The sequence below is a fragment of the Malania oleifera genome, chromosome 2 (assembly GCF_029873635.1).
Source record: "Malania oleifera isolate guangnan ecotype guangnan chromosome 2, ASM2987363v1, whole genome shotgun sequence".
NCBI lineage: Eukaryota > Viridiplantae > Streptophyta > Magnoliopsida > Santalales > Ximeniaceae > Malania > Malania oleifera.
Window position 1 is genome coordinate 94123421 of NC_080418.1, and position 144179 is coordinate 94267599.

The following is a 144179-nucleotide window of genomic DNA, read 5'->3' on the forward strand; positions in this document are numbered from 1 at the left end:
TTCAGTAGCAAGTTTAGACGTCTGAACTTGCGACTTCAGACATCTAAACTTGTGACCTCAGATGTCTGAACCCTGATGTCATATGTCTGACCCTATATCTAGTTCTATTTTAAAGGGGTTTAAGGAACTTCAGATGACTCAACTCGAACCTTCAGTCATCTGAACACTATTCAACGGGAAAATTTTTTAAATTCTAATGTTTTAAAATATAGCCGTTTGAGCTTCGAATTTTCTAAAATTTTGGGAAACTCTCTAAGGAAACTTTAGCAACATGGAAACAAGTTTGAAAGCCTATAAATACATGGTTTTTCAAATCAAAATAGATCCAAGAATTGAAAAATCTGCTTGTAAAGCTGAAAGCACTCTTGTTCTTCAAAACCTCTCTTGCTTACTCATTGAAAAATTCGTTTGCTGAGAATTTTGAAGTGCTAATCCTTCCTCCTTTGAATTCCTACTGCTAATCCTCTTCTAAAAAGGATATTGGTGAATTCTACACTTGAACTTTATTTTATATTGATATTTTACATTCAAAGTATATAGTGTTGAAATTGTACTAACTTGCTCTTTGAGAAAGTATACTTGTACACAGATTATATCTTGTTTCTTGTAGTTCTTTGACGATTCCAAGGTTGTTTGGATCATTGGCTAAGCAAATAAATATTGCTTAGAGAGGCGGGCTCCATCCCATGTGATGAGTGACCGAATGAGGGAATATCGTTTAGAGAAGGGGGGCTCTAGCCTTAACCAAGAAGTGTTGTAATCGGTATTGTTCCACCCGTCAATGGAACTGAGCTAGTGAATCCTTTGGTGATTTGCCAAAGGCGAGGACGTAGGTTGGGTATTAGCTGAACCTCGTAAAAATATCCGTCTCATTTTCTCTTTCCCTTACTCTTTATTTTCAGCATATTTAAATTGCGTGGATGGTTTAAAATTTGAAAATAATAACTACATATATTTGGAAATCAAACAAACTTAAGGTTTAATTTTGATTTGGGTTACGGAAACCGAAAGGGAGTACGTTGGTAACACCATATCTTGCGGAAACCTTACGGGAGTACGTTACTTGGTTAACATCCCAAAGATAAATTTACCAAAAGTTTATTTGAGTTCTAATTATTTGGAAAGAGTGATTTGATTCATCTATATAGGGTTTTACATCAGCAAGCATAAATTTTCATTCACTACAGGGCTTGGTTCAAATTAGGCAAATATAAACAAACAGCCATCTTGAGTTGTTATATTACCAAAGTGTTGAATACTTTATGTCTTGGTTTGGTTGTTTGTTGTTTAACTTGTACTTGGCAAATAAATTGATTGTTTGGCTTGAAAATATTGTTTAATTAATTGGTTGCTTAATTGTGTTATTGATTGGATAAAAGAACTAAGTTCTTGATTGATTAAAGAATTAAACAAACAAGTCAAGAATTGGTTAAAAAGAAATAAAGGAAGTTGAAGGTATTTTAAAAGGAATCAAAAGAAATTTTTTAGAATCCAATTCACCCCCCCTATTGGGAAGCTATTCCTAATTTCATTTAAAGCTGTTCGGACTACCGGACTTATGCTCAGACTCTCAAACCGCACTGATGTATATGCTTCTCCACGAAATTCGGCTCATTTTTCCCATTTCTTTGAGTGCCTCCTCTGTTTTCCTCTCATTCTAGTCCAGTTTTGTTTGAAATTTCTCTATGGCAAGGGAACAGAGACATGTTGCCGCTGGTGTCCCATTGGACCAATGGTTTCCCACACCCGATTGGTGAATCAAATACGAGAAAATATTTTGCCTCAAAGACCTCATTTTAGGAAAAATCCTTGATATCGAATTCATGCAAACCCACTTCAACAATGTCCTTGACATGTTTCAATATCAAAGATGGTACGAGTTCATCACCTTTCAGCCCAGGGGCATGTACTTGCTGTTCATCCGGCTCTTTTATGCCAATCTTGCTCAAGATGGGCAGGGCTACTACTCCAGGGTGCTCGAGACGGATCTTCACTTTGACAATGCCTACTTGGCAGAGACTTTTGAGATCTGGTGTGGCAACTTCATCTGCCCTAATTCTTCCTTCACCTGGATAGCCGAGCAAGATTTCACTGTAAGTACATTCATTAATTTAGTTATGACGAATCTAGTAGCTGATCTGACCCATACTCCCAGCTACAGATCCTTGACTTTAGAGGCAAAGGTGGTACACCACCTAATTTTCTATAACATCTTGCCTAAGTCAGGATCGAGGGACCATGTATCCTATTTGGATTAGTGGTGCCTCTTCATCAAAAAGAAGCTAGACCTTCCTAGATTGATCCTACGGTGGATGTTCGTAAAACCGTTGGAAATAGGATCATTGTGCCCTACGGTGGGATTCTGTCTAGGATATTTGTTAAGGAAAGGCTGAATAGGTTACCACTTGCCACCATCAAGAAGGTCCGACCCTCCAACATGTTCAACTCCACCACTTTAAAGTTGATGGGTTACGAGCTCACCGACAACATGTGGTTGCCTGCTGTATATAAGAGAGACCTAGGAGCTCAGCAGCTCCCTCTAGTGCCGAGATCGTGGTAGCTATCACCAATCTCTCTACCTCATTTCAAGAGTTCCGAGTCTCCATGACTGAGCAGGCATCTTCATTATAGGCTAGAGTTAACCCCCTTTACAGCGAGTTCACCGAGTTCCAGTTTGAGGTACGGGCTAACTTCCGTATCCTTAGTGAGCGACTGCGAGAGATGAATGATGAGGACATTGGGGAGGATGACCAAATGGAGTTGAGCCGGGAGGAGGATGATGATCATGACGACGGGGAGACCTAGGAGTGCTTCATGTGGATCCATTTCATCATACTCCAGTTCCTTATTTGATCATCTATTATATTCTATTCAGATACACTTTTATTTGGTCTGTATTTATTTTTTAAAAAATTTTTATATTTGTTTCTTTTGACGATCACATTCACCACACACACGTAGATACTATGATATAGTGATTGTGCTTTTGATTATGATATATATCTGCAGTACTTTGATTTGCATGTGTTTGTACTTAAATGGCTATTTTGTTGAAATACATGCTTAGTATAGAAAGTCTCCTGCATAGCAGATGCAGTTGATGAGAATTGTCTGCTGGTAGATTATAGATTCTCATATGCCTTACTTTTGAGATACTGGTTGTTTGAGAATCATTTTTGTGCAGGTAAAATTTGGAAAATGTCCTGTTTGCATGCTGCTGAATTTTCTGTAGACATTTGACCAAATGATTAAAATGTTTTTTTTTTTTTTTTTACCTTATGTGCAAATACAATTTAATCTTAAAGTCTAAATATTTACGCTTGGTTCATTTGTGATGAAATTTTAAATTCATTGAGGTTGGTTGTGCGTATATGTTTAAAGTGCTTAAATATTGGCAGGTTTTATGGAATGATTACATTTTCAGAAAAAATGCTGCCAAAATTTTTTTGAAACCTTTGCACATCACTTTAAATCATTTATAAATGCTAAATTACTTAAAACTTGAGTAATGTTTCTAAAATAACATTTGAATTTTACTCACGTTGAATTATAAAAAAAAAAATGCATATTCTTAGGGGGAGTCACTTAGCATTGAAATCATTAAGACCTAAGAAATAGAAATATTTTGTTCTTTTATTCTATACATCATTTGGCAAATACATTAACTAGATGATATCAATGTGCATGTTTTTGACAGAATCTTTATTAGATATCATGCTCACTTCAAAATATCATGCCTTTACACATATTAGTGTTTTTATCAATTAGCATGCTTATAGTTAGCAGGCTCACTATCACATAAGTATAACAATTGGTATCAGGCTGACATGTTTTCATTATACAATATCTTGTGGAAATTCGATCTTGTTTTGGCAAACAACAGAAGATTATGATAAAATTTACGTGAAAATACTTTTGAAAGGATAAGTGAATACCAAATGAAAATTTTAATCTTCATCCTTGTGTAATCATCCATTAGGGGAGTATAAAACATTAACACTACTCTTACTTCCTTGACACACATTCTGTTTGGATTGCTTAGTTGCAATTTGCCACATATTGTGTATGGAAACTCCAAACAGTTCATTTAGATACAGGGTTATGATTAGGAATACTCTATTTTCAAACGACATGCTGCAAAATTTTTTTCTCCCAAAATACCTTATGTGTTTAAATGAAGTACTTTGCATTCGTGTCTTATTGCTTAACCCTTTTTGTTGTTTCCAAAAAGGGGAGAAGAGGCAAATGTGGGGTAAAATTGTGCTTAAGTTTACTTAATCTTTTATTACCCATTACTTTCATTATCTTTATGCATAAAATCAGGGGGAGCCTTTCTTGGCTGAACCCACTTTTGCATAAAGTATTTGTCATCATAAAAAAGGGGGAGATTGTTGACCTTATACGTCACACCCAGTTTTGATTATGACAAATACTCTTGGTACTAATGGTTGTACTGAGAATTGCATGCAGGTTCACCTTGTGCATGCTTCAGGACTAAAAGACATATCATGATGGCGTGCGGTGTTTGTGCCAAAGAATGAAGATCTATGTGTTGTAATTTGTATTCATTTGTTTATTTCTTCATTCTTGGATGTAATTTATTATGAACTATGCACGTGTATGGCTTGTAATAATTTGTATCATGCATGGTAGGTAGGTATGCTCAAAACGACCATAGTTGGACCTTGGGTACCTACACTAAAGACACAAGTTCCCTACATCACTTATCTTAAACAGGGGAATCAAAATAAGGCTAAAATGAACTTAATAGAAAACATTGAGAGGGTTCGAGCGACCAAACCTGTGTCTTGTAAAATGGCTCGGGTGACCGAACCAATCAACATGTTGACTTGGTCTTCGGGCTCCTGAACCTATTTTGAACGTACCTTCCTCGGGCACTTGAAAGCCTGTCAGGGCACTTTTCAACTACTCGAGTGACTGAAAATCTACATTCAGAAGGAGGCTCAGGTGACCGAACTACCTAGTTTGGTTAAGTGAACTGTGAGTCGAGCACCCGAATTATCGAAAATTTACTACTGACTTTGTTTCAGCCGATCGGCTCATCCTTCAGGCACTCAAACCTCTAAAAGTTGAATTTTTGACTGTGTCTGTTCGGGCACCCGAACCTTTGGCCAGGCACTCGAACCTCATGGGTTAAAATATTTTTTATTGAATTTTTACATGCGGTAAAAGGGGTTAATATTCTTAGCTATCTTTTAAAAAAATATAATTATACCCACTTTGTCTCCAATGGTAAAAAATTCCTCCTTGCCTATATATACTCATTCATTTGTCATAATTAGAAAGGATTAGCAAACTTGTTCAGGGAAAAATTCTCTCAACTTTCGAAACCCTATATTAGCCAAATACAACTTCCAAACACTCACAAATGCTTTTCTTGATTTCTCAAAGGTTTTGTGAGTATCTTGTAAGGCTAGTGTGCTTAATCACATTTGCTAGAACTCTCATTTACATTCTTGCTTGATCGATTTTTTGAGAGATTTTAGCATTAAAATTTTTCCACCATTTTCATTTGATAAACCTAGAGTGGAAAGACTTTGAGGGTTGTGGTTCTTGCATTATTGTTGCAAGATACCTAAACCTAGATTTTGTGTGTGCAAAAATCCTTCTCAAAAGCTAGTGCCTCAAACAACTCTTGTGTGCTTTTAATATTAGAATATATTATTGAGTTTGTTTGTTTGAACTTGCTTAGCATATTCTGAAATCGTAATATGATATTGTATTATTCACATAGTGTGTTTCAAATATTGCTTGGATATACACTCTAGATCTGAAAAGAAAACTTGTACGCGATTGAGTGTTTAGCACACGTTAGAGCACTGAGCATATTTACATATCATTTGTTCTTGCATTATTGATTGAACTATACTAGTGCACACATCTTCTTATCTAGAAGCGTATTTTTGTGTACAAACATTTTATACACATTGGTTGTATTCCAAGCTCAGGCCTAAAGAGGGAGACTAGCCATGTGGAATAGTCTCGGATTGGCTTAGACCCAGTTAGGAAAGCTAGGTGCGTCATCTTGCTAAGGTGTGTCAGTTGAGGTCAGCCCCTTGAATTGACCTAGTTGTATTAGGTGTCGCTCCACCTATTTAAGTGAGCATTATAATGGTAATCCTTGTGCTGGTGTGGCCAAGGCGGGGACGTAGGCACAGTTGGTCGAACCCCAATAACATATTGTGCATGTTTTCTACATTTCCGCACTTTATCTTTACTACACGTGTATGTTTATTTGTTGATTGTGTAGACTGACTCTAGGTTGGTTTGTACTATTGATAATATTTGTTAACCTAGGCAATAAATTTTAAATACCCAATTCACCCCCCCTCTCGTGTTTGCACAAAATCTAACATACTTAATTATGCCTAGGTAAAAAGCGAATATGATGATCAAGTAAGTGTTTATTAGAAACGCTTCCATAATTATGCTCAAAGTATAAAATACCAAATTTTGCATTTTAAATTGTTTGATTACTTTCCTTGGAATTTTAGAAGATCGAGCCAATATTGATAAATGAAAATGTTAAAACCAATATGATTTATTAAATTGTATATATCTGGTTGATTGCTTTATCTCTCTTGGAAGTATTGACTTTTGCTTATGGGATGAAATAGCATGCTCTCAAAGCTTGTTCTTTAGGAATAAAATTTTGAGTGACAAATGGAAAAACCTTGTTTTTCTCATGTGAATTTCTTAGGTATTAAATAAAGGTTCAAAAGCATGTTATGATAGTACAAAAGATATGTTCCTTCGTTACATAATGTGCTTTTGATGATATATGCTTAAATTTGGAGACATAGTAAGAATATCTAAATCATAGCATAACATATCCTTTACATAAGAATTGTGTTTTAGGGGAGTTAATTATGACATCAAGTGGTAATCAATAGTACCTCTGTTTTTTACGATGATCAAAGGGAGAGAAGTTTTTTGGTATTAGGCATGTGGGGGAGAAATTTATCAAAGAATGGTGTATTATGTATTGCATTCTATAGCTCCAATAGATATGAAATATCTAGTGGAATATTTTTTATGCCTTATATGCATATAGTGAGGGGAGCAAAATTTATACCTTATTTAATAATATGCATAAATCAAGGGGGAGCTTGAAATTATACCTGATAAGAACACCAATGGTTTGCCATTATAAAAAAGGGAGAGATTGTTAGCATTGGAGGTTACATGAGCTTAATTGTCATATTTTGATGATAACAACCCATTAGCGGTTTTAGGTAAACTAATCTTTGCATATCAAGCTATGATAGGTACATACTCAAATGCAAATATTAAGTAAAATCTTAATAGGTTAGACATGATCAAAAGGGGGGAGATTGTTAGCCTTGGTGGCTACATTATCATATTTAATGTGTTTTGATGATACTAACCTATTTGTTATTCCTAGTTTACTCCTATCTTTGCAGATCATGTTAAGTATTGGTACAAATAATAAATATATGAAGTATTGGATCAAAGGCAAAGGTCGGATTGAGTAGACATTCAAATAAGGAAATATCAAAAGGACACTCACTCGGAAGAACTCAGCACATCCAAGGAAGATTTTGTAGAATTATATGTAAAGGGGATTATGTGAGTTAGGAACATTTTGTAACTTTTCTTGTTTCTTTTCAAGCATGATTTCTGAGCAAGAGTTGAGCAAAATGCATGTGCATACTAGGACATATATAAGAGTATATAGGATATCACTTAAATGAAAAATAAGTTTTTCATTGTTTCAAACTTCAGATTTTTCAAAGGCAAAATTATGACTTATATGAAAATATCTTATACTCAACTTTGATTAAAATGGGACAACTATTAAGTGATTTTATTATTGTGAACTTTAATATACATGGTCCTAATTCACTACAAAAAAGCTAGTTTTTAGTGACGAAAGTATTAGTGACGGTTCTAATTTCGTCGCTAAAAGTGCGGATTAGTGACGGTTTCTACTAGTGTAAGTATCAGTGACGGTTTTGAAAATCGTCACTAATAAGGTAATTTTATTGACGAAATTAAAACCGTCACTAATACTTTCATCACTAAAACCACCCACCCAAAATTTTCTACTCAAACCATCGCGGGAAACCATTTTCTGTATGGAAACTATCCCAAGAAAATATTAGAGACGTTTACTGGGGTATTAGTGACGAATTCAAACTAACACTAAAAGGAACTTATTAGTGACTGTTAATTAACTATCACTAATATTATTATATTAGTAACAGTTCTATGGGCCGCTACTAATCATGGATGTTGACTGTGAAAAAGTCAACAATATTAGTGATGGTTCCTAAAAATCGTCACTAATAATGCATTATTAGTAACAATTCTTCTAAACCATCACTAATATCCTTGTATTAGTAACGGTTTATAAAATTGTCACTAATAATACTTTTGTTGATTGGAAAAAAGTCAGCAATATTAGTAACGATATATTAGAACCGTTACTAATAATCTATTACTAGCGACAAATTTGCTAAATTGTCACTAATAGTGTTTTTTATTTAAAAAAATATAAAAATAATTTATTTAACTATATTAGTGACGGTTTAGAAAAACCGTCACTAATAGTCTGTTATTAGTGATGATTTATGGAAATCGTCACTAATAGGTTGGTATTAGTAATGGTTTCTAGAACCGTCACTAATAATGCATTTATTGACCAAGAAAAGTCAACTATATTAGTGACGGTTTATGATAACTGTTACTAATAGCCTATTATTAGCAAAGAATTTATTCAACCATCACTAATAGTGTTTTTTATTTAGAAAATATAAAAAAAATTTATTTAACTATATTAGTAACGATTTACAAAAACCGTTACTAATAGTATAAATTTAGTGATGGTTTATGAAAACCGTCACTAATAGTCTTATATTAGTAACGATTTATGGAACCGTCACTAATAATTAAAACAAGTAGTTTAGCTTATAGATAATCTAAATCTAAAGGTTAGGCCTTCCCACAGAGACAAAGATGGCCAAGGAATCACCTCATCGTGCTAGAAAAACATGCAAGCCCCATTAGTGTTCTAGGTCACCTAAGGGGCCAAGATGCAGAACAAAACCAATGCTACCCAAAATCATGTACATTTTGAATTAGCAATTTAAGTGATAGGTGATACATGATTCAAACCATGATTTGGTCAAGTATCCAAAATAGATTCCAAAATCTGGGTGTCATCCCCCAAAATCATTCTACTTTCCAAAGCAGTGCCCTGAGATCAAAGCTGCTGGCTAGCGAGGCAAGAAAATACACACTTGGTCAGTACTAGGGGAGGTAAAGCTCTGACATCCTAAAATTTTCAATTTAAGCCAAAGAAAACAAGTGGCAATGATGGTGGATCAAGCTCCTAGAAGCCTCTCAAGCTGTCACCTTTCACTTTGGTTAGCTAAAATGCAAAAATTTGATGTGAAAAATCTAAGCAGCTCAGCCCTGGGTATCTCCATTACCACTGGTAATTCATCTCTTACTTAAGACTTGAAAATAGAGTTAAAACCACATACATGCTCTAGTATAGAGACTTTCCTCCAAAGATCTTTTTCTTCAACTACTTCCACTATGTCATATTCACATTTTTTTTCAAGTCAGATTGTGTCATTTCAGCCTTCCAGTGCTTGTATAATGCCCAAACTTCATAAGTTGCATAAGATTTTTCCAGTTTCTTTGAAACAAACTTTGTAGTATTGTGCAAAGGGTTCACGAAAGCATTACTTATTTTTAGCTTCTTGAATGAATCAGGTCCTGAAGATTTTTTCCCACTTTTCCTAATAGAAGTAACCTCTTCCAAATCTGAAGGAAGGATCTATATGTTTGGCCATGGACTGAGATTGTTCTTAACATAGTGGACGAAAAAAATAGAAGAGCTATCATTAATAGTGAACCAGGTATATATGTATATGGAGTATTAGGAACCATCTGAGTGGAAGAATTCGAGGTTAGCATCGGCCGCAGCTGAGCCGAAATGAGATTTTGAAGCAGCCATGTTGTAACAACCTGCCTATTTTACCATAATATTTTTTAGAACATATGTAATGATCCCCATAATCTACTAAACTGACATAATTATGATCAACCTGGACCTATAGGTACTAGGGATATACCCAAAATACAACTCAGATACCTAAGCAGCGGAAAACAAAAATCATAGGCATAACAAGTCATCCAACCAATACAATATGGGAGTTCTACAAAACCTATCATATTCATATACACATCCCAAAAAGACCAAAAAGTGTCCTAGGGTCATAACCCAAAAATCCACCAGACCTTAGCATAATGACTCACCATTCTGAGAGGGAATAGTCGACCTCTAACGCTGCGATGCTCTATATGCTCTTCAATCTGAGGCTCATGAAATGTTTATATAGCTAGGGTGAGACACCTCTAAATAAGGGAAATAAATTAACATCAGTGTGTAGTAGCATAAGTATTTTTTTGTTATACATATAATAGTACATAAATAATATTTGGTAAAACTGTCTGTATCATATATGGATAAAACATAATTTATCATAACATGGTATAACATACTGAGTTTCTATACATAAAAATCATCTTATATAATTGTACATGAAATAACACCCTAGATGGATAGCTGGCTAGTGTCATGTCTTACCCCTACATGACTAGGATGTGTGGCTCGAAGGCAGGACCTAGCAATGGCTGGCCGACCACGCTAGATCAACGTAAGTCAAGTATGATGGGTATGCCCCTCCTAGTCCAAACTACTAGAGGGATGCATGCACTACCATGAAACCACATTGACTGCTGTTCTCCCACAGTTCCTTACAACATGTGGTAGCACTAACATATATATAATCGTGAACATATAGCTACGGTACCGTACTTAGTGAAAGGCTAAACCAAGCCATCCAGTTTCTGATAACATATAGTAAATCATAAATAATGATACATAGTTATTTCATAATAATATCTGTCATGATAATATTTTCATGAATTTTTGCAAACCATATCATGTAAACCACGACTCTTGCGTCGACATATTATATTTTGTAAATCACGACCCTCACGCTGGCATAATATAACATGTAAAACCACGGCCCTTATGCCGGCATAACATATCATATAAAACCACGGCCCTGACGCCGGCATAATATATTATATAAAACCACGGCCCTTATGCTTGCATATTATATCATGTAAAATCACGACTCTTACGTCGGCATATATTTTAACATACATAGTTTTGAAATCCTTGTACTGTTTCAATACCATACTTTAAATATAGTTCCTGTACCATTTTTTAATATCTTCCTGAAAACAGTAATAGCATGCTTATTTTGAAAACATAATATTCTGATATTACATAAAATCATAAAATTTCATACTCATGCCACACAAAAGTAAATATTGTTTTATTCGTAAAATCTGCACAAAATCATGTTCCCTGCTAAAATGTATTAAAATCATTTTCCTATTCACATCAGTATTTCCAAACTTAGTTCTATAACATACATAAATTCCTTGAAAATAAAAGTTGAATATTTGTAAATAATTTTATGGAAATACTGACTTAGTTTATCCTCTTACCTGACTTATTGAAAAGCCCGCAAATTAACCTATCCTGTACCCGTGGTGTTCCTAACTTAATACCCTGAAATTACATTTCCTTTAACCAAAACATCAGTATAAACCCATCTAATACCTTTCCTCGGCCTAGAAATACCAAATGCCTTAATAAATATTAAAATAACTAACTCAAATTTTGGGATGGTGCCCAAGTTGGCCTAACCAACAATCTACTTATGCAGATATGAAGAGAAACTTTTTTGAAGTAGCATGACGACTTCGAATTATCGAACTGGTGGAGAATCGGCCCGAAAACCTAAAGAGAAGGCAGAGGGGGTTAGAGCTAGAGAGAAAGAGAGAGAGAGAGAGAGAGAGAGAGAGAGAGAGAGAGAGAGAGAGAGAGAGAGAGAGAGAGAGAGATTTCTTACATGTTTCTCACGAGAAAAATGGTTTCTTGACCTTTTATAAGATGCTGGTCCATATGGCCTCGTCAATGAGTCACATCACCTCATTGACGAGTCCAAACGATAGTCTCGTTGATGAACACCTTCTTCTCATCGACGAGTTTCAGGCTTTAGAAGAAGTTCTCTTCGTAATTTCTCATCAATGAGGCACGAGTTCCCATCGACGAGCCGAAGAGCCCTGCTTGTCAACGAGCACTTCTTCACTCATCGACGAGACCTTGCTGAAATCCCTTTTGAAAAATCCTTTTCTCTCTTTTCTTTTATTATTTAATTACTATAATTCTTTGGGTCTCTACACATGTTGGTAGAGAAGGGTTATCATCTTAATCTGCAATCAATGCTGCTGCTACGCTACTTAAGGGCGAATACCCGTTCAGGATGCAGGGGTATGTGGTGGTAGAGAGAAACGAGCCTTTTGGAATAACAAACTTTTTAGGAAACTGACCTAAATGATGAGTTTGACCTCTCAAACTCCAAAGCGATCTATGCCTGGTCAATTTGGAACTAGGATTGTTCTTAACATAGTGGATGAAAAAGATGGAAGAGTTGTCAACGATATAATAGTGACTATTGGCTGAAAAGATTCTCTAAATTTAAACCTTTTGAAGTTCATTCCTTTTGAAATGACCGTGTATAGACCAGAGAAGATGTGGTGAAGTTCTGCAATGATTGGACTGGTTTTTGAAATGCACTAAAGTTTGAGAGATCTTTTGAAGTTGCTCATTATCATAGTACTATAATGGAATGGGATGCACGAAATTAAGAAATAGCTTCGTTCAAATATCTATGCATGGGTGGGTTTCTTGTGAAGATGATTACAATTCAGATGGGTCAGTATGAGACTATCTTTGTAGTAGTGGAAAGATAGGAACTGTTGCTGATATTGTACAGGAAGTAAAACAGGATATATAGAAATAATGTTATGGCTAACGGTGTCAGTGTGCTTGACACCACAAATGAGAATATGGATGAGTTGTTGAAGATAAAATATAACGAGAAAAACATGTCCTTAAGTAGAATGTTAGAAGAGAAAGAACGTCACTATTAATAGTCTTTATATTAATTAGTGATAGTTTTTAGAACCATCACTAATCATGCAACTTAATTAATTAAGCAGCTCATCAATTAATTTTATTAATAAAATTAATAAAATATAAATTAGTGACTAAATGGTTCATTTCCAGGCTATGTTTTTTGGGATGACATAAGTTCTAGGATTTAAAATAGGATCTTTGTTTGGATTTATCTTCGAATTAAAGGGTAACTTCCTCTTTCCTTGGTCCCTCCTAAACCACTGCTGCTTTTTGTTTGTTATTGCTTCTTTAAAGAATTAGCAAGCAACCACAGAGTGAATTTTATGAGCTTGAAGATGTCGGCAAGCCATTGATGGCAACAGTATGTGGAGAAAGCATAAAGGATTATTGTTATTTTTGTTCTTCTGTCATTAGAAATTGTAATTCTTGAATTCGCTCTCCATCTCAAAACACTCCAGAATAGCTTTAATTTATATTTAAAATTTTAATTAATTATTAATTCAGTTAACGAACTAATAATCCATTAACCGAAAATTGGTAAAATAGTAACTGAAATGAATTGACCCTATTTCTTGACCAAATTGAGCCGACCAAAATTGGTCACTTAATTCAGTGAATTTGGGTTATCCTGAACTTTTATGCTCACCTCACCCCTAATTGGTACAATATTTTTAAGTTCGATTTTAAATGGCAAAGTATTAGTGACAGTTTATGAAAACCGTCACTAATACTTTTTTAATTTAAAAATGTGAAAAGAGTTTATTTAACTATTAATGACGGTTTTTAAGAGTTTTAGTGACAACTTTAAAACCGTCACTAATAATCAAACTAATTAAAACCCTAGTTTCCATTTTTCCCTAATTCCCTCCTTTCTTTCCTACACGCATCCTCTCCCTAAGCCTCCCTCCTTTCCCTCCTCCCTCATTTTCCTCCTCCCTTCTTTCCCAATCTCCCCTCCTCGATCCCTCCTCCTTTCCTCCTCCCCCCTTTCTGCTTTCCTGTTTGTGTGCATCCTCTATGGCTATTTCTACCGCTACCGTTGCTTCCTGCCGCCATGGTTGCCACCGCTCACCTGAGCTGCTCCTCATCGTGCCACCACTCTTCTTCTTCTTCTTCTTCTTCTTCTTCTTCTGCAAAATGCGGGTTGTTTGTGTGTGCGTGTGTACGTGCGTGGTGCATGCATGCGTGTGTCCACGTGTGTTCATGTGTGTTTGTGAGTGTGTGTGTGTGTGTGTCTTTGCATGGGTATGTGACTGTGTGTGGGTCTGAGTGTGTGTGTCCATGTTTAACATGCTTTGAACAATTCTAGATTTAATTATACTGCCTACTACAATTTGATTCCCAATCCCCCATAATTTGTTACATATAATTTGTATGTTGTTTGAATGTGTTGTGTAATTCTGTTAGAAATTCAAGAATGAAGGATAGAATTAAATTAGTTATTTTGCACACAAAAAAGGAACCTGCTATAATGCATGTAATGTATTTGATAAAATGCTCATGAGAATTTTATATGAACTTGTTTTTTTTTCACTTCTTTCCCCTCATTAAATCAGATGCAATAAAGGATTGCCAACAAATTTGGTTATTCGAACCATAGATTCCATAATGCTTTATATTACCCTAAATGGAGATCACATCTTCAACCAAACTAGCCTTTGCTTTGATATTTGAAAGAATGAGGGAAATGAAAAGATAAAAACCTGATTTTGAAATTTAGGTGTTGTTTGGTTAGGATCTAGATTTACCTTATTCCTTTTAAAATCTAAAATCAATGCATTTTAACTTAAAAATAATAAAATGACTTTTGTAAACCTTGCCAAATGATTCTGAAGGGATCCATTAAAAACCAACTTTTAACATCTTCATTTTTGTCTTTTCTTCTTCCTTAGATACATATAAGGTTTAAATGTTCAACTTCCCACTTCTATTATCATAATATTCATCATTATTTTTTCTTGTTGTCATTGTGGTTGTGATTGTTGTTCTTACTGATGAGAGGAGATAATTATTAAAGAGAGGAGATGTATTAGGAGTTTGGATTGGAAAATTTGAAGAAATGTTCTTTTACTAATTTTTATTGTGATTTTTTTGGACTTCTGCGGCCTGTTGATGGGGTTTTAAAGCTACATTGTTAAGAATTTTTTAATTAAAAATTTCATGGTATAGAAATTCAAAGAAAATGATGTGATTGTTTTTAAAAATATGTCTACGATACAAATGCTTTTTTAATATGAGGTAGCTATTCTTCTTTTTTGAATTCCCTTTGTTACATTCCTGCTAATGTAGTAGCGAGATTTTTTAGGGAAATGATTACTTTTTTTTACTTTGTTTTTTTTTTTCTTTCGTTATTGGAAAAACTGTTGTTCTATTAATTGTGATGATCATAGGGGACAATTTAGCTGACTCATATTAGTTGAGTTTCGTAGAAGTATGCCTTTTAATAATATTTTGGTGATTCACTGATGCCTAGTATGCCTTTTAATAATATTTTGGTGATTCACTGATGTCTCTGTTTTATGAAGTATGAAAAAGGACTCCTGTATTTCAAAATTTCAATTTCAATGGTAATTTTGTTAAATTTTTATGGTGATTCAATATTATTAGTGTGGTTTTAATACCCATTTAGTGGCTAGCCTGGTGGAGCAATTGGATTGGTTCAGTCGAATAGTGGATCAATCCAATAGTCAAATTGCTGACAAGTACACACCCGCACGATAAGTTTTGGACAATATTTTTTTTTCTTGAGGACATATAAACCTTTGGAGTTATATAATGATAGTATAAGTCTTCTGTTGACTAATTATTTATGATCCTACTTTATTTTTATCATTTCTTTCCCTCTCTTATTTTTGAAAATTTCATGTTTGAGATTTTTTTCAAAAAAAAAAAAAAAAACAAAAGGAAATTCACTTGTTTTAACTAGCTTTTAAGTGTGTACGCAATTGTGTTTGGCGTAAGTGTTTGTTTAAGTGTGACAAAATTATTATTTGGACTTCACGCTAAGTGGTAAGACAATTGTTAGATTACATTCATAAATGTTTTATTTATGTTTCTAGCAATAAACGATTTGCAGTTGAATTAATTGGTTGCAATTTATGTTTAAGCCTCCTTTCATTATTTGAATCCTTACCATCGTAATTCAACATAATAGTTTTGATCAATGTTTTGAATGGACATGGAAGCTAAGTCATAAACCGTAAGGCATTGAGGCATATGCCTTTGGTAATTTTATTATATGGACAAATATATGTAAAAGAACTCTATAAATACATGGAAAACCAAAGGATTTTTATAACAACAACTACAAGTAATCAAGCAATCAAAGTCTCTAACTCTCAAAGCCTTCTTGCTCACTCACTCTTACTAAAGTTATACTGAATTCCTGCCGATACAACCACTCGGGTCGTGTGTTCTTATCAAGCTTCTTTCAATCTAAAATAAGAACTCGGTGATTAAGTTCTTGAGCTTCAAATACATTCTTTATTGATGTTTAAATTTGATGTATATTAGTGCTCTAACTTGTACTAATCATCTCTATTGTGAGAGTGTCTTTGTACACCAAATTTGTTTATTGTTTTTGTAGACGGTTCAAGATTTTTGAATCGTTGTGCCGAGTGTGGGGTATCGCTTGGAAAAGAGGCTCCACCCTAGTTAAAGGAGAGATTGTAAAAGGCTGCTCCCGCCCGTCAAAGGAGTGTGTAAGGTTGCTCCTACTCATAAAGTAGTGGTATAGTAGAATCCTTGTGTGTGTTTGCCCAAGGCGAGGATGTAGGCGGGTATAGTCGAACCTCATAAAACTCACGTCTCACTCTCTTCCCTACTCTTCATTTTTTTGCATATATAAATTTATTTAAGTGTTGAAAATTAATTTTTTATTATGATTGCGGAAACTTTAACTAAAGGGAGTACGTTGATTGATCTTTTGTGAAACCCTTGATTAAAGGAAGTGCATTGATTGATCAATACCAATGCTCATTAACAAATTAATTGGTTGCATATTTCATGTTACATATTTAGCATCAATATTTGAGTTTTGGAAGCTTGGTTGAATTTTCTATTGTGTTTCATATTGAAAAAATCAAGCCTTCCTTGTTTGTAAAGGTTATTCATCAGTAATATATTTAAGCTCAAATCTAAATCTGAATATTGGAAGCATTGTTGAAATGGTTGTATGGTTTCATATTGTGAAAGTTTATATTGATTAATTAGATTGAGTTGTTGGATGTGCTAAGGAACTTGCAAAGTATTCAAATTAGTATTTTTCATTCATAATGATTCAATCTTGAATTAATTATACGATGTATTTGTGATCCCAATTCACCCCCCTCTTGGGAGTACACCTTACTTTTCAATTGGTACCAGAGCGAGATTGTAGAAAGTCTTAATCTAGAAGCTACATAAAGATTTAAATGGCACACCTAGGTTTATCTCCCTTTGCAGAGGGTTAATCCTTTTATAGACCAACCCTTCTTTGTGGTGTCAACTATACTTTTTGGAAACAACGAATGAGGATATACCTGCAAAACATGGATTGGAAGGCATGGAAAGTTGTCACAAATGGTGACCACATCCCCACTAAATTAGTTGATGGCAAAGAAGTACCCAAAGAGGAAAAAGACATGACCAATAATGATTTTAAGATGTTGCAAGTTAATTCAAGTGCCATGAATGCACTATATTGTGCCTTGGATGTAAATGAGTTTAATAGGGTCATGACATATAAGTCGCCCAAAGAAATTTGGGATAAGTTAGAGATAACCTATGAAGCAAAGGTCGATGTTAGAGATAGTAGAATCGACATGCTCACAAGTGAGAATGAGGCCTTTAGGATGAACTCAGATGAAACTATCACTAGCATGTATACTAGGTTTACTCGCATAATAAACTCCTTAAATGCTTAGGGAAAAATTACTCAACACATGCAATGATTCGAAAAATTCTTAGAGGACTTTCACTGATTTGGGAACCTAAGGCCACAACAATAACTGAAGGAAGAAATTTGTAAAACAGCTCCTGAAATGAATTAATAGGTCTCTACTCACTTATGAAATGGCAATAAACGAAATAAGTGGAAAATCTAAAAACAAGGAATCCATTGCATTTAAAGCCTCAAGTGAAAGCTCTAGTGATGATAATGAAGAAGTGATGGATGTAAATGATGTAGTCTTCATAACCATAAGTCTTGCAAAGATCCTTAGAAAGAAGAACAGATTTACAAGAAAAATCCAGAACTCAAAATTAGATGAAGATGAAGAAGAAGAAATCAGTAAGAAGAAAAAAAAAGGCTAAACTTTCAACGTGTTATATTTGTAAGAAAGTTGGACACATAAAATCGTATTGTCCATAACTTAAGAAGGATTCCAATAAGAAAAAGATAAAGGCAATGAAGGTCACTACATGGGACAATATAAGTACAAGTACTTCAAAAAGTGAATCAAGTGACCAAGAAGTTGCTTATACTTTCTTTATGGCATGGGACGATGATGAAGAACAAAGTTCCACATCCAAATCATTAAATTACTCATACAATGAATCTTGCTCATATAATGAATCCAATGATGAGAGCATGTCATCTTATGAAGAATTACAAAGTGAACTATTCAAGGTTCATAGAATTCTAGTTAAAGTAACTAAATGGTACACTTCATTGAAAAATAAGAATGAAACTTTTATGAAAGAATTAGAATCTAAAAATCTTACTGAAAGAGAAAAGGATTTAAAAATCAAGAGATTATAAAGCAAGAATGAAAAGGTAATGAGAGAATTAAAATGTAAAGACCTTGAAAATAATAGAAATTAAATAATAGAGAGAAAGGGAGATAATAGGAGGAAAAGGAAAATTCAAAAAAGGGACAAAGTAGGGTTCGTCAACAAATGCCCTGATTTCGTCGATGAACTCCCATATATGGTTTGTAGATGAGTTTCAGTGTCTCATCGGCAAAGAGATACCAAAAGGGGGAACTTCAGACATTGTGGTTCATTGATGAGCTCATCACCTTCGTCGACAAACTCCCTTCTTCAGTTTGTCAATGAGTACACGTGGCTCATCGACGAAGCCACATGGGCAACTGCCTATATATAGTCAAAAATTGCATTTCAAAGAGAGAATTATTCTTTTCTCTAAAATCTAGTTCTCCCACCTTCTCTTTAAGTTTTCGGCCTCTTTTTTTCCTGGTTTGATGATCAGAAGCTACCACAATGATCCCGAGGAGATTCTCTATAGCTTAGCTGGAGCAGAATTTTGATTTGAGAAGTTTAGGCACCATCCCAAAATCAAGGTAAGTAGGTTATTTTAAGGTTTATATGGTTAGTAGGGTTTTCTGAACCCAGATTTTGTCTTCAATGGAAATATACTTGTTAGCTTTACTGTAATCCCAAAACCGGGGGGGGGGGTGAATTGGTATATTCAAATTTTATCCCCTAGGTTAATCCACTAACAGCAGTATTACACAAGCCTAAGGTCAATCTAGTGCAAATAAATTAAACTAATATAAATATACAATGAAAATTAAACTGCACAATTAATTTAACTAAGCATGCACAATAAAGCAGTAAATAGAGATGACACCCAAAAATGTTATCGAGGTTCGGCAAACTGCCTACATCCCCGCCTTGGCTAACAAGCACAAGGATTACCACTATAAGCTCACTTAACTGGTGGGGCGGCACCTAAAAAACCAAGTCAATTAGCACAGGGCTGACCTCAACCTTTACATACAATCCTTACCAGGCTGGACTACTGACCCCTTAGGCCACGCTTGGAATACAATAGATTTCACAATAAAATTTGTGTACAATCAATATGCTTCTCAACTAGCAGATTATGTACCAATGTAATCAATACACAACCGAATGATATGATAACATAAGCTTAATGTGGTCTTAGTGTATACTCTCAAAGACTTATGCAAATATTACAATCAGTATGTGAGAGTGTAAGTGATAGGATCTTTGTGTCAAAATAATAGTCTCAATCACAATGCAGCAACAAAGATCACAAGCACACTTCAAATATCTCAACAAATAATTTTTCTCAAAATAAACCACAAGAGATATTCAAAAATGGTTTGTTAAAAGTTATTTGATCTTTGTGTCAAGATGATAATGTCAATTAAAATATATAGCAATAAAGGTCTTCAGCACTCAAGAAAATATCTCAAAATGTATTTTTCAAAGATAAGCACGAGATATTTTGAGAATGATTTGTAAAATAGTTTTAGCAACCAAAACACAATGTGAACACCTTAAGTATTGTAATGACAATGCAAAACCCAAAAGCTCAATGAAGTATTCCTAAGGAAGACTTATTAACAAAGTCTCCTAGAAACACTTAGGGCTTACTCTCAAGATAAAGAAATTTCAATCAACATCAAACAAGTGAGAGTGTAAGCTTAATGAGAAGAACACTCAAGCACACTTACAAAGTTATTTTAGCAATATGAATGAGTAAGAATGGGTGTAGGATGCTTGAAAATGACAATAGGGAATTTTTAAGTTTTAGAGGATTTTTGCTAATTAAGATTGCTAATCAGTTGGTAATTTTTACAAATGAGGGGGTATATATAGAATTCCCCAAGATTATAACCGTTCATGACATACTGGTTATTTTAGAAAAGGTTTAAGCGAGGTTAATAAAACTTAACCTTATTTTAATCTTAGTAAATTTTGCCAATGCAAAAGCACCGGTCGACCGAACTTAAGGTTTGGTTGACCAAGTGTTTGAGTTCGGTCGACTGTGAAAAAATAGAACTGAGAATATGGTTGACCATTCAAAGGTGATTTTCCAAATCCACGCAGTTTAGTCGACCGAATTGAGTTTGGTTGACCAAACTGGTCGAGCTTTGGTTGGCTGAGATGTTTTGAACTTCAGGTTTCGATCAACCAGGCGGATGGAATTTCCCACATGGGGGTTCAGTCGACCAGGGCATTGCCTATATGTTTTTGGTCGATCGACCAAAGATCTTAGTGTAACTGCATTCGATTGACTGAACATGCCAATTTGGACATTTTCGGTCCTTTTCTCTTTATAATGTTGTCCTTATTCATATGATGATCAACTTAATTTTAATAGGGCACTCTTTTTTATGCATGCATGGGTGACCTAAGGTCAGTCTAGGTCTTTTGAGCTTATTTATCTAATCATGCATGTAATGTGTTGATTATTACATACCATATCCTATTTACTATTACATACCCAATTAAGAAATGAATTGAAATACAACATAATATAGTCTTCAGGGTCTTCAAGCTCTACTTCATGTGTCATCAATTTGGTTTGCTAATTATATACTTGGCACATAAACTACATAGCCATCAAATACTTGAGTATTTGTCATTATCAAAAATGGGTATGACCTATGAGGTCAACAATACTGGAATCTGAGTTGATTAAATTATGTTGTTGTGATTTTAGGGGTTGGGTTTTCGAACACCGAAGGCATGAGTTGAGGAGCCCAACGGGTGTTTACTCAAGAACTCAAGTAATGTTGACAAATAATTAGTAGTTTAGAATTTTATGGATAAAGGAATAAGTGAGCTTGGGGAAGGCGAGTATAGTTATCATTCTAAGTTGGATTGATTAATTTGGGGAAAAATATAATTTTAGGGATTTGAACTTCGAACGCCGCAAGGGTGTATATTTAAAGCATAATAGGCTACATAGGAATCAGGTAAGGGAAATATGCTATGCTTATAATTTAGGAAACTTTTACCTGTAAAATATATGTATTTTGGGATATGAATTCTAGATGTTTAAAGGTATGAAATTATATGTTTTCAAGATAATTCCTCCGAACATAAATTATCTTTATTATTGGAAAAATATGGGTTTTATTCATTTAGTTGTGCAGGATGAGTAAATATTAGTTCAATACAGAATTTGCACAGCTTTTATAGTATCATGATTTTCAGTATATATGTACAAAAATATGTTTTGGAGAATTTACTAAATACCATGATATTCATATTATAGAACCATAATGTTCAGATATTATATGTTGGCATTACAAGGTTTAAAATCTTGTTATCTTGTTTTGATGCTAACAAACAAGTGGAATTTAACATATTTGTGTGAGTAATGTTATTTTAGGGCTCATATATGAGAAGGTAAGGTCAAAGTGCTCATAAGGATCAAATGAATCTTAAAGGGGGAAAAGCATGCATTTAAAGATGATATATTAAACCTTGAAGAATATGAGGCCATGCATGATTTGTTGAAAGCCAAGGAATATTTAAAGTCAAAAGTTCCAAAGAGAAGCAAAGTGAGAGAGCTCAAAGAATATTAAAGCTTGAAGACGAAGAAAGGGCCAAAGCAAGCATGAAGACTTGAGCGTTTAGAATGTTAATGTCTTAGAAGTCTCATGTAAGTGCTTTAATGTTTCAAATATCGTTTGAAATATTTTAAAACTCTTAGGTTAACTTCTTGGACCTAGATACCTTTTAACATACTTGGAAATTATTTTTATAGGGTTAAAAATTATTTTAAAAAGGTTAGAATCATTTTTGGAATGAAAAGCACCAAAAAGAGTTTTTGCAAATGCTGTCAATTTTTATATATCCGAATTTATGTGAATTTTCTCAATCAAAAACTCTTTATTTTAAAAAGTGTTCAACATAAATTTATAGTATTTTCTCTTAGCTTTCTTTTGACACCAATAACACCTAATTTGGAGTTATACATAAAAGGTTAAGGCCAAAACACTGAAGCGGGGTCACAGCTGTCAGTCATCTAAACACTGTTCACAGAATGAACTTCAGCTATCTGAACAACACATAGAACAACCTCAAACGTCTAAAGAATAAGCTCATACGTGTGAAGATTTTCTGGGACAGAACTGAAACAGGCAGTAGCTATTCAGACGTTTGAACTTGGCACTTCAGACATCTAAACTCGACACTTCAGATATCTGAACCCTCTCTTCGGACATCTGAACACTGGTCAACGGGAAAATTTTTAAAAATCTAATATTTTTAAAAATAGCCGTTTGGGCTCCAAATTTTCTAACAATTTGGGAAACTCTCTAAGGAAACTTTTACAACAAGGAAACAAGTTAGAAAGCCTATAAATACATGGTTTTGCAAATCAAAACATAACCAAGAATTGAAAATTTTGTTTTAAGAAGCTGAAAGCACTCTTGTTCTTCCAAAGTTCTCTTGCTCACTCATTGCAAATCTCTTTTACTGAGATATTCTGAAGTGCTAATCCTTTCTCCTCTGAATTCCTACTTCTAATCCTCATCTAAGAAGGATATTGGTTAATTCTACACTTAAGCTTCATTCTATTTCATATTGATATTTTACATTGAAGTATATAGTGTTGAAATTGTACTAACTTGCTCTTTAAGAGAGTATACTTGTATGCAGATTTTATCTTGTATTTCTTGTAGTTCTTTGACGTTCCAAGGATTGTTTAGATCGTTGGCTAAGCAATGGGGCATTGCTTAGAAAGCCGGGCTCTAGCCTAATTAAGGAGTGACCGAACGAGGGGACATCGTTTGGAGAGGCGGGTTCTAGCCTAGTGAAGGAGTGTTTGAGCATGGGGTATCACTTGTAAAGGTTTTGTTCCACTTGTCAATGGAACAGGTTTAGTGAATCCTTTGGGGGTTTGCCAAAGGCGAGGACATAGGCTGGGTATAAGCCGAACCTCGTAAAAATCTCCGTCTCATTCTCTCTTTCTCTTACTATTTATTTTTAGCATATTTAAATTGTCTGGATGGTTTATTTGATAATCATATATACTATGTAATATAGAAATCAAGTAAACTTAAAGTTTAATTTTGATTTGGGTTGCGAAAACCAAAAGGAAGTACATCGGTTATACCATATCTTGCGGAAACCATATGGGAGTATGTTACTTAGTTAATAGCCCAATGATAAATTAATTGAGAGTTTAGTTGAGTTTTGAATATTGAGAAAAGTGTGAATGTGTTGTTGAAAAACATATTGAAGAAGCAAATCTATATCAGCAAAGTATAAATTATAATTCAACTACAGGGCTTACAAATTCATAATCACAGGGCATATATAAAATCAAACAAACAATCTCAAGATCTTATATTACCAAAGTGCTGAATACTTTATATCTTGGTTTGGTTGTTTGTTGATTAACTTGTACTTGGAAAATAAATTGATTGTTTGGTTTGAAGATTGTGTTTAATTGATTGGTTGTTTAATTGTGTTATTGATTGGATAAAAGAACTAAGTTCTTGATTGATTAAAGAATTAAAAAAACAAGTCAAGAATTGGTTAAAAGAAATAAAAGAAGTTTAAGGTATTTTAAAAGGAATTAAAAGAAATTTTTAGAATCCAATTCACCCCCCTCTTGGGAAGCTATTCCTAATTTCATTATAGTTTATTCAGATCAGATAATATAGTTTATTCAGATAAGCTTTTACAGTGGTATGGTTATTACAGTTGAAATAGAATCATGGTAAAACGGTAAGATATATATAAATTAATATTATAAATTATTAGACTGTGATGGATCAAATCAAATTTCAGAGCATGGTACCGTAGCTATTTCAATTCAAAGTGCAACCACATATCTCAGATAGTGTGTGGATTTTATAAGTAATCAACCATGCCTTGGCAGAGATTACAGGCTCCCTAGTAGTCTGGGTTGAGGCGGCCAACCTAACGATAGAGGGTTTAGTTGACTTATTCTAGTAGGCCAACCAGTATTAAGTCCTGCCCACTGGTCGCACAACGCTGTCATGAGGGATTATATGTATAGATTTTCAGATTAGCAGCAGATATAATTATAGTTACTAAAAGTATGATTGAATAGAAAGCTCTGAAGCAGTTGTATTTTAAGCCACATAGGTGTGAGTTATACAGTAATTTAATTTACAAATTATCTCAGTTTCAATTGATTAAAAATATATTGTTTATATAAACTCAGTTGGCATACATAAGTAATAGCTTATTTCATCTTACTGAGAGTTGTCTTATCTCAGTAATTTAACATATTTCAAGTGATCCAGTTAGATGGGCAAATCAGGCTTGGTGATAAAGAGGAAATTTGTACTACCCTGTCTGAAGGGTAAGTGTTTTGGGGGATGTACTTATTAGTAGCTTCTAGGAAATCTAGTGGAGGATTTTTGGGAAGATGTGAATGTATAAATTTTTTGGAAAAATATTGAATTCTGGTATTGTAATTATGGTTGTATGATTTTATGTTTTTCACTACATAGGTATGTTATCATATGAATAGGGACTCCTTGGTGCCACTTTTAGACAGAGATGTTATAGCAGATTTTATCAGGGGTATCAGAGTAACATAGTTTCACATCTTTTAAATTAATTTAAAAAAATGGCATGAATATTTGGGTCATCACAGTTTGGTATCAGAGCCTAGGTTGCTAGATTTTGCAGACTCTAATGTACAGAAGAAAACAATACTAGAATATAGGAATGAAATTTTGAGAAGGATAGAAATTGGGATAGAATAGAATTTCAGCACGTTAATGTTGGGAAATTAAGATGAGAATTTTGGGTTCTTTTTTGCAGTCTCGAAGCAGGAACTTTGAGGTGGTTTCTGTGATTTTCCTGGGGTGACGATTTCAGGAAAATCATAGTAATTTCTATTTTCTATATGGTAGGACTAGACCTTAAATTAGTGATAGGTGGTGTGAGGATATTTTAGTTAGATTAATGTAAGAATAGAAATATGAGGTTTGGATTCTTAGAATAATTTGTGAAAGTTAAGGTGTAGTCCCAAGAGAGGGGGTGAATTGGGTTATTAAAAATTTTAGTTATTTTTATGAATTCTTGATCACTTGTTACTTTATCAAACACACAACAAAACTTTTTAATCAATCCACTAACCAATCACAACACAAGTAAACAAAACTTAAGCACTCCAACAACCAACCAAAAACTAAAGTAATCAATCAACAAAATACCAAACCAAGATATAGTATGCAGCTCTTTGGCAATTTCAATTTTTGCAAGAATTCAAGATATTTGCTTGTTTGTGGCCCTCTGAAGATATGCAAGCCATGTATTAAATGAAATTGTTTGCACTCTCTTAACTAAGATTTCCACAAACGATTAAACAACGCACTCCCTTATGGGTTTCAGCAAAAGTTTAATCAAAATGTACTTTCTTAAGTTTAAGAGCCTTCTCATTAATCTTGGATTTTGTTTTCCCGACAACCTGCATTCATACACACCACAAAATATATATACTGAATGTAAAAGAGTAGAGTAAGAGCGAGACCAAGATTTTTATGAGGTTCAACTTATCCCCAGCCTTAAGCAAATGCCACCTAAGGATTCTACTATTGCACTTCTTTTCAAGCGGAGCAAACCATTACAAGCAATACCCCACGCTTAGTCACTTTTTCAGTAGGCTAGAGCAACCCCTCTCCAAGCGATACCCCACGCTTGGTACAATGATCCAACAACCTGGAATTGTCAAAGAAATACAAGGAAACAATAAATAATCCCTGTGTACAATAACACTCTCACAAGGGCAGATTAGTACAAGTTAAAACACTATATACTTCAATATTCAAATATCAAAGTGAAGTAAATTGAAACTCAAGAATGAATTCACCAATTTTCTTCTCTAGATGAGAATCAACAATAAAACTCATTGATTTATAATTCATAGAAGATCAACACTTTAGAGATCTTAGCAAATCAATTGTGCAAAAAGTGAGAGCAAGAGAGCTTTTGAGAGGGCAGCAAAACTTTCAGCTTATGAATTGATTTTCAATTTCTTGGCAAGTTTAATTTGCTAAAACCGTGTATTTTTAGGCTTCTAAAAGTAATTTTGTGTTGCCCAAGATTACTTGGAGTATTTCCCAAGTTTTCATAAAATTTGGAGCACAAGAAACCTTTATTTGAATTTTAAAACACTTTAAAAAAAAATTAGCCGTTAATAGTGTTCAGTAGACTAAAGTGTTGGGTTCAGTATTCTAAAGTACTTTAAATACTAAAAAATTTGAACTGGATACAGGGTCAGACAACTAGACTGAAGGGTCTTTTGAGGGTGTACTGCCTCTTCTGTGTTTCAATAGGAAAATCTTTAGCAAACTAAACTTACTCTTCAGTCTTCTAGACATACACCTCTATCGTCTGAGTAGACCATATTCTAGTTTTTCAGTTTTGTTTTCAAAAGTTCTTTTTGATTTCTTGCTTTGATTACTTATAAAACATTTTCTGGGGTTTGAAATAAGTTCTCAAAGTCCATAATTAACCCTAAAGAGTTTCAAAATATTTCATGAGATATTTAAACATGAAGTACTTACTATATTGGTCTTAAAGCCTAAAGCTCTATTCTTTAAGCCTTCCATGGCATTTTGCTTCATGTCCCTTTTGACTTGAACTTCAGCTAGCTTTAAGTTCTCACATACACTTTACTCATGTTGGTGTTGCTTTGAGCTTCCTTTAGATCATTCTACATATGAATGTGACTTTTGAGTCCTTGAGATTTCGATTCCTTTTCTTTTGAGCTTTGTCTATAAGCAATCCTGAAACATCATCACTCAACCAACACATATTAAATCATCTTTTATTTGTCATCATGAAAACAAGATTGAAAAGCTATTTTAGGCCAACAATCTGCCCCTTTTTGATGATTACAAATAAGGAGTAAAGATAAGGATTTCTTAGAAAAAGGTTCCCCTTTACAATAAGCATTCCTTTTAATAAGTTTGAAAATTGATGATATAAAAAAGTTCAAACAATAATCACAATTAAAGCATATGAACACCAATCAAGTATTTCAAGCATATGAACACACACAGCTTAGTACATTTCATTATAGCATATATGGTGTGCCTTTATTGCTTTAGCATTCATTTTTTTCATTTATATATGTTTCAACATGTTTGCTCACATCGTGCTTTAAAAGTTATATTTGCTTCAATTCATCTTTGCTTGCAATATTCTCTCCCCTTTTGACATCATTCAAAAAGAAATGAGGGGTAAAACAAAAAGTCATAATACAAGAGAAGAGTCATAATTTTCGATGATTTTCAGTAATGAACATAAATCATGATATCATTATTTACCAAGTCTAACTCCCCTTGAATGAAATGTATTTTATATTCAATAAATTTAGACTTTCATTTGTGAATTGTAAACTATATATTCATGAAGATACCAATTGTGCTTTTAAATTTATTATGTCATGCTTCAAATATTAATTTATTTCATGTAAGTGCTCATGGACACCAATATCAAGAATAATACCAATATTATGTCATGCGCTGCTCATGGATATCAAGTTTTTAACTCAAATCTCTCTCCCTCTTTATGTCAACAATAAGATAAACCAAAATAAATATTATGCAAATGTACTAAGGACCAAAACAAATTTCACATTTAGATTGCAATACAAAGGTCCATAAGCCAGCATATATTTCAATCATAAAATGTTTATCCAATAGTCAATCATGTAAGAGATATACAATGTGATCCATCATTAGCATGTAAAATGATATGGTCAATAATTAATTTCATACTCCTATATCAATATCATATCAAGATTCATGCTTCGTAATCATACTCAATAACTTCATGCTCAAATTTGCAATGTATAGTGAGTCATAAATCATTGATATAAGTCAAGTTATTACTATGTCTTTGGAAATATCAAGATATCATACATGTCAGCATTTTAGCATAGTCATAGCTCAGTATTTAGTTCATATTATCATATCTTTAGTATCTCACCACATATGCATATCAGAATATCAGCATTTAGCATGTAAGTATGTAGCATATTTTTCATTTGTGCATTGTGCTACCATTTTGCTTAAATTGTTCTCATGTTGCTTAAGTATCTCTCATTCTCAAATATCTCTCATTCTGCTTAAATACCTCTCATTTTGCTCAAATATCTTTCCCTAATCAAAATATTCATGCAATAAGCTCAATTTGCTTCAGATTTTTTTTTTTCTTTTGATTTCATATGAATTCCCAAAATTCATATTACTTTCCAAATCTTAATACTTTCAAAGTTAAGCCTTGTACGAATCATCCTATGATTTTTGCCAACAATGTCATTTTTGTTTTTATTTGTTTCAATGTTATAGTCATAAATAAGCTCTTAAACTCTTCTTTGAATTTTCCATTTCAACTAGTTCAATATCCTTGTATTGAATTGGATTAAGTAGATTTCTTAATTTCTAAAATGGAATGACTAATTCTAATATCTTTGGAGTCCTTAGTTTGTGAACTAAGGTTTTTATCTCCATACTTTCTTTGGTTCCCATACTTTCTTGGGTGTGGATGGTTTAGAAGAAGTTTGTTCTTTTTTCTCCAAACTTGTCTAATTTTCACATCTTTCCTCTTTAATTGACATTCGAACTTAATGTGTCCTTTCTTCTTACATTGAAAACATGTAGTGTGAGTATAAGTATTAAAGGAGGTGCTAGCATAGTCTTTGGAGGCTTTCATAAAGTATCCTATATAGAAGTTCCTTTTCCTTGTATTTTCAATTCCATTGAACACTATGCCTTCTTTATTTAAGGACATTCTTTGTGCGCCAATCATTCTATCAAAGTTTTCTTTTTCTCTAGTGAAATTGTAAAATATTTCAGCTTGATCCTCAATTTTCCGTTTAAGATCCCTGATTTCTAAGTCTTGTTTATTTTTACTTTTTTCTTGCACCTTTAATTCATCTTGTGACATCTTACTGATTTTACTTTCAAATTTAGAAATATATAAGTGTTTTTCTTTATCCTTGGAAGTTTTGGGTGTTAAAACTGTTAGTTCTTTTATTACCTTTTCATTCTTACTTTCTAAGAAACTAGAGGTTATGGAATTAGGAAAAGCGAAAGCTAAGGATTGCTTTATTTGTGAGACCTCAAACCACATAATTCAGGATTGTCAATTATTACTAGTATGGCAAGAGAGTAGATCTGATTGGTTGCCATCGGTGAATTGGGTCAATAAAACTAATAATTTTTTGTTCTCGAACACTTATAATCTAGGATAGAGGAATCATTCGAACCTCTTATGGAGGAATGGCAGCCTGGTCCATCATCCTCACGTTATCAGCAAGTTCCTCAACCTTATGCACCACCTCAGCAACTGACATATCACCAGTTGTAGCTCCTCAACCACAGTATCAACCGCAATAGATTTCTCAGAGCTACGCACCACCAGGATTCCAACCAACTCTAGCTCTTATTCCAAAAAAGAAATCCCTTGATGATAGCATGGCGCAGATGGTGAACGTGCTCTAGTAATTCATGCAGCTTCATGCTACGACCACTAGAGAATTAAGAGATGCTGTTAATATGATAAGTACATAGCTGAATACCCTAGAAAAAGGGAAATTCCATGCACAACCTCAACCTAATCCCCAGGTATATAGACAGAAACAACAGCCGGTGCACAATGTTTCAAGGGATGCTTTTGAGTCAGCTAAGGAAGTTATTACCTTGTGAAGAAGAAAAGAATTCGCCCGTCCTGAAATACCCACTAATCAACAAATAGTTGCCCCAACACCTGAAGTGACAGCTGAGACAGATGAGGAAAAAGAAAAATCAGATGTAGCCAGCTCAATTTTAATAAAGTAAGATAAAGAGGATGATCCAATTTAGGAGTATCAACCTGTGGTACCGTATCCTCAGCGGTTGACACCTAGTCAAAAGAAAAAGTATCACACTGAGATCCAAGAAATATTCAAACAGGTGAAGATCAACATTCCACTTCTAGAGGCCATATAGCAAATCCCTGCATATGCAAAATTTCTGAAAGACCTATGCACAGTAAAAAGGAAATTTAACTTGAAAAAAAAGGCTTTCTTGATCGAGCAAGTTAGCGCGTTGATATTAAGTCAGACTCCATGGAAACTTAGAGACCCTAGTTCTCCCACTATTTCAATCATAACTGGTGAATCTCGTATCGAGAGAGCTCTACTTGATTTTGGGAGTAGTGTGAACTTGCTCCTGTTTTCAATATATGAATAGCTGGGTTTAGGTGAGCTGAAGAGAACTACTATGATACTACAGTTGGTAGACAGATCTGTCAAAGCTCCACAAGGCGTCGTTGAGGATGTATTGGTTCAGGTTGACAAATTTTACTACCCAATGGATTTCATTATTCTGGATATGCAACAGCCTGTTTCCACCATATGTCAGGCCCTTGTCATTCTTAGGCAACCATTCCTTGCTACTTATAATGCCTTGATAAATTGTCCTAGTGGAGTACTTAAGCTCATGTTTGGGAACATGACATTGGAAATGAATGTATTCAATGCTCACAAGATGTCAAGTGGGTGCGATGACGCAAAAACATATGCAGTTGATGTAATAGATAATTTGTATATTTCAGAGCCACTATCAGTACCTGATGTTGGTGGCGCATTTGAAAATGACTCTTTTGAACAGCTTTAGGAATTTGATGAAAAATTTCTAGGATCAGAGGGGCAGATTCCAGAGATAGATGGCACCACTCATGTGTTGGATGCAAGTTACACAAGTAGTTTGCGTAAGCTAACATTTGAGGCCATTGATCTGCCAAAAATTATGAAGTCATTAGAAAAAGAAACTCCAACTCTCGAATTGAAATCATTGCTTGAAGAGCTGAAATATGTTTTCCTGAGTCGAGCGGATGGCACATTCCCTGTGGTAATTTCTTCTCACCTTACTCTTAAACAGGAAATTGAGCTATTTCAGGCACTAAGGAAGCATCACAAAGCGTTAGGATGGACCATTGCAGACATTAAGGGTATCAACCCCTCGATTTGCACTCACAAAATCTTCCTTGAAGGCAATGCTAAACTAGTTCGACATGCACAACGTAGGCTAAATCTAACCATGAAAGAGGTGATAAAGAACAAAGTGCTGAAATTATTAACTGCTGATATCATCTACCCGATCTCTGACAACAAATGGATAAGCCCGACACAAGTAGTTCGAAAAAAAATATGGTTTAAATGTCATTGAAAATCCTAATGGAGAATTGGTCTCATCTAGGAAAGTATTGGGTTGGAGAATGTGCTTTGATTATCGAAAATTGAATTCGGTTAGCCGAAAAGATCACTTCCCGTTACCTTTCTTAGATTAAATACTCGAAAAAGTAGCTAGTAATTCCTTTTAATGTTTATTGGATGAATTTTATAGTTATTATCAAATTGTTGTAGCACCTAAGAACCAACAGAAGACTACCTTCACTTGTCCCTTCGATACCTTCTCCTTTCACAAAATGCCATTCGGTCTATGCAATGCACCTGCAACTTTCCAGCGCTGTATGATGAGTATTTTCTCTAATATGTTAGATGATATGTATGACATTTTCGTGGATGATTTTTTTTTTTTTTTTTTTTTTTTGTGTTTGTTAAGTTTTTTGATATTTTTTTGAAAAATTTGACTGCTTTTTTGAAAAGATGTGAGGAAAAGAATTTTCTTTTGAATTTGGAAAAATGTCAATTTATGGTAAGTAGTGGTTTAGTACTTGGTCATTTGGTTTTTTAGCGTAGTATAGAGGTTGACAGGGCCAAGGTAGAGTTGATTTCCCAGTTATCCCATCCCTAAGATAGTTAGGGATATCAATTCTTTCCTTGGTCATGCTGGCTTTTATAGGTGTTTTATTCAGGGTTTTAGTCTTATTGCTAAACCATTATGTACTATGTTGCAGAATGAGACTAAATTTTTTTGGACTGATGAATGTCAACAAGCTTTTGAAATGATAAAGAAACATTTGACTATTGCACCTATCATGCAACCTCCTCGATGGGACTTTCCATTTGAAATCATGATTGATGCTAGTGACTACGCCCTTGGTTTCGTTCTATGTCAAAGAATTGATAACAAGCCATTTGTCATTTATTATGCAAGTCAAACTTTGAATGATGCTCAGAAAAATTATACCACCACTGAGAAGGAATTTTTAGATGTTGTATTTGCCTTAGAAAAATTTTGTTCTTATGTCATTTGATCTCCTGCTATTATTTTTACTAATGACTCTGCTATGAAATATTTGTTAGCAAAGAAGGATGTTAAACCTAGGTTGATCAGATGGATTCTACTTCTTTAGGAATTTGACATCACTATTTGAGATAAAAAAGGGCGTAGAAAATGTTGTAGTTGACTATCTCTCTCATTTGGAGCTACTTGAGGTGCTTGCATCTTCCTCTACCTTAAATGATGATTTTCCTGATGAGCGTCTTTTTGCAGTGTCACGCGCTCCATGGTTTACTGATATTGTGAACTACCTTGTCACCAATCAAATGCTAGAACATTGGTTAACTCAGGATAAGCGTAAGTTCCTTGTCAAGGTAAGACATTATTATTTTGATAATCCATACCTGTTTAAATTCTGCTCTGATCAGTTGGTACGTAGATGTGTTTTTGATGATGAACTCACTTCTGTGATGCATTTTTATCATAGTGGGGCATGTGGAGGTCACTTTGCTACAAAGAAAATCATTTCAAAAATTTTGAAAAGTGGACTCTACTGGCCTACTATGTTCAAAGATGTCTAGAATTTTGTAAAACATGTGAGGCCTATTAGAGGTTAGGAAAAATCACTGCAAAGAATGAAATACCTATGTCCCCCATTTTGACTCTTGAAATTTTTTACTGTTAGGGAATTAACTTTATGGAATCATTCCCAAACTCTTTTGGGCATTCCTACATTTTGGTTGTTGTGGACTACATTTCAAAATGGGTGGAAGCTATACCTTGTAGAACTAATGACCACAAGGTTGTCATCCGTTTTCTCAAGGAATTTTTTGCACGTTTTGGCATGCCCAAGGCGATCATTAGTGATAGAGGGCCGCATTTTTGTAACAACCTTTTGAAAAACTCATGCAAAAGTATGATGTGACCTATAAAGTCTCAGCCCCCTATCACTCTCAAATGAATGGTCAAGCTGAGTTGGCCAACAGAGAGATAAAAATTATACTTGAGAAAACCGTGCACCCTAATCGTAAGGACTGGTCAGAAAAACTTGTTGATGCACTCTAGGCCTGCCGAACAGCTTTCAAGACAAACAGAGGGATGTCTCCCTACAAGTTGGTTTATGGTAAGGCATGTCATTTATCTATTGAAATTCAGCATTGTGCTTTGTGGGCCATCAAACAGATTAACTTTTCACTTAATGATGCCAAGGGTTTAGGGAAATTGCATGTATGTGAGCTTGAAGATTCTAGGAGGGAAGCTTACAACAATGCTCGCTTAGCCAAGGAGCAGATGAAGTTTTTACATGACAAGAAAATCAAAGAGAAACAACTTTTCACTTTTTAGCAAGTGTTTCTCTATGATTCCAGATTGCATATGTTTCCTGGGAAATTGAAGTCCCGATGGGGCGGCCTGTACATCGTTGAAAAAGTTCATTCTCATGGCACGGTAGATATTATCGATCCAAAGAGTGGCAACCACTTCATAGTGAATGGACAACATCTAAAGGCCTTCATGACTCCATTTGATCCCAATAAAGAGGTCTTGCTTCTGCAAGACCCTAGGGAAGTCCTCTAACCTTTCTATTTTACTATTTTGTTTTTCATTTTTTTTTCTTTTCATCTTATTTGTTTCATTAGCATCTTTTTTTCTTTTTCTTTTTAGTTGCATTAGTTGGTAGTGATTTTCTATTAGTTGTACACCCATGCATAGTTTTTCTATTTCCCCTACGCTTTCACATTGAGAACAATGTTCCATTTTAGTTTAGGGGGGGGGTGAGTATTTGCATGTGACGTTGTGCATATATACTTGTTGGGTTTTAAAAAAAAAAAAACAAGAAAAGAAAGGAAGAGTAGTGAGGAATTATACTGAATTATGTCATGATTAACACTAACTTATACCCTTCACATACTTGCATATAACCTAAGAATTACACACTTGAGTCATTTATGTATAATTTCTCTTTATATGACTGTTTAACTTCATGAAGAACTGATTGGTAGTACACTTATGTTAATCTGGTTATATAAACTCTTATATTTACATGACATCTCATGAGGCTGAATAGACACATTCACGTGATTTATTGCCCTTAAGGTTCCCTGTGAGCACTGAGAGAACACCTGTGGTGACTATGATACTTTGTGAGGTATCCTTGAGCTATTTATCGTCCTTTTGAGTGTTAACATCAAATCAAAGTTCATGAAACTCAATTCTATTTTCTTCTATATGATTCTTTGTACACTAGTCTCTATTTTTGATTTGCTGGCCTAGAGATGACATCTAGTGGGGAGATAGAAACCTAGGTCTTGTAGCATACTTAATATGTGAAGGCTGAGCCACCCCTAGAAGTAGACTTAGTTTATGGACCATTGTTCGAGCTTGATTCCCATTGATTGTATGAAGACAACAAAAGAAAGGATAGAAACTGAAGAATAAGCAAAAGAAATAATAAGAAATAAAAATGCACATGAAATGAAATGCTAATGCCTGCTCTACATAAATACTACAAAAAAAAAAAAAAAAATCAAGGACACGACACATGTTCTCCACATATGAAGATTTTTCAACCAATTAATGCCTTAAATGTATTCATGTCAAGTTTGTGAATAAGTTTATCTATGGTGGTCTCAGTTGAACATGGCAAGTAGGTGAGAAGATGCTAGGGTGAGGGACCCAACACCTCGCAAATAGGCTAGATCCTTTTCATACTAGTCCACTCCATATACTTAGCATTTGTTCATTGCAATATGTGGGATGTTTGATCAAGACACTCCTCCTTGTCTCCTCACATATGACGAGTGAACCCATTCCTTTTGAGTGTTCTTGAGGGTATACCAGTTAGGCCAAGTCAAAACGACCATTCTGTAGGTGTCCACTAGTATCATAGGTGTAATGAGTCACACACATCACACACCTTGAGATTTTACCTGCTTATACTCAAACTTATATGACTGCATTAACTTTGAATTGTATCATTGGTTAACTTCATGTGAATATATTGTTCTTAAATGCTATATAATGATGAAACTTGCATGAGTGATGTGCTTCGAAGTTGTGTGCATTGAATATGAACAAGCTTGTGTGAAATTCAATTATATTCCTGTATGAGAAACAGTATGATTGTGTTGCATGGGCACTAATTTCATGTTTTCTGGAGTTAGTAATTATGGATACCGTCTTAATATTAATTCACATTATATGCTAGAGACAAGCAAAATGTTAGTTGGGGGGGTGTAATTACTCACTTAATTTGCATAATTAGACATTTTAATTTGTGCAATAGGGGTTATATTTTTAATTAAATGCCTAATTAATCTCAATATTTTAACATGGTGTCCTATTTATAATCTATGGGTCTTATCGAGCAATTTATAAATTTTTTGTATTTTTTTTATCGCAGAAAAATTATCAGGAGCTAAAATCAATAACAGTTTGTAATTCACGAATAACTTGTCATCTGAGCTCCGATCGAGACAATTTGAAATTCTAGAAAAATATGAGAAGATTATCTACAGCTTCCATGTTTTGAGTTTCGAGAGAAACGGGTTCTAGAAGGGTCAAAATTACCCTTGTTTTCCAAGAAACAAAAAAGAAAGAATATATATATATATATATATATATATATATATAATATACTGATGTGACCTAGCCATGCAGCCGAGTCGGATCCACTTGTTTAGGTCCTCTTTTGGGTGTACACGGGTAGGCCTCTCCCCCTCCCCTATTTATTTTTCTCTTCTCCCTCTTTTCTCACACAGCCCCCGAACCCTTCTCTATTTTCTCCCTATTCTCTACCAATCCCGCAACCCTCTTCTTTTTCTTCCCTTTGCTTCTTCCTCTCCCTTACTCTCTCTTTTCCTTTCTCCTTTCTCTCTTCTTCCTTTTTTCTTCCCCCAGCTACTCCCTGTGCTCCTGCAACCTAGCAGCTTCCAGCAAACCCAAACAGAAGCTGCTATCCATAGCTAGCCATTGCTCACGCCATCTGGTCCGAGTGCCTTCCTCCATTACTACTTGCTGGCAGCCCCGCTGACTCGAGAAGCCACTGCCACAGCTACTATCGTGGAACACACAGTCACCATCTCCGGCCTGCCAAGAACTCCCGGCTCCCCATTGCTGCAACCAAACCACTCCAAAAGACATTCTAGGAGCTGCGCCATCTCCTCCAGCTGCTGGCAGAACAACTAGCAACACCCCGAGCCCCTCTGCCGCCGAGAAGACTAGCCACCTAAGAGCCTCCTCCATCGTGGCTGCTACATGTCCTCTGCCCGAGCCATTCTTGGGATAATTCTCTCCTTCTACTTCTTTCATATTTTTTCTTTAGTTTATTATTGTTGTTAAATACTTAGATAATTTTTATACCTTGTTTGGCAAAATTTAAATTGAAGTTTTAATTTTTAATTCTCATTTGGTTATTAATATTTAAATTAAGATATTTTCTTTTCTTTGTCTTATTTTACATTATCATAAGGATTAATGTTGCTCAGGTTAATTTTTTACTAATTAAGACCCGATTTAGTTCTTAAATATATATATATATATATAAGAAAATAAAATTGTTTTTTTTTAGAAATTAAACTAGTTGTTCTTTTTAAAATTTAATTTTTGTTGAAGCTCGATTTAGTTTAGGGTTAGTCTTATTAAAGTTCGTAATTTTATCGTGTTCAGTTGTCATTTAAGTTGTTAAAGCGTTAAATTTTGTTGAGTTCTTGTTTACGTTTAAGTTTGATTTTGATTCAAGTTCTTGATTTTGTTGAAGGTTCAGTTTTTATGATTCGCGTTTGTGTTTGAGTGAGTCTTATTATTGCGTGTTTTAATTACGTGTTAAAGTTACCATATTTAGTTTCTATTCCAAATTTTAATGCATGTTTCGATGTCTGCCTAATTAGACGTAGGATTTCCGTTCTTGTTATTTAATTCAGTGCTTGCTAGGACTAGGGTTTAATTTACTAGTTCGTTTAATTTCTCAAAAGAAATTTCAAACAATCTTGAAAATCCCGAATCTGAACTGAGTTCGGTAAATTTTTATTTTCGATTGGAAAAATGTAAAATTTGAGATTAAACCACATTCCATGAGGAAACGATCTGGTTTTTGGGTTGAATATTACACGAAATAACTCCTATACTTGGGATAGTTTCTGAACTGCTTATTTTTCAAGTGAGTCAATTCTCGTTGGTAAAATACCTTGCATGTGCTTGAGTAGGAACAAAAAATGGTTTTATAATTATGGTTTCATTTGAACATAATGGATATATATATATATATATATATATATACGTGTGTGTGTGTGTGTGTGTGTGTATTGTACACAAATCTCATGTTGGCCACACACTACTTTAATGTATTCCATCCTTACTAAGATGTGTCTCAGCTGATAGTTGAATTTCATCTTTTCAGGACCTTCGCGGGATCGAGCTTAGGGAGCTTGGGGTCTGTTGTAGTATTTTTGTATAAAGAGAGAGGGTATAAACTTTGATTATGTTTTTTTTATGTTGTAATAAATTTATGTTTTCAGAGAGGTATATGGTTGTTTGCGAATACTAGATGTTGGGTTATGTTTTGAGATGTATATAGGTATGGAAACTCTAGTATATTTTTATTGAGGATACGTTGTTATTTCTGCTGCGTAATTGATATAGAGCCACATATTATGATATCAGATACAGGTGAGCAATATCGGAGATATATTTCATATAACACTTTGGACCCTGGTTTCGAGTTTGTGGCATTACAGAATGCATGCTTGTAGTTGATTTAGGTTGTTATATGCTAATTAATTGAACGTCATCTGCATGGCTAATGCGGACTTTGTGAATTGCATTCTGTAAAAACAACTAGGCATTGGTACATGCTCTTGTGAACTACATATTGAATCCTAAACACTATATGCTAAATTGAAATCATGTACAATCATTGCAAGGTTAAAATTCTTTGAATTTTCCTAGACACTCTAAGTTATATGCACATTCTATGTTCTTAGGAAAATCTAGTTCATGCACACCATTTGGTCTAAGCCATATATTATGAACTTCATTTAGGACCTAAATGGTTAATCATCCTCTTTTAATTTAAATATTGTAATTTTTGGTGTAATCCCAAGAGGGGGGTGAATTTGATATTTTAAAGTTCCTTGATTAAAATATCACAGCAATCAGTATTTCTCAATCTAAGTTCTTTCTAATCGAATATATATCTAGTAGATAAATGAATGCTTAAAAAATTACACAATTATCACAATTCCAATATATTCCCAATTAGACACTGATTAATATTCAAAACACACTAGAGATAATATTAGCAAATAAATGTAAGCATGCAAATACTGGAATGTAAAGAGTATAAGGTAAGAGTGACACGTGGTTTGTTATCGAGGTTCGACTACATTGCCTACATCCCCACCTCAAGCTAACCAACAAGAGGATTCACTAAATGCTCACTTAATCAGGCAGAGTGATGCCATTTACACTACTTTTTATGAGGCGGAGTCTCCTTGGTTTACTTATCGAGTGGAACCAAACCTACACCTTACAAGACGGTGTTTCCTAGCTCACCAAACCGAGCTAGAGCCAAACCAGTGCACCTTACATGCTAGTGCTTTCCTTTTCCAACCACACGTCAGATATATATATATATATATATATATATCTGTGTGTGTGTGTGTGTGTGTGTGTGAGAGAGAGAGAGAGAGAGAGAGAGAGAGAGAGAGAGAGAGTATGATCTTTGATTCAAGATATATTGTTCACTAAAAGTATTATCAAAATATCTTTTAGAACCCAAGTAATATCTCCAAAAAAAAAAAAAAAATCTTTCAAATATGAGGTGAAAGAGACATTAGGGTTTAGCTTGCCAAAATACTTTCCCAACAAAAGCACAATGCAAGCCTTTGAATCTTGCAATGAGCATGCAAAGATTCACAAGCTAAGGAGAGTCTTCCCAAGAAATATTTATAAATGAAACATTATGGAAGAAATCAAGTTTACTCACTAAAAATTGATTTTCAATAATGCAAGAATAAGTTAGAGTTTAAGCTTTGAAATGAATGTATAATGCTCACAAAAATGTGTACTCAATCTAGCTTCAAGTTGTAATCAATACGCAAATGAAGAAGATAAGTATATTGCTCTGCTCTAAAAGAAAATGCAAACAAATATGTGAAATAGAGTGAGATGAAATCTTGTATATGAGTGAATGGTAAGAATAGCACACAAAATTTTGAGAGAATTTTTTTTACATAAATATAGACTTCCCAAAAATTACAACCATTAGGGACATGGCGGGAATTTTAGAAATGTTTAATGACAAAAATGATTGTGTTTAATGCTAGCAAAATTCGGCAACCCGAGAGGGTCAGTCAACTAACGAAGGCGTCGGTTGACTTACCACATGAAAATTTAAGCCATTCAAAGAAGGTCGGTTGGCTGACCAAAGCGCCAGTTGGCTGGCCCGTGTAAATGTCAAATTTTTAGTGAGGCTTGGTCGGCTGGGCAAGATTTCGGCCGATTGGGCAAGGTGTAAGTCCACTGAGCCAAAGGCCAAGCCTTCGTGAGTTCAGTCAACTGAGGCTCTATTCAGTTCATTTTGGTCGATTGATTGAGCATTAAAAAATATCTAATAGCATATGGCTGGTTGATTGGGTATTTCAAGAATAAGGTCGACTAAGACAAGATAAAATTATAATTTTGCCTTTAAGGCAAGGTCGGTCGACTGAGCTGATTTGAACTTGAAACTTTCGATTAACTGAGCTGAGTGAAAACCTAATATATGTCCTTAAAACATTTACCCCTATATGTATGAGTATTTTATTTTAGTTAGGGAATTTTTCATGAAAAGTTTTGGGACCTAAGGTCAATCTATAGCCTTTGTTGAGATGTCATTCTCATCATGCATGAATGCATTATTATAGAACAATACTTAAATGCAATTACAATAAAAAATGAAATGTCTTCATTATTTGCTTTTCATGTTGTTATGTCATATGCTAGGTGAAGTGGTCTTTTAGCTCCTCATGGTTTTGATTGTACCTTGACCTTACGTGCCATCAAAGTGAGATATATGTTCAAGCACTAAATGCACAAGTTAGATACCTTGGACTTGTTATAATCAAAACGAGATAGGACTCACAAAGTCAACAAATATTACATACTTGATTATGGTCCATAAAACTATGAGTAAGTTCATAACATAGGGAAAGTTCACTTCATATGCACTCATTAAGTCAATTGAGTGGTGTCATTTTCATGTTGAATCCTAATAGCATAGCTATTGCATGATAATTGAATATAGCCTTAGTTGAATGTCGACTCTATGAGTCTGATCCCGTTTTGATTATGACATAACCAATGTTTCTCATTTGTGTACTGAGCTTTTTGAATAGGTTCATCCTTAGCATGCATTGTTGGTAGGAACTTAAGCAAGCCATACAGACTATGAAGATCAAGCTTCATTTATGGCATCTAAAGAATTGAAAGAATGAAGACCTATTTTCTATTGTATTTATATTCATTTTTATATTTGTTTATAATAATTTATATTGATCTGTAATAATCTCTGCATATCATGCATGTAGGTAATTGTAAGCTCAACATGATCGTAGATTGACCATAGGGACCAAAAGACCTTATGTCCCCACACAAATGCACAAAATAGTCCCCATAATCACTTATAATATCAGGGGAATTAGTTGAAGTGAAAATGGACTGAATAGGAAAAATTTGTGAGAGGTTGGGCGACTGAGCCCGTTGTGTTCAAAACACTTCGGGCACTCGAACAGTTGAGAAGTCAGTGGGTTGACTTGGTTTTGGGTGACCGAACTAAATATAAACATACCGTCTACAAACGAGCGAAACCCTAAACTGACTTTTTCCACCAACTTAGCCAACCGAACATTTACGTTCAAATTGGGCCTCGAGCGACCAAACATATGAGTTTGATTAACTGAATCATAGGTCGGGCGACTGAAATGCGAATAGAATGGAATCGTCTTAATTCAGCAAACTGAACCCAGACTCAGGCACCCGAACGTTCGAAACTTGCTTTTTTTAACTAAGTCTATTCGGGCGATCAAACCAAAGTTCAGCCACCCGAAAACTCTCGGGGTGTTTATTTTTTATCGAGGTTTAAATTGTTTAAATGTGGTTAATTTTTCTAAAAGGCTTTTAAACAATTCTAATAATGTCATATGAGTCCTTAATGGTCATAATTTGGGCAAATTATATATATATGGCCTCATTTGTGTTGATTAGCAGGAGATTAGTGAAGATCATTAGCATAAATCCTCTCAATCTCAAAAAGCTTATTTTGCCCAATCTTCTTTGAATCCTCTCATACACTCTTTCCTTTGATAAATTTTAGTATTGTGAGAGTGCTTATTGTGCTTATTGCTTTGATACAAATTGCTTAACACTCTCAACATTGTGCTTGATTGTTTGTTTATTTTTGAAAGTTAAGCAAAAAGTTATCCCACAGATTTTATTTGATAAATTTAGGGTTGGGAAAAACTCATTAGCTTGAGGATCTTTGCATTGTCATTACAAGATTCCTATAGCTATATTTTTGGTATGCAAATACTTTACAAGCTATATTATTTTTCAAACAACTTTTGTGCCTATTTCATTAAGGAAAATATTTTTGAGTTGATTTGAATATTTGATTACTGCATCTTTGAAAAGCCTAATCTAGCATTAAGATTTGATATATTTAGTTTCAAAGAAATAGCTTGTTAGAACACTCATGAGCATATTTGTGATTATATCTTGTTGAGTGTTGCTTGCACATAAATCACATCAGAGAGCTTACAATTCCTATATTGTTGATGTGTGGTTGATTGATTACATTTGGTATATATCTGCTTGATTGAGAAGCATAATCACAGTACCCAGTTTGTATTGTAATTCGGTTGTATTCCAGGCGTGGCCTGAGGGGGTGGTAATCTAACCCGTAAGGATCGGTAGGGCCTTCTCCACCCCACAAGGAGAGTTTGTAAAGGTTGAGGTTAGCCCAATGCTAATTGACCTAATTGTTTAGGTGCCACTTCACCCGTTAAGTGAGTTTATAGTTTAATCGTTATGCGAGTGTGCCAAAGCGGGGACGTAGGTAGGATTGGCCGAATCCAATATCATATTCGATGTCACTTTTAAATTTCTTACATTATATTCTACGTTGTGCTTGATTTAATTTCCCTACTGAATATACTGCATATCTGATTGTCACGACTTTGTATCTGGTTGAGAAATACTGAAATTGTGGTGCATGTACTGAAAATTGTTTGATATATGTATGCTGGATGGTATGCAATATGCAGATCTCCATGTGCTAAATGAATATATTCGATGTATGCTGAATCTTTGTGTGCATGAGAACAAACAAGAGAGCATGAGCTCTATTTTAAAAGAACATACCTTAATTTAACTATCTTATGGATTCAAATGAATCATATTTTTATTGTTTTTTTTTTTTTGTTTTTGAGCCTAAGACTCCTCTGAATACCATGAAAATCATATCCTACTTTTATGAATCTATGAATAGATATGGATTGTTCTTAGGTTTTATGAACACCTTTCATAACTTAATATTAGTCTTTTGTTGCATGTGTGTTCTATAAGAATGATTTTACTGGTTGCATGAAAATGACTTAATCAATATCCAATAGAATTGCTTAAAAGACTTAAATTGACTGCTTATATTGTGTTGACCTTATAGGTCACGCCCTAGTTTTGATAATGACAAATACTCTTGTATTTAATAAAGATCTAGTTCATGTGCAGGTCTATATTAGCAGATCATTAATGGCACGTAACAGATCAAAAGCTTGAAGACAATTTCATATTCCAAATTGTAATATCTCTAAGTGAAATTTGTCTGTAATAGTAATTAGGGTGTTTGGTTTGTAATAAGCACACACATCACATGCATGATTTATTTTGTAAGCTCACACTGAACCATGAATGAGACAGGACCGTAGAAAGACCTTAGGGTGCACCTTCAGTCGATCGACACCGGACTTTTTCGGTGTTTCCAAATTGGACCCTAAGTGACCTTAGGACACACACATATTCATATACATTTGTTAGGCACTTGATTAGGACTTGTTTGGTTCAATACGGGACCGAAATGCACACTTGGTGCACTTTTGGTCGACCGAAACCTGTAGTTCAAAAGGCCCTAGTCGACCGAACCAGCCCCGGGTCAACAGTTTGACCAAGGCCCGGTCAACCGAGACCTTATAGTTCATTTGACCCCGGTCGACCGAACCACCAAGGAGTCAACATTTTGACCTCCCGGTCGACCGACCAATTCTGTACTCCAACAACCTTGTCGACCAAAGGGTCTCGGGAAAATTCCCAGCGGTATAGTTGACCAAACCACACAGTTCAAAAAGGCTTGGTCGACCGAACCTCGGAAAAATTGGAAAATCACCCTGCTTCGGTCGACCGATCACTCAATTCAAAATACCCCTGGTCGACCGAGCTACTTGAGTCTTCGTCGACCGAACCATTTTTGGTCGACCGGACCTCTCGGGTTGCACCTATTTTTACCGCGGTTAATAATTTTTTAAACAGGGTTAAATCATTTTAAATGTCATTAAACTTTTCCAATAATCCCTAATAAGTCCCCAACGGTCAAAATTTTTAGTATGTCTATATATACTCTTTCATTTGGTGGATTAAGCACTGATTAGCAAAAAGATTAAGAAAATCTCTCTCAAGCCAAAATACTTATTTTTGCTTCTTATTACTCATACTCCTTTTGAAACCTACTCAAGCTTACCTTCTTCATTTATCTAAATCATTTGTAAGTGTATTGAGTATTATTGCTTAGAGGTTTGCTCTCTCATTTGTTGCATATTTGAATAGATCCTTTTTGAGAGCATAACCTAAGTTTTCTTAGGAGGCTTTTCCAATAAGCCTACCCTAAGAAAGACTTGTGGTGACTTCCCAAGTATTGCATTCTCATTGCAATAACTTAGGAAGTTCGTATTTGTTTGGGGCTTGCAAAAATACTTTAAAACTTATTCAAATATCTTGTGGTGTTCATATTGATATATTTGTGAAAAGGTATTTGTGTGTGTTATATTAATCTTTGTAGCAATATCCATTCAAATCTATATCATTTTCTAAAATACAAAGATTACTTATATCTTACAGACCAAGCATATATATATATATATATATATTCACGGGATTGACACATTCTATTGAGTGATATTATTGAGGCTTGTTTAATACTCTGTGTGAACACGTTTGTTTGAACACTCTAGAATACACAGATTATTATTGACACTCTCACGTGCCTACTACACTGATAGAAAACATTGTTGAGAGTTGACATATTTAGACCACACAGAGCTTACATTATTAAATCATCTGTGGTGCTTTGTGTTTGTGCGCATTTGTGGTACAAATCTGCTTTACGTGAAAGCACTCTTGTATTGTACCTTTGATTGTATATCTGAGAGATTCCAGGCATGGCCTGAGGGGGCGGTAATCCAGCCCGGTAAGGATTGGTGTAAAGGTTGAGGTCAGCCCTGTGGTAATTTGACCTGGTTTGTATAGGTGCTGCTCCACCCGTTTAAGTGAGTAAGGTATTGTGATAATCCTTGTGTTGGTTAGCCAAGGTGGGGACGTAGGCAGTTGGCCGAACCTCGATAACATATCTGCGTGTCATCTTCTCTTTACTGCTTTCTGGTGCATGTATGATTGTTTAAACTGCTTTATTTAATTTCTGGTATATTTACATTATTTGCACTAGATTGACCCTAGGCTTGTGAACATACTACTGTTAGGAGGAATACCTAGAAGATAAAATTTAAAAATACCAATTCACCCCCCCTCTTGGGATCACGCTAAAGCTAACATATTGTTCGACACTTATTGATATCAATCCTTGATAAGTATAAATGATTAACAGCATCTAAGCTAGTTACTCAGATAAAAAGGGAAAGCTTTTGAACTTAAAATTCTATCTTTTCACGTTCACCCATTCTTTGGCTTAGATTTCTTTTAAAAGCTTACTGTGGCATATATGTTTAAGTAAAAGGATTTTTATTACAATAAATCTTAAGTGAAAATATGTTGCTTAGACACAATTATTTTAGGCTTAGCCATATGATCTTGCATTATATTTTTTGATATTTAGGATCTATATGGTTGCTTTTTTAGGATTGAAGTACGAAATGTTTTTTCAATACTTACCAAAAAAATTTAAGCTTGCTTGACCTTAGTGTTAAAATTATTATACATAGGAAGCATAGTCCCTAGCACTCATTGATGATATTAAAAGGGAAATTTTTTACAAAATGCAATTTTTATGGCAAGAAATGAATTTGTCAAAGATAAATCTTATCTCTTGCTTTAAGTTTGTAAGTTTAAATGCATTCATGACATGTTCTATTTGTAATTTTCTAAAATTCAATTTATGTCATGAAGTTAAAAAATTTAAGGGCTTTGGTGTTCAAATGATCTTCTTAACAAAGGGGAGATATTTTAGCCCTTTTGCTAATGACTAAAGGGGGAGAAATTTTTGGAGAAAAATTTATCATATAATTTGCATCCTCCTACCCTTTTGTTGTTCACAATTGGAAATGATTTTTAAGCAAGAAGTTACTGTGACTGTGGTTCTTAACTATATTTTTAACACTCATAGTAAATGCTAAAATACATACATGATTCTTATTGTAAAGTTGTAAATTACTTATGTATATCGTGTGACTTTGTCATATCTGGACATATTTTCCAAAGTCAGCTTCAATACAAAATGCACATTGAACCAAAACGAACTCAAATTTTTCAACTTAAGAATTCAAAAGTCTTCAATTTGAATATGCTTGAACTATATTGACTATTCTGTTAAAATTATGCATATTGTAAGGGGGAGCCTTATCAGGCTCACCTTATTTTGCTCCTGTGTTTATCATCATCAAAAAGGGGGAGATTGTTAAACTTTTGAGTCCTAACCTGATTTGATAATGAAAAATCATAGCATTTTATTTGTGCGTTAAGTATTTGAACATGTTTATGTTTCAGTAAGCACAAATGACTGATGTAAGATGGAAGTAATGAAGCACTTACACGATCACATTTCTTGGCACATTCATAGGAATCTGAAAAGCAAAAGCTTGAAGACTTGTAATTTTCAATCATAATGTTTAAAGGTTTCAATTGTGCATTCATATCATTTGATTTAATATGAAGCTTGCCATTGACCATAGATTGACTTTAGGAACTTAAACCGTTCACTTAAAAATGATAAACAACTACAAAAGGTTTGAAATGATTTTGAAGTCAAAATTGGCCAAAAACTCATTTTTGTTAAATGGCCAGTTGACCAAATAATCAGCCTGGTCAACGGAATATAAGATGATCTAATTGGTGTGATCCTAAAGGGGGTGAATTAGGTATTTAAAAATTTATCCTATGTTCAATTCAAATCACAATCAATATTTCACAACCTAGGGTCTTTCTAAGTAGTCTCAAATCCCCTAATAAATCAAGTATGCAAATATTTAAGAATAAATATGGCATTCTCAATAAGCTAAATATTCGCAATCAAACACCATATCATATCCCATTTAAGAATTAAAAACGTGTATGTAAAATGGTTGGACGATGAATGTGAACATACACATGTGCAGTATATCTCATTTAATTTAATGTGTGCATGCAAATAATAATACCAATGAATAAATAGGCATACACATATAAAAATTAAAGTGCAGAAAATAAATGATATAGAGAGAGACACACACGATTTGTTATCGAGATTCAGCCAAACCAACCTACGTCCCCTCCTTGGGCATACCCCCCAGGGATTCCACTATCCCTGCTCACATAAATGGGTGGAGCATAAGCCATTTACAACCTCTCCTTACGAGACAAGGAATACCCCGACTACACTATCAATCAGAGCCATAACCTAGCAACACTTATGGGCGTTTCCAAGACCTAGCTCAATTACTAGACTGAGCCCAATTGGTCTCCCTTACGGGATGGAGACTTCCTAGTTTAATTTACTGGGCTGAACCCAATCGGTACATAAAAAAAAATGTACTTAATATATGCTTCTAAATACAAGAAGAGATGTACACAAATTAAAACAAAAACATGCACTCTAGTACAATATGAAATATGCTCAAGAGAGTAAGGGTTTTTTTATTAAAACAATATTTTCAATCTTTGAAATATGATGTGTATAATAAGCACTTCAAAGATTTAAACCCAAATAGAATGTTCCCCTAAAGATGTTTTTTTCAAATAAAATGTTGGAGAACCTAGGGTTTTGCATTCAAAGCATTTTGCACAAATATGATCTTGATTAAAAATGAAGTATGTAATGAGCACCTCAAAGATATTCAAATCCTCAAATGAAATATTTTCAAAACAAAGTATAAATGATTTTAAAGTTTTAGCTCAAAAATGAATTTGTCCAATAAAGCAAGATGAGCTTATGAATCTTGCAATGGAAGTGCAAAATATTCACAAGCAAGAACTTGGTTTTTCCCAAATGTTTATCATGAAAAATGTATAGGAAAAAACACTTAAGCATACTCTCCAGAATGATTTTCAAAAATAAAGAACAAGTGATAGTAAAACCTATGAATGTAAAAATAAATGCCCAAAAATAAAATGAATGCTCTCTTTCAAAGGTATTTTTCAAATGTATATATTGAAAGAGAGTGGGAGAGTGTAAAAAGAATTTACCCCAAAATGATTTTTGAAATAAAGGTGTATGTGGGGGAACTTTGATTAAGAAAAAATTTGAGAGAAAAGTTCAACTAATCAAAGTTATTAATCAAGCTAATGGAAGGGTATTTATAAAGTTCTAGAAAATATGACTGTTTGGGGACATGCTCAATATTTTCCAAATTGTTTAATTAAAAAATTAAATGTGATTAGCAATGGAAAATAACTTGAGCCCGGGAGGTTTACTCATCTGACCCTAGCATTGGTCGGCTGACCACACACAGCATATTTGAATATTTGAAGGGATTTGGTTGGTCAAGTAGAGGGTCGGTTCGCTGATCTAGGGCGATTTCCCTTTCTTCGTAGGTTCGGTTGGCTAGTCAAATGGCCGACTGGCTGAGATTTGAAGGCTAGTCAGCTGAGGCTATTTTGAAATCAAAAGGTCGGTCGGCCGGGGAAGGTAAAAACGGTCAAGTTCATAGGTCGGTCGACTGTGGAAGATAAGTTCAAAAAATGGTTGCTCGACCATGCTAAGTAAAACTTGGACTTCTGTCCTAATTGCATGGTAGGTCAACTGAGGCACTTCAAACGTGCATGGGATGGTCGATCAAGGGCAGTATAGAACTTAAGGTTGGATCAATTTTTGACCCTGAATGATTTAAAAACCTTGTAAAGTTTTAGCCTTTTATGAAAAATATTTTTTGTGAAAGTGTTGGGTGCCCTATGGTCAGTCTATGGATTGTCCTGAGCATTAACTCATATCATGCATGCAATGCATTATTACAGACCCAATATAAAAAATAAATGCAATACAAATTAAAACAAATGTCTTCTTCTTCTTCTTTTGCTCTTTAGTCTTCATGGAATACACCAGATTGTATTAGCTTTAAATACATTAGGCTTGCATTTCCATTCCTTTATGTGTGTGTTAAACTAATGGACTTGATCACACGCTAATTACACACATAAGTAACTTGTACTTTGTTAGCATCGAGACAATGATCAGACTCAAAAAGTCAACAATTTCCTCTTTTTTGATGATGACAAACGCACCAGAACAAAATGTATACAACCTGAAAAGCTCCCCCTAACAATATGCATAGCTTAAAAATATAGATAATATAACACAAGCATATCAATAAAAAAGGCATTAAAAATTAATTATGCATTTAGTTTTTGTCTTAAAGCACATAAAGCTCAGATATTTGCCCTTACATTATTTGTCCTAAAAAAATTTCCCCCTTTTGGTTTGGTCATTATCATTTTGCTCATAAGTTTCTCCCCTTTTTGGCATCAACAGAAAGGGCTAAGCTAAGAAGAAAATAATTTTAGCATTTAAAACATTTTTAGCTTAAAAGAGAAACTCCCCATTTTTGAAATATTTTTCAAATTACTTAGAAAAATTCTCTCCTTTTTTGGCATTTATTTTCACAAGGCAATATAATTGGTAAAAAAAAAATATGACATCATAACCATGGTCAGACAAAAAATATCCTTAAACCATTGCAATTTAAAACACCAAATGTAGGTTTGAGTATAGAAGTTGTCTAGCTAGTTCGCATGAATTTTCATATAAAATCAATGAACCAGTTATGCAGCACCCTTAAAAAAAATTTAATATATAAAAATTTCATGACACAAAATTTGTATAATAGTTTTAATACCACATTTCATGAGTTCATTGAAGCACATAGGCAAGAAATAAAATATATCCTACATAAAATCAACTCTTGCAATATATATATATATACCCTTTTGATGTTTTCAAAAAGAGCTGGGGACGATGCTTGTTGAAAAACAAACTTTAATTCAAAGATCAAGCAAGCAATATTTTTCTGGTTTAACATTCAAGCACAGAGCATAAATACCCAAAAAAAACCAATCATATAGATCCTAAAAATACAAAAACAATTTAAAACAAGGATCACATGGTAGAACCTAAGATACTGTGGTTAAGAAAAATATTTTCAATTAAAAGTTTCAATAAAAATTATCTTACTTTAAGTACACACCACATTACAACTTGATGCACATCTAAGCTTAATAATGGGTGAGCACAAGAAGATGGAAATGTAAGTTCAAAAACTTCCCCTATTGATTTGAATATGTGCTTAGAAGATATGGGTTTATGATTTACTGTGGGTAGAAGGGAATTCATTATACTAATCATACGGGCCACAGTAGCCTTCTGATATAAGCCTAGAGTGAGGAGAACAAAAGTAATGGAATTTTACAACATCTCCCCTTTTAAATTTAAGAACTAGCTTAGATAAAATTTATTGCTTATACTAATATCAATTGTGAAAAATCATTAAAATAGTATAAGCAACTATTTTTCATTCTTAACAGATTTTACTAGATATATGTTAAATAAATTGTACTTCACTAGTAAAATCATTTCTATAACACATATGCACTAGAAAGCTAACACTAAGTCATGTGCAAGGTGTTCATGTGTACTAGGAACAATCCATATCAAAGATGATTCAATGATGATAGGATATGATGTTCAGGGTACTTAAAAGAATTTATAACTCACAAAGTAAAATTAATGAAAATTTGAGTCCATGGGCAGTTGTTTTTAATCCTATTCTCAAGGATGGGGCTTAAACTCCTTGGTATATTCTTAAACACGCATAAGTACATTTATGATCAAGGATGAATTTCATTTAAGCACATTCAACATATTTTCATCCTTTATAACAAAACTTAGCATGCAAGAGAATATAGGCATTAAGCTCTTATTTATTTTTCTGAAGAAAAGGGCTTAAGCTCCCCTGTATATTTGCATGCATATGTACTTGCATTTAGATCAAGAATGGTTGTTCATTTAAGAGCATTCATCACATATTTATCCTTTCAAAGGATTTTAGTATGCAGCAAATATTAATCATTCAACACATGACATGACATATTGCGTTTCATTTAAAAACACGATAGCCAATCAATGCTATACTTTAAAGATTATGTAATAGGGGTTCAATATAAGAATAACACAACTCAAAACACACATTGAGTGTGTCCAATAAGAAAACTCCCCTTGAGTCATGTGACTCTCCTAGTTTATAGACCATCATCAAAACATGTGATGTGTGATTACAAGGATTATGCTTTACCATTTAGATCTTGAGTAAGAGTACATATCCCAAAGATTTGGACCAAATGGTGTCCATGAACTAGATTTTCCTAGAGTTAGAGGATATGTATACAATGAAAGGCATCCTAGGAAAATTCAAAGAGTTTTTGATTGTACATGTTTTTCAATTTAGCACATAGCATATATAAGATTCAACATGTACCAGCTTATTGAATTAAAATTTGCATGCATTTTCTAAAAAGATATTCCTAAGGTTTACCAGCATACATTTTATCATAATCGTTCTAGTACATGTTTTACGAATTTTGGAAAAATTCAAACAAAATTTCGGTAGCATGCCGTCTGTAAACAGAACATTTTCCCATTTTACCATATATCAAAAACCTGATAGATTCAAGCAAGCAATTCACGATAATCTGCATCATGCAGATATCATTTAGTATAAGCATGCAAGAACCTATATCCACTACTAACATGCAATTCACAATATTGTATCAGCCATGCAGTTGGCGTTCCAGATAAAGCATGCAATTCAGTAGTGTAGTAAATAAAAAAACGTTATTTGTCTATTAAATGAAACTACCATTTAGGCGAAGAATAGACAGTAAGCTTTTAGTTCAAAATATCGTACAATTAATTTTAATTGAATTATTAAGTCATCCATCAAATAATTTATCATTTATTAATCAATGGATAGAGGCATTTAGCATACTTTCAAATTATTTCAAAAAATATAGTCCATCCATTGAATATGATTCAAACTTTAAACAAAGAATGGATGGTGGCATTTAGTGCAAATAGCATAGAGGCACAAAATATAATCATAATAAAATGGTGTTTTGAAAATAAGCACATTCCCATAAATGGTTTATCATATGAACTTTAATTTTGCTGCTCCCCTTTAATTTTGCAACCTATTCGTCATTATCTTCTTCATCTTTTTATGCCATACAATTTAGCCAAATACTCTAGTTTTTCAATTTATTCAATCTTGGCTTTGAAATAACCCTAATAAGCCTATTTTGCATGTGAATGGCATGACTCAATTCTTTAAGCCACTAGAATTTTAGTTTTCATTAAGACACACTTGGCTTTCTTAGATTGGGTCTAAAAATTTATTCTGGAGGTAAAAAAAATGATTTAAACCTTTAAGCTTTGTTATGAGTTTAGGGTTATATGAGTTATAGTACTAAGATAAATTCCCTAAAGCTTAAACTGGTATGATGGAAAAAATATGCTATGCTTAAAAGTTTTAAACTTTAAGCATATATATATATATAACATTAAAAAATCTTTTGGCAAATAAATGTTCATTTGTCCATCTGAAGGGGATTTAATTTAAGCAATCCATAGCCAATATATTCAGATAACAACTAATCAAAAAATGTATATACCTTAAGTCTTCACTGAAGCTCTTATACTAGTTTGATTTTCCTAAGGTTTTTAGTATAATAAAAATATACTAAAAATTGAACTTTCAAGCATAAAACACTATTTAAGCATTTAAAACATCATAACCCCTTGTAGAATATGTTGGCCCGGTTGAGCATCTAGGGGGGGGGGTGAATAGATGTTTCTCGCGAATATGAAAATTTTCTACAAACACAAAAATCTTGCCAAGAACAAGTGCATAATATCACAATATAAAAGTGTAGCAAATGGTAATGAATGAGCAGTATAAAAGAAAGAGGAGAGAAGAGAAACATAACATTGCGATATTAACGTGGTTTGGCACCCCGCCTATGTCCACGCTTTGAGACCAACTCAAGGATTCCCAAAATCCACTACATGATCCTCCTTCAGGCGAAGAAACCAATACACACAACTGCTCACAAAGAGCTTTAACAAGGTACTCACTTAGAGATACCCTACAATGGCTCACAAAGGGCCTTTCTTTACAAGTAGTTAATAAGAGGTGAATACAATATTAAATGCTCCTTTAAGCTGAGTATCACCACAATATCCTCACACTATGTCCTTTTTTCAATGGAGTAAAAACAAGAGCAAGAGCAGCAAGAAGAGGGCAAGTGAGTATATAGGAAACCCTAGAATGAAAGCACAATAAATGATTTTAATAAGCAAATGAGATTTCTTGGTAAGAAGTAAATGCAATAACCCTTATTTAAATACCAAATGGGTGAGTTGGGTGCTGGAGAGCCGTTGGGCATTTATTGATGCAAGACAAGGGTAAAACTTGTTGTTCTGCTGCATTTAATGAACCCTGGAGCCCGACATTCGTTAACGAGATCTGTACTTCTTCGAAGAGCTCTTCAGTGTATTCATTGACAAAGCCTTGTGTTCGTCGACGAGTTGCCGATTTTGAATTCAAACAAGTCTTAGTTTCTTTTTGTCAACGAGAATCCTGTGTTCGTCGATGAGCTCTTCAATATATTCATTTACAAGCTCTTCAATATTTTCATCGATGAAGCCCTATTCTCATCGACGAGTTGCTGGTTCTAAATTCAGACAAGTCTTGGTTTCTTTTCGTCGATGAGAACCCGGTGTTCGTCGATGAGGGTATGTGTTATACTCATTGACGACGCCCTATGTTCATCGACGAGTCCCTTCTTACTTCTTTAGAAAAAAAATCCTTTTAAGTTCTAAGAAAGGTCCTTGTCTGTTTAAGGGTTTTTAGACACCTTAAGCAGCTTTACTTGTTTTCGTTGTGTGTGTGTGATATGCCCATTTCTCGCTCTTTATTTGAGTCACTCCATATACAAGGGATTTACAAAATAATCTCTTTCACTTTCACACTCAATCTTTAGAACACTTGCATATTATGTAGAGTCCATGAATGCTTTGAGTGGCTGAACTTTTGGTCATGTCACGAGTTGCTTCTAGCTTATTTGAAACTTATTTGCTTTGGTGCCATTCTATGCAGCTGAACATGACTAGAGTAAAAGGTTAGTAGCCTTAAAGAACTGCTAATGGGTTGTTGTCATCAAAACATAGTTGGAATGAAAGACCCTTAACCACTTGGTCTAACATTCTCCCCCTTTTGATGAAGGCAATCCATTAGTGTTCTTTTTGAAAGATATATGTTCTCCCTTACTAAATGTATAGGTTTAGAGTTGAAATAAATTCTCCCCCTTAATGTTTGTATTATATGAATGAAGATTTTATTTAAATTTTCGGCAGCATGTCGTCTATAAGTAAGACATTTCCTAAGTAATCTTGCATAAAATCGATATGTAATAGTCCAGTATCTCAATCATTGTAGTATTCAAGCATGTTGGTATAAAGATAGTGCGTTTATGTTCAATGATTTCAAAACTTGCTAAGTACAATAATCTCAGTGAAATACTAAATTACTACATTACTTGCAGTGACTACTAAGCTACTACACCAATTGGAAATACATCAGAATAAAAGCCTATATAAGCCTATATCTCTCCCCCTTTGCCATAATCAAAATTGAGGGATAACAAAAATGGAGGGCTACTCGCGCGGGTGACCAAGGCAGTCGAAAAGGGCAGCAAAGGAAGCGTCAATGGTGTCAAAACGAGTGCGGTTGGTGTTTTCTTGACTGGCAAGGGATGCATCTAGGGAATCAAAATGATTGCAGTGACGTATTTCAGACTGCATCATGGCGTGCTGAAGGCTGTCTAGGTGCTCCAGGATATGACCATAGGAAGTATCCTCATCCTCACCTTCTTCTTCGTCTTCTTCCACTATTGCAGCCTCAACTTCATTGATCGGAACTTGACCCTGCTCTAGGGCTTTGACCCACATTTTGGTTGCATCGTCTTTTTCAAAGTGCATGTGATGAAGGGTCACCTCGATGTATATATCCTTGGGTGTAATACGAAAGCAAGGCAAGCCAGCGCGGATGAGCTCAAAATGATCGAACTCGTGAGGAGACGACCATAGGGAAGGCAACCCCGCTGCCATTTGAGGCTCTCTTCCATATTCTGAACAAAGATGGAGGGCAAGTAAATACCATGCCCAACCCAGAGGCAGTAAATACTGAAAATATGGTCTAATGTGACCTAATCTCATCCACCGGTGCGAGGGCAAAGATTGTATGTGATCATGTGGTCGAGGAACCTAAATTCAACTATGAGGTCTTTGGATTTGGGGCAAGCAATGGAGGGAGTAATGAGCTTAAGTGCAGCGTGTGAGTCAAACCAGTCAAATCGTGTGGGCCAAGAAGCCTTGGGGAGGCCTAGGAGGGGATAATTGGCGCAACCAAGCACGGCGGAGAATGTGTCCTCGGAGTGTCGAATGATGGTCCCGCAAATTGTGGAGTAGGTGGCAATGTCGCGATGGGAGGGAACAAAATTGGCATAGAATTCACGAACCAAGTCCTCATAGACAAGCTCGTCTAGGTCGAAGAGAGCATCCCGCCCGAGGGCTTTAATTTTGGAGAGGAGAGTGGGAAAATGGGGCTAAAGAAATTTGGAGGGCACAATCTTCCCATAAATGATGTGCCACTTGAGAATGTTATTCTGATAGCGATAAGCGGCCTCTGGAGATACGAAATGGGGGTTGGAGTTTGTGGGGGCAGTCAGAGAAGGACTAGTGGTAGGACGATGAGAGGAGCCTTCACCGGCCTCGGTTTGAAGGTTATGACACTTCGGTCTGGGAGCCATTGAAGGATGAAGAAGAAAGAGAGAGCTGGAGATATGGAAGAGATGGTAGGCGTAGTGATGAGTGGAGAGCTAAGGAGAATGGAGGCTATGGAGAGTGTAGTGGTGAGAAAGAGAGAGAGGTAGAGTGAGGTAGAGGGTTGAGAGGGTGCTTGGGAAAAGATGGGTTGAGAGAAGGAGGGGAGAGAGAGACAGAGCGTCGAGAGGAAGGAGAGGGATCGAAAGAGGATGGCTAGGGTTTGCAAAAAGAAGAGGTTGTGCGAGTTGGAATATGAAGTGTCCCGATAGATTTCGTCGACGAGGCCTTGTGTTCATCGACGAAATTACGACAAATTTGATGATGAGACCCCTGTGTTCATCGACGAATATGATAGGCTTCTCGACGACGAATACCCTGTGTTCTTCGATGAGAGCAGAAAGAGAGAGAAAAAATTGAGTTAAGCGTAGGATGAGCTAAAGTATGGAGTAAGAACCAATATAAAGATCCTATGATATATCGCAAGGAGTACACATGCCTAGGGCATGCCGTATTTTGTGGAATCTTTCTTCATTGAGTGGCTTAGTTAGAATGTCGGCGAGTTGATTTTCAATAGGAACATAAACCAACTCAATGTCTCCCTTTCGAACATGGTCTCGAATAAAGTGGTGCATAATTTCAATATGCTTAGTTCTAGAATGGAGGCACGTATTTTTTGAAATGTTGATGGTACTAGTATTGTCACAATGGATTGGAGCACCCTTAACTAAGATTCAGAAGTCCTCAAGCTGTTGTTTCATGTATAATGCTTGAGCACAGCAGCTACCGGCTGCAATATACTCAGCCTTGGTGGTTGAGAGAGCTACGGTTGTTTTTTTTTTTTGCAAAACTAGGACACAAGAGAGTGTCCTAGGAAATTACATGTTCCACTAGTGCTTTTTCTATCGATTTTGCAACCACCATAGTTAGCATTAGAGTAGCATGTGAGGTCAAAGGGAGCATTCTTAGGATAGAAGAGTCCTAAGTCATGGGTGCCTGCTAAGTATCTAAAGATTCTTTTGACGGTATGAATATGAGATTCTTTGGGACAAGATTGGAATCTAGCGCATAGACAAACGCTGAACATTATATTGGGCCTGCTAGGAGTGAGGTACAACAAACTACCGATCATTCCACGATAAAGCTTTTGGTCAACATTTTTCCCTTTTTCATCAGCGTCAAACTTTGTTGTGATGCTCATAGGGGTTACCTTAGACTTACCCATTTCAAGACTGAATTTCTTTAACATGTCCTTAACGTATTTGGCTTGATTTATAAAGATTCCATGTTTCATTTGTTTAATTTCTAATCTTAGGAAGAATGTTAGTTTACCCATCATACTCATCTCAAATGTTTCCTACATGGTTTGAGCAAAATCTTGACACAACGTTTCATTGGTGGCACCGAAAATGATATCATCTACATAAATTTGTATGACTAGCATATCATTCTCCTTATGTTTTAAGAAAAGAGTAGTGTTGAATTTTCCTCTTGTGAACCCATTGTCTAGGAGAAATTTACTCAAACGCTCATATCATGCTCTTGGTGCTTACTTGAGTCTGTAAAGGGCTTTTGAGAGTTTGTATACATAATCGGGATGAGTGTGGCTCTCAAAGCCTAAAGGTTGCTTGACATATACTTCTTCATTTATGTATCCATTTAAAAATGTTCTTTTTACATCCATTTTAAATAACTTAAAGTTTTTGTAGCAAGCAAAGGCAAGTAACATTCTAATGGCTTCTAGTCTTGCCACAGGGGCATAGGTTTCATCATAGTCAATACCCTCTTGTTGGTTATACCCTTGGGCTACCAATCTAGCTTTGTTTCTAAAAATGTTCCCATCTTCATCTTTTTTATTCCTAAACACCCATTTGGTGCCAATTATTGTAGTATTTTTGGGTTTAAGAACTAAGTGCCATACTTTGTTTCTTTCAAATAGATCTAGTTCTTCTTGCATGACATTTATCTAATTTTCATCACTTTCAGCTTCCTCAAAGTTTTTTGTTTCTAGATGAGATACGAAAGTGATATGATTACATCCATTTCTTAGGTGAGATCTGGTGCTAACTCCTTGGGATGGGTTACCTATGATAAGATTAGTTGGGTGATTTTTTACAAACTTCCAAGCTCTAGGTAGTTCATGATTCTCTTCTTTTGGTTGATTAGGCTTTTGAGGAGATGATTCTAGATGATCAATGTTTGTATCCTGACAGTTTGTATCTTGATCATTATTTAACTTAAGTTGTTCTAATTCTTTTTCAATTCTAAAGGTGGTGACTTGATTATCTTCATCTATCTCAACCGGTGTTTTGGATGCGTGAGGGTTTGTTTCATCAAACACAACATGGGTTGACTCTTGAATAGTTTGAATTCTTTTGTTGAATACCCTATATGCTCTGCTATTCATGGCATATCCTATAAAAATTTCCTCATCGGATTTTGAATCAAATTTCACCAAATGATCCCTATCATTTAATATGAAACATTTACATCCAAAAACTTTAAAGCGTGAAATGTTAGGTTTCCTACCCTTCCATATCTCGTATGGGGTTTTCCCTAACTTGGATCTAATGATGACGTGGTTACTAACATAACAAGTTGTGCTAACGGCTTCTGCCCAGAAGTATTTTGGCAAGTTATGTTCGTTGAGTATTGTCCTAGCTATTTCTTGGAGTGTTCAATTTTTTCTTTCAACTACTCTGTTTTGTTATGGAGTTTTTGGTGTGGAGAAGTTGTGTGAATAGCCATTCTCGTTGCAAAAGTCTTCTAGTTCTTTATTTCTAAATCCTTTCCCTCTATCACTCCTAATGTGGACAATTGACATTCCCTTTTCATTTTGGACTTTTCCACAAAAACGAATGAATGCATTACAAGTGTCACTTTTGTTTGCAAGAAAAATTACCCATGAAAATCTTAAGAAGTCATCAACTATAACAAATGCATACAGCTTTCCACTAATACTAGCTATGTCATTAGGGCCAAATAAATCAAGATGGATTAACTCTAAGGGTCTTGACGTAGATATCATTTTCTTGGTTTTGAAAGAGATTTTAACTTGTTTTCCATATTAACATGCATCACAAATTTTGTCTTTCATATAATTTTCTTTTGGTAGGTCATTTACTAGTTCTTTGGATGAAAGTTTATGAAGTAGATCCATCCTTGCATGACCTAGTCTTCTATGCCATAACCAACAATTTTCATTAGTAATTGCTAAACATTTAACGTTACAAGTTTTGATGTCATCAAACTCAATTGTGTATATGTTGGATTCACGTTTTCCTACAAGGATGGTTTTTCCATTTAAATCATTTACTAAACATTTGGTGGATTGAAAAGTAATGTTTAACCCTTTATCACACAATTGACTAACACTTAACAAGTTGTGTTTGAGAGTATCTACAAGAGCAACATTTTCTATAGCCAAGGATGAATTACCTATTTTACCTTTACCGATGATTCTTCCTTTGGCATTGTCTCCAAATGTGACTAGTCCTTCCCTTTTGTAGGTGAGAGAGAGAAATTTGCTTGCATCTCCCGTCATGTGTCTTGGACATCCACTATTGATAAACCATCTATTTCTGATGGAGTCGGTCTTCAAGCATACCTGTACACAGCATTAAGTGACTTGTTTTGGTACCCACATTTTCTTGGGTCCTATGGGGTTAGTGTTTGTAATCACCCCTTTGTATTCATGTTTTTTCCTCTATTTTCCCTAAAGGGAAAAGTAAATCGTACATGACCTATTCTTTCACAACATAGGCCAACTTTTTTAGCATGTGAGGGGTTTGGTTTAGGTGCAGGGTTTTGCTTTGATGCAGAGCTCCTTTTAGCATAAAGATCTGCAAATCCTATTGATTCTGAAGATGATAGGTTGTATCCTAATTCTTCTTTGAAAATTCCAAAGCTTTGAGCTCCAAGTAACTTATCAAAATAGTACTGTTTTGATCTTCCACCTTCCTTTTCAATGTAGAGTTTTCTTGAAGAATTTCGATTATTTGTCTTTTCAAGCTTCCAACTTCCTTTTGAGAAGAATCTTTGCAATTTATGTATTCCTTAGTGAGCTTTTCATTTTCAAGACTAAGAGTTAGTGAGCTTTTCATTTTCAAGACTAAGAGATGCATTTTCTTCTTTCAAAGTGTCACATGAGCAGATTTTTTTTTGTTTGCATCTTGAATGATTTTCTTCTAAAAGTTTGAGTTTCTTTTTAGATGATTTTAATTCAATATAGAGTTTTCTACAATTTTCTTCTAGTTCTTCATAAAAAGGGAGATATTCATCATCAGAGTTTACCTCACTTTGTTCATCCGCCATGAGGTAAAAATGAGCAACTTCTTCCTCGATTTCTTCGTCGGTTGAGGTCCCATCCAGTTCATCCCATGCAGTTGCGTTCATTGCTTTGACCTTCTTTTTGTCTCCCTGTTTATTGTTGCCTTTGTTTTTGAAGAGAGGACAATTGGCCATGCGGTGCCTGATCTTTTTGCAATTGTAGCATCTTATGCTCGATTCTCCTTTTTCCTTTTGTTTTCCATTTCGTTTGTTCATCAGAAAATTCCTAAATTTTCTTGTAAGGAGGGCGACTTCATCATCATCATCATTTTCTTCCTCTTCTGTGAGCTATTTTTGCTTTCCGGCTTTTAGGGCAATTCTAGTAGCCTTCTTGAGTACTTCAGCTTCTGCGACAAAATTTGTCTTCTTGATCTCATAGGTCATAAGAGACCCGATCAGTTCATCAAGGGTGACCTTTGAGTGGTCCTTTGCTTCTTCAATTGCTGTGGACTTGGTGTGCCAAGATGCCATTAATGAGCGAAGGACTTTCTGCACATTGTCTTCCATAGAGTACTCTCTACCAAGAGCTTTTGGTCCATTTGTGATGTGTGTGAATAGAGTAAACATGGCAGTAATTGTCTCACCTTCTCCATTTTAAACATCTCATATTCTTTTACCAACATATAAGTTTTTGACCTTTTTACCTGGGTTGTACCTTCGTATGTCACCTGAAGCTTTTCCCACATTTCCTTATCCGTGTTGCATCCGCATATCCGGTTGTACTCTTCATCATTTACAGTGCAATAAAGGAAGTTCTTGTTCTTGAAGTTCAGTTGTGCTAGCTTTGCATCTGCCTTGGGAAGTTTTCCAATAGGTATGTCATCGCCTTCTTCGTTCCTGAAGGTGTAGTCTCCTTCAATGATAATGTTCCACATTTGGTAGTCATAGGCCTAGATGAAGATTGACATTCGATCTTTCCATGCCAGGTAGTTAGCTCCACAAAATTTGGGGGGACGGTCCACAAATTGACCTTGGGCAAACATATTCGCCATATTGATCTTTTCGCCTGGGAGTTACTTTGAAATTCAGCAACTGGCACTTTGATACCACTTATTGGCCCGGTTAAGAGTCTAAAGGGGGGGGGTGAATAGACGTTTCTTGCGGATATTCAAATTTTCTACAAACACAAAAATTTTTCCAAGAACGAATGCATAATCTCACAATATAAAAGTGTAGCAAATGGTAATGAATAAGCAGTATAAAAGAGAGAGGAGAGAAGAGAAATTTAACACGGTGATATTAACGTCGTTCGGCACCCCGCCTACATCCACGCCTTGAGACCAACTCAAGGATTCCCAAAATCCACTATACGATCCTCCTTCAGGTAGAGAAGCCAATACACACAACTGCTCACAAAGAGCTTTAACAAGGTACTCACTTAGAGATACCCTACAATGGCTCACAAAGGGCCTTTCTTTACAAGTAGTTGATAAGAGGTGAATACAATATTAAATGCTCCCTTTGAGCTGAGTATCACCACAATATCCTCACACTATATCCTCTTTTCAATGGAGTAAAAACAAGAGCAAGGGCAGCAAGAAGAGGGCAAGTAAGTATATGGGAAACACTAGAATGAAAGCACAATAAATGATCTTAATAAGTAAATGAGCTTTCTTGGTAAGAAGTAAATGCAATAACCCTTATTTAAACACCAAATGGGCGAGTTGGGAGCTGGAGAGCCGTTGGGAATTTATTGATGCAAGATAAGGGTAAAACTAGCAGTTCTACTGCACTTAATGAACCTTGGAGCCTAACATTTGTCGACAAGATCTGTACTTGGTCGACAAACTATTCAGTGTATTCGTCGATGAACCCTTGTGTTCATCGATGAGTTGTTGGTTCTAAATTCAGACAAGTCTCGGTTTCTTTTCATCAACGAGAACCCTGTGTTCGTCGACAAGCTTTTCAATATATTCGTCGACGAAGCCCTGTGTTCGTCGATGAGTTGCTGGTTTTGAATCAGACAAGTCTCGATTTCTTTTCGTTGACGAGAACCCTTGTGTTCGTCAACGAGAGTATGTGTTATACTCATCGACGAAGCCCTGTGTTCGTCGACGAGTCTCTTCTTACTTCTTTAGAAAAGAAATCCTTTTAAGTTTTAAGAAAGGTCCTTGTATGTTTAAGGGTTTTTAGACACCTTAAGTAGCTTTACTTGTTTTTTTTTGTGTGTGTATGATATGCCCATTTCATGCTCTTTATTTGAGTCACTCCATATACAAGGGATTTACAAAATAATCTCTCTCACTTTCACACTCAATCTTTAGAACACTTGCATATTATGTAGAGTCCATGAATGCTTTGAGTGGCTGAACTTTTGGTCATGTCACGAGTTGCTTCTAGCTTATTTGAAACTTATTTTCTTTGGTGTCATTCTATGCAGCTGAACACAACTAGAGAAAAAGGTTAGTAGCCTTAAAGAACTATTAATGGGTTGTTGTCATCAAAACATAGTTGGAATGATAGACCCTTAACCACTTGGTCTAACAGAATATATCCTAATAAACATCTTTTGAGAATAAATAATTTTTTTTTAAATGCGCCCCATAAGATATCATGCTTCTATAAAAAATTTTTTTTATCATGATTCATATAAAAATTTAACACAAGATATATCATACAAATCATGACATGAAATAGACAATAAAATAGAAGGAGGAAAATATATACCTTTTCATTTTACTCATTTTTAATCGTCTAAGCTCAGAGTGGTATTCCTCTCTCTCTCTCTCTCTGTTTTTCTATGCTTCTTATGGTTCCAAATTTTCCTTAGTACTACTATATGACATAAACTTTGCACAAGTATTAGTAGCTAAGACACGATATAAAATATGCATGACACTCAAATAATATGCATAAAGTTCACATCATGCTCATTCAAAAACATTTTCATGGTTGGGAAACTTTGCATTTCAAAATCATTTTCAATGGGATATAAATGTTTTTTAACAATCACTTTCCAAATCCTCCAAACAATTGATTTTACAAAAAATATTTTCATTTTCCAAATAGTATAATCTACACAGTAAAAGCAAGTAGAGGATTCGCAAAGGATTGACCTTCAAAATAGGGATACACCGAAATTAGTCATTGCAATCTTTATGCAAATAGTGGTTAAACTTATTGCAACTAGGCTCTGATACCAATTGATGTAATTGGTGTGATCCAAGAGGGGAGTGAATTAGGTATTTAAAAATTTCTCCTATATTGAATTCAAATCATAATCAATATTGCACAACCTACAGTCTTTCTAAGCAGTCTCAAATCCCCCAATAAATCAAGTATGCAAATATTTAAGAATAAATATGGCATTCTCAACAAACTAAATATTTGCATACAGACACCATATCATATCCTATTTAAGAATTAAAAATGTGTATGTAAAATGGTTGGGCGATGAATGCAAACATACATTTGTGCAGCATATCTCATTTAATTTAATGTGTGCATGCAAATAATTAGAGTAATAAATAAACAGGCATACACATATGAAAATTAAAGTGCACAAAATGAATGAAATAGAGAGAGAGAGAGAGAGAGAGAGAGAGAGAGAGAGAGAGAGAGAGAGAGATGATTTGTTATCAAGGTTCGGCCAAACTAGCCTACGTCTCTGCCTTGGGCGTGCCCCCCAAGGATTCCACTATCCCTGCTAACTTAAATGGGCGGAGCAGAAGCCGTTTACAACCTCTCTTTATAGGGTGAGGAATACCCCAACTACACTCACCGGACGGGGCCATAACCTAGCAACACTTTATGGGCAGTGCCAAGACCCAGCTTAATTACCATATTGAGACCAACTTGTCTCCCTTACGGGGCAGAGACTCCTCAGTTCAATTTACTGGGCTAAACCAAACCGACCTCCTATACGGGGCTCTCTCCCCAATTAAATTTATGGGCTGAACCCAACCGGTACATAAATTTTTTTATTTTTTTTATATATATAATACATGCTTCTAAATACAAGTAGAGATGTACACAAATTAAAGCTCAGACATGCACTCTAGCATGATATTAAATATGCTCAAGAGAGTAAGGTTGTTTTTCTTAAAATGATATTTTCAATCTTTGAAAAATGATGTGTATAATAAGCACTTCAAAGATTTAAACTCAAATAAAACATTCTCCTAAAGATGTTTTTTCAAATAAAATGTAGGAAAACTTAGGGTTTTGCTTTCAAAGCATTTTGCACAAATATAATCTTTGATTAAAAATGAAGTATGCAATGAGCACCTCAAAGATCTTCAAGTCCTCAAATGAAATCTCCAAAAAATATTTTCAAAACAAAGTATAAGAGATTTTATAGTTTTAGCTCAACAAGGAATTTGTGCAATAAAGCAAGATGAGCTTATGAATCTTGCAATGGAAGTGCAAGAGATTTACAAATAAGAACTTGGTTTTTTCCCAAATTTTTATCAAGAAAAATGTATGGGAAAAAACAATTAAACATACCCTCAAGAATGATTTTAAAAAATAAAGAACAAGTGAGTGTAAATGCCATGGATGTAAAAATAAATACCCAAAAATAAAATGAATGCTCTCTTTCAAAGGTATTTTTCAAATGTATATGTTGAAAGAGAGTGAGAGAGTGTAAAAAGAATTTATGGCAAAATGATTTTTCAAATAAAGATGTATGTGGGGGAACTTTGATTAAGAAAAAATTTGAGAGAAAAGTTTGGCTAATCAAAGTTACTAATCAAGCTAATGGAAGGGGTATTTATAGAATTCTAGAACATATGACCGTTTAGGGCCACGCTCAGTATTTTTCAAATTGTTTAATTAAAAATTAAATGTGATTAACGCTAGAAAATAATCAGAACTCGAGATGTTCAGTCAGCTAGCCAAATGATCGATCGGATAAGCCTTGAAGGCCGGTCAGCTGAGGCTATTTTGAACTGAGAAGGTCAATCGGCCGAGGAAGGTAAAAAGGGTCAAGCTCATAGGTCAATCGACTATGAAAAATAAGTTCAAAAAATGGTTGGTCGACTGAGCTAAGTCAAACTTTGACTACTGTCCTAATTGCATGGTTGGTCGACTAAGGCACTTTGAACGTGCATGGGACAGTCGACCGAGGGTAGTGAAAAACTTAAGGTTGGCCTAATTGTTGACCCTAAATGATTTGAATGCCATGTAAAGTTTTAGCTTTTTATGAAAAATGTTTTTTGTGAAAGTGTTGGGTGCCCTAAGGTCACTCTATGGGTCATCCTGAGCATTAAGTCATGTCATGCATGCAATGCATTATTACAAACCCAATATAAAAAATAAATGCAGTACAAATGAAAACAAATGTCTTCTTCTACTTTTTTTGTTCTTCAATCTTCATGGAATATGCTAGATCATATAGGCTTTAAATCCTTTAGGCTTCCATTTCCATTCACTTATGTGTGTGTTAAGTTAGCAAACCTTATCACATGCTAAATACAACATAAGTAACTTGTGCATTTTCAGCATCAAAATAGGGATTGGACTCAGGTTGTCAATAGAAGAAATGGTCGAAACTCATTTTTGTTGAAGGCTCGATAGATTGGATCATAAGCCCAGTTGATTGATCTTCATACAAGGATAATCCAGCAGACCAGATCATATGCCTAGTTGACCAAACTGCGCTAAAAGGGAAATTGCCCTTTTGGCCAGTCGACCAAACCTTGGGTCAATCGACCGGAACTCTCGGGTTCTTGCTTTTATAGGCATAAAACGGTCATAAAATTCAAAATATATTATTATTATTATTATTATTATGCCCAACAGTCATATAATGGCCATATTTTGATTTAGGTTATAAATACCTTGCCCAATCGCTTGGAGAAGAAGAGAGAATTATATTGAAAGCATACTTGAATATTCTTTGATTCTTGTTTATATTTCAAACTCATTTTGAAGATCAAATTCATATTTCTCCTACTTTCTTTTTGAAAACTCTTTTGGAGAAAATATTTTGAGTCATTCAAGAAAGCATTGAGCATATATTAACTTATATATACTGGCATCAAAGGCTTCTTATTCTTGATATTTAAAAGGTCAATCTTGAGAAAATCATTTTCCATATTCTCATTTTCTTGCAAAAATACTTTTGAGAGAAATATCGTAACTGTACTGAGCTTCATATTTAAAATCATTTGAGAGTGCATTTAGAAGTTCTTCATTGTACAAATCAACTCTTGAAGGAGTATTCGTTGTACGTAAAATTATTTTCAAATCATTCCTTTGCGGTTCGGGTGCTGAACCGTGCCAAGTGAGAGTATATCACTTTGAGAGGTGTCTCTGCCTATAAAGAGGGATTATAGTGTGAATTGTACCGAGTGGGGAAAATATCGCTCGGAGAGGTGTCTGCACCTATAAGGAGGGATTACGGTGTGTGTCGTACCAAGCGAGGGTAGCTTCTCCGCCTGTAAGGAGGGATTGTAGTGGTGGCTTCACCCAATTTAAAGGAGTGTTATAGTAGAAATCTTCGGGTGCTTTGCTTGAGGTAAGGACATAGGCGAGAATAGCCAAACCTTGTAAATCTTGGTATCATTCTCTCTAACCCTACTTTTTATATTTCTGCACGTGCATGATTGTATATATATTGTTGTGATTGTTTTACATAAATACTTTATTTTGATTGGAATATTATTGGTGAATCAGTAAAATAATTAGCCAAAGTTAAAAAAAAAAAAAACCAATTCACCCCCCTCTTGGAATTACACCAATCCTCACAATTGTCTTTTATTATTAGTTTCTGCTTTGCTTTAGTTTTGTTATATATTCAATAGCAATAGTTGTTGTATTGGTATTTGACATAAGTGCGGTGTGTGCAGAACACAAATGATTTTCCCTCCACCCTCAGTACACTTTAAACTATTTATTTTCCCAATCCTCCAGTTATCAAATGAATCTTTTCAAAAATACTCTCCATGTGACATTTTTAAAAATGATACTTTGACAGTAGGGAAACAACATTCAATAGATCATGGCCTTAAATTTGCAATAAATATATTAAAATAGTAGAAATTTCCACTTTCCATTATCTTCAACCACAAAACAGCAAATCGATTTCCATATGAGAAAAGAGGAGGTGGAACCCTAGCCGTTCTCTCACACAGCCGTTGGCGCACTACTCGTTCTCTCCCATAGACACCGGTGCACTACCTTTCCCTATGTAACCCTAGCCACTCAGTCACATAGTCACCAACGCACCCAAAGCCGCTTGTGCACTACCCGTTCACTCCCATGGACATTGGGGCACTACCCGTTCCTAATGTAACCCTTACTATTCACTTACATAGACATCGATGGTGTCCACTGTCCCTGGCAACCCTTCATAACCAAGAACCTTTCGTAACACAATCACTGATAACCCTTCTAAAACCGTCTACCACTCATGAGACCCTCTCACTATTGCTCACCGATTCAAATCAACTAACGTTGTCATTGTTGCCCATTGCAAACATTGTCGTTGTCGCTCATCATCAGCGCTGCTGTTGATGCCGCCGCCCATCGTTGCCATTGCAGCACATCTTTGCCACTGCCGTTGACATCGTTGCCACTGCCACTTCCGAAGGAGAAAGCCTTGCCGCTACCGCCCATCGTTGTCATTGTAGCACTTCTTCACCATTGTCATTGACATCATCATCACTGCTGTTACCAACGTTGTCGCCACCTTCTTTCAGAATTGCAGCCTCTCTATCGAAAGGAACTAACCATTGCCTTCTCCACCCCTCACTGAACTACTTGTTGCTGCTATTGAAAGGCGGCACTTGAAGAAGGTTTGGATTTTTATTTTTTGTTTCTTGTTAGATGTATGGTTGAATTTGCTAGCCAAAGGGTTCAGACATGGAGGCTAACCCTCCCCCTTTTTTGGCACCATCTTTGGTGGCAGTTGCGATTGTTAAAAAATCCTTTACACATCTTCAAGTTTTAAACTCCCCTTAAGACATCCAATTGAGATTCATGGTGAAAAAGGGCTTTGTTTTTTATGAATCCGAGATGGTTAAGATTGCTTGTTGGCCTAACTAGTCTTTTCAATCTTGTTTTGATGATAACAATGTGAAGGATGCTTTAACATGTGGTGTTGAGTGATTTGATTTCAGATCTAGGTAAAAAGACACTCACAGTTGATAAGCTAAAGATCAATGTCAATCTAGTGGAAGCTCCTCAGAATATTGAAGCAATAAACAATAAATGAAGAGGTTAAAGGCCATGCAAATCTTAAAGTCAAAAGTGAACCTCGAGAGGAGGCTGAAGGACTTAGTGATTAAGGAGACCATGATTAGCATGATTGCTGTAAGTACTTCAAAGTCAATGATATTTAAATATGTGAAGCTCCTTAAGAATCAAAGACCCAGAGATCATTATTTGAAAAACTCTTAAAAATGTTTTTAAAATGTTCCAGTTAAGTTTTTCAAGTAAACTAGAGTTTTTTAGATAGTCAAAATCGAGAATTTTTGACTTGTGGGAAGATTGTCAAAATTAAGAATATTTGAATTTCAAACTTGTGAGGAGATTGTCAAAATTGAGAATTTTTTACTTGCGGGAAGATTGTCAAAATTAAAAATCTTTGAATTTCAAACTTGTGGGAAAATGTTCAAAATTAATTTTATAATTTAATTTTTTTTTTTGAAAAGTTACCTAAATGGAAGATTTTCAAAAAATAATTCTATAATTTAATATTTTTTGAAAAATTTGCCTAAATGGAAGATTTTCAAAATTAATTCTATAATTTAACACTTTTTGAAAAGTTACCTAAATGCTTCATGTTAAATGAGAAAACTTTTCTTTGAAAAAGTCTATAAATACCTCCTTTGAGCAATGAAAAAATACAGAAGCAAACGTAGAAAAAAGATCAAACGAGCAATACGCTGGAGTTATATACGATCCCTGCACTCAAATTCTCCCAAAAGTTTTGTGTGCTCATATCATTTTTCAGGAGAAAAACTATACGATATTGGTGGATTGAAAAACAAGAGATTGATTCTGAATTGCATTCAAATCTTTTTTAAGAACCATTGGTGACTTCTAAAACTTTAAAGCCTCACATTTTCTATTAAGCTTTGGTTTTTGAAGTACGATTAGAATTTAATTTGTACAACATGCTCTGAATTGTGAGAGTGTTTTTGTACGTAGATCTATTTCTTTCATCTTGATCTTTGACGGTTCAAAGGTTTGTTTGAACGTTGGACCAAGTGCTAGTTGTTGCTTGGAGAGGTTTCTCTTCGTAAAAAACAAAAGAGGGTAATTGTTGTAAGGTTTTTGTTCCACTCGGAAGGAACAAGGTATAGTGAATTCCTTAGGTGGTTGACCTAAGGCGAGGACGTAGGCTGGGGTAAGCTGAACCTCGTAAAAGTGGCGGTGTCACTCTCTTTCCCATACTCTCTTTTACATTTCAGCAACAATATAACCTGTATGGATGTTTTAATATTTTTAATCATAAAGTAATGCATATTGGAAATTAAGTAAATCCAAAGTCTAATTTGTTTTTGGGCTTGTGGAAACCAAAAGGGAGTACATTGGTTAATCGATCTTTTGCAGAAACCGAAAGGAAGTACGTTGATTGGTTAACATCTCAAAACCTATTAGCTAAAGGTTTTTTTAAATTCTGATATTAAAAAGGTGCTTGGATGTCATTTTATTATTCAAATTTGAAAGCCAACTACAGGAACTTCACATTCATATAAAGGTTCGCTAAATATTCCAAATTGATTTCTTGGTGTATGGTTGTTTTTCTTGAATAGTTGATTAATTGATTGTGGTTGTTGTGATTATGGATTAATTAGAGGAAATAGGAGTTTGTGTGGATTACTCAGTTAACAAGAATACAAGAAAGCCTTAAAAGATTATAAAAAGGAACAAAAAGGATCTAAGGAATTTTTAAAAGACCCAATTCACCCCCCTCTTGGGACTACACCTTAGGTTTCAATTGGTATTAGAGCTCGATTATAGCAAAACCTAACAAGTAGCTATATAAAGATCAAATTAGCACAAATAGGAGTAGCTTCCTTTGGTGAGGCTCAATCCTCAACTAGGCTACCCATTTTTTGTGGATTAAATTACACCTTTTGGAAGCAACGAATGAGAATCTACTTTCAAACAATGGACTGGAAGGCATGGAATGTTGTCAGAAATGGAAATTTAATCCCCACTAAACTAGTTGATGGAAAAGAAGTACCTAAAGAAGATAGAGAACTAAATGACTAAGATTACAAAATGTTGCAAATTAACTTAAGTGCAATAAACGCCTTATACTGTGCATTTGATGATGAATTCAATAGAGTAATGGCATGTAAAACAGCCAAAGAAATTTGGGATAAATTGGAAGTAACCTATGAAGGCACAGTAGATGTTAGGGAAAGTAGAATCGATATGTTAACCAGTGAATATGAAGCTTTTAGGATGAACACCGATGAAAGTATAACAAGCATGTACACTAGGTTCACACATATCACAAGCTCACTAAGTGCCTTAGGAAAAAAATATTCTACCCATGAGATGATCCGAAAAATTCTAAGAGCACTTCCACCTATTTGGGAACCAAAAGCCACAACCATTATGGAAGGGAGAAATCTTAAAACAACTTCCTTAGATGAACTCATAGGATCTCTTCTAACCTATGAAATGATGTTGAAAGAAAGAAGCACTGAAAACAAAAATAAGAAGTCTATAGCTTTAAAAGCTTTGAAAGAATAATCAAGTGAGGAAGATAATAAATCTAGTGAATTAGAAGATGAGGACTTAGCTCTCAAAACTAAAAGACTTGGAAAATTCTTAAAAAGAAACAAAAAATTCGCTAGAAAATTTAATGGATCGAAAGCTGAAAAAGGAGAAAGTAATAAAAAAGAATACAAAAACAAAAATGATCCTCCCACTTGCTATCATTGTAAAAAGGTCGGGTACATCAAACTAGAATGCCCACAACTAAAGAAGGAAAAGAACAAAAAGAAGCCTGCAATGAAGGCAACTTGGGATGACACTAGTTTGAGTGAATCGGAAAGTGAGTCAAGTGATCGAGAAGTAGCAAACATGTGCTTCATAGTGCATAAAGAAGAGGTAAACTCTTATTATTATCTCTCTAAAGATTCGTGTAATGAATCTCATAGTAATTCGTGTGAAAGTATGCCCTCTTACAAAGAACTTCAAGCTGAATTGCTCTTTCTACATAACAAGTTTATTAAAGTCTCAGAGAGGAACACAAGCTTGAAACAACAAAACAAAGCACTTAGAAATCAACTTGGATCCGCAAAACTTGTTGAAGAAGAAAAAGACTTAAAGATTGAAGAACTTGAGAAGAAAGTAGATAACTTGTCTCAAAAATTAGCTAAGTCTCAAGTAAATGAAGATAGTAAAAAAGTGCAAGAAATAAATGATCACAAAAACCAAATTCAAGAGAAAGAAAAAGTCATCTACAACTTTACGAAAGGTAAAGATAACTTCGAAAAGATGGTAGGACAACAAAGGGTGGAAAACAACAAAGAATGAATTGGTTATAATGGAGTACCAAACAAAAGAAAGAAAAACTTGTTTATGGGATATTTTGTAAATTAATCTAAATATTATGCAAGCACTTCATCAACGAATATTCATGAGCACACCACTTGCTACATGTGCAAAAATAAATGACACATAATGTTTAGTTGTCCACTTAGGAAAAAGTATATTAAAGTAAAGAATCAGTGTAAGATAAATGCTAAAACTAGGCAAAAGTAACAACTTAAATCCTTTCTTGTAGGTTTGCTTTAGGACCACTCCATCTAAGGATAAATGGTACTTGGATGGCAGATGTTCAAGGCATATAACAGGAGATAAATCTAAGTTCACCTCTCTCACTCAAAAGGATGGAGGATTAGTAACCTTCAGTGACAATGTAAAAGGCAAGATCATTGGAATTGGTAAAATAGGTAAAGACTCTTCACTTACTATAGATGATGTCTTGTTAGTAGATGGTCTAAAGCATAATTTACTAAGCATTAGTCAAATTAGCGACAAAGGATTTGAAATAATGTTTAAGAGAGAAAAATGCATAATTCAAGATTCTAAGGATCAAAAGACATTATTCACTACACTTAGAATGAACAATGTACATTGCATAAACCTTGATAGCTTCATCTCTCAAGACATAACTTGCTTAGCAGCTATGAGCAAGAATAGTTGGCTTTGGCATAGGAGGTTAGGACATGCAAGCATGGATCTTATATCCAAGCTCTCTAAAAAGACTTTAGTTAAAGGCTTGCCTAACACCAAATTTGTCAAAGATAAAGTGTGTGATGCTTGTAAATTAGGAAAACAAATCAAGAAAAGCTTCAAAAAGAAGAAACATATATCAACTAGTAGACCTCTAGAACTCATACACTTAGACTTGTTTAGTCTTACTAGAACCCAAAGTTTAGGAGGAAAACAATACGCCTTCGTTACCGTTGATGATTACTCAAGATACACATGGGTGTTGTTCTTAGCTAACAAACAAGAAGGTTGCAACTCATTAATCATTTTATGTCAGAAGCTTCAAAATAAGAAAGGGTATAATGTCTCAAATATTAGAAGTGACCAAGGAAGAGAATTTAAGAATCAAGATGTTGAAAATTTTTGTATTGAACATGACATAAATCACAACTTTTCAGCACCTAGAACCCCACAACAAAATGGAGTTGTGGAAAGGAAAAATAGAACCCTCCAAGAAATGGCAAGGACTATGCTTAATGAAAATAACCTACCCAAATATTTTTGGGCCGAAGTAGTAACTACAGCTAGTTATATAATTAATAGGGTTTCCATTAGATCAAACATAAATAAGACACCCTATGAATTGTGGAAAGGAAGAAGGACTAACATAAATTACCTTCATGTCTTTGGATGTAAGTGTTTCATCCTAAAAAACAAAGACAACTTAGAAAAATTTGATGCTAAATCGGATGAAGGCATTTTCCTAGGATACTCCACAAATAGTAAAGCCTATAGAGTCTACAACAAAAGAACATTAACCATAGTTGAATCAAGTCACGTAGACTTTTGACTTTGATGAATCTAACCCTTTTTTAAGAGAAGTCAAAAATGAAGAAAAAGATGATATGTCCAAAAAGGAGGATGAGATAGAAATCAAGGAAGAAAAGGAAATAAACAAAGAAAATTCAAAAGTTGAACTCATAGAAAATATGGAATTACCAAGAGAATGGAAGTATAAGAAAGATCACCCTTAAGAACAAATTATAGGTGAACCATCTAGAGGTGTGACTACTAGATCTTCACTAAAGAGCCTTTACAATCATTATGCATTCATATCCCAAAATGAACCTAAAGATGTTGAAGAATCCCTTAAGGATGAATCTTGGGTAGTTGCAATGCAAGAAGAATTAAACCAATTGGAAAGAAGCCAAGTATGGAAATTAGTACCCAAACCAGAAAATCATTCGATTATAGGAACAACATAGGTATTTAGAAATAAAAAGGATGAAAATTGTATAATCACTAGAAAAAAAGTTAAACTTGTAGCAAAGGGGTACAATCAAGAAGAAGAAATATACTATGATGAAACCTTTGCCCCCATAGCTAGAATAGAAGCTATTAGAATGTTGTTAGCCTATGCTTCCTACAAAGAATTTAAGTTATACCAAATGGATTACAAAAGTGCATTCTTGAATGGGTATATTAATGAAGAGGTATATGTTGAAGAACCCTCTGGTTTTGAGGATATTGAAAATCTGTACCATGTAATTAGACTAACTAAGGCTTTGTATGGACTAAAATAAGCCCCTAGGGCTTGGTATGAAAGACTTAGTAGATTTCTAATTAAGAAGGGATTTTCAAGAGGAAAAATTGATAGTACCTTGTTCATTAAAAATAAGGAAGATGACATACTTTTAGTTCAAATCTACGTAGATGATATAATATTTGGTGCTACAAATGAACATCTATGTAAAGAATTTGCAAAATGTATGCAAGAAGAATTTGAAATGAGCATGATGGGGGAATTAAACTCTTTTCTTGGACTGCAAATTAAAGCAAAGAATGAGACTTTTATAAGTCAATCCAAATACATAAAAGAAAAGATACAAAAATTTGGTATGAAAAAGAGTAAACCCATTGGTACACCAATGAGTGCCACCATCATCCTAGACAAAGATGAAAAGGGAAAATCCATAGACACAAAGCACTATAGAGGTATGATTGAAAGTCTATTCTATCTAACAGCCAGTAGACCAGATATAATGTTTTTTGTGTGTATGTGCGCACATTTTAAATAAGCACCTGATGAATTACACCAAATAGTTGTTAAAAGAATCCTAAGATACTTAATAGGCACTATGGACTTAGGACTATGGTACCTTAAAGACACCGATTTTGAAATGATCAGTTATTTAGAAGTGGACTATGTCGGTTGTAAGATAAATAGAAAAAGAAAATGTGGCACATGCCACTTCTTGGGAAGATCTTTAGTTTCTTGGTTTTCTAAGAACAAAAATTGCGTGGCTTTGTCAACTGTTGAGGCTGAATATGTAGTAGCTGGTAGTTGTTGTGCACAAACTTTTTACATGAAACAACAATTAAGAGATTTCAAATTGAAATACACAATTGTACCAATTAAGTGTGATAATACAAGTACGATTAACATATCTAAAAATCCTATTTCACACTCAAGAACAAAGCACATTGACATAAGACACCACTTCCTGAGAGATCATGATAAAAAAGAAGACATCATTCTAGAATTCATCAATACAGATGATCAATGGGTGGATAACTTTACTAAACCACTCTCAGAAGATAGATTTATAACCAAAAGAAGAGAGCTTAGTCTACTACATAGTAGAGAAACAAACTAAAAGGACAAGGCTTTAAGAAAAATCTACAGTCAACCTACTGACTCTAAGGTCAGCTGACTAACTGAAGTGTTTTTCTTTTGGAACAGAGGCCAATCAGCCAACTAACCCTAGGTCAGCCAACTAACTGAGGTAAATTGCCTTGAACTCGAGAGTAGTCAACCAACTGACACTAAGGTCAGCTTACTGACTGATAGAGCAACCGTAGACTTGTTTGTAAAACTTAAAATTGTCAGTTAACTGACCTGGGGTTTGTCTCTTTGTGTGATCTAAGTTTGTTTTGGCGTGTACTTTGATGTGTTGTATAATGCAACACTTAGCTTGGATTACTTTCCTTGTTGCTTGAAAAATAGGCTCATGATATGTGATATGCAACATGCTACATGTAGATGTTTGAAAAATTGGTATCTTGAAATTGGTATTTTGAAAATCTAAGCATAAAGTTATTAAGTATGAAACATGATTTTTGAAATGTCTTGACCATGTATGCTTATGATCACATGAATAAATGAAAAATTAGCATCTATGAGAAGTGCATGATAAAACTTCAACATGAATATCTAAGATGTATGTTGGTATCCATGAATATATCACTTGATTTTTGAGCAATACAACATAATTATGAGCATTGGTAATATTGTGATCTTGGTATTTGAATGATACATTATGCATGACAAATGTAATTTTTTTAAGTATTTTTTTTTCACAAATATGAATGTTGGGCACCATATGTATAATTGAAAATTCAAAGATGTCACAACACATATGAAATAAGAATGCCCAATATGAAATATGATATTGAATTTTCACATGATTGAGAAGTGTGTGATCATATGTTCATTTAAATGTTTACCCTTTTTAATTAATGTCAAAAGAGGGAGTAGTATTTGAGCAAAAATTTTGGTATAATTGAGAGCATGATATTGAATTTTGACCATGTTGAGCATGACAGTGAAAATTCATATTTGAGCATGTTCAGCATGATAGCATTATAGTGAAAAATCATATTTGAGCATGTTCAGCATCATAAGAATGAAAAATTGAGCAATGAGCATGATTGGTCTTGAATCAACAAATTGTTAAAATAATGCTTATTGTAAGGGGGAGTAGAATAATGCTAGTTGTAAGGGAGAGATTTTTTTCAACACTTATTTATATTTTTTGCTCTCATTTGTCATCATAACAAAGGGGGACTGTTGCCCTAATTGGGCTTTTCAATCTTGTGTTGATGATAACAAAATGAAGGATACTTTAACATGTGGTGTTAAGTGATTTGATTTCAGATCAAGGTAAAATGACACTCACGGTTGATAAGCTGAAGATCAATGTCAATCAAGTAGAAGCTTCTTAGAATATTGAAGCAATGAACGACAAATGAAAAGGTTAAAGGTCAAACAAATCTTAAAGTCAAAAGTGAACCTCGAGAGGAGGCAGAAGGACTTAGTGATTAAGGAGACCATTATTAGAAGGATTCTTGTAAGTACTTCAGAGTCAATGCTATTTAGATATGTGAAGCTCCTTAAGAATCAAAGACCCAGAGATCATTATTTGAAAAACTCTTAAAAATGTTTTAAAATGTTCCAATTAAATTTTTCAAGTAAACTAGAGTTTTTAAGATTGTCAAAATTGAGAATTTTTTACTTATGGTAAGATTGTCAAAATTAAGAATCTTTGAATTTCAAACTTGCAGGGAGATTGTCAAAATTAAAAATCTTTGGATTTCAAACTTGTAGGAAAATGTTCAAAATTAATTTTATAAGTTAATATTTTTTTGAAAAGTTACTAAATGGAAGATTTTCAACAATAATTCTATAATTTAATATTTTTTGAAAAATTTACCTAAATGGAAGATTTTCAAAATTAATTCTATAATTTAATACTTTTTGAAAAGTTACCTAAATGTTTCATGTTAAATGAGGAAACTTTTCTTTGAAAAAGTCTATAAATACCTCCTTTGAGCAATGAAAAAATACACAAGCAAAAGTAGCACAAAGATCAAACGAGCAATACGCTGGAGTTATATACGATCTTTGCTCTAGAACTCTCCCAAAAAGTTTTGTGTGCTCACATCATTTTTTCAGGAGAAAAACTATACTATATTGGTGGATTGAAAAACAAGAGATTGATTCTGAGTTGCATTCAAATCTTTTTTAAGAACCATTGGTGACTTCTAAACCTTTAAAGCCTCACATTTTCTATTTAGCTTTGGTTTTTCAAGTACAATTTAGAATTTAATTTGTACAACCTAATCTGACTTGTAAGAGTGTTTTTGTACGCAAATCTATTTCTTTCATCTTGATCTTTGATGGTTCAAAGGTTTGTTCGATTGTTGGACCAAGCACAAGTTGTTGCTTGGAGAGGTTTCGCTTCCTAAAAAAAAAAAGGGTAATTATTGTAAGGTTTTTGTTCCACCTAAAAGAAACAAGGTACAGTGAATTCCTTAGGTGGTTGACCTAAGGCGAGGATGTAGGCTAAAAGTGGTGGTGTCACTCTCTTTCCCTTACTCTCTTATACATTTCAGCAATGATATAACCTGCGTGGATGTTTTAATATTTTTAATCATAAAGTAACGCATATTGGAAATTAAGTAAACCCAAAGTCTAATTTATTTTTGGGCTTGTGAAAACCGAAAGGGAGTACGTTGGTTAATCGATCTTTTGCGGAAACCAAAAAGAAGTATGTTGATTGGTTAACATCCCCAAACCTATTAGCTAAAGGTTTATTTAAATTCAAATATTAAAAAGGTGCTTGGATGTCATTTTAATATTCAAATTGAAAATCCAACTACAGGAACTTCATATTGATATACAGGGTCACTAAATATTTCAAATTGATTTCTTGGTGTATGGTTGTTTTGCTTGAATAGTTGATTGATTGATTGTGGTTGTTGTGATTATGGATTAATTAGAGGAAGTAGGATTTTTTGTGGATTCCCCGGTTAATAAGAATACAAGAAAGTCTTAAAATATTGTAAAAAGGAACAAAAAGGATCTAAATTTTTTTTAAAATACCCAATTCCCCCCCCCCCCCCTCTTAGGAATACACCTTAGGTTTCATTACTGATGATTTTAAGAATGCTTTGGTTATTAAATTTACAAGGTCAAGACCATCCGTTGATGTTGTACGTCCAAACGTGGTGAAAACTTGAGGTTTGTTGGAGGTGCCAACTTTGAGTGTGATGGATGACTTACATATGCTGTTGTAGTTAAGAAGTGAATGTGATTTTTTGCATGCATGGTCTCAAGAAGAAAGAATTTTGGCAGGGGCATCGCTTCATTTATTTCGCTGTACAAAGGCTTTTGATTTGCATAAGGAACCTCCTTTTGCAACCCAACGGATTTTTCTTCCAAGTTTGCCCCTTCATCTTTACCATTTCGATTGCTTGCAAATCTTTACGACTAGGTTTGGAAGGTATTTGGGTACAGATCATGCAACGTTAAACAAGATCAGGGCGTCGGGAGCCCAAATTTGTGTGGAGGTGGATTTATCGGCAGAACAGGTGCAACGATTTCCCATTGTTGTTTCAACTAATAAAGCTATTTGGAAAAAAGTTAAGTACGAAAAACCCGGGTTCTATTGTTCCAAATGCCATAGGCAGGGGCATACCTTGCCCGTTTGTAGGATGGGATTGCGTTATACTGATGGGAAGAAGGAGGAGAATATGGACAAATCCACTTGAGCTCCAAAAAAAAAATATGGGAGGAGAAATAGAGCGTCGAAGGGGAAGAAGTGAGTCTATTGGAGTTGATTCTGCCTACACAACCTCTTATGGGGAATACAAAGTTCCTACAAGGAGGGGCCTCAATTTGTGGGGGAGTTAAACATAGGCTAGTGGATCATGTTGTTGAGAAGATGCGAGAGGCTGTGAATTAGGAGTGAGGCTCTGATAAATTGGAAGATGAGGAAAAATGTGAGGAGATTGAATGTGAAGTTGATCTGCAGGGTTTTGTTGCTACTTTTCAAACTAGCTCATCTGAGATAGTCATTTGTGATACCACTGATGATCATCGTATCAAAAATACGGTTGCAGACATGGTGAGTAAATGCCCAACTAATGAAGTAGAAGATGGTCAATGTGATATTGCGTCAGAAGTTTTGGTTTGTGAAGGTGAGGGAGTTATGGGTGATAAGGAAAAATTAAAGTTGAATGAATGTGATTATTCATCGGATAGAGAGGAAACAAGTGAAGAAAATTTGATGAAAACCAAAAATTATAAGACGGATCCAGAAGTATTAATGTCCTTAAAGAAAAAGAATTATGGAAATATGGAGAGTTGTGCCTATCGGGACACACGAGTGGTAACCCATTCCTCCCAAAATTCTTTATGATTGGCGCCATTTTGGTGTGGAACATCTGAGGGCTGGGTCATTCTCGGAGTCGTCTAAAAGCTATTATTCAGAAATTTCATCTTTCAGTAGTAGTTATTCTTGAACCTTTTCATAATTTGGTTGCTATGTCGAGGTTAGCTTCTTTTTTGGGTTTTCCAAATTTCTGTTGCAATGAGGATTCGGGAGGGAAAGTCTAGAGTTTGTAAAAGGGAAATTATCATGTGGAGATTCTTCTCTCTTCGGACCAAGCCTTGTCAGGTTGAGTCCATTTTAATGCCATAAAGATTTTGGTTTCTTTTTTCTATGCTAAGTATTCTCATTTGGAGTTACGTTTTCTTTGGAAGGATCTTTAGAATTAATGTGATGGAGAGTCTCCATGGTTAGTGACTGGAGATTTTAATGACATCCATAGTGATACTGAATGTGTTGGGGGTAATCAACGTTCGTTGGTGGTAATGTCGGAATTTAATAATTGTTTGCATTATTGTGGACTTCTTGAGATGAGATTTCAAGGTCGCAATATGCCTTGGTGCAATGGGCATATAGGGAGGTCTCGTACTTAGGCGAGACTTGATCGTGCTTTGGTTAATGTTACTTTTGAGAGTTTAATTCATTCGGAATATATTGAATATTTGCCTAGGAAGTCTTCTGATCATTGTCCAGTGGTAGTTCATTTGTGGGCTCCTCGGGTTCCATATGGTCCGTCTCCTTTTAAATTCCAAAATATGTGGTGTTCTCAGAATTCTTTTTTGGGCTATGTGGAGGTGTGGAAGGTGCCATAAATCGAGTGATTTATTTAAACTAGTGGAAAAGATTAAAAAATTGAAGAATGTGTTAAGAAATTGGAATAAATAGACCTTCGGCCAGGTGAATCTTAATATTCAGGCTCTTGAAGAAAAGTTGGAGCTCCTTGAGTTTCAACTTCAGGCACAGCTTGATCTGCACGTTGAGGTTGAATTTTTAGTACCAAAATGGAGTTAGCAAAGTGGGAGGCTAGAGAAGAAGCTTATTTGGCTCAGATAGCTAACAAGAAGATGCTTCTTGAAGGAGATCAAAACTTGAGATTTTTTCATGCTTCTATTAAGCAGATATGGAAGAAATCTATGGTGACTAGTATGCACTTTGAAGATGGCTCTATTTTGTCTTCTTCGTAGGAAATTTACCAAGGGGCTATTAATTATTTCCATAATTTTCTGACTGAGGAGCAAGAGGTTATTCATGCAGAGTTGGATCCTTTTATTCAGCCAACTTTAACTAGAGAAGAAAATTCCATGCTCAATTGCGGATCATACATTTAAGGAAGTTTGTGTTGTAGTTTTCTCTATTTCAAAATATAGCTCCCCTGGTCCTTATGGATTTGGGTCCAGTTTCTATATGGCTTGTTAGGATATTATAAAAGATGATGTTGTTGAAGCAGCGACGGATTTTTTTAGGGGGGTGGCGCTTCCTAGGTTCTATTCATCTTCTCTTATTGTGTTGATTCCTAAACTGTTGGATCCAAAGAGTTTTGATAAGTTTAGACCTATAAGTTTTTGTTTTGTACCGTACAAAACTTTTTCAAAGATTTTAGTGGTTCGGTTGACGAGGATTTTTCATAAAATGATGTCTCAAGAACAAAGAGCATTTATTCAGGGTGTAGTATTTTCGAAAATGTTACTTTGGCATAGGAGATGGTGCATTCAATCTACAGGAAAAATCAGGGTGGTAATGTAATGCTCAAGATTGATATGGCAAAGGCTTATGACCAAGTTAATTAGCGTTTTCTTTTAGACGTCCTAGTGGCTTTTGGTTTTGAAGATAAATTTTGCAGGATTATAGAAAATTGTATTCGGTCTCTTTGGTTCTCTATTATGCTTAATGGCACCTTCAAAGGTTATTTTAAACCAATGAAAGGATTGCAACAAGGAGATCCTCTCTCCCCTTACCCCCTTTATTTTGATGGAAGAAGTCCTGTCTAGATTGCTGCAATATAATTTTATGTCTGGCAAGATTGGTAGACCTTTTCATCCGTTGGTGCTCCTAGTGTCTCTCATCTTCTTTATGCAGATGATTTATTGATTTTTTCTAATGGATGCAAGGACCTTTTGGAATTTTTTGAAGACTCTTGAGGTGTATGAAAAATGGTCGGGTCAACATATTAGCAAGGAGAAATCTACTGTGTCTTTTTCTAAGCTCATCAATATTTCAAGACGTCGTGAGATTATGAGGACCTTAGATTTTTTTGATGGATCCTTTCCTACAACTTACTTAGGCATTCCAGTTGTGTCTGGTTGGCTTAAAGCAAGAGTTTTAGATCCGTTGGTTAATAAAATCCAATCAAAGGCGGCGGGTTGGAAGCTTAAGCTTTTGGTGCAAGGTGGTAGGTTAATTTTATTGAAACATGTTCTATCATCTATACTCTCTCACTGCTAGTTGTTCTTGACGTACCTTGCTCTACACTGAATAAGGTAAACTCCATTTTATCCTCCTTCTTTTAGGGAAAGGAAAATGGAAAGTTTAAGAGTAAATGGAGGGCTTGGAAGAAATTATGCGTTCCTTAGTTGGAAGGAGGTTTGGGATTTAGAGATTCTTTGGAGGTGCAGAGATCTCTTCATATGAAGTTTGTTTGGCGTTTATTGAAAATGGACAATTTATGGATGCGATTATTTAAGGCTAAATATGTTTAAGGCTGAATATGGAAAGGTACGATGGAGTCTAAGGAGGTGGTTTGGCGATCCATTTGGTTTTGGATTAGGCGTATTTTGATAGAGCACTATGCTCTAGAATTCAGGTTCGGGGGTTTTAAGTTATTTGATATTCCTTGAATAGTGCCCCATAACATTAGAAGACAGTGTACGATTTTTTGGGAGAAACCATCAACAAGTTTTGTGAAGTTGAATGTTGATGGAAGCCATAGAAGTAATTTGGGTCCGTGTGGGGGAGGAGGTACTATTTGGGACTCCTCCGCCAATCTCAAAGGTGCTTTTTCTTCTTATTTTGGCCAAGGTACAAATAATGAAGCTAAGCTTCATGCTTTGCTTATGGGGGTGTTGTTATGTAAGGATATGGGTTTTTATAATATTGTTATTGAATGTGATTCTAAACTAATTGTTGATTGGATCAATAATGATTAATGAACAATGTTGTATTTATGGAATTTTTGGGAGGAGATTGTTTCAGAGCTTCAAGTTCTTCAGTTCTCTTTTTGACACAGTTATAGAGAGGGCAATCAAGTAGCAGATTACCATGCATGTCAAGGTGAAGAATGTATGATATATCAATTTGAGGAGGGGGATGTGCTTCCAAGAAAGCTTAGAGGAATATTGAGACTTGATAGTCTCGGCTTCCCTAGCTTTAGATGTTAATGTTCTGTCTTTCGTCATTTCTTTCGGTTAGTCTTGTGTAGTTTGCTTGGCTGTTTTGACCTAGGCTTGTTTAGTTTAGACCGTTTGGTTACATTTGTTTAATTTTGGTTTTTGTTTTGTTTTTGGTTTATGTTTGTGCTTTTTTTTTTGGGAGGGTTTTATCGCTTATTTGTAATCTCCCAAAGACTTTGCTTGTAACCATGATTTTCCTCCGCCACAAGTGAGGGTTTATTAATAAATTTGGGACAAGACAATGTTGGCCTTACAGGGTTTAAAATCTTGTTTTAATGATAACAAATAAGAGAAACTTAACATATTTGGTTAAGTGATGATATGTCGGGATTCAAGCATGTGATTACAAAATCAGGTGCTTACAAGGATCATTCAAAGCTTATATTTCAAAGAAAAGCTGATTTAATAAAGCTTGAAGATCATGGGAGAATGGATGATAAAGAAGACTTGCTAAAAAGCTTAAAGTATATTAAAACTTGAAAACAAGATGGAGCCAAAAAAAGATAGAGAAAATAGCTTAAAGAAAAGCATGAAGACTTAAGAGCTTAGAATGTCAAAAGTCATAAAAAGTTTTTATGCAAGTACTTCGCATTTAAATATCTCTTGAAATATTTTTGAAGCTCTTCTAGGGTTAATTATGGACTTAGAGACCTTATTTCAAAACCCGTAAAATGTTTTATGAAGAAGCAAAGTAAGAGAGCAAAAATGTTTCTTGAAAACAAAAATGAAAATTCTATAGTTGGTCTGCCTAGATGAATGAGGTGTACCCTCAAAAGTCTAAAGATACACCCTTTGATGACTGAACTTTACTTCAAACGTCTGAATAATTTTCTTAGAAGACTAAAGAATTAGTTTAGTCATCTAAAGATTTATTTGTTGAAACACAGAACAAGAAAAACATCCTCAGAAGACTGAACCCTAAGTTCAGTTGTCTGAGCTGGGATTTCAGAAGACTGAACCTGAAGTTCAGTTGTCTAACCCTATGTCTAGACTATATTTTTCAGTGCTTCAAGGAACATTAGAAGATTGAACCTGATTGTTTAGTCATCTAAACATGGTTAATGGCTAGAAATTTTAAATGTTTTAAATTCCGATTAAAGGTTTCTTGTGCCCCAAAATTAATGAAAACTTGGGAAATACTCCAAGTAAACTTAGACATCACGAAATTACTTTTCTATGCCTATAAATACATGGTTTTGCAAATCAAATACAACCAAGAAGAAAGAAAGAATTGAAAATTTGCTGAAAGCTTTCTTGCAAACAAAGCTCTCTGTTTCTCTCTATCTTGCAACGCTGTTTTGCTGAGAAACTGAAGTTCTGATTATCTCAAATCTAATTTCTACTGATGATCTTCATCTAAGAAGGATATTGGTGAAATCTATACTTGAGATTCAATTGTATTTCATATTGATATTTGAATATTGAAGTGCATAGTGTTTGAAATTGTACTAATCTGCCCTTTGAGAGAGTGTTCTTGTACACGGGGATTATCATGTATTCTTGCAGTGTTTTTGACGATTCCAATTTGTATGATTATTGACCAAGCATGGGGTATCACTTGGAGAGGTGATTACTCTAGCCTATTGAAGGAGTGTCCAAGTGTGGGGTATCGCTTGGAGAGGTGTTGCTCTAGTATAGTGAAGGAGTGTTTGAACATGAGGTATCACTTGAAATGGTTTTGTTATGCCCGAAAAGGAACGAGTATAGTGGAATCCTTAGGTGGTTTTCCTAAGGTGATGACATAGGCTGGGGATAAACCAAACCTTGTAAAAACCATCATCTCACTCTCTCTTTCCCTTGCTCTTTTTTAATTTTCAACATATATTAACTGCGTTAATGATTTATGTTTCTTAATCATAAAAAACTACGTGGATTGAATTTTAAATAAAATAAAGATTAATTTGGTTTTGGGATTGCAAAAATCAAAATGGAGTACGTTGGTTGATCAATATCTTTGCTGAAACCTCAAAGGGAGCACGTTGATTGGTTAACACCCAAAGACAAATTAACTAGAAGTTTATTTAAATTCTGAGTTAATTGAGAATTTGAGTTGTGGTTTGTTTTGAATCAAATTTCATTATTTATGGGGCTTACAAACATACAAAGGGTTATAAAAGCTGAAACTTGTATAAGAGTTGAATCTCATATCTTGGTTGAATATAGTGGTTGATTGATTGGTTCATAAAGTTTTTTTTTAATTGTGTGGTTATGGATTGAATAAAAAGAACTAAGTTTATGTATGATTGCTAAATCAACAAAAAGTTAAGAATTCATTGAAAGAATTAAAAGAGTTTAAGAATTCATAAAAAGATTTAAAAGAAAAATTTTAAACCCAATTCACCCCCTCCCCTCTTTGGACTACACCTTAGTTTTTTACTTGGTATAAGAGCGGGATTGTAGTAATCCTAACTAGTAGCTACATAAAAATCTATACGGCACACTTAGGCATAGTTCCCTTTGGAGAGGGTCAATCCTCAACTACATCTCTGATCTTTTGTGGTTTAAATTATACATTTTGGAAACAAAGAATGAGAATTTATATTCAAACCATGGATTAGAAAGCATGGAAGGTTATCACACATGGTGACTACATTCCTACTAAAACCTTCGATGGCAAAGAAATCCCTAAAGAAAAAAAGTTTTGACCAACATGGATTACAAAATGATGCAAGTAAATTCAAGTGCCATGAATGCACTATATTGTGCTCTTGATATAAATGAGTTTAATAGGGTTATGGCATCTAAATCAGCCAAAGAAATATAGGATAAACTAGAAGTAACCTATAAAGGAACCATGGATGTTAGAGATAGTAGAATAAGCATGCTCACGAGCAAGTATGAGGCTTTCAACATGAACCCAAATGAAACTATAACAAATATGTATACAACGTTCACTCACATAATAAACTCGTTCGATGCTTTAGAAAAAACATATTCCACCTATGAAATGATCCGGAAAATCCTTACAGGACTTCCTCCAATATGGGAATCTAAAGCTACATCAATTACGGAAGGAAGAAATCTTAAAAACACATTCTTAGATGAACTCGTAGGATCTCTTCTCACCTATAAGATGGCCATAAATGAAAGGCGTGGAAAAAATAAAGCCCAAAAATCTATTGCATTTACAGCCTCGAATAAAAGCTTTAGTGATGAAGATGAAGAAGAGATAGATGCAAATGAAATAGCCTACATATGTAAGAAACTTACAAAAATCCTTAAAAAGAAAGAATAAATTTAAATTAAAATTCCAGAATTCAAAAACAGAATCAGATGAAGAAGAAACCAATGAAAAGAAATCAAAGAATAAAATCCCCACATGTTATAATTGCAAGAAAGATGGACACATAAAACCGGATTGTCCACTGCTCATGAAGGATTCTAAAAAGAAAAAGAAAAAGGCAATGAAGGCCACCACATGGGACAATCTAAGTACTAGTAGTTCAGAGAATAAATCAAGTGACCAAGAGGTTGCTTATACTTGCTATATGGCATGGGATGGTGATGATGAAGAACAAAGCTCTTCATCCAAATCGGTTAATGAATATAGTAGTGATTCATCTAATGAATCCAATGATGAGAGCACACCATCTTATGAAGAGTTGTGAAATGAATAATTAAAAGTTCATAAGATCCTAATCAAAGTAACTAAACAATATACTTCATTGAAAAATAAGAATGAATGTACAATAAAGGAGTTGGAATCCCTTAAACTTGCTGAAAGAGATAAAGATTGAAAATCAAGAGATTAGAAAGCAAGAATGAAAATATGATGAAAGAAATAGAAGATCTAAGATTCCAAACTTCCATGGAAATTGAGAAAGACATATATATTTATGAATTAGAAAGTAAAATCAATAACTTGTCTCAAGAAATAGTGAAATCACAAGTGAATATTGATGGCAAGAAAGATATAGAGATAAATGTCTCAAAAGTCAAATTAAAGATAAAGAAAAGACCATTTACAATTTTACTAGAGGAAAAGAAAATTTTGACAAAATGATTGGATCATAAAGAATGTCTTTAAATAAAGAAGGCATAAGATTCAATGGAATTGAAAATAAAAGGAAAAAGAATCTTTACATGGGATACTTTACAAAAGCCTCCAAAGATTATGCTAGCACCTCTTCTAATGTCTATACTCACACTATATGCTACCTATATAAAAGGAAGTGACATATAAAGTTTGAATGTCTATTAAAAAGGAAAGATGTGAAACTTAAACATGTTTGGAAAGTAAAGGAAACAACTTCTTCTAAACCATCCAGACCCAAGAAAGTATGGGTATCAAAATGAAGACTAATTCATAAACCAATGACATCAAAGATATTTGGATTAGTTATTCCCCTTAGAAAATAAAAAAGTTACTTAATCCAAATCAAGGATATTAAACTAGTTGAAATGAAAAATATCAAAGAAGAGTTTAAAGAGCTAAATTGAATTGAAACAAATCAAAATGGCAATGTTTTCCAAAATCATAGGATGATTTGTACAAGGCTTAACTTAGAAAAATAGATTTAGAAAGCAATATGATTTGGGTATTCATATGAAATCGAAGGAAGGAAAATCATAAGCAAATTGTGCATATTGCATGAGTATTTTGATAAGAAAGAACATGAAGACAATTTAAGCAAATAGTAGCACAATGCATAAATACAATAATATGCTCCATGCTTATATATGCTGATAGGCTACATGTTGATATTCTAATATGCATATGTGGTGAGATACTAATGACATGATAATATGAACTATATGATGATATCTATGTCTATGCCAAAGAAATGATATTGACTTAACTATATGCAGAGCTAAGCTATGCTAAAATGCTGACATATATGAAATCATGATAATGACTTAACTTACATTGATGATTTATGGCTCACTATAGATTGCAAATTTGAGCCTGAAATTATTTGGCATGGTTATAAAGCATGAATCCTGGTATGATGTAATATTAGTATTGGTATCTATAAAATACATTGGTATCTATGAGTATGTTAAGTGATACTTGAGAATGATAGTGTATTTATATTCATAAGCATGTTATGATATTGATTATATTGTTATGATTTTGGTATTATTCTTGATATTGGTATACATAAGCACCTGCATAGAATAAATTAAAACATGGCATAATAAATTTAAAACCTCAAAATTGGTATCACAATTGGTATCTTTATGAATACATAGTTTTCAATTGGCATCATAATTGGTATCTTTATGAATACATAGTTTTCAATTGGGATCATTTGGTATCTTTATGAATACATAGTTTTTAATTGGTATAAAAAACAAGGTCAAAAGTTCAATTGGTATATGAATTTATTGAATATAAGATACATTTCATTCAGGGGGAGTTAGACATGATGTCATGATTTATTGAAATCATTGACAATTATGAAACAATCCTTTGTATTTTCACATGCCACTTTGAATCTTGTTGTCTATCTTACCATGCATGATAAATGCAAACTTTTGCTTATGGTTGCTCTTTGCCTTAGTATTTAAATTTTTCTTATCTTACTATTTTTTATTGATGTCAAAAGGGGGAGAAATTTTGGGCAAAAATTGAGCATGATAACTTGATTGATCTTGAATGATATATAAGCATGATATTGAAATTAATATTGAACTTGATCCTGATATTGCACATATTGTTAAGATGATGCTTATTGTAAGGAGAAGTCTTTTTAAAACTTACTCAAATTTTTTGCTCCTTGTTTGTCATCATCAAAAAGAGGGGACTTACTCAATTTTTTTACTCCTTGTTTGTCATCATCAAAAAGGGGGAGATTGTTGGCCTTACAAGACTTAAAATCATGTTTTAATGATAACAAACAAGAGGAACTTAACATATTTGGTTAAGTGATTATATTTCAGGATTCAAGTATGTGATTACAAGATCAGGTGCTTACAAGGATCATTCAAAGCTTATACTTCAAAGAAAATATGATTTAATAAAGCTTGAAGATCATGAGAGCATGGATGATAAAGAAGACTTGCTAAAAAGCTTAAAGTATATTAAAACTTGAAGACAAGATCGAGCCAAAGAAAGATAAAGAAAAGAGCCTAAAGAAAAGCATGAAGACTTAAGAGCTTAGAATGTCAAAAGTCATAAGAAGTCTTCATGTAAGTATTTCACATTTAAATATCTCTTGAAATATTTTTGAAGCTCTTCTAGGGTTAATTACAGACTTAGAGACCTTATTTCAAAATCTAAAAAATGTTTTATGAAGAAGCAAAGCAAGAAAGCAAAAATGTTTTTTGAAAACAAAAATGAAAATTCTGAACATGGTTTGCCCAAACGATTGAGGTGTACCCTTAGAAGTCTAAAGATACACCCTCATACAACTGAAGTTTTACTTCAAACATATGAATAATTTCCTCAGAAGACTGAAGAATTAGTTCAGTCATCTGAAGATTTATTTGTTGAAACAAAGAATAGGCAGAACATCCTCAGAAGACCGAATCCTAAGTTCAGTCCTCTGAGCTGGGGCTTTAGAAGACTGAACTTGAAGTTCATTCATTTGACCCTGTCTCCAGACTATATTGTTCAGTGCTTTAAGGAACATCTGAAGACTGAACCCAATAGTTCAGTCATCAGAACACTGTTAACGGCTAGAAATTTTAAATGTTTTAAATTTTGATTAAAGGTTTCTTGTGCCCCAAAATTTATGAAAACTTGGGAATACTCTAAGTAAACTTGGGCATCATGAAATTACTTTTATAAGCCTATGAATACATGGTTTTTCAAATCAAATACAACCAAGAAGAAAGAAAGAATTGAAAATCTGCTGAAAGCTTTCTTACAAACAAAGCTCTCTTTTGCTCTCTATCTTGCAACACTATTTTGCTGAGAAGCTGAAGTGTTGATCATCTCAAATCTGATTGCTACTGCTAATCTTTATCTAAGAAGGATATTGGTGAAATCTATATTTGAGCTTCAATTGTATTTCATATTGATATTTGAATATTGAAGTGCATAGTGTTTGAAATTGTACTAATCTGCACCTTGAGAGAGTATTCTTGTACGCAGCGATTATCTTGTATTCTTGTAGTGTTTTTGATGACTTCAGGTTGTTGGATCATTGACCAAGCATGGGATATCACTTGGAGAGGTGATTACTCTAGCCTATTGAAGAAGTGCCCAAGTTTGGGGTATTGCTTGGAGAGGTGTTGCTCTAGCCTAGTGAATGAGTGTTTAAGCATTGGGTATCACTTGTAACAGTTTTGTTCTGCCCAAAAAGGAACAAGTATAGTGGAATCCTTAGGTGGTTTTCCTAAGGTGAGGACGTAGGCTAGGGATAAGCCGAACCTCGTAAAAAACATGGTCTCACTCTCTCTTTCGCTTACTCTTTTTTATTTTCAGCATATATTAACCGCATGAATTATTTAAGTTTCTTAATCATAAAAATTATGTGGGTTGGATTTTAAATAAACTAAAGATTAATTTGCTTTTGGGATTGCGAAAACCAAAAGGGAGTACGTTGGTTGATCAATATCTTTGTGGAAACCTCAAAGGGAGTACGTTGATTGGTTAACACCTAAAAACAAATTAACTAGACGTTTACTTAAAGTATGAGTTAATTGGGAATTTGAGTTGTGGTTTGCTCTGAATCAACTTTAATTATTTACAGGGCTTACAATCATACATAGGGCTATAAAAGTTGAAATTTGTATAAAAGCTTAATCTCATATCTTGGTTGAATATATTGTGGTTGATTGGTTTGGTTCATTGATTGGTTAATTATGTTTTTGCTTAATTGTGTGGTTGTGCATTGAATAAAAAAAACAAAGTTTGTGTGTGATTGTTAAATCAACAAAAAGTTAAGAATTCATTTAAAGAATTAAAAGAGTTTAAGAATTCATAAAAAGATTTAAAAGAAAATTTTTAAACCCAATTCACCCCCCTTCTTGAGACAACACCTCAACTTTCAGACCATTATGTGGGTGGCTACTGGCTCTTTCTTTAAAAAAAATTTCATCTCACAAATTTTCCATGAATCATCCAAAAGTAATCAAAATCTTGCACTTTTAAAAAATAATAATGACTAAATTATATAAAAGAAACATAATTACAATGAAAAAAATAAGGATAAGAAGCCCCTAACAAAAAGCACAAAAGAAAAAAAAAAGGAAAAAGCTAATAAAATACATCAAAACTGCTTTCCAAACATTTTTTCTTTATCAGCAAAAAGAAAATACATTAGCAATGCATCAAGGGGATTCCAACACATGGTAAAAAAATAAACCACTCTGAAGAGTGTCACAAACATCAAGGATTACCAAAATTATTATTAGAAATTTTCCCACTAAGCCAGCTGGAGACAACAACAATCCATTGGTCTTTGCAGGCTTGAAGCAAGTAGATGAATCTTTGAAGGCTCCCTTATTCTTTCTTTCCAAGCACACCAAAATGGCAAGAGTGATGAGGTTCAGAGGCTTTTTTTTCTCCTTTGTGGCTTTGATGCCTTTCCAAGCCCAAATCTCCCCTCTAACTAAATTGGTCGTAACCCACTACTACTAAGTCAAGGAAAAAGCCAAATTCCTCAAGTTCCTTGTCTAAGAGCAGTGGAGGAGAATGTGGTTGACTGATTCTATGTCACCCGTGCAGATAAAACATTGATTCATGACTGTAAGCCCCGTTTTCTGTAGATTGTCGATGGTTAAAAAATTTCTATGATCCCATATAGGAAGGTAATGGGTTGGAGAATGTGTGTCGATTACCGTAAGCTGAATTCGGTTAGCTGAAAATATCATTTCTCGTTACCTTTCCTGGATCAGATACTCGAGAAAGTAGATGGTAATGCTTTTTTATTGTTTTATAGATGGTTTTTCTAGATACTATCAAATTGTCGTAGCACCAGAGGATCAAGAGATGACCACCTTCACTTGTCCATTAGGTACTTATGCTTTTCGTAGAATGTCATTCAATTTATGTATTGTGCCTACTACTTTTTAGGGCTATATGATGAGCATCTTTTTGGACATGTTAGATGATATGTGTGAAGTTTTTATGGATGATTTTTATGTGTATGGTAAATCTTTTGATATCTATTTAGAAAAATTTAATTGTTGTCTTAAAAATCTATGAAGAGAAGAATTTGTTGTTGAATTGGAAGAAATGTCAAATTATGGTTAGTAGTGGTTTGTACTTGGTCATCTAGTTTTTGAGCATGGTATAGAGGTTGACAGAGCCAAGGTAGAGTTGATTTCCCAATTACCTCTCCCTAAGACAGTGTGGGATATCCAGTATTTTCTTGTCCATGCCAACTTTTATATGCATTTCATTCAAGGTTTTTGTAGTATTTCTAAACCATTGTGTGCTTTATTGCAAAATAATACTAATTTCTTATGGATTGATGAGTGCCAACATGTCTTTGAGACCCTGAAGAAACACTTGAAAGTTTCACCAATTATGCAACCTCATCGATGGGACTTGCCTTTTGAAATTATGACTAATGCTATTGATTTCACTCTTGGTGTCATTCTTGGTTAAAGTGTCAATAACAAGCCTTCTGTTATTTATTATGAAAGTTGTACTTTAAATGATGCTCAGAAAAACTATACCACCACTGAGAAGGATTTGTTGGCTATAATGTTTGCTTTAGATAAATTTCATTCTTATGTTTTTGGGTCACCTGTTATTATTTTTACTAACCACTCTACTTTGAAGTATTTATTGGAAAAGAATGATGCTAAGCGCAGATTGATCCAATGGATTCTCCTTCTTCAAGAGTTTGACATTATGATTTGTTACAAAAAGGGAGTTGAAAATGTTGTAGTTAATCACCTTTCTTGTTTGCAGCTACCTGATGTATCTTTATCTTATCCTCTTCTAAATGATGATTTTCCTGATGAACATCTTTTTGCAGTGTCACACACTCCTTGGTTTGTGGATACTATAAATTACCTTGTCACTGACTGAATGCTAGAGTATTGGGTAGCTCAAGACAAGCACAAGTTTCTTGCAGAGGTATGACACTATTATTTCAACAATCCTTATTTGTTTAAATGCTGTTCTAATCAGTTGGTGCGTCGATGTGTGCTTGATGATGAGTTTACCTCTGTGATGCATTTTTGCCATAGTGGAGTGTGTGGAGGCCACTTTGCCACAAAGAAAACTGTTTCAAAAATTTTGCAAAGTGGACTTTACTGGCCTACTATGTTTAGAGATGTTGAATATTTTTGCAAAATCTGTAAGCCTTATCAAAAACTTGGAAAAATTATAGCAAAAAATGAAATTCCTCTTTTCCCTATTTTAACTCTTGAAATTTTTTTATTGCCCTTCCCGAACTCCTTTGGGAATTCCTACATTTTTGTTGTTGTAGACTAAGGCGATCATTAGTGATGGAGGGTTACATTTTTGCAATAAACCTTTTGAAAAACTCATGCAAAAATATGGAGTGACTCACAAGGTCTCTACTCCACATCACCCTCAAGCTAATGGTCAAGCTGAGTTGGCCAATAGAGAGATCAATATCATACTTAAGAAGACAAACCATCCAAATCGAAAGGATTGGTCAAAAAAATTGGTTGATGCACTCTGGGCCTATAAAACTTCCTTCAAGACAAATTTAGGGATGTCTCCTTATAGGTAAGTTTATGGTAAGGCTTGTCATTTTCCTTTTGAAAATCAACATCGTACTTTATAGGCAATAGATTAACTTTTCACTTGATGATGCCAAAGGTTTAAGAAAATTGCAGATTTGTGAGCTAAAGAATCTAGGAGGGAAGCCTACGACAATGCCCGCTTAGCAAGGATGAAGTTACTACACGACAAGAAAATTAAAGACAAACAACTTTTCCCTAATCAGCAAGTGCTTCCCTATAATTCCAGACTATAGCTTTTTCTTGGGAAACTGAAGTCTCAATGGGGTGGCCTGTACATCATTAAAGAGGTTCATTCTCATGGAGTGGTAGACATTGTAGATCCAAAGAATGGCAATAGCTTCACAATTAATGGACAACGTCTCAAGCCATTTCTGACTCCTTTCGATCCAAATGAAGAGGTCTTGCTTCAACAAGACCCTAAGGGAGTCCTTTGACCTTTCTCTTTTATTTTCTTTATTTTTCTTTTTGTTTTATTTATTATTATTTGCATCTTTATTTTCTTTTTCTATTGCATTTGTTGGTTGTGATTTTTTGTTGTTTTTCTGTTGGTTTGTTTCCCCCACGCACATCTTTTCCATTTCCCTTATACTTTCACATTAAGGAAAATGCTATATTTTAGTTGGGGGAGAGAATATGTATGGCAAATTGTGTGCTGCCATCTGATGAGTTTTAATGTGATATTTGCATGTCAGTTTGGTCCTCCTTGGGAAAGTGCTAGTATTGAGCTTAAAGCATGCTAAATTCCTTAATTGTGAACATTACATGCTAAATTTTTTTCCCTTTTGAGGCTATGGAACATGTAGGATGTAGGGAAAATCAGAGTTTAAATAAAAAAGGAAAGTTATCCATTTCACTTAGTTTCAACCAAGGGAAGGATGTTGAACGTTTTGCTAAACACACACAACACATGTCAAAATACTTAGAAAGACTACCTTAGATCATTTTTGGTTGATGTATACTTTAGTTGTTTGGGACTAATGAACCATATTCTAATGGCTAAGAACGAAAAAGAGAAAAAGAAAAAGTTTGAAGTAAATGAAAATAAGAAACAAGTCAAGGATCAATTGCAAAAATAAAAGAAAAGAAATTAAAAAAGGGAAACAATTGTGTATTGGAAAGGGCTACTGATGAGTCCCTAAAATATATGATTTTAGACCCTCATTTACATGTGCTTATCCTCATTTTATTATATATTCACCCAGAGTTATCATTGTTCAGAGCTATGCAAGGTTTGTTTGTCTTCTTAGGAAAAATAGGACAAAACCATGGAGTTAAGCATTGCAATAAACCAAGGATAATTTGGAGGATTCAAAGCTCGAATTCAGACGTTTAGCCAAGCTCTAGAAGCTTCAAAACATAAATGGACAAGAAGATGATGCTCAACCATATGGTGCGACCAACAAACCACGGGGGTGACTTAGTCTTCCATTGCAAACTCCAAGGTTCAGATCGAGACCAAAATGCTACAAGGTTAGACCAATTGCTCGACCAAGTGACCCACTAAGGTGACCACGTCGAGATGCTGAGAGAAAATTGAAATTTAGAAGTATCGAGAGTCTCAATGAAGTGTTCAACCAAGAGACCTTCAGGGGCGAGATACTGAAATTTCCTGAAGATCGAGATACTGCAAGTATCAACCATCAACTCAACCATCAAAACCCTGAGGCATGAAGAAGTCAAAGGCATTGGAGATTCAAATCCCCGACTTCTCGTGAGTCTTGACTAGGGCGCGCACAAGAATGATGAAGGGGCGACTTGCTCAACTGTGACGATCTTATGCGTGAGATTTGCTACAAACTTTCCTAAATTGTAAAACAAACTTTGTAAACCCTAAAGCCTATAAGTACTTGCTACGAACACAAGATCTGGGTTCCTCTTTGGTCTCTCTTAGGTTAGTGACAGACTTAAGATGTCATTGAGAGCCAAGATAGATTAGGAGTAGCATAGTTTTTAATTCCTGTTTCGATGTGTGCATGAAGTGTTTAACGGCCTCTGACAATCGGTAGCGTTCGTGTGCTATCCATGTATATTACACAATCACTCCTTTTCGTAATTCCCAGCGTTAGTGATAAACATTCTGAATAATAAAGGGATGATCTATTTACTCTTGCTTTCATTTACATGCTTTTGTTTACTGTTTTCCATTTACCTATTGTGTGTTTCATGAAGGATTGCAAATAAGGATAAGCAATTTTGCGTATCAGTTATAGGGAAATAGTCGGTTACGGAACTGCAAAAGTGTTCATTCATTGTTGAGACATGGTAGACTCTAGTTCCTGACCATGCTCCAAACGGTTGGTGCACCCTTGCTACCCTGTGCCCTCGATCACCCCTCTCTCGCTTTAGCCCGCTCGCGTTAGTACTTCTATGGAAGTCTGGATGAACATAGATAGAGGCATGGCATCCAACGTTTAATTCAAACTGTAGTATCGCTTTGTAGGAGTAGGATAACTAATAAATTTACTTGTTTTTCCATAGTGTAGATTTACTTGCTTTCATTTAATCGCTTTCTAATAGTCAAAAACATCCACCATTGCAAAACGTCACCTTTTACTTCTTTTTCATAACAAGGCCATAATAACCTAACTTGGAAGTGGTTTACTAATTGTGCTTTGAGTCCTCATAGATCGATATCTGACTTACCCACTTTCTACTGAACTTGGGATAGTTAGGTTTATAAATATTATTTTTGGTAGTTAAGGACCCAAGCCTTGGTGAGCCTACTAGCTACCTATTATCAGAGTCCTAACTAAATTAGAAAGTGGGTTTCTTCCAAAGTGTAGTAGCTTGAAAGCCACCATTGTACATTTATGCACTGGAAATGGCTACCTACTACCGGGGCCCTAACTAAATAAGAAAGTGAGTGTCTTTTAAAGTATAATAGTGTGAAAGCCACTACTACAATGGTTTTGAATTAGAGTAAGATCGTGTAGTTGTCTCAGATTAACTATTGTGATTGAAAGTGTTAATGTTTATTGGTAGTCAATCTTGGAATTCTAGCCTTATTTTATGCAGGTGAGCTTTGTTACACTCCATTACCTTGGTTGATTTATTAATAAGTCTCTCAGTTGATACTTAACTTGGATTAATCAATTTCCTGTGTTCCTAAACTCATTAAGCATATTTCATGACATGTGATTTTCAAAAGTATTGGAATTATGGTTGCTACTCCCCTTGTATGAATGCATTCACATTATTTGTTAGAAACTAGCAAAACGTTAGTTGGGGGGTGTGATCACACATCAAAGTTGCGTAATTACGTGTTTAAAATCATGAATTAAGGATTACAATTTTACTTAAATGCCTAATTATGTCCAATATTTCAATATTGAGCTCAATTTATAATATTTGAAAATTTATTCTATTTTGTCCATAAATTAATGAGTATTTGTGTTTTATTATTGTAGGTGACTTCACGAATTAAAGTTGAAATCGAAATGCATGTGAAGAAGAAACTTGAAGAAGTAAAGCTCAAAAATTGTGAAAGCAATTAAGAGGACAAGAATAAAGTGCCAAGTAATTTCTGAGAATTAAAAGAGAGAAAAAAAAAATGAATTAAAGATGCAAAAGAGCATGTATAAAAGAATGAGGCCATGAATTTTAAAGGGATCCCATGAGCTGGAAATAAATTAAAGAAGGTCGTAGGAAATTATAGAAGGCCCATGCATTTTTTCCTTCAAAGGAAGCCGTGAGCCAAGCGTTAAATGGGAGGCCTGCCATGCACTTAATTTAAGGATGGTCTCTAGCCATGTGCACTAAAGTAGAATTGGAAGCTGGGTCGTGCCATGCATGAAATGAAGCTAGGCCGAGCACAACACATGAAGAAGCTGTGTGGCCGAATGTTTTTGGGAAGTTGTTGTGGTGTATGTTGGAAAATTAGGAAAGGAAGGCCTGCTCAGCCAGCTTTGGGGGGCTAGAAGAATAGGAGAAGCTAGGAAAATTTGGAGACACGGTCACCTGAGGCCCATGCACGTGAAAAGGAGCTGCTAGGCTAGGCTAGGCTAGGCTAGGCGCTGAGTTGAGAGGGTTGTAGGGCTTGATTCGTGAGCTTCAGCTGAATAAAATAAGGGGGAATAGGGTTTTACTTTTAGGGGTGGTTTTAAGGGAGCATTCTGGGGAGTAGTCTTTTCGTTGGGAGTTGTGCCGCAATAGAGAGAAAAATAGCAATTGTGAAGACCATACGACCATCCCTTCATCTCTCTCTCTCTCTCTTTCTCTCTCTCTCTCTCTCTCCTTGCTCTTTTGCCATTTTAGTTCTTTACTTTAATGTTATTTTAATACTTTGTTTGAGTTTATTTTTCTTTAGCCATTATTGAAGTTTAGTTTTTTTTTTTTTTTTTTTTTGAGTATTTTTATTGTTGAGTTTAGTTTGTTTTTATTTAACGTTATTATTGGAATTAAACTTTGTTTAAGATCTTAGTGTTTTGAATTTATTTTATTGTTGAAGGATTCTCTCTCTCTCTCTCTCTCTCTCTCTCTCTCTCTTGTTTCTTTATTTAATTATTTTGTTTAAACTTCAATGTCATTTTAATATTTATTGGAACTTATTCTTGTTGGATTGATTTTCATTTAAGCTCATTTTAATGTGGATTTATTTTGTTTACGCACTTGGTTGAGTTTATTTTTGTTTAAACCTTTGTTTAAGTGTAGTTTATTTTTGTCTATGACATTGTGAGGTAAGTTTATCTAATTATTAAATGTCTTTATGAGATTAATGAAGTCTTCTTCTTAGTTTATTATTTGAATGCTTAAGTTGGTTATTTTTCTTGTTTAATTTTGTTGAATAAATCATTTGAATGGATTATACTGGGTTGTCATAGTTGGTTGATTTGTTTAATTTCATGGTAGTTATTTTTCTGTTTAAGCATGTTATGTTTTTAGTTTTAAGATTCGCTTTGTTTTAATTTCATTACAAGCTCTCAAAAACCTAGAAACATAAATCTAAACTGTGTTCAGTAAATGCTTGTGCATTCTTTCCTTGTTATTTTAACGTGAGTTTGAAATTAATCTATATTCTTTGAAAAGATGATCTGGCCTTTTGGGATATAATTATTACGCAATAGAACTCCTATACATGGGATAGAATTTGCGCTGCTCATTTCAGAACGAGTCACATACTTGGGAAACAAAAGAGGTTCAGTTTCCAAACATACACATGTACCCCAAAGAAGGAGAGACTAAAACTAGTTCACTCAGATGTATGGGGGCTAAAGTCCATCTCATCCATAGGTGGAAGGAATTACTTCGTGAAATTTATTGACGATCAATCTCGGAAGGTAAGGGTTTACTTTTTGAAATACAAACCAGATGTCTTTGATGCTTTCAAGATATAGAAAGTAATTGTTGAAAATGAAACTGGTTTAAAAATCAAGAAACTGAGAACCAACAATGGTGGTGAGTATGAAGACATCAGGTTCATAAAATTCTGCTATAAGCATGGTATCAGGATAGAAAGAACTGTGTCAGGTACACCTCAGCACAACGGCGTAGCTAAGAGAATGAACTAATCGTTAACTGAAAGAGCTAGAAGCATGCATATACAATTAGGCTTACCAAAGCAGTTATGGGCAGAAGCAATCAACACAACAACATACTTGATTAACAGGAGTCCATCAATACCATTGGACCACTGCCTACCAAAAGAAGTATGGAGTGGAAAAGTTAATTTCATATTTGAAAGTTTTTGGTTGTGTTGCATATGTGCTTATCAGTGATAGTGTCAGAAAAAAGATTGATCCAAAGTCCTAAAAATGCACCTTCGTTGATTACAGTGAAGATGAGTATAAGGATCGCATTTGGGATGATGAAAACAAGAAGTTGATCAGAAGCAGAGACATGATCTTCAGTGAAAAGGTGATGTACAAGGACAGAAATACAACGAAATTCATAAAACCAGTTCATAATGAAACAACCTATGTAGACTATGATGATGTCATAGAAGGTGTCGGGACACAACAGCAAAATGCTAAGAATCCTCAGGCGGAGGAACCTATGGAGCATATCGTCATACCACCACCTCCTACTCTAGCTCCAGAGCATAGGGAATATTCTCGGCTCCATATACTAAATAAAAGGTATATTAATTATTTACTTCTTACAGATAGAGGGGAGCCCGAATGCTATGATGACACATGTTAGGTGGGAGATTCAAGCGAGTGGGAGCTTGCAATAAAGGATAAGATAAAGTCCCTCACCTCCAACAAAACATGGGAACTAACTCAGTTGCCCAAAGGTAAGAATCTTCAAAACAAGTGGGTGTACAAGATCAAAGACGAGCATGATGGCTCCAGAAGGTACAAGGCCCGGTTAGTGGTCAAAGGCTTTGAGCAAAATAAAGGAATCGACTACACTAGCATCTTTGCACCAATTTTGAAGTTAACAACCATCAGATCAATCTTAAGCATTGTTGCCTCGGAGGGTCTACATCTCGAGCAGTTGGATGTGAAGATGGCATTTCTTCACGATGATCTAGATGAGGAGATTTACATGCACTATTTTGAAGGATTCTCAATGAAAAGTAAAGAGAATCTTGTGTGTAGGTTGAAGAAGGGCTTGTACGATCTCAACCAAACTCTGAAGCAATTGTACCAAAAATTTGACGGCTTTATGCACAAGAAAGATTTTCAAAAGTGCAACACCGACCACTATTGCTACTTCAAGATGTATCAATCTATCTATATCATTCTGTTGCTATATGTCGATGACATGCTAATCATAGGACCAGATATAGAAGAGATTAAAAAATTAAAGCAGCAATTATCAAAGGAGTTCGACATGAAGGACTTGAGTTCAGCAAAGTAGATACTTGGAATGCGGATCTCCAAAGATAAGAAATAGGAAACATTTTTGTTATCTCAGTCGGAGTATATTAGCCGTGTTTTACGGAGATTCAATATGAGCAGTACCAAAGCAGTAAATACACCATTGGCCAAACACTTCCGCCTTTCTAAGGATCAGGCTCCCCAGACAGATGAAGAGAAGGATTTCATGGCTAAGGTACCTTATACCTCAATCATTGGAAGTCTCATGTACACCATGATTTGTACTAGACCAAACATTGGCCAAGCATTGGGAGTTGTCGGTAGGTTCATGTCAAATCCAGCGAAGACTCACTGGGAAGCAGTGAAGTGGATCTTGAGGTACCTAAGTGGCATTTTTGATAAGTGCTTATGTTTCGGCAAAGGGGACATGATAATTAAAGGGTATGTAGATGCCAATTTTGATGGTGAAGTTGATCACCACCGAAGCACCACTAGATATGTGTTCACTGTTGGAACAATAGTTGTTAGTTGGATGTCATAGATACAAAAGATTATTACCCTATCCACTATAGAAGTTGAGTGCGTAGCAGTGACAGAAGCCAGCAAAAAGATGATTTGGCTTCAAGGTTCTTTGATAGTGTTCGGAATAAAACAGGTGAGCAATGTTTAGCACAGTGACAATCAGAGTGTGATACATCTGCAAAGAACTCTGCATTTCATTCCAGCACTAAACACATTGGACTTCGTTATATCTCTATTAGAAGACGGAGTGTTGGCACTTGAAAAAATTCAAGGTAGCAAGAATCCAGCATATATGTTGACAAAGGTGGTGACTACAGAGAAGCTGAAGTTGTGCTTAACTTCAATTAGTCTTCATGCTTGAAGACAGATGTAAGCACATCATTTACCTATACACTGGTTGAGATGGTGTCTCTGTCTCTAAGTGGGATATTGTTAAGCTACAGTAGGTGGAGATGTCGGTAACACCAACCCCAGACGCTTCTGTTGAATGTTGAGCTACAATAAGTGGAGACTTGTAGCCACCTCCACCAACCCTGCCCACCCTTGTTGAAATTAAGCCAACTACCCTTTGAATTTCACCCCCCATCCATGACTATATATAGGAGGGGTGTGTGTGTGTAATTGTGTGGAAAAGAAGAGAGTGTGGAAGAAGTGTGTGGAATAGAAAGAAAGGTGTGTGTGTGTGTGTGTGTGTGCATGTTAGGGAGAGAGAGAGAGAGAGAGAGAGAGAGAGAGAGAGAGAGGGAGAGAGAGAGAGAGAGTTGAGTTGAGCAATGGCTCCTCCTCCTTATAATTCTTCTCCTAGTTTATAGTGAGATTTGTGTGCTCTATGGACGTAGGTCAATTTGGGCCGAACCATGTTAAATCTTGGTTTTCATTTTTGCTTTTGTGTGATTGTTGTTCCAAGATCCCTAACAAATGCTTTCAATAGTTAATTCATAAAGCATTTTGGCACCATCGTGGCTCCCTAAATGTCTAAAGAAAGGGGATTTTCATTGGACTTGAGCTTAGGCATCCAAACCTTAAGTCTTTCAAGTGGCTTGTGTTGCCTCAGAGGTATATATAGCTGGAGTTTTAAGTCAAGTGGGACACCCTATAGCACTTTCAGTGAAAAAACTCTCAGGTGCTAAATAGAGATATAGCACATATGATAAACAATGTTATGTTGTGGTGAGATCCCTTTAACACTGGGGATATTACTTGTTACCCTTTGAGTTTCTTTTCTTTTCTAACCATCTTGCTTTGCGATATCTAAGTTCATAGAAGAAGTTGAGTGCAAAGAATATTGGTTGGGTAGAGTGAGTATCCTTTGTTCTTAAACATTGTTCTAGTGTTGAAAATAAAGTGGTTGATGGCCTTGGTGAAGTAGCAATTATTCTTTATATCATGAGAGCCAAGGTCACTGGATTTGATCAAGGATGAGTGTTCCACTTGTCCTAATTTTAGGCTTATCTTTTAGTAGGTGAGGGCTGCCATAGGGATTTTTAAGATTTCATCATCCATGAGGGATAATTGTTTAGAGGTACTAGGTTATGCATTCCCTATAATTTTTTAGAGATCTATTTGTTTGAGAATCATACTCTAGAGGGTTAGCTAGTCATGTGGGAAGGGATAAAATCATTAGCTTAGTTGAGGAGAGGTAGTATTGGCCTTCTATGACAAGAGATGTAGTTGGATAGTGTCTCAATGTTGTACCTATTAGTATGCTAGATCTAAGAGATACACACTAGTTTTTATACCTTTGTTTCATTGCCACACGTACCTTAGACAAGCCTAAGTATGGATTTGGCTCTTGGACTTCCTAAGATAGTCTGGGGACATGATTCTATATTTGTTGTTGTAGGTAGGTTTTCGAAAACGGTTTATCCCTTGTGATAAGACTTCTTATGCATCTCATGTGACTAAATTGTTCTTTAAAGATGTTGTCAAATTGCATGGTTTGCCAACTCCCATACAATAGGAAAATAAGTTTTCTAGTTACTTTCAAAAGATACCTCAGAGAATGTGTGGGACTAGTTTTCTAGTTACTTTCAAAAGATGCTTTGGAGAATGTTTGGGACTCACTAGATGTTTTCTTCTACTTGCCACCCCCAAATACTAAGGTTATGAATCCTAGTCTTGATGACCTACTTAGGTGTGTAGTGGAGAAAAACAAGCCAATTTGGGACTTGGTGTTACCTACCATTGAGTTTGCTTATAATAATTCTATGAATAGGTCCATGGATAAGAGTCTTTTTAAGTGTGTATTTAGTTATAAACTCTATCCACCTATTGAACTTGTTCCTTTGTTGCTAGATGCTCTACTGAGTCTTTTATTCCCCATATTCATAAGTCGCATGTTGAAGTTAGATGGAAATTTGCTATGAGCAACATGGATTACAAACTCTATCCATATGTGCATTGTAGCGCTAGAGATTTAGTGTCATGGTTTGCATAGGACATGGACGCTACCCTAGAAATTCATTTAAAAAGCTCCACATCCGTGCCATTGGCCTTTTGCCCTTCCTTAAAGAGCTTGGACCTAAGGCATATTTACTTGATTTGCCTACTCATAGGGCCACTAATAGAGGTTTTTACTGTGGAGAATTTGACACTCTAGCCAGGCACCTTTAAGCCTTTTGCTTTGTCATTTAATATTCATGCAAGGTCAGCAACTCCTTAGCCTCCCTCTATTTCTCATCCATACGAGATAGTGGAGTATATTTTGGATGATGAGTTTGTGATGTCTCCTCAAGATGGTTTTTGATGGTATTTGGTTCGATGGAGAGTGCATCCCAATTCAAATGCAACATGGCTTACTGAGGATGTTGTCCATGAGACAGCTCCTAAGTTTTGAGAGTCGTAGGCACCATCACACTCTCCAGAGCAAAGTTCTTTCAACCAAAGAGTATGAACTATATGCCTAGCCAAATATATATATGAATTACATGATGGAGAACCACCTACATCTTTTAGGCCACACATTCAGCATACTTATTTTAGTTTTAGATTTCGGAAATTGTGTTTTTATTAGAATTGTGTTTTTTTTTTTTTTTTTGTACTTTCCTTTTTTAGTGGGGTTTTAAGCAAATATGTCTTTTAGTTAGCTTCGGCATAAATACTGGGTTTATTTCTTCCTCTTCCCTTCCTCAATATTCACCCTCCGTCCCTTCTCCTTATATTCTCTCTCTGTTCTGCTCATATTCTGTCTGTTCTGTTCACTGCTGTCCCCATATTCTGTTCTGTCCTGCACAGCAGCTTCCTTCTTCCCCATTATCTACTTCTCTCCCTTAATCCTCTCAATTGTTTCTCTGGTTCCTGAATTCCAATGTATGTGCTACCTCAGGAAGACAAAGGCTTTGAGCAGAAGTGCTCTGAATGCTATTGTTTGGTGCCTTTTGTTGGAGTAAGTGGTGTTTCTAGCCTCTCTTTGACTGGCTTGCGAAAAAAAAACCGATGAGTTTTTAGATCCTTCTTTCTTTGTAGTTTTGTTTTGACTTTGTTTCTTTCCCCTTCCTTTGTTTCAGAGGATGCCTCACTCTCCCTTTTTGTAGTTCTTATTTACTCTCTTAGTATGTTTCTTTGTTTCATTGTTTATCCTAAAAATGTATATAAACATATCTCTGTGAATCTTTCCAAATTATTACGCAAGATATAGAACTAAAAGATTGTAAATGGAATGCATCATCAAGAATGCGCTGTATAAGGCACAATAACCAGAAAATGATAATCATACTAAATGTCATCAGTTTATATAAATTAAAATCATAAATGAATTACGATGTAATTCTACGACAAATCCAACTAATTTAGACATAAAAGTAGAATAAAATGTAGTAATTCCAGCAATGATTGGAAACCTTTCACTAATGAAAGGAAGAGAATGACTTTAAAATTTAAAGGAACAATGCTTAGATAAGCAAAAAAATCATCAGCATTACCTATCACCAATATAGATCAAATGCCAGCGGCAGACTTGCCCCTTCGACAAAATGATTTACAGTATCTGTACTTATATATATATATATATATATATATATATATATATATATATAGAAATATAAATAAGACTATTAAAAATGGCACACTGACGAGTGAGGACCCTAAATTAAACCGATAATACAGTGAAGCAAAGGTTAACAAGACATAATTTAAGTTTGAAATGTATATAGCCAAAGCGAAGACAAAACACCCAATATATTCCGTGAATTTTTTTAAATCCCTTCACACTGTGAAGGCCCATTTCGCCCTTTTGACATATTTTAATTAAATTTGGTCCATTCGATTCCACGGATGCCTAGACATAAGTTCAAAATGAGAGGAGTACGAAAATGGCTGGGAAGCATAGAGACTTGGTGACTGTTTCTTTCTGAACCTAGAGGGCGTGGATGACCATGCCGCCGGCGGTGGGGAGCTTCTTGTTGCAGACGTGAGACTTGACGTGCTTGGCCTTCTGGTGCTGCACCAGTATCTTCTCGTCCTCGAACTCTCTGTCGCCGTAGTAGTGGAGTACTTTTCTACCCTCGTCTCTCAACTGTCCCCAGTTGAAATAATTTGAGAAGAAGAAGAAAAAGAAGACCTAGAAGATCCCTGGTATAGGCATATAGTCCAACCCCAACACCTTCTTTCCTCGTCCCACCTCCCCTATCCATCCGCCACGGCCGAGTAGGGCGGCAAAACGGGTTGGCGGTCGAGTTTGAACGGTTATAAACGGGGTCATGAAAGAGTATAAGAAAGGGAGTATACAAGTTTGGATTTGAATTAACAGTTTATTAAATAGGTACTCATGTGTAAATTCAAATCTATCCATTTAATAAAAGAATCATAAATGGGTTTCCATTAAACATTTATTAAAAAAATATATTTTATTTTATTTTTTAAAATATTTTATCTAAATTGACTTAATTTTTTTTTAAAAAAGTAACAATATTTATTTATTAATATCTTAAAAAAAATATAAAATTTATAAAATGGTATTTCACTTTAATTTAAAATATATATTTTAAAAAAAGCAACTACATCTATATAAATTAATAAAATTGTAACATGAATATAATTAAATATTTACATACCAAAGATAAATTCAAATGAGTTTCATAATTCAACTTCAACTATAGTAGTACCTGTAGTGTTGTGTTGCTTGTGCAGTATACTGTTGTGCAGAGAGCATAGTGTAGTATGAGGGCATAAGGTTGTAAGCTACTAAGAGCAAAGAGCAGAGTATTTGTGTTGCTTGGGCCTGCATGTTATGTCATGCGAGCCTGTAGCTGTCAGCTGTGTGCTGCCAAAGAGCACCGGACGCCCACCCAAAAATTATATATATATATATATATATATATATATATATATATATATATATATAGCTCATCTGATAAATACTCAATTCAAACCTATCCAACTCGTTTATTAAACAGGTCTTGTTCGGGTTGACCCATTTATAAACGTCCCCTACTAAATCTAAACTCAAATTAAACGAGCAGGAAACAGGTTGCCTGACGAGTTTTGACCCGTTTTACCACCCCTATGCCTGAGAGGGGAATAAAATTAGTGCAAAATTAAAATTGAAATTGATTAATTGAGCAAAAATGTGAGGGGAATTGCATTTGCAATGCAATTACAATGCATTTACGATGTAAACGATCACCTCTCAAATTGACTTTTTGCTAGTCCCTATGATTTTGTCGCCTTCTTCTGTGTCCTATACTACTGTTAACTCTGATGACCACTAATGCTCCTTGACCAACACCAATGGAGCATCTTGTCCTACTCTTCACTGCGCATAGTTATTCTACTAACAACTTTCTCGGCACACTTGTGTGAAGAAATTTAACGTTTCTCAACCTATCACAATTATCCTTAATGGTCATAGCTACAAAGCTTTGTTTGATACTATGTGGAGTTCTCTCATGGGATGATACTACTATGGAGATATGTTCGTAGTGAAATCACATTGCCGATTCAAATTGTAGATAAATCTGATTACAAACTTACATATTGTCTGGAAGATTGAGCAAGTACAAATTATCATAACATTACTTGGATTTGTAACCTTCAATTCTATCCATTGGCAATTTTGACAATTTAGAACTCGGAAAAAAGTTCAAGATTTTTAGGCTAATTGATATGACAATCTTAACCTTGCTCATGGTAATCAATTATGGGGTAACCTTTATATACTAAAAAAAAAAAAAAAAACCCTAGTCAAACAATCAATGAAATTCTTAATCAAATACAAACTGTCTAGGATTAAATGGCTTTGTATGAGCCCAAGTGGGAGTGTGATGCTGATGTTCAAAAGTTCCTCTTGCATCGAGATTAGCTCCATTTTATTCAATTTCTTACATCCTTATCACAAGTATATGAACTTGTTCATGCATCATTACCACATTAGAATCCCCTGCCTATATTAGATCAAACAATTTTTGAATTGCTATCTGAGGAGACTCGTCTTGGCATACTTGAGCTTCTACAAGATGATGTTGTATTGGATACTATATCTTGCCCTTATAAGACAGGACAAAAATTTTGTCAACACTAATAGAAATCAAGACACTAAATCAAGACACTATGTTGATTGCCCTTGTGTGGAATGTAGGTTGATCCACCAAAAAAGACACATCTCTATTAATTGGCCTTCCAATGTTATTAATATTGATTGTTGTTATTACAAATTGAAGGGTCATTCGATTGATCATCGTCCTACAAAACTACCCAAGCTAGAGCCCTATAGTAATTTCAACAAACTAATTGAATCTTCATACCTTCCACTAATGCAGTTGATGTCACAAAGTTCCTTCCACCATTCCTTTGGAACCTACTATCTTTGTTGGTGAACTCCAAACTCTTTTTAGATAGGTGATATCACAATCTCCTTGCCCATCCATGGCTTTATCTTATTGGCTATTTGAATGTGTTTGCTGTAACCATATGCAAAGTAGCTCCATTTTTTTTTCCTCTACAATTACTAGTTCTAAAAATTCTCCTATTACTCATCGTGCTGATGGAAACTACATGTTTTTCAGTTACACTAATTGTTCTTCCACAACTAATTTAGACCTCTCCAATACTTATCTGGTTCCCAAATTTTCTATAATCTTATCTCTGTTGGACAAATATGTCGCCTTGGACTTGAACTTATGCTTACCTCTATTGTTTTTCATGTTTAGAATTCGAAGACAAGGGCAAGTTTTTTGGACATGGCATAAAATTGGGTGTTAGTACATGCTCATATCTCTACATCTCCTAGTTGATTCCACACCCCATACTTATATTGTCTTTACTTCCTCTGAGTTATCTTTATAGATTTTTCAATTAGGCCATGCTCTATTAGAAAACTTCAACCTTTGGTTAAACATTGGTTTGCTTGGTGATGCTACTAGGTGTGCTTTGAAAGTTTTTCATGTCAAACTACTAAACAACCAACTTTGTCCTTTAGAAGAGGGATTCCATGTCGTATGCACTTTAGTATTTCATATTGTTCATTAATTATTTTTCTAGACGACTTACTTAAGTATATCTTATCAAAAATCGATCTATGGCATCACAAATTTGCATTTAATTTGCCACCATGATTAACAAACAAGTAGGGCAAAAAAAAAAAAAAAAAAAACAAAGGTATTCACATTGATAATTCCACGAAATATTTAGATTCTACACTTCAGAAGTTTCTTAAGCACCATGACACTGTAGCTCTTGTCCCCGAACATCTTAACAGAGTGGTTGTGTTGAACGTAAATATTGTCACATTCTTAATACTATTAGCACTATCCTCCTTTCAACCCAATGTCTAAAACCTTTTTGGGGTGAAGCAAAACTTATTGCAGTTTGTGCTATTAACTATGTAACGACCCCAATTTCTACTATATTTTTTTCTTCCACATACTATCAATACTCTGATACCATAATACATAGTCAAAGTCCACTCGGACCCATAGGTACCGGGAATTAACTTGTTTATACATACATGACAACTAAGTAGCAGAACTATAATACACAACATATATACAATACCGAGTTTCACTGTTTCTACGTATGCACACATATATCCCAAAAATCCATCATGTCCGCAACCCGACTACTTACCCTACAACTAGGTAATACCAATGAACTCCTCTGTAACGGAGCTTGCTCCACTCATCTGTCGGGATTTCCTAAAACATTTATAATGTTAGGGTGAGACACCTCTCAGTAAGGGAAATAAACTAATATCAGTGTGTGGCATCATGAGTTTTATCATATTATAAACATATACTGCAAATAATATAATTGTAGTATAACTAAAGATGTAACCGATGATACATGAAAATCTGTACTTACAAACATAATCTTGCAATATCATAATGAATTATCGCATCATTTAAATCATCTGTTAAATCCCTACATTACTGGAATTTTACCGTGGATCTGTACATCATAATTTCTGTCATGCCCTAAACCTCGAAATGGGACCCAGGGGTGAAAATGTAACCTAACTTGTCCCTATATCATACAAATCATCAGGACACAGTACAAATGATGAGGGTCCGACCCCGTGGGGTTCCTAGGCACCCTAAACATATCCAATCACAAACATATACGCAGTGGAAAAAGGTCATTCTTTAACCACATATATAGTACCATACTAGAGTCTATACATGAGCGGAACACAGCTCTATCAAAATGTACAAACGGTTGCCCAAAAAACATGTCAAAATGGCAACCCAAAAAAAATACAGTCCTAGCACTTACCTATACGCTAACCGGAGTACACCGGTCACTACGCTCCCTACACTAGGACACTAGTTCCAGTTAGTCGAAGGACCTGTAAAAATGTATGTACAACAGGGGTGAGACACCTCTCAGTAAGGAAGAACACATGTTATATCGGTGTGTTACATTTAAGTGTTATCATGATACAACATACACGCAGTTAAATGCATTCCAGTACTAGTTTCCACAGTGCATACACGCACTCATACATATACACATGATCAGTAATCCTGGTGTTGTCTCACCCTTCGGCCTGAAGCCAGTCTGCAACAATCCCGTGTTGGCTCAGCCAACCCGCAAAGCATGGTGCCACCGGCACATGGCTAGTCCCTAACTCCCATGGCATCGTACCGGCGCTAAATAGTGGATCCACACCCTTTGGCCTGATTTGCCGGTATAGGCTCACGGATTCGGATATAGAGTCGGACACTCTTGCCTACGTGGCAGGCGATAAATACATGCCCTCGGATATAGAGTCGGACACTCTCAGTACCTGGAACAATTTCGGAACCCAGCTCCAACTAGCATTTCAACATATCACACACACATGCATGCTCATATAACCAAACAAACCAAACTCATTTGGTAATCTAAATCATGGCTTTTCAAACAAATACAGTTTAAACAAGTCAAGGCACAACCATCCCAATATCACAGTATAAATCACACACATACTTGATTTTTAACGAAACCAGGGATTCACCCCGTCGCCCCCTTTTCCAAAAACTGTAGTAATGAAAAACCCATAGTTTTCCCCATTAGATCCCCTCAAATGAGTGGCCAAAACACACAGGACTGTGGACCATAGTTCCACCAAGTTCAATTTCAAAAATAACGAATATAAACATAGTTCCCCTTACCTTTTTCCCGAATCACAAATCCCAAACTCCAAGACCCCTAAACAGCGAACCAAGTTCTAAAACCTACAAATCACAGTACAAAATATGTTCACAAGACTGTTACCTACAAAACTACCAGATTAGAAATGAAAATTGAGCCTTACCTCGATTTTTCGTCGAAACCCAAAAATCTCCGAAACGAGAATTCGATCCGTAGAAATTGTAGAGAATCCGTCCATGATCCTCGTGGTAACTTCAGATTTCCAATTCCGTTAACGATTAATGAAGAAATTTAGAGAGAGAGAGAGAGTATGGAGAATTTTAGAGAGAGAGAGAGATAAGATTGAGATTTCTTAATGAAGAAGTAATGAAAATTTCCTTTCATAGCCCTTTGACCCGGCCCAATTTCGTCGACGAACCTAGGATCTCCAATTTTTTTTCCAAGACTCCTCGGCTTCTCCTCACTGACAAGAAGAACAAAGGCCTCGTCAACGAAATTTTTCTTCGACAATGAAATCTACCAAATTCCCAATTTGCCCCTCTTTTATTTATTTAAACCCAATTTTCACGGTTCGGGTTCTTACAATCTCCCCTCCTTACGAAAATTTCGTCCTCGAGATTGTCATCTCTCTTTCACAAATTCATTCATACAATCGAATACACATATACACAACTCAAGCGAAAATTGGCGACCACTACAGTGCCATCCCATCATACACATACACATACACACCCTCACTTATGGCGGAGGAATACCGTGGTTACATATACAATTATCTTAGGAGTTCATAATACACACACTCCCGACAACTAACCACCTATCCCAACCCATAGTAGGATCATGTACAAGTGCTCAAAACAACTGTGGATACTTCTGGGGTATTTCTATTTCCAGTTCCCAAGAAGCCTCCTCAACCTTGTGGTTTCGCCACAATACCTTCACTAACAGTATCTCTTTGGTACGAAGCTTCTAAACTTTACGGTCTAGAACCTGAACAGGTATCTCCTTATATGTTAAAGTATCTCCAATCTCTAACTCATCATAACTAATAACATATGAAGGATCCAGAACGTACCTCCTCAACATGGATACGTGAAACACATCGTAAACCCTTAAAAGTGTTGGAGGTAATGGAACTCTCTAGGCTACCGGACCCACTCGCTCAAGTACCTTGAATGGTCCGATATACCTTGGGCTTAGCTTGCCTTTCCTGCCAAATCTCATCACCCCTTTCATTGGAGCGATACGTAGAAATACCTTACCTCCCACTTCGAACTCTCAATCACGGTAGCGAACATCTGCATAATTCTTTTACTGACTCTGACTTCTGGATCAAACCCACCTTCTCAGACGCCTGCTGCACAGGTTCGGGTCCTAACACCTGACGTTTGCCAACCTCATCCCAACAAAAAGGAGATCGACACCTCCGACCATACAAAGCCTCGAATGGTGCCATCCCAATACCAGACTGGAAGCTGTTATTATAAGCGAACTCTACAAGTGGCAAAAACCATATCCAGCTACCACCAAAGTCTAACACACAAGCTCGCAACATATCTTCCAAAATATGTATCGTCCTCTTCAACTGTCTATCATTTTAGGGGTGGAACGCTGTACTGAAAGTAAGCTTTGTCCCCAATGCCTCCTACAAGCTCATCCAGAATCGAGAAGTGAACCTTGGATCCCGATCTGATACTATGGACACCGGTACTCCATGCATTCTCAAAATCTTATGCACATATAAATCTACTAGCCTACTCAAAGAATAACCAACTTTCATCGGGATGAAATGCATAGATTTCGTTAATCTATCTACGATCACCCAAATAGCATTTTGCTCGTGAAGCGCTGGTGGCAATCCAGTCACAAAGTCCATGGAAATATGCTCTCATTTCCACACCGAAATAGGCAAAGGCTGCAACGGCCCTACCGACCTCTGATGTTCAGCTTTCACTTGCTGACACGCCAGACACTGCTCCATGAACTGAGCAAAATGCCTTTTCATACCCGACCACCAAAAGGTCTAACCCAAGTCTCGATACATCTTTATACTACCACGATGTACCGTATACATAGAACGATGCGCCTCCTCTAGAATCGTCCTTCTCATCTCATCATCATTCGGAATACACAGTCTGGTCCCAAACCTCAGTACACCTCCCTTAGAGATGTTAAACTCCGTAGCCAGACCCTGTTGTATCTTTTTCATAACCTCTACCAACTCTACATCATTATCCTGCGCGACTTTTATACGCTCAAACAAGGTCTATTGGACCACCAAACTAGAAAGATAAGCCTGATGATCACCAACCACCAACTCTATACCTGAGCTCTCCAAATCTCGTTTGATGTGACACTGAGTTACAACCGCAGATACAATTATAGGCCTTGATTTCCAACTCAACGCATCAGCCACCACATTAGCATTCTCCGGGTGATAACTGATCATGCAATCGTAGTCCTTAATCAATTCTAGCCACCGCCTCTACCTCATGTTCAACTCCTTCTGCGTGAAGAAATACCTAAGGCTCTTATGGTCAGTGAAGATCTCACACTACACTCTGTATAGATAGTGTTGCCAAATCTTCAGTGTATATACCACATTAGCCAATTCTAGATCGTGTGTAGGATAATTATTCTCATACTCTTTCAATTGCTGAGAAGCATACGCCTCTACCTTACCCTACTACATAAGCACACATCCCAAACCCTTTAGAGACGCATCGCTATAAAGCACAAACCCACCATCCCCCGAAGGAATGGTCAAAACTAGAGCAGTAACCAGCCGATGCTTTAACTCCTGAAAGTATTGCTCGCAATCACTGGTCCACTCAAACCACACTCCTTTCCTGGTCAATCATGTTAGAGGTCCAGACAGTTTAGAGAAACCCTCTACGAACCGACGATAGTAACCTGCTAGTCCTAGAAAACTCCGAACCTCCTGCACATTCTTTGGCCTTACCCAGTCAACCACAACTTCAATCTTGCTAGGATCAACTGATATACCATCCCCAGTAACCACATGGCCTAAGAACGCAATCTGACTTAACCCGAATTCACACTTCTTCAGCTTAGCATACAACTTCTTCTCCCGCAGAATTTGTAACACTAACCTCAAATGTTCTATGTGCTCTTCTGTACTAATCGAGTAAACCAGAATGTCATCAATGAATACCACTACGAACCGATCGAGGTACTCATGGAAAACCCTATTCATCAGATCCATGAACACCGCCGAAGCATTCGTCAACCCAAAAGGCATGACTAAAAACTTGTAGTGGTCGTATCTAGTTCGGAAAGTAGTCTTTGCTACATCCTCCGCTCTAACACTCACCTAATGATATCATGACTGTAAGTCGATCTTCGAAAAGACCCGTGTGCCTTGCAACTGGTAAAAAAAATCATTTTTTCGAGGTAAAGGATAGTGATTCTTCACAGTTACCTTATTAATCTCACGGTAATCAATGCACATCCGCATCAACCCGTCCTTCTTCTTCACAAACAATACTGAAGCTCTCCAGGGCGAAACACTATGTCGAATGAATCCCCTATCTAGTAATTCATGCAACTGCTCCTTCAACTCCCAAAGTTCTACTAGAGCCATCCAGTATGGAGCTTTAGAGATTAGTGCCTTACTGGGCAACAACTCTATCGTAAACTCCACCTCACGATCCGGAGGTAAACCGAGTAAATCATTTGGAAACACATCCGAGAACTCGCTGACCACTCGAATATCCTTGAGTTTCAACTCATCCCGCGATGGTTCCTTCATACACACTAGGTACCCCTGACATCCATCCAAGAGTAGCCTCCTCGCCTGTAGTATGGACAGAATCTGTGGCGTTGGACGCACACACAATCCCACGAATTCATATTCCTGCTCCCCAAGAGGTCTGAAAACTACCATTCCTACGACAGTCGATCACAGCATAACTGGAGAACAACCAATCCATCCCCAGAATGACATGAAACCCCGACATGTCGTATACCACAAGATTCACCGGTAGCAGCTTTCCCTGAATTTCCATTAGATAGTCTACCAACATCTTCCTACAAAAAGATACACTCCTAGATGGCGTAGTAACAGATAACACCTCATTCATGTCTCGGGTCTCAAGCCCACACCATCCCATAAAATTCACACATACAAAAGAATGGGTCGCACCCGAATCAAATAGAACAGAAGCTTTATTTGAAAGCAATAATAAGGTACCTATCACCACGTTACTTGCATGTTCAGTGTCCACTGGAATAAGAGAGTATACTCTGGCCGGAGCTATATTCATCTGAATGGTTCCCCGAGGTACCTGATTGCTCCCTCGGTCCCTACTGAATGCAGGCACATCTCGCCTCAGTGCTTGACAATCACGAGCCATGTGACCAGGTCGACCATAGTTATAGCAATTACCATCAAAAGACCGACACTCACCCTCGTGCCGTCTAAAACACCTGGTACAACGACCACTAGTTTGGCTCCCCTAAGAATCCTAACGCTTGGTATTCTGACAATAACCCAAGCCCCTGCTCCTCTTCTTCCACAATCCCTGATGAGATCCTGTCTGAGAACTAGAAGGTACTGTCCTCCTCCTCGATTCCTGATCCACCTCATCCTCTCGGATACCAGTCTCAATCACTGTGGCCTTATCCACCAACACCGAGAACTCGCGGATTTGAAGCATACCCACCAGTTTACGAAAATCCTTCCTCAAGCCCTTCTCGAACCTCCGAATCTTTTCATACTCGCTCGAGATCATACATGGTGTAGGACAACTCTATGTATCGAGCGGCATACCCTTGCACCGTCAAGCTCCTATGAGTCAAAGCTGAAAACTCATCTGCCTTCGCATCACGATCGGAAGCCGAAAAGTATTTGTCGAAGAATACCTCCTTGAAAAGGTTCCACGTCATCTCCTCAAGACCACCCCTCTACTTCTCCAGTAGAATCACCGCAGTCCACCATCGACCCGCCTCCTTAGATAGTTGGAAGGTTGCATAAAGAACTCACTACCAATTGGTATAGTGCACGACCTCCGAGATCCTCTCAATATTCTCCACCCAATCCTCAACTATAGTCGGGTCAAGTCCTCCAGAGAACATCGGAGGATGCATGCGTGTGAACGTCTCAATGGTGCATCCCGCAGTAGTAGGAAAGCACTTGCGTCTCCTCACACTCCGCCCGATCTCCCGCAACACCTGCCTCATCAAACCTCGAGGCATAGAAGGAGACTCGTCACTCGCAGTCTCCTCGGAGCCACTTCTCAGGCCATTATCCCTAGGCTTCATTCTGCAGCACAATAGGAATCTATCAGTATCCCTACAACATATACAGTTAACACAATGATCTACACTAATCGTGTTAACTACTCCTCGCCAGGTCTAGGTCTGTCCTATCACACCGACACGAAAGTCATCAATGATCTGCCCTACTTTTACTGGAATCGTCATCCCAGGAAAAACATGGAATACCATCGACAAAATCCCGGTCTAGCAACCAAACAACCCTCAACCAACCCTACCTATATCCACATCCTATACTCTAGTATGTACTCATAACTAAGCCTAACCAAGTCTACAAGATCTAGTAACCTGGTTAGTTCTGATACCAAGTTGTCACACCCCAAACCCCAAAATGGGACCCAGGGATGAAAATGTAACCTAACCTGTCCCTGTCCCTGTACCATACAAATCATCAGGACACAGTATAAAGGATGAGGGTCCGACCCCATCGTGTTCCCAGGCACCCTAAACATATCCAATCACAAACATATACGCAGCAGAAAAAGGTCATTCTATAACCACATATATAGTACCGTACTAGAGTCTATACATGAGCGGAACACAGCTCCATCAAAATGTACAAACGGTTGCCTAAAAACATCTCAAAATGGCAAGAAATACAATCCTAGCACTTACCCATACGCTAACCGCAGTACATCGGCCACTACGCTCCCTACACTAGCACACTAGTTCCGGTTAGTCAAAGGACCTGTAAAAATGTACGTACAACAGGGGTGAGACACCTCTCAGTAAGGAAGAACACATGTTATATCGGTGTGTGACATTTGAGTGTTATCATAATATAACATGCACGCAGTTAAATGCATTCCAGTACTAGTTTCCACAGTGCATACATGCACTCATACACATACACATGATCAGTAATCCTGGTGTTGTCACACCCTTCGGCCTGAAGCTAGTCTGTAACAATTCGGTGTTGGCCCGGCCAACCTACGAAGCACCTCGCCACCAGCACATGGCTAGTCCCTAACTCCCATGGCATCATACTGGCGCTAACTAGTGGATCCACACCCTTCGGCCTGATCTGCCGGTATAGGCTCACGGCCTCGGATATAGAGTTAGACACTCTTGCCTACGTGGCAGGCGATAAACACACGCCTTCGGATATAGAGCTGAACACTCTTAGTACCTGGAACAATTTCGAAACCTAGTTCCTACTAGCATTTCAACATATCACACACACATTCATGCTCATATAACCAAACAAACTACACTTATTTGGTCAGCAAGAATAACAAAGGCCTCATCGACAAAATCTAGCTTCATCGACAAAATCTACCAAATTCCCAATTTTCCCCTCTCTTGTTTATTTAAACCTAGTTTTCATGGTTCAGGTTCTTACAATTTCACCCCACATGATCTCGGTTGTGCGGCTTATAGGCTAGACTTAATGCTGGTTGGCCTATAAAGTTAAGTCAAATATGACATAAATACGCACGATTTCCCACCCATCCTAGCCTGCCCATCCTACTACACCGTCAAACCTCTAACAAGTTAGTAACACAATGGGTATCCTACAAAACTGCCCACACTTCTAGGCTAATCGGTCTCCGACCCACACTTCTTGAATAGTGTGGTTGCACTATCGGCTATACACCAATCTGGTCTGCCTAGCCTACTCTCCGTCAAACCTCTGTGGGTCGGCACACAGTGGGTATCCTCTTTCCGATCTAATTAGCTAGCTACGGTACCGTGCTCTTAACATACATAACCATCTAGGTTCTGTTACTATATAATATATTTCACATAATATATATTTTTGTTTGTAAATAGCATTTTCATATTTCTGAAATAAAGTATGGTCTTTACATATTTTAAAATAAAAACTCTTATTTCATAATTTTTGAATCATAACATCATAATAAAACCGATCACGACATCTACGCCGACTATTATGTCACGGCATCAATGCCGGCTATACTATCTTGGCATTTGTGTCGGCTGTCATATCATAATATACTGGAAAATATCTTAATTCATGTACTGATTATCATCTTTCTAAAATTATAGTAAAATCATACTTATTCTATGGAATAATAACATATTCTAACATACAGTTATTATATTAAATTTATACTCATGCCACACGAGTGAGTTCTACTCTGTATTATAATATAACATGCTATAAAATCTATTTTCTTTGTTCAACACCAGTATTCCCAAAAATACATTAATTCATAAACAAATTTTTGAAAATTACTGACTTAATCTATTCCCTTACCTATTTCCTGTAAAGCCTGTTGAAACTCTAAATCTATGTCCCGCGGCGTTCAAAGCTCAAATCCCTAAAATTATTATTATTTTCCCTAAATTAATCAACTCTATCACCAAAATATTGTCATTCTATATTCCCTATGCCCAAATACTACAATTTAACCGTTAAACCAATATTTAACACCCTTACCTCAGTTTTAGAGTGGTACCTCGGAACCCTTAACTAAAATTCTGCTCTAGAAAACTTGTAAAGAATCTTTCCAAGAACCTCGTGATGGTTCTTGATCATCAATTTGGGCTTTAACGAAGCCGAAGTCGAAGGAAAATGAAGGTAGGGCCATAGGGTTGATGAGGGAAAGAGAGAGTGTGTGTTTTGTTTTTAATTTACAAATGAAGCTCTCAAATTTTTATATCTTCAGCATTGCCAGCCAAAACTGTCAACAGTTTTATCTGGCTCTCAGAAAACTGTCACCGGTTTTCTATTTAACTGGCCCAAAATTACTATTTACCTGTTATTTTCCAGCGATAATTTCTCATAATCATCGTCGATTTTTTATCCTCTACAGAAAATTGTCGTCGTTTTTCTCCTCGCCCAGCCAAAAATCCATTTTTTTCCCAATTTCTTTTATTATATTTTTTGGGTCTCTACATCCTCCCCTCCTTTTAAAAAATTTCATCCTCGAAATTTGTTGACTATACCTACACCAAACTCTAAAGGAAAAAATAATTCGCTGTACTTTTATTAATTACCCTCACTTATGGCACAGGAATACCATGGTTACATATACGGTTCTGAGAGATTACAATAACAAACCAAAATTCTCCTAAACCTACTATATCCTATAAACCAAAATAAAATTTATACATATATTGCCCTACATTGCATTAAATAAAATAAAAACTATACTTACCTTACCTAAACTTTATCCTTCATTTTCTGTCTAATGCTGATCCCCACTGAACAGATGTGGGTACTTCTGCCATATCTCCTCGTCTAGCTCCCACGAAACTTCCTCCATTGCTTGATTCCTCCACAATATGTTCACTAATGAAATTTTCTTAGTGAACAACTCCTGTTTGTTTCTATCTAGAATCTGCACTGGTATTTCTTCATATGTTAAAGTATTTTTAAGCTCTAGATCCTCATAGTTGATCACGTGAGAGGGATCTGAGACATATTTTCTTAGCATAGAAACATGAAATACGTCATGAATCTTGGATAATGTTGGTGGTAAAGTTATTCTGTAGGCAACTGGACCCATTTTTTCAAGTATTTCAAATGGGTCAATGTACCTAGGATTGAACTTTCCCTTTCTCCCAAACCTCATAACTCCTCTCATCGGTGCTACTTTCAAGAACACATGGTCTCCTGCATCAAACTCCAATTGAGACCCCAAAGCCTCCTGCAAACTTCTCCAAAACTATGACGTGAATCGTGGGTCTCGATCCAAGACTATAGATACCGGCACACTATACTGTCGAACTATCTTATGAATATATAATCCCGCCAGCCTACTCATGGAGTAGTTGATTTTAATAGGGAGAAAATGAGTAGTCTTCGTCAACCTATCTACAATTACCCATATGGAATTCTACCCATGCAGCGCTGGCGGTAATCCTATATCAAAATATATAGAGATATGATCCCACTTCCACTCAGGAATGTGGAGTGGCTGCAATTGTCTCTCTGATCTCTAGTGGTCAGCCTTTACCTACTGGCACATCAAATACTACTCCATAAACTCTACTATCTCCCTCTTCATACTGCTCCACTAGAATGACTCTCGAAAGTCCCGATACATCTTAATGCTTCCAGGATGTACGGTGTAAAGAGATCTGTGCGTCTCCTCTAGGATAGTCCTCTTAATTTCAGTATGTGCAAGTATGCACAACCTGGTTCGAAACCTCAGAGCTCTATCATCTGAAATATTAAACTCCTCCCCTTATCCGCTCTGCACTTTATCCATCAGTTCTTCTAATTCTAGATCACTCCTTTGAGTAGCTTTAATCCTTTCATCTAGGGTAGACTGTAGTACTAAGTTAGCAATAAATGCCTGGTGTTTGCTCTCTACTAAATCCATACTGAACTTCTTCAAATCCAGCTGAATCAGATACTGAATCATCCCTGCTGATAGTGTTGCTCCCACTAATTTTCGGCTCAAAGCATCAACCACTAGGTTTGCTTTTCCCGGGTTGTAACTGATGGTGCAATCGTAATCCTTAATAAGTTCAAGTCATCTCCTTTGCCTCATATTTAATTCTTTCTGCATGAAGAAATACTTCAAGCTCTTATGGTGAGTAAAAATTTCACACCTACCCCTATAGAGATAATGTCTCCAAATTTTCAGTGTGTAAACCACCGCAGCTAACTCTTTATCATAAGTAGGGTAATTCTTTTCATACTCTTTAAGTTGCTGAGAAGTGTATGCAACAACCTTCTCGTGCTGCATCAACACACATCTGAGTCCCTTATGGGACGCATCACTGTATATAACAAATCCATCCTCTCATGATGGAATGGATAACACCAGTGTAGTGACAAGCCGCTATTTCAACTCTTAAAAACTCTGTTCACACTCTTCGGTCCATTAGAACTTCACATTTTTCCTGGTGAATTGTGTCAGTGGACCCGATAATTTGGAAAAATCATCCACAAAATGTCGGTAGTACCCTACTAGACCTAGGAAACTCTAAATCTCTTGAATATTTCTCGATCTCACCCAATTCACCACCACTTCTATTTTGCTTGGATCTACTGATATGCCATCCTCAGAGATTACATGTCCGAGGAAAGTGATATGCCTTAACCAAAATTCACATTTCTTGAATTTAGCATATAGATTATTTTCTCTCAGTACCTACAATACCAATCTCAGATGATCTTCGTGCTCTTTAAAATTCTTCGAGTAGACCAGTATATCATCAGTAAAGACAACAACAAACTCATCCAAGTACGGATGAAATACCTGATTCATCAAATCCATAAAGGCTACAGATGCATTAGTCAAACCAAATGGCATAACTAGAAATTCATAGTGGGCATATTAGGACTTGAATGTTATCTTCGGAATATCCTCTGCTGAAACTTTCACCTAATGGTATCCTGGTCGAAGATCAATCTTGGAATAAACTTGGGTTCCTTGTAACTGATCAAATAAGTCATCAATTCTAGGAAGAGGATACTTATTCTTTGTTGTCACTATATTTATCTCCCTATAATTGATGCACATCCTTAACATTCCATCTTTCTTCTTTACAATTAGCACTGGTACTCCCAAGGGCGACACACTAGGTTTGATAATTCATTTATCTAACAACTTTTGCAACTAGTGTTTCAAATTCTTTAACTCAACTAAGGCCATCCTATAAGGTGCCTTAGATATCGGTGCAATTCCTAGAAGTAAATTCACAAGAAATTCAATCGCCCGATTTGGTGGTAAGCTAGGTAACTATTCTGGAAATACATTTGAAAATTTCTTGACTACCAAAATATCAATAAGTTTCAATTCTTTCTCTGATATCTCTTTTATATAAGCCACATACCCCTAGAAACCATCCTAAAGTAACTTCTTGGCCTGAATGGCTGACACAATCTGTGGCGAGGCACACAAACACGAATCCAAAAATTTGAATTCCCACTCTCTCAAGGGTCTGAAAATCACCTCTTTTTTATGCCAATCAATGCTGGCGTAATTAGTTGTCAGCTAGTCCATACCCAATATTATATCGAATTCTTGCATGTATAATACTATAAGATCGGCTTGTAATATTTTCTCCTGAATGCCCACTGGATAGTTTTTAAGTACCCTTCCACATCTCACTGCTGATCTAATTGGCGTGGCTACTGATAAATCAGTATTTAACAACAGTGTCTTAACTCTAGTCGACTTGACATACCCTAATGATACGAATGAATGGGTGGCACCTGAGTTAAATAAAACAACAACCTTATATTATAAAAGCAATAATCATACCTATCACAACGTCACCTGCAGCCTTAGCATCTCCCGACGTCAACATATACACTCTCGTCGGAGCTATGTTCCTCTGCTGGCGGCCACCCCCGGGTGCTTGGATATTCCCTCCAAATGATTTGGGAGAAGGAGTAGTACTATACTGCATATGATAGTCCCATGCTACATGATCCAGTCAACCACATCGGTTGCAGACATTCCTCCCGCTCAGCATTCCCTTTTGTGTCTTTTTCCATATGTAGGAAAAACTGGATATACTTGCTCACCCTGATTCTCCCATGTCTCAGTCTCTTTCCTTTGAGCTCTGTTGTATCTATCTCCCCTCCAAGGGCCTTGACTGGACCCTACCTAGAATCTTGAAGGTGTGGGCCTCTTCCTCTGACTCAATGTCCCCACATCCCTCTAGTTGCTCTCCTCTACTACTATGGCCCCATCCACTAATTCAGAGAAATCTTGCACCTTTAGGACTACCACCTGTCTATGGATGTCACGCCTTAAACCCTTCTCAAATATTCTCCCCTTTTAAATGTCATCTGGAATGATATAGGAGCAAAAAACGTGACAACTCAATAAACTTTGCTGCATATTGCTGAATCGTCAGTTGCCCCTGTCTTGGATTCAAAAAATCTGCTATCTTAGCTTCTCTAATAAAAGGAAGTAAATAACGATCAAAGAACATTTCCTTGAATCGGTTCAATGTCATGATCACTAGTATGGGTCTCTGTTCCTCAAGAAATTTCACAACTATCCACCATCTCTCAGTTGCACCTGTCAACTTATAAGTGGCATAAAGAACCTTTTACTTATTAATGCAATGAAGCACCATCAGTATCTTGTCAATATTCTATATCCAGTTTTCAGCAACTGTAGGATCAGCTCCTCTTGAGAACGCCAGAGGATTCATTTTGGCAAACTTCTCTATAGTGCAGCCCTAATCTACTGCTAGGCCTCCTTGCTTCCTAAAGTTCCATGCAATCTCAACCATAACTTGCTGAGCTACACTACTTAGAACCGCATTTGAATCACCGCGACCCACACTAGAGGGGCCTGCACCATCATCACCATTAGTCTAGGGTCCATCTTGAAAAGAAGATAAACATAGTCTGAGGACCCTGTCTGCATAACATAACTAACATATTTATCCTACTAACATCTTATATTCTCAATTAACCTAATGTCCTTATTCTCAATTTAAGATTCAGTCTAACAATTGAGAAATAAAACCCAACAATAGTTTACTATGGCTTTCCTGAAATCATCACCCTAGAAAAGACTCAGAAACCATTACGAAAATCTTGCTTCTCAATTACTGAACAAAACCCTAATTACTTATCTTAATTCCTTAGCATTGGCTCGCTAAAATCCTGATCTATTCCCATACTTTGGTATTATTTGCATTGTACACTAAAGTCTATAGAACTTAGCAACCTAGGCTTTGATACCAAACATTTAATGACCCCAACTACTGATATATTTTTTCCACATACTATTAATACTCTGATACTATAATGCACAGTCAAAGTCCACCAGGAACCATATATACCATGAATTTGCATGTTTATACGTGCATGTCACGTAAGTAGCAAAACTATAATACACTTAACATATATACAATACTAGAGCTTCACTGTTTCTACATATACAAACATATATCCCAAAAATCCATCATGTCCCCAACCCGACTACTTACCCTGCAACTAGGTAATACCAATGAACTCCTCTATCAGGATTTCCTGAAATATTTATATTGCTAAGGTGAGACACCTCTCAGTAAAATAAATAGACTAATATTAGTGTGTGGTATCCAGACTTTTGTCATATTATAAATGTATACTGCAAATAATATAATTGTAGTATAACTAAAGATGTAACTGATGATACATGAAAATCTGTACTTATAAACATAATCTTATTATATCATAATGAATTATCGCATAATTTAAATCATCTGTTAAATCTGTACATTACTAGAATTTTACCCTAGATGTAAATCTGTATATCATGATTTCACCCCACATGATCTGGGTTGTACGATTCGTAGGTTGGGCTTAACGCTAGTTGGCCTATCAGGTTAAGTCAAACATGACATAAATACGCACGATTGCCTACCCATTCTGGCCTGCCCACCCTACTATACCGTCAAACCTATAATGAGTCAGTAACACAATGGGTATCCTACTACACCGCCTACACTCACTACAAAAAAACTGGTTTTTAGTGAAGAAAGTATTAGTGATGAATTCAATTTCGTCACTAAAAGTTGGTATTAGTGACGGTTTTTAAGAACCGTCACTAATACTTTCATCACTAAAAACAGCGCGGTAAACAATTTTTGTGGGAAAATTTTTCCGGGAAAATATTAGCAAGGATTCCAGGGTATTAGTGAAGATTTTAAAACCGTCACTAGTAGTGGTTTTATTTAAAAAATTATAAAAAAAAAATAGTTAAGGGTATTAGTGACGGTTTGGGAGTACCGTCACTAATAAGTGGGTATTAGTGACGTTTTTGAAACTGTCACTACTAGTGTTCTTATTTAAAAAATTATAAAAAAGAAATATTTACGGGTATTAGTGACGGTTTTGGGGAACCGTCACTAATAAGGGGTATTAATGACGGTTTTGAAACCATCACTAATAGTGTTTTTATTTAAAAAATTATAAAAAAGAAATAATAAAGGGTATTAGTGACGGTGTGGGAGAACCGTCACTAATAAAGGGGTATTAGTGATGGTTTCAAAACCTTCACTACTAGTGTTTTTAATTAAAAGATTATAAAAAAGAAATAGTTAAGGGTATTAGTGACGGTTTGGGATAACCGTTACTAATAATGGGGCATTAGTGACGGTTTTAAAATCGTCACTACTAGTGTTTTTATTTAACACAAAAAAAACCCTAAAGGCCTTTAACCCGCACCGCAGCTCTTACCCTTTCCCTAGACCTGGCAAAATGGATAAAAATTCGTTAATACGAAACCGCATCTGACCCGTTTTAACCGACCTATAATTATCCGTTTGCTAAACAAGTCGAATATGATTTTTCATTTTCATATCCGTCCCCTTAGCTGGTCGGGTCGGGTTTATCTGGCGGATATCCACCAACCCGCTTACATTAGTAACCTAGGAAAGCCCAACAGGCTACAACCAAAGTAGACCTGGCAAAATGGATAAAAATTTGTTAATCCAAACCGTATCCGACCCATTTTAACTAACTCATAATCATCCGTTTGTTAAATGAGTTGAATATGAGTTTTTATTTTCATATCCGCCCCCTTAGTGGGTCAGGTTGGGTTTATCCGATGGATATCCGTCGACCCGCTTACATTAGTAAATATTAACCCATAAAAGCCCACTACCCCCTAAGCTAGCCGGTCTAGCGGCTCCAGCCCATTGCGGCACTGCCCAAAGGCCAAAGCTCAAAGACCCAACACCCAAGTACCCACATGGCTTGCACGGGTGCCCCTCTTGAGTCTCAGCCCCTCGGCCCTCCCACTCCTAGAGCCCCAGGCTCCCAACCCCTAGGTCAGCCGCATTCGTCCATTCGAGCCCAGCCACAGAGACTCAGAGAAGGAGAAGTGGGGAAGTGGGAACTAGTCGGCGATCACACGAGAGACAAGAAAGTGAGAGATCCTTCTTCTTTGACCCTTCGAAGCCCTCAGCCCTCCGAGTCTCTAACCTTTCACGACTCCCGAGTCTTTTCGATCCTTCGAAGTTTTGTCCCATAAAAAATTCAAATGCGTTCTCCTAAGTGCAAGTTAGCACCGTCACTCGGTGAGTTGGAAGGAGTTCTTCCTCAGTTCATTCTGGGCTTCCGAATCTTCCCTCTCTTCTAGCTCAGGTTGTCTGCGATTTCATGATTAGTTGGTTAGCTTCTTTTATTTTATTTTTTAATCCTTGCCTTTCTTCGTTCTTTAGTCATAGGGAGATTGAGACTTCTGGTTCCGGGGTTCTGTGGTGGTCTAGGGTTTTTGGGAGGTTCTATTTTGAAGGCTCGTCCCGCCGTTGGCTTCCTTCTATCTCCTAGTTCTTGAATTGTGTTTTGGTTGGCTGAAGTGCGCTTCTTTTGTTTGTTATTTAGGTTATTGTTGTTATCTGTTGGTGATTTTTGCAGCGTGGTTTCATCTTTTCTGTATTTGTGGTTTGTGCTGGTGGTGATTTTCTCCTCTCTTGGGATGCTGTTATAAATTTCATGATGTTTTTCTTGTTATTTTTTTGTGTGTGATCTGCCTGTGGATGACTTTGCTACTTAGGTTGAGCTTGGCCAAAACAGTAGGTCTACTCTATTGGATGCAACTGTGATAAGAAAGGGGGTTCTTGTTTGCTTGGAACTTTTGGATTTGGGTTGTTTGCATTTGCTTTTCTAAATTTAATTGAAATAGAGCATGGATGGAAAATAACCCAAATAAATTCTCAAAATCTTGAGAGTTATATCATAATTAGAGAAAAATGTACAATTTTTATATTTAATTAAAGAGACTTGGTATTTGCTAATATAGACATTAACAGATTAACTTAAGATTTTATATTTAATTTTTCACTGGTAAAACATAATTATTTAAGTAATGATTTATAAAACAGTTAATGCAATTTATAAACATTATATACTTATTTTTGAATGATTGACCATGTACAAACACACACATGTATGATGCATGTACACATTCTTTTGACAACTTTTGTTCACTGGAGAAGAGCCAATGGCATTATTACTCAAACTCAAAGAATAAAGAGATAAAATCATGTATATATAGGCCTACAAAAATAAGGTTCTCTTAATGCATCTATCAACCTTGAGATTATTACTAAAGTCTTAGCTAATAGGTTGAGTGTAGTTCTTTGATGATGGAGTCCTTAGTAAAAGCATTAATTCCTCCTTTATAGCCTTGGTACCGAAGAAATTTAATTCTATTAAAGTAGGGGATTTTAGACCTATTGGTCCTATTAGTCTTGTCTCTAGTGTGTATAATATTATTACTAAAGTCTTAGCTAATAGGTTGAGTGCAGTGCTTGATGATACTAAAGTCCTTTGTTCGAAATCTTTTTTTAAACAACTAACAAGGCAATAAATATTTGAAATTTGGAAAAACAAACTAATGTTCAAGTTAGTGGAGACTAGTGAAAATATGAATTTTTAGCTCTAAGCCAATACTTCTACCAACTACATTATTTGTTATGTTAAATACTTTGACATTTCTGCATTGCTATTGCTGTAGGCCTTTGTCATTTTAAATACTTTGACATCTCTGCATTGTTATTGTTGTAGGCCTGCATAGTAGTATTGTTTGTGTTTCAAGATGAATTTAACCCTTCGTGAGTTCGTCACTTCGTCAGGAGCTTCGCGAGTTCATCGTGGACATTTTCAAACCAGAAGGAGCTCCTCACAAGCTCTTCTTTTAGCGTTTGTGAGTTCGTGAGTTCATTTGCGTCGAAGTTCGAATATGTAAGTATTCTTCTTCTTCTTCTTCTTCTACAAATCTGCTTTTTGCTTTCCATGTTCATCAGTTTTTTAGTATGTTTAGTAGCCTTTTTGGGATTTTCACTTTTTGTTTTAACCTTAATGATGGGGAGCTTGAGGAACTCTCTCATGTGGTTCTTGGATTCTTCTTGTTATTACCGTTGTGGGGATTTTAGGATTGTTGTTTGGATAATTAAGGTGTTTTCTCTTGTAAATGATTCTGTACTCACCTGAACACATCTTATCATATTTTTCATCTTGCCAATAAATTGTGGAGAGCTAAAGTTCCTTTAAAGTAAAGGTGTTGTGTACATCACCATTCTTACTAGGGTTAACACCAATGATTTGTTGTAGCCTTGCAGGTTAAGAGACCTTATTAGGCTTTATGTTTAGATGTTTGTGTCATGTGTAGCTATGGTAATAAGGACCGTGCTCATTTATTCTCAGTCCTGTGGCTTGGTGTCTTTGGAACAAGATTTTTGGCCTATTGGGAAGTGTTATGGGTGCCCTTATTCTTTGGAGGATTTTTTGGTGGTTGAATTTAGAGATTTTGGAAGGCATGGAATTCTACTTTCATTGTTATTTTGGTTATTTGGTGCCCAGATTTTTTGAGACCATGGGTCTTCTATGGACTTGATTTGGGACTGGATGCTTAATAAAGGTGTTTTGGCATCACTGGTGTTGCTGAGAGTCACCACGATTGATTGGCTCAAACCTAGTTTGGGCAGTCTTCTTGTATTAGCATTTTCTATTTCTTTTCTTCTCTTATAAAATTTCACTTTTTACAATATCATGTGTTCGTTACATGTTTGTTAAAATGTCAAAGTGGTGATTGGTCTCTATTTTTTTTGTCATCTAACCTCCTAGTCAATTGGAAAAAAAAGGCAATTTATTACTAATATTATTCTATTCTAAATATAAATCCATTTTCTCTTAAAAATTTTAAGCTAGTAATACTATTGCAATTTTATTTTATTTTTTGGCTTTCTTTGCTCTGTTAAATGGAGCCAAAGGTCTTATTTTGAAGAATCCTCAATTTGAAATGTCATCATTTAGGCATTTCCATGGGCATAAAGGCAATGTGCCTTTTGAGTGCAAAATTTTTTAATGGAACTAATGATCTTATTTTGAAGAATTCACTTGTTGGAACATCTTGTTTTCTTGAATGAAGCTTGTTAAAATGCATAAGTGACAAAATTATTCTTTAGAATTGGCATTGTTGTGCCGTTTGATTGCGAAATTTTTAGAAATTTCTTGGGACTAATTTATTATGTTTGAGTTTGAGTTTCTATTTTGAGTTGGGTTTTTGATAATTAAATGAGTTTAATTATATTCTTCATTTCCGATTCATTCAATTTCCTGGCCAAAATGATACATCCTGACTCTTTGTGTATCCTATAGTCTAGGAGTTTAACTGCCTATTGAAATCTTCAAACCAACTTTAACTTTAGTACTCAAATTTTCAACTTTAATTATATATTTTCAAAAATTGGAGAACATATATTTTTTGAGTATCAGAGAGCCAAAACCCAATCCTGAGGGAATGAACCCGAAAAGAAGCAAAAAAAATAGCTTACCCCTAAAGGAGAATAAAAAAAATTTCTCCAATCTTTGAAAATTCTTGCCTACATTTCAAGCCAAAGAATTCGTAAGATAGGAAATATTGTGCAGTTCAAAAAAATATTCCCTCTTTTACCCTTCCTAAAACACCCAAAATTCATCCTTGTGCTGTTATTTTATTTCTTTCTATGTTATTTGCTTTTTATTGCATTCTGTTTTACCATGCTTTTGAATGGCTGTATGCATGCTTCAATGTGTCTATCTACATTGTATTGCTTCTAAAAGTAATGAAAATACATGGAGCTCTTGATTTCTACCTGTCTTTTGGGAGATACTAGAACTATATTACTTTTGTTGTTAGGACTTGATTTATCTTAATTTTTTGCAATTTCATAAATGCATAGACATTAAGGTAAGAACAACAATCTGAAGTGTACAGTGAAAGGTCAAGAAGTAAATGTCATATGAAGTAAAATGGCAAATTAATTACTACCATTTCATGTATTCATTGATGCTTAGACCCGTCCAAGAACAGTTACTATGCATTCATTCCTAATCGTACATGTGAGACAATTCAATTGTCATATTTCAATTGATTATTAGTCATACTATGTTGACTAATAATCACTTGAACACGTTAATTATTTGTTTCACTTACGATTAGTAATGTGAGTATTTCAACCATTCTTGGATTGTCCAATGTGGATAGTTCAGGAAGTTGTATTTACACTGTTGTCATCGTTCACGCTTTGTCAATTGTCATTATATATTTTGAGCGCGTCACTACTTGTGTTCTCTGGGTGCATAGTGGGGTGTCGTGACATTTTTTTAGTGATGGAAGACTAGCCAAATTTTCACTTCCCCCATATCGTGTACTCAGAGAGCCATGGGGAGATGCTGTCGAATTTATAACGACTACGACGAAGGAATTTGAGCGATTGATCGCAATGTAAATGCAACATTCCTGAATGGGATAGGATCCGTATCCTTTAGAGTATAATGGTTGATTATAGGATTCACGATGCATGCATGATAAACAGTATGAGAATATAATGAACACTATTTACTTGAACATATTATAGGGTAATTAACAAACACAGATAAGAGTTGGATGCTCGGGGTAGGTTTTTGCTAGAATACGTGAAAAGGGTACATGATTTCATAGACTTCGAGCATCCTCATGCAGACAGAGCCAGTAGTATAAGGTGTCCTTGCAAGAAATGCCAAAACATAACATTCAAACACATTGAGCTGGTCCATTCACATTTGTTAGACTTTGGAATGGAAAAAAGGTACACAAGATGGGTGTTCCATGGTGAAGATTACACAGTTCAGACCGATAATTTAAATGACACTGAAGATGAGGGGGCAAATATAGTATGTGGTGATACACATTCTAAAGGGTTAATCGAATTGTCAGGTGAATTGCAAAGGGGGATTGCAGTGGACACGAGTGATATCAGTGTGTCGCGTACTCGTGATGAAACTACTTCAGCGAGTACCATACCTTGCGATCCTAGTATGTTGAATCGACTCGGTAAACCATTTTCTAATCTCATGAGGGATGCAAGGGTGCCCGTATATCAAAACTGTAAAAAGTTCTCAAAATTAGAGTTTCTGATAAAGTTGCTTCATGCAAGGACAATGCATGGGTTATCTCATAGTGCATTCAACATGCATTTAAGCCTCATTAAGGCAGCACTGCCGGAGGGTGAAACACTTCCGAAGTCTTTTTATGAGACGAAGACACACCTGTGTGAATTGGGTCTCAGTTACACTCTAATACATGCGTGTAGGTATGATTGTGCACTCTTTTATGGTGAACATGAAAATGCAAACGAGTGCCCAGAATGTGGTGAACCGAGGTATAGAACTAATCAAAAGAAGGGTAAAAAGATTCCCAAAAAAGTTTTGCAATATTGTCCATTAATCCTGCGGCTGCAACGATTGTATATGTGCAAAAAGACTACTACAAATATGAGATGACATCAAGAGAAACATCTTCAAGATGGAGACACCCTTAGCCATCTAGCGGACTCCGAAGCTTGGGCCGAATTTGATAAAATGCATCCGTGGTTTGCTAGTGATCCTCGCAACATCAAACTTGGCCTTGCTTCAGATGGGTTCAATCCTTTCGGTAACATGACCAACCCATATAGCATGTGACCAGTTATGATGATGCCATACAATATGCCGCCATGGCGATGTATGAAAGAACCTTTCATTTATATGTCTCTGCTGATTCCCGGACAAAGAGCACCTGGTAATGATATTGATGTTTACCTGCGTCCGTTAATTGATGAGTTGGAAGAATTATGGGAAAAAGGAGTGGAAACATTCGATGTGCAAATTGGGACAACATTTCGGATGCATGCTACAGTCTTATGGATAATTAATGATTTCCCCGCATATGGAAACCTGTCAGGTTGGAGCACAAAAGGTTACTTAGCATGCCCAGTATGTAATAAGGATGTTGGGTCCTTATCCTTGAAGCATGGATGCAAGTTATGCTTTATATGTCATCGCCGTTTTCTACGAACTGGACATCCTTGGAGGACTCGTGGCGTCAGAAGCTTCAATGGAAAACCTGAATGAAGGTCACTGCCAAAGCGGTTAAGTGGGAAAGAGATATTAAACCAGCTAAGGTTGATCGGAGATGTCAAATTTGGGAAACCACCGACCAGTAGAAAAAGAAAACGCGCAGAGTGGGAGTTGAATTGGACAAAGAGAAGCATCTTCTTCGAATTGCCATATTGGAAAGATCTTCTACTACGCCACAACTTCGATGTCATGCACATTGAAAAGAACATTTGTGAGAATGTCATTGATACATTGCTTGATATAAATAGGAACACAAAGGACACTGCAAATGCTCACTGAAATATGGAAGACATGGGAATACGACCTGAGCTGCACCTATTTTGTGATGGGGACAAAATTATGATGCCATCAGCTTGTTACACATTCTCGAAGGATGAGAAGAATAAATTCTTCGACTGGTTCAAATCAGTGAAGTTCCCCGATGGATATGCATCGAACATAGCTCGATGCATAAACATGGAGGAAGGGAAGATGCTAGGAATTAAAATTCATGAATGTCACGTCTTTCTACAATGGGTTCTACCCATTTTCCTTCATGGACACTTGACTGAAGATGTTCGCTCGATGCTGATTGAGCTGGGAATCTTTTTTCGGTAGTTGTGCTCAAAAAATTTGAGTGTAAACATACTTGAACGGTTAGAGGATAACATCGTGATCATACTATGCAAGCTGGAGAAAATTTTTCCACCAGCATTCTTCGATGTGATGATCCACCTAGCTGTCCATTTACCAAGGGAGGCCATAATTGGATGATCGGTTCAATATCGTTGGATGTATCCTATTGAGAGGTAAAGTGTAAAGTCCTTATATAATGGTCACGGGATTTCCCTATTTGAATTTTATTTTCTTCATTGTGTCTACAAGTCTATAATGCTACATAAAATGCACAGGTTCTTATCGACTTTGAAGGGGTACGTGTGCAATAAGGAACGACCGGAACGTTCAATCATTGAGGCGTACATTGACAGTGAATGTCTTGCATTTTGCTCAATGTATCTACATGATATTGACACAATGTTCACTCATGATGAGCAAAATGCAGACGTTCATGCTATTAATGTCGAAGATGAAGAACCCAGGAGCTCTATATTTCGAGAAAATGTTCGCCCTCTTGGTGCACGAGTTTACGATTTCATTGACATGGACGGCCTAGAAAAGGCTTATTTTTACATCCTCAACAATTGTGATGAAACTATTCCATATATTGAGTACATTGTTCCAAACTCCTTACTTTGCATTGTATTTACATATGCATAATTATATACTTTCTTGACATTAACATGTACAACCGTTGCATATAGCGAACATAAAGTTGAACTCCTGGCCCAAAATGAACGGAATGTTGATGAAAGATATAAGAAGGAGTTTATCAATTGGTTTGGGAGTCGTGTAAGTAACAAAAACTGCTTCAGTTAGAAGCAATGTATGGTTTCACTATTGACGGTATTCTTCTAAACTCCTATTTATTTTATAGATGAAAGTCATGTTTTACAAAAAGGAACCAATGGCAAGTAAAGATTTGTACGCATTGGCATGTGACCCTGATCAACGAGTTAACCGCTACAGTGGTTGCATTGTTAACGGGTTACGATTTCATACAAAGTCCCTTGAACTACATAGAAGAACCTAAAATTCTAGGGTTACGGTGCTAGGCACTGAAAGAGATGAAGATATTGACTACTTTGGTGTATTGGATGACATTATAGAGCTTAGCTATGGAGCAAACAGAGTCGTCCACCTATTCAAGTGTACCTGGTGGGACATTGGCAATAAAAAGACTGGGATAAATACCGATGCCTACTTCACTAGTTTCAATTTTAGCAAGACCTGGTATCAAAATGACCCTTTCGTGCTTGCGACGCTGGCAGAACAAGTGTTTTACCTTAAAGACACCAAATTGAAGGGTGAATGGCATGTGGCCCAAAAGATTCCTCCTTGAAGTTTGTACACAATTTCTGAAGTGGCAGATAGTGAGATGAGTGCCAATGAGGTTGCATTCCAAGAAGATGAGCCATCTGTCCACGCAGCAGCGCAATCTGAAACAGATGTGGTCGAAGAAGGCGCTGATCCTATACCATTGCATAGGGATGGTGCTAGCGTAGAACACATAGGAGCTGCTGACATTACAATTGAACCTTCTGTAGACATTCACTTCATCAACGATGAGAAAACTGATGGGGAAGATGAAACAGGGATCGAGTACTGTAATGAAGAGGAAGCCACTTTAGAAAGTGAGGATGATACGGATATTGAGGACATATAGGGGGGGTAAGCATATTATTTTTTTCACTATGTATCTGACATGTGTAAATAACTTAAGTATTCATGTCTGCTGCATCCATCTAATATTCGTACTTCATATATGTACTTGTCTATTTTTGTCACTATGTATTTGACATGTGTAAATAACTTAAAAATTCATTCTTCTTATATTGACTTGTATAATTATTTGTAGATATGGCACCAGGAGGTCGACGTTGGAGACTTCCTTTCAGGCCCACTACTACATCGCATGAGGATGATCTGACATCCTTGACATCGGCGAAGCCCGTCGGTACTGATACGACGACACCATTGTCTGAGCCATCGACACCTCGGCCAGACATGGATACCACTTATGCGACTAACACGCAGGGTGAGTTGCCGACCGTCATGAGCAATGTTGGTATGGATACGATTCATTTTTTTACATGTCAACTGTTGATGTTCATACTTCATGTGTACGATTATAATATTATTTTTAAATTAACTCTACTTTCAGCATCTACGTCCACTGTCAGGTTAGGCCATGGTGCAGCAAAGAACATATCACTGAAGAAGCACCTGGATAGGACTAAACAGCGGATTCAGATCGACATTCCTCCAAGATATACCGCCTCGCTAAATGATTGGTGCACCGTGTGGACGAGGAAGCTCGGCATTATATGCCGACAATATGCTCTAGTCACCGCATTCAACTGGCCCCAGGTGACTCAGGAGTAGCGCATGGTCCTTTACATGCGCATTTTGGTAAGTTCCCTAATCCTATATAGCTATTTTTAATTTCAATGTTTTTTTACTTTAATATACTAGCCAATTAACTACTGTCTAACATTGTAATTGTTTACCTATATATGCAGAAGGAGTTTGATATGGACATCCTCGAGGATGACCATGTGAGGAGGGCGATCGATGTCCAATTGTGTAATAAATTTAAGAGCTATCGCTCGAAAATGCGCTCTCATTTTCGAGCGATGGGAGATGAAGCAGAAGCATGACCATACGATAAGATATCCCAAGAAGATTGGGACGTGGTCTGTCACCATTTCCACGACCCGCGCTATCAGGTGATGTGTTTGTATTCTAATCACTAATTTTTCATAATGATGTCCCTAATATGTCGGCATGACATCTTCCTTGCAGGCCATATGTGAAACAAATGCTGCAAACAGTAGCAAACTCCCTATGACGCATTGCGGTGGATCGAGACTATTTGTAAATAATCGCCAGGTAATTACTACATATAAAATTATCTGACGATTACATGACATAATAGTAATGATGACTTATATGATAATTTAGCGTAATCCCGACGCTGGCACAGAGGAGCCACTACCGGATCTGTATCGAAGAACACACCAACGATGATTGAGGGAGTGGTGCGAGGGTGTGTAGGATCGACATGTAAGTGAAGCAAAAGATTTAGTTTATTACTTTATTCAAAACATCAAAGTTGTAGTCTTACTTATTCTTTTTTTATCATTTTCATGATTGAAATTAGGCACGGATGGTCGAGCTGAGGGATGCAACTGTTTCAGAGGGGAGTCCACACATGACAGATTTTGAAATCACTTCCCAAGTGCTTGGGCAACGAGGGGGGGCTGGGTGAAAGGTCTTGGAAGTGGATACATTACCCCAATAGCATCATCATCCATAGGTGCGGCGGCTCATGTAGAGATGGAACGACAACGTCGAGAGGCCAAGTGTGATAAGCAGGAGATAGCTCGACAGATGTAGAGGATCGCTATGGAGAACGTGGAACTGAGATCAGACCTCTCCACCATTTGAGCCCATATGCAAGCCATGATGGATAGGACCGCACGGTTAGAGGAAAGGATGCGCCAATCTGGACAAGATGATGCGGGTGGCTCCTTTGATTGATTATAAGGTATTATGATCACAAATTGAGTTTCATGTTAAATCATGCTAGTCCAGAATGCCTCCTGAATGGTGGATGCAGATGATGTGTATTGCATGCTGGTAGTTGATATAGGTTCTCGTGTGCCTTCAAATTCTTATAAATGCTCCATTTGAACCAATCAACTCATTATATGCTATGCTCATTTGGCAGCCACTTAGGTGGGACAATTCATGAAGTTGGAAGATGCTTAAGTTTCAATTTGTTGGACGAGGAGAAGATAAGGCAGTGTAATCAATGGGGAAGGAGAGAATGAAGTGGAATCAGACTTGTGGGTTAATGGGTATGTCTGAAATTGTGACATGTTTGAACTCAGCTTATGTAAAAACGTCTATTTTTTGTCAACTCATGATATGCTATGGTCATTTGGCAGCCATTCATGTGGGACAATTCATGAAGTTTGAAGAAGCATCTGAAACATCTTCGAGACATGGTTGGATGACAATTGCAGGGGCAGTTCCTATCCCTCGGTTGCCAAAATTAAAAGAAAATGTGTGCAACTTCATGTTCTTCTGTTGAATGGCTTGGACAAAATTCTTCTTTTTTCGCCCGAGGGGGGGGGGGGGTGGGGGGTTAAACTGTCTGAGCACAGTCTGCATGACTTTTGTATAGTTGCTAGATTTTGTTCTATGTGTTGGACAACTTGAATCTTTAGAAGTAATAGTCGAGGTAGTAGTGGTGATAAGCAGTAAAATCTTAATTATGTTCAGTTTTTCCAAAACAAATGACTGTAACTAAGATTTTACTACTTATCACCACCACTACCTCGACTATTACTTCTAAAGATTCAAGTTTTCAAACACACGGAACAAAATCTAGCAACTATACAAAAGCAATGCAGGCTATGCTCAGACAGTTTAACCCCCCCACCCCCCCCCTCAGCAAAAAAAGAAGAAGTTTGTCTAAGCCATTCAACAGAAGAACATGAAGTTGCACACATTTTCTTGTAATTTTGGCAACCGAGGGATAGGAACTGCCCCTGCAATTGTCATCCCACCATGTCTCGAAGATGTTTCAGATGCTTCTTCAAACTTCATGAATTGTCCCACATGAATGGCTGCCAAATGACCATAGCATATCATGAGTTGACAAAAAAAGACGTTTTTACATAAGCCGACTTCAAACATGTCACATTTTCAAAAATACCCATTAACCCACAAGTCCAATTCCACTTCATTCTCTCTTTCTCCATTGATTACACTACCTTATCTTCTCCTCGTCCAACAAATGGAAACTATTCCACTGTTCTCTACTATTTATATTCTGAATTTAAGATATGGTTGGCATGTATTACTATCGTGAATATGCTACATGGTTACATGCTAGTCTAGAATGCCTTCTGCATGGCAGATGCAGTTGATGTGTATTGCATGCTGGTAGTGGATATAGATTCTTATGTGCCTTCAACTTGTTATAAATGCTCTATTTGAACCTATCAGGTGTAGGTTTTATGGGAAAACGTCCAATTTACAGACGACATGCTGCCGAAATTGCGTTAAAATTTGACCAAACAAAAAGAAAAGATAGGCTTAGTCATTTAATGTTAAAATATTTTTGAAAGGATGAGTGAATCTTAGGAATCATAATAAATAAGGTAATGTAGACTTAGTTAATTTAGAACGGACATTCATTAGAGATTCCAATCCATATTGGTGGTTCACAAAAGCATTAGATAAACAGCCCCCTATCCAATTCCTCCACGTAACACCGGACCCCTTCCTCAAAGGCACTCTATCCAAGAACTCACAACTAGCTCAATCACACGCCTTCTCAACATCAAAAAATCTAATTTGACCACAATGCCCTTTTTCTCTGTACGACGAACATCCTATCACTTAAATGTTTAATAAAAATCTGCCTTTCTCCCACAAAAAACACTTTGTGCAAAAGAAATAGTATTACTAAGGAGGAGGTTAGACTTCACGTTCAGAGTCCAATACTCCAAACTTCAAGGTAATATGAACAATAAAGGAATAATTGGGATTTGGATGAGATTTGGAAACAATATAGGAATAACTAGGAGTTATATCATAAAACTTGAAAGTAATATGAACTTTGCAATTTTATAAAGTATATTTATTTTTTAAATTGGATTTATAATTATGTAGGTTTTTCCTTAGATTTTGCCATCATTGAGAAGTTTGTTAATTAACTTTTAGGTCTACTTTTGATAATTTCTATTTTTGATAGTGGGTATATCATTTGCAGTGTGTATACAATGAATGGAGGGGCTTTATCTAGTTTACTCGGAGTTTCTTTTCACAATTGATTTGAAATGCGATAAGCCTGCCCATGTAGACAAAATGAATTTGAACCTTTCATTTGATAGGTTGTTGCTTATAGTTAAAGTATGATTTAAATATAAATTTTATTTCTCTTGAATCTTGATGCCCTTCTTGCAGTCATTGCATCCACAAGGCAAGATTCAAGAGAAATAAAATTAATATTTAAGTCATACCTTAACTATAAATGACAACCTATCAGATGAAAGGCTAAAATTCATTTTGTCTACATGGGCAGGCTTATCGCATTTCAAATCAATTGTGAAAAGAAACTCCGGGTAAACTAGATATAGAATCATTGATGCAACCACCACCATCCACGACCTCGTCGTTCTCTATCATCTATAACCTCATTGCAGTTAGAGATGGGTATACATCTAACTTCAGTTTAATACATGATTTAACTTCTGGACTGCATGCTTGGATTGGCATATCTTGTGAACTGCATGCTGGTAGTGGACATTAGGACTGCAGGCTTGACTGGAACGCCACACATACCATGACTGATGCAATGATGTCTATTGCCTGCTGGTAGATACTTTTAGGTTGTTGCATGTACATCTTAATCTAAATGACATCTGTATGATGTAAAAATATTGTGAATTTCATGTTTTTGTGAGTTACAGGTTTGGGAAATGTTCTATATATAGACGGCATGATGCCGAAAATGTGTTGAAAATTTTAGGGAAAGGAAAGAAAAATTCATGAGACTAATTTTGGACTATATGATATAATTTTTCGTTGATTTCTTGCTTGCTTGGTGGTTATGCCAATTTTGGTTGGAGTCTGTTATTTATGTTTCAACGTTTAAGTTTAATTCACGTACAATGAAAAATTAATTTTTAATTACCAAAAAAGGAGATTAAAAGTAATATAGGGTCCATCAGAATGGATGGAACACTAGAGGAAGTGGCATTGTTTCCCATGCAAGTCTGTAGAAATTTGTTTCCCATTTTTCCTATTGGTTCCTTCCTCCCACTCATTTTAGTGTAGCTAATGGCAATAGGGTTTGATTTTGGGAAGATGCTTGGCCTGGTTACAGTCGTTCGAGTAGATGATACTTCATCTTCTTAAGATTTCCACTCTTCACAATGCACGTATCATCTCTTTCTTTTCTTTGGAGAGGAGCTCTCTTTCTTTTGATTTTCATTTTATAGTGAATCTCATACCAACCGTGTCTACTCTCTATGAAATATTATGTATGGGGATAATCCACTATATTCTGATATATGTGTTTTATGGGATGCACGAACACGTTACATTATTAAATGCTTATTATATGAAGCTCTTGTGCACTCAAAAAATTAATTACTAGTTGGATTATTGTGAACTGTTTAACGTAAACACCTAGGTTTGGAGTATCTCTATGGAAAATGTCATATTTACAGGAGAAATGCTGCCAAAATTTTTCAAAAGCGTATACTAATTTTTTTAATTTTCTTAATTAATTTGTAGGGTTTGCGGTTGTGACAACGTCAGGACATTGTCATGCACTATGGACGCAGCTGAAAACTTTTTTTGTTATCTGAACAGATTAAATGCATTTGAATTTGAATTTATATAATGTATTTGTATTTAAATTTGAATTTGTGTAACATATTTGTAATTTAATTTGAATTAGAATTTTTAATAATTTATGAATTTTATTACAATTATGAATGTATAAAAAAATGAAATTTAATTACAGATTTTTACAGAAATTAATAATCAGAAAAAAAATTAATTTCACTAATAATTATCTAATTTAAGTATTAGTGACGGTTTCAAGATCGTCACTAATACCCCTTTTAAAAAGTTTTAGTGAAGGAATTCAAACTATTACTAATAATAGCAATGCAGAGTAATAGTGACGGTTTTAAAACTGTCACTAATAATAAAGCAATAGTGATGGTTCTAAAACCATCACTTATAATAGAGCATTAGTAGTGGTTTCATGACCGTCACTAATAATGCAGCAATAGTGATGGTTTCATGACCGTCACTAATAATGCAGCAGTAGTGACGGCTTTATGATCATCACTAATAATGCAGCAATAGTGACGGTTTCATGACCGTCACTAATAATGCAGCACTAGTGACGTTTTCATGACCGTCACTAATAATGCAGCAATAGTGACGGTTTCATGACCATCACTAATAATGCAGTAACAGTGACGATTTTTAAATTGTCACTACTACTATGGCTTTAGTGACGATTCTTGGTCAATTGGTGTAGAAACTATAGTGACGAGCTTAGGTTTTTAGTGACGGTTTTAATCCATCACTAATACTTTACTATTAGGGATGGTTTGAAATATTCGTCACTAATAATTATTAGTAACGGCTGGTATAGCGACTACTATAAATTCATCACTAATAATCATAAAATCATCACTAATACTATTAGTGACGATTTTGTGGGTATTAGTGACTGTTTAAATCTGTCACTAATAATCTTTTTTTTTTTTTTGTAGTGACTTCTTGGAAAATCGGCATCCGACCCGCACTTCCTGAATAGTGTGGTTGCATTGTCAGCTATACACCAATCTGGTCCACCTAGAATACTCTCTGTGAAACCTCTGCGGGTCAGCACACAGAGGGTATCCTCTCTTCGATTTGATTAGCTAGCTACGATATCGTGCTCTTAACATACGTAACCATCCGGGTTCTGTTGCTATATAATACATTTCACATAATATATATTTCTATTTGTAAATAATATTTTCATATTTCTAAAATAAAATATGGCCTTTACATATTTCTTAATAAAAATTGTTATTTTATAATTTTTGAATCATATAATCATAATAAAATTGATCATGGCATCTGCGCTGACTATCATATCACAGCGTATATGCCAGCTATACTATCTTAACTCATGTACTGATTATTGTTAGCTTTTGTGCAATCCCAAGAGGGGGGTTGAATTGGAGATTAAAAAATTTCCTCCTAGGTTAAACTAATCCAGCAACAGTATAATGCAACCTAGGTGCAGTCCAAGTATATATGAATTTGTAGATATGATATACATGCACCACAATTTCAGTATTTCTCAACCAGATACAATGTCTTGTCAATCAGATATGCAGTTTATTTAGTAGGAAAATTAAATCAAGCACAAAGCAGAATATAATGCAAGAAATGTAAAAGTGACACCAAATATGATATTGGGGTTCGACCAATCCTGCCTACATCCCCGCCTTGGCTCACCAACACAAGGGTTACACTATGGGCTCACTTAACGAGTGGAGCGGCACCTAATACAAATAGGTCAATTAGCACAGGGCTGGCCTCAACCTTTACAAACAATCCTTCTGGGTTGGATTACCGCCCTCTCAGGTTTTGCGTACAATTTAAGTGCTTCTACACAAGCATATATGTACTACAATACAATCTAGAAAAATATGCACTCATAGATCATATGGATTTAATGCTCAGGTGAGATCTAATATGTAAACTCTCTAAGAAATGTGAGTGTATGTATATTTGAGAGTTCAACCTTTGATTCGAGATAAGATATTCAACACACAAGTAGTCAAAGGAAGTTTAACACAATCCAAATCAAATATCTCAAAGATATTCTAAATGTAATGCACAATTGATATTTTGGATTGAAGCTTGCAAAAACAATATCAAAAATTATATGCAAGCTTTCAAGTTTTACAATATGAGTGTCAAGACTAGCAAGCTAAAATCAAGATCTTCCCAATCAAATATTTATGAAATAAAATTGTAATGACCTGAATAATAATGGTATTTAAATAATAAAGATAGAGGGAAATGGAAACAAAAGCAGAAGGAGGCAGCAAACTTTGTCAACGAATGCTTTACATTCGTAGACGACATTGCACTTTGGGAGTAATAACCAAAGAATTTAGATCAAGGACTTGTCAAAAAATACAGGGATTCGTCGATGAGGATAACATAGGGTCTCATCGACGAGGGTGAGTTTCGTCAACGAGAAGATACCGAGAGGGGTTTTTGGGCAACTTTGAATTTCGTCGACAAATGGGAGAGTTGGTCGATGAGGAGCCTTCTTGACCTCGTTGAAGAGGTGATGTGGCTCATCGATGAAGGCCAGTGTATAAAAAGCCCGAACTTCATTTTTAAGCATAATTTTTGGCACAGAACTCTCTCTCTCTCTCTCTCTCTCTCTCTCTCTCTCTCTCTCTCTCTCTCTCTCTCTTTTTCCTCCATTTGGGCTCCCCCTCCTCTCTCTTCAATTTCGGCCTCGTTAGTCTCTGAATTGATGATTTGAAGCCACCATGATGCTCCTGGGGAAGTTCTCTACAAATCTGCCGGAGCGGATCGTTGGTCGAAGCTAGTCGAAATGCATCCTTGAGTTGAGGTAAGACTTTTTATTCGAAATTTGGTCTTTCCACAGTTGAAGGAATTAATGTACTCGAATAACTACTGAAGTTTAGTTCTGAGAATTATCATTTTCAGGGTACTGCTTACGGTTTCCTATGGATGTAAGACCAGTATTATAGAAGGGCTTTTCAGTTGTCAGGTAAGGAAATAAATTAAAACAGTTATTTTTTATTGAAATTACTATTATTTAATAGTAGAATAATTTTTAGAAAGAATGTGATTATATATGAGTATAATTGAGAAAATGTGAATTTGGGAAAATACTACAATTGTATAGGAAATGTGATTTTAGAACGAAATATATGGTTTCACTCAATTTGTGTGGCGTGAATATTATATTTTAAATATATATTATACCATGTTAAGTTAGATTTTCAAAATAAAGCATGTTTACAAATCTTTTCAGGAATAACATAATCAATGCAGTAAATTATGATTTCAAAATATATTATATGTTTGGCGCAAGACCGTAATTGATGATCGGCGCAAGGCCGTAATCATTCATGTTATTTGATACAAGGTCGCATTTATTTATGTTTTTCGGTGTGAGGCTGTAATTATTATGTTAATATAAGATTCAAAACAAGTTATTATTTGATTTACGACAAATAGTATATGTTTATGTACTATATGTTATCAGAACCCGAGTGTTAGTTTAGTTCAGTTTCAAGAGCACAGTACCGTAGCTTATAGATCAGGTATCTATGATCAGATTAGAGTTAACCACCCCACGAGGGGGGTGGGATATGGATAGTCGATGTGGCTTTTAGTGTAGAGTGTAGACGTCTACCTGGCAGTCCGGACCAGGGTATGGTGGGCCCATCAAACTTATAGACATTTTTGACTTAGCAGTGGTCGGCCAGTCATTGTTGGGTCCTACCTTCGAGCTACACAACCCATCATGGGGAGTAATACATGACATCAGCTAGCTATACATCCTAGGTAGTTTTTAGTATTATAGATTATATCAAATAATACATGATTTGTATAATTACTTGAAAGTATGAAATTATATGTTTATCTAATCATATTATGATTTTTGTTTTATGGTATGTGAAATGTATGGTATATGTATTACAACATTAAATATTCATGTTGCCGCACAGTTGATTTTAATTTATCTACCCTTACTGAGAGGTGTCTCACCCCAAGTTTAAATTATTTTAGAAAACCTAGAGAGACCGGCGAGTCAGGGCCGCCGCTGAGTGAGTTGAGCTTCCCTACTAGAAGGGTAAGTTCTGATCTAGGATCAGGAGATTTTTGTTATAAGATCCTAAGTTTATTTTGATCTTTTTGTAGATTGTATATATAAATACAGTATCTTTGGGAATATAGTAGACTCTGGTATTATGTAATTAATGGTTGATGAATGTGATTTACATTTACTGCTGCCTAGGTTTCGCTGTATATGACAAGTGTCCTCGCTACCCACGGGTTCAAGTTGACTATTTTATTTATTCTGCTTTTATTATATGAATGTCTAAGCAGGTCATTACAGTCTGGTATCAGAGGCTGGGATACTAGGTTATGTAGACTCTAGAGTGCAGCAGTAATAATACCAGAGTATAGGATAAGGGGATTTGAGGTCTAGTTTTGTAGTTTAGATACAAAACTTCTATGGTGGTTTGTGTGATTTTCTTGGGGTGATGATTTCAGGAAAGTCATGGTAAACTATCATCGGGTTGGGTATCTAGGTTACATAATTGAACCTTG